At 44.8% G+C, this 144,179-nt stretch overlaps 5 protein-coding genes, 2 long non-coding RNA genes and 1 pseudogene across 11 annotated transcripts; 7 read left to right on the forward strand and 1 right to left on the reverse strand.

Moving 5' to 3' along the window:
• The first annotated feature begins 14,371 nt into the window (after positions 1-14,371).
• LOC136475216 (delta(24)-sterol reductase-like) lies at positions 14,372-18,683 on the forward strand. 2 transcript variants are annotated; one of them, XM_066472770.1, is made up of 3 exons: positions 14,372-14,432; positions 16,515-17,777; positions 17,892-18,683. In XM_066472770.1, exons 2-3 carry the CDS (start codon positions 16,536-16,538, stop codon positions 18,333-18,335), a joined length of 1,686 nt encoding a protein of 561 aa, XP_066328867.1. In that variant the 5' UTR covers positions 14,372-14,432; positions 16,515-16,535; the 3' UTR covers positions 18,336-18,683. The 2 variants fall into 2 exon arrangements, with proteins under 2 accessions (XP_066328867.1, XP_066328866.1); XM_066472769.1 differs by lacking the exon at positions 14,372-14,432 and adding an exon at positions 15,005-15,307.
• Positions 18,684-19,107: 424 nt separating this feature from the next.
• LOC136475217 (replication protein A 32 kDa subunit A-like) lies at positions 19,108-22,516 on the forward strand. The gene is made up of 10 exons (XM_066472771.1): positions 19,108-19,345; positions 19,455-19,571; positions 19,709-19,806; positions 20,621-20,662; positions 20,785-20,862; positions 20,941-21,019; positions 21,107-21,202; positions 21,284-21,366; positions 21,632-21,703; positions 21,778-22,516. Exons 1-10 carry the CDS (start codon positions 19,259-19,261, stop codon positions 21,860-21,862), a joined length of 837 nt encoding a protein of 278 aa, XP_066328868.1. The 5' UTR covers positions 19,108-19,258; the 3' UTR covers positions 21,863-22,516.
• A 5,053-nt stretch (positions 22,517-27,569) lies between these two features.
• On the forward strand, positions 27,570-57,538 carry LOC136478394 (uncharacterized). Its single transcript, XR_010764252.1, has 3 exons — positions 27,570-28,186; positions 28,484-28,537; positions 57,204-57,538. It is a non-coding gene; the product is annotated as an uncharacterized lncRNA (long non-coding RNA).
• Positions 57,539-57,652: 114 nt separating this feature from the next.
• On the forward strand, positions 57,653-63,623 carry LOC136478391 (uncharacterized; annotated as a pseudogene).
• A 1,479-nt stretch (positions 63,624-65,102) lies between these two features.
• On the forward strand, positions 65,103-69,805 carry LOC136478393 (4-hydroxybenzoate polyprenyltransferase, mitochondrial-like). Of its 2 annotated transcripts, none has more exons than XM_066476836.1 (9): positions 65,103-65,800; positions 66,356-66,491; positions 66,632-66,753; positions 68,260-68,329; positions 68,430-68,579; positions 68,678-68,813; positions 68,896-68,992; positions 69,110-69,323; positions 69,412-69,805. In XM_066476836.1, the coding sequence occupies exons 1-8, from the start codon at positions 65,364-65,366 to the stop codon at positions 69,177-69,179; spliced, it is 1,218 nt and encodes a 405-aa protein (XP_066332933.1). In that variant the 5' UTR covers positions 65,103-65,363; the 3' UTR covers positions 69,180-69,323; positions 69,412-69,805. The 2 variants fall into 2 exon arrangements, with proteins under 2 accessions (XP_066332933.1, XP_066332934.1); XM_066476837.1 differs by having other exon boundaries at positions 68,678-68,795.
• Positions 69,806-81,267: 11,462 nt separating this feature from the next.
• LOC136475218 (uncharacterized) lies at positions 81,268-81,825 on the reverse strand. The gene is made up of 3 exons (XR_010763125.1): positions 81,670-81,825; positions 81,543-81,608; positions 81,268-81,483 (listed from the first exon to the last, which is right to left on the reverse strand). It is a non-coding gene; the product is annotated as an uncharacterized lncRNA (long non-coding RNA).
• A 4,580-nt stretch (positions 81,826-86,405) lies between these two features.
• LOC136478395 (probable phosphoinositide phosphatase SAC9) lies at positions 86,406-104,980 on the forward strand. 3 transcript variants are annotated; one of them, XM_066476840.1, is made up of 13 exons: positions 86,406-87,030; positions 87,930-88,100; positions 89,654-91,612; positions 91,727-91,834; positions 91,962-92,132; positions 92,576-92,818; positions 92,925-93,371; positions 93,826-94,596; positions 94,842-95,039; positions 102,584-103,018; positions 103,094-103,327; positions 103,806-104,088; positions 104,670-104,980. In XM_066476840.1, the coding sequence occupies exons 2-12, from the start codon at positions 88,038-88,040 to the stop codon at positions 104,085-104,087; spliced, it is 4,911 nt and encodes a 1,636-aa protein (XP_066332937.1). In that variant the 5' UTR covers positions 86,406-87,030; positions 87,930-88,037; the 3' UTR covers position 104,088; positions 104,670-104,980. The 3 variants fall into 3 exon arrangements, with proteins under 3 accessions (XP_066332937.1, XP_066332935.1, XP_066332938.1); XM_066476838.1 differs by having other exon boundaries at positions 86,407-87,030; positions 103,806-104,097; XM_066476841.1 differs by lacking the exons at positions 86,406-87,030; positions 87,930-88,100 and adding an exon at positions 89,117-89,461 and having other exon boundaries at positions 103,806-104,097.
• Positions 104,981-118,914: 13,934 nt separating this feature from the next.
• On the forward strand, positions 118,915-123,165 carry LOC136475219 (transcription factor TCP7-like). The gene has a single exon (XM_066472772.1). It carries the CDS (start codon positions 119,017-119,019, stop codon positions 119,722-119,724), a length of 708 nt encoding a protein of 235 aa, XP_066328869.1. The 5' UTR covers positions 118,915-119,016; the 3' UTR covers positions 119,725-123,165.
• The last annotated feature ends 21,014 nt before the right edge of the window (positions 123,166-144,179 follow it).

Below are 144,179 nucleotides of genomic sequence, written 5' to 3' on the forward strand. Positions count from 1 at the left end.
GCCTCAACGGTTCACCCAATGTGCTCACCAAAGACCTAGGTCATGCACCGCTGGTATGTGGCCCCTACGTTTCTGAGGCCAAATGACATAGTCACATAGCAGTACATGCCGAATGGTGTGATGAAAGAAGTCGCGAGCTGGTCGGATTCTTTCATCTTAATTTGATGGTAACCGGAATACGCATCAAGGAAGGATAGGGTTTCACATCTCGCAGTGGAGTCAATGATTTGGTCGATTCAAGGTAATGGGAAAGGGACTTTTGGACATGCTTTATTCAAACTGGTGTAGTCTACACACAATCTCCACTTCCCATTTTTCTTCTTAACTAATACAGGATTAACTAACCACTCTGGATGGGATACTTCCTTGATGAATCTGGCCACCAAAAGCTTCTACACCTCCTCGTCGATGGCCCTGCGCTTTTCCTCATCGAATCAGCGCAGGCGCTGCTTCACCGGTCTGGAGTCGGCCCGGATGTCCAAGGCATGCTCGGTGACCTCCCTTAGTATGCCTGGCATGTTCAAGGGACTCCACGCAAATACATCGGCATTCGCATGAAGAAAGTCGATGAGCACGGCTTCCTATTTGATGTCGAGGGTGGCGCTGATCCTCAGTGTCCGGTCGTCGGAGCAGGTGGGGTCGACCGAGACGAGCTTGACGGCCTTCGCGGGTTCGAAAGTCCCAACACGACGCTTGGAGTCAGGCGTCTCATTGCCAAGTCGGTCGAGGTTGACGATGAGGGTCTCGGCCTCTACGAGAGCCTTAGCATACTTGTTGCATTCGATGTCATAGTCGTATGCATGCTCGTATGTGGACTCGATAGTGATGACGCCATTGGGGCCTAGCATCTTGAGCTTGAGGTAGGTGTAGTTGGGGATCGCCATGAACTTGGCATAGCATGGGCGCCCCAGGATGGCGTGATAGGTCCCCTTGAACCCAACCACCTCGAAGGTGAGGACCTCCTTGCAGTAGTTAGAGGGAGTGCTGAAGCAGATGGGCAAGTCGATGCGCTTGAGGGGTCGCATGCGTTTCCCTGGCATGATGCCATGAAAGGGCGTGGCATCGCCTCGGAGCTGTGATTGGTGGAGCTCTAGAAGCTCCTAGGTGTTGGCGTAGAGGATGTTGAGGCCGCTGCCTCCATCCATCATCACCTTGGTGAGCCAGGTGTTGTCGATGATCAGGTCGACGATGAGTGGGTACTGCCCTAGGTTTGGGACATAATCGGGGTGGTCATCCCAATCAAAGGTGATCGCCTCTCGAGACCAGTTGAGGTACCGGGGAGTGGCCACCTTCACCGAGAAGACCTCTCGGTGCTCCCTCTTTTGCTGGCACGCCATGAGGCACGCTGAAGGCCCGCCAAAGATCATGAAGGCATTGTGCACCTTGGGGAACCCATCATCCTTGTCGTTGTCCCTATCGCCAACGTCCTTCCTCTTGGCATCATCGTTGGGGAGCCCGAGCTTGGTGTAGTAACACCGAACCATGGTGCACTCTTCGAGGGTGTGCTTCACCGAGCCCTGATGGTAAGGGCAGGGCTTCTTAAGCATATCGTCGAAGAGCCCGGGGCCCCTAGCGTGGCCTCGGGGATTCTTGTGATCTACGGCCATGATTAGACTAGCCTTGAGGACCTCCTGCTTCCCTTGGCAACCCTTTTTCTTTTTCTTGGGGAGGTGGGGGGCTGAGGCCCCAGGGGCCTCGTCCCTCCGCTTCCCCTTGGCATCGTTGTCGGGGAAGATGGCCCCGACAGCCTCTTCGCTTGAGGCAAAGTTGGTGGCGATGTCGAGGAGCACGGCCACCGAGGTTGGCATGTTCCGGCCTAACTCTTAGACCAGGTCTCGGCAGGAGGTGCCAGAGAGGAATGCCTAGACAATTTCCGAGTCACCGACGCGGGGCAACTCGATGCATTATTTAGAGAAGCATCGAATGAAGTCTCGGAGAGACTCATCCAGCCTCTAGCGACAACTCTTGAGGTCCCAGGAGTTCCTGGGGCGCATGTATGTGCCCTGGAAATTCCCGACGAAGACCTTTACCAAGTCATGCCAGTTGTGGATCTATAAGGGAGGGAGGTGTTCGAGCCTGGCTCACGCCGAGTCTGATAGGAACAACGGGAGGTTGCGGATGATGAGCAGGTCATCGTCCGTGCCGCCTAGCTGACAAGCCAGGTGGTAATTGGCCAGCCACAGCTCGGGGTTGGTCTCACCGCTATACTTCGAGAGGTTGACCAGTTGCCGAAACCGGGCCAGGAAGTGAGCACCATGGATGGCCTTGCTGAAGACTCAAGGGCCAGGTGGCCCAGGAGAAGGACTATGGTCCTCCCCACTATCGTAGCGACCACCTCGGTGTGGGTGGTAGCCTTGGGCAGGCCCCTCGTTGTCATGGTGTCGTCGCCTGCTGACCACATCGTGGTCGCCTTGCACCTCGCGTCGATTGCCGAGGTGGTCATGCACCGAGGGGGCCCTGTTGGCCGTTGGTGCCCAGGCGGGCTCAGGACGAACTGAGGCCTCTCTATCCCACCGAGTCGGTGCCGTGGGAAGTTCTGAGGCACCTCCGCGCCATCGAGAGATGGAACTTTTGACCTGCTGCACCGCGGTAGTCTCGAGGAGGTCTCAGAGCTCACCGTGGACCCATCACCCCTCTGAGGTAGAGGGCTCGGGGATCATCCAGAGTAGCATCACCGCTGCCACGACGTTCTAGCTAGCGTGATTGAAGATAGGGGGTTGCTCGCCCCCTTCATCATTGTTAATGCGGTGGTTGACGTCGCGAGCCCTCCACTGGGCTGCTCCGCCATCACTGTGACCCTGCTGCCCTCGCTCGAGAGTGTCTTGGAGCTGCTGCAGAAGGAATTTGTCTTGTTCGACCTTAGCCTAAAGCTCATGGAGCTGCTCCAAGTCAAGGCGTCAAAGTTCCTCGCGGGTGGGGTTCTCGTTCCACACCGCTAGGAGCTCAACGCGTGGAGGTGTGGCATCGTCTGCCCCTTCGCAGAGCGGGGAGCGGTTGCCTACCCCTTCATCCTCATTGCCCACTCTCGGCATCCCGAGCTCGATGTTGAAGCACTCACGAGTGGGATCGTAAGTGCCTTCATCATCGGAGTCAGAGTAGCCGAAGCAGTAGTCATCGTAGCCATGAAGTGGCGCATGGCTTCAGGGTCATGAAGCCCGGAGAAGTCCATTCTAGCCCATGCCTCATCCTCCTTCGAGGAGTTAGCGTGGGTGTGGGTCGAGGTGGTGGCGTCGAGGTCGAGGGCGAAGCATTGGTGACGTCCTGGGGGTTCCGCATGAGTGGAAGCGTAGGCAGAAGCATAGGCGGCGATGGCATTGCTCAACCCGAAGGGGTATGGGGATGGTGCCATCACCGGGCTTTGTTCTGCCGAAGTTGACTCCTTAGGAGGTGGCAGGGCAGAGCTTGATGATGAGGCATCGCTGCGCACCACCGGTGTCTTTCCCTTGCCCAGGCTTAAGCTGGATAGGTCCCCAACTAGGGACTCTGTACCAACAGCCGGGCATGGGGTACCAGCAGAGTGGAGTGCGTCGCCCTAAGCTTGTGCAGTGTCAGGGTGGTCCCACCCGTGTCGTGTCTGGCGAGCATGACGAGAGCGGCGGCCCAGGCACTGCCTACACCTGGGCTGCTGGGGCATGATGTCATCGTTGGTCGGTGGGGCTCTGGGTGTGAGGAGTACCATATCGTACTCACATCCTAGAGACATGAACTCTAGGCTCCCGAACTAGATCACCGTGCCGAGATGCAGTGGTCACACGGGGTTTGCCATCCGAAACTTGTTGGGATGACGAAGCTGATACGTAGTAGATCCCCTACCTAGCGCGCCAACTGTCGGTGTTTTGGACCGATGAGCCCTCAACCAACTAGTGAAAGTGTACTGCGTGCCCCTAATCCTGGATGGTGATGCAAAGAGACACAAGGTTTATATTGGTTCAGGCAATAGGTGCCCTACGTCCAGTCTGAGAGAGCGATCTTGTATTCCTTGCACCGAGGTGCTTGTAGTAGAGGTTTACAAGCTAGATGAGAGAGGGAGCTAGTCCTAGGTCTCTATGTGGAGCGGCGTGGGTTGCTTGAGATGTTGATCTCTTACAGCGAGGAGTGTGTGTATTATAGAGTGTTGCGTGTTGCTTGCGCGTGTGTGTCTGTCTGAGCAATGTCTTTGTCTGTGCGTCCCTAGAAATGGCCCCGGTCACTCCCTTTTATAGTTGAAAGGGGGACAGGGGCAATACATGTATTCGCTATGTGACATTTTGTGAGCGGAGGTGGTATGTCTGAGCCCTGTAGCTCATCACTATGGTGGTATGGTCGATGGAGCAGTCTTGTCCTCGGTGCACTGGAGCGACACGCCAGTCATGCCTGATCCTGTGCGACATGGGAGCTTCTGTGATGGCTTGACGTAGGGCATGGCACATACTATGAATGACATGCCGGTCGCTGTGTGTTGACAACGTAGAGAGCCGAGGCCCAGTTGGTGCAGAGGCCGAACCGTTGTGGGGGGCTCGGCGGGTGCGAGTCCTAAGGCTATGGGGGTGTGGAAGTAGGTAGCCAAGGCTCGGAGGGAGCAGTTGGTCTCGTACGCTGATTCCAAGGCTACAAGGACCCGGACTTGACTCTCCACGCCATGCCATCCTTGGAGCAGGTGGGGTTAGGCAGCACAGTGCCGTATAGGTGTCAGTCGTGGGCATAGTGCCGAGCACAGCGGCCGGTAACCCTTGCCCCATCCTGTCCTGGACGGCATGGCATTGATGCGACTCTCATCTCGTCAGTCACTCTGCTGTGTCGAGCCATCGTTCGGCTGACGTTGCGGGAGTGGTTGGTCGTGTTAGTTGGACGTGACGTCCTGGTCGAGGTGGTGGTGACGGGGTAGCTGCCGAGCTGACCTCATGCAAGGCGGAGAATCAGCACCTTGTCCGAGGCCTTACGTGCGGGGTCTCGAGCAAGGTAGAGAATCGGCACCTCGTCCGAGGCCTTACGGGTGGGGCCTCGAGCAAGGCAGAGAATCGGTACCTCGTTCGAGGCCTTATGGGTGGGGCCTCGAGTGAGGTGGAGAAACAGCACCTCATCCAAGTCCTTACGTGCAGGGCCTCGAGCGAGGTGGAGAAATGGCACCTCGTCCGAGGCCTTACGTGCGGGGCCTCGAGTGAGGTGAAGAATCGGCACCTCGTCCGAGGCCTTACGGGCAGGGCCTCGAGTGAGGCAGAGAATCGGCACCTCATCCGAGGCCTTACAATTTCATTTTGGGCCAAACCCGCTTCAGGTGAGTCAGGATACTATTCGAGGTGGGCCGGGTGGTCCAGCCAAGCCTCGGATAAGGTGGGGGTTTGCCGATAGTTGTCTCTTGGCTTCGATTTTTACAAGGTCTAAGCGATTTTTTTGGTACTTGCTTAGGGGACCCCTTTTTATGGTACCCGACACCATGATGATGATCAAGTGCTTAGACTTGGAAAGAAGAAAGAGAAAAACAAAAAGCTTAAGGCAAAGGTATAAACCATAGGAGCTATTTTGTTTTGGTGATCAAGACACTTAGAGAGTGATCACATTTAGGTTTGATAGCCGTACTATTAAGAGGGGTGAAACTCGTATCGAAATACGGTTATCAAAGTACCACTAGATGCTCTAACTTATTGCATATGCATTTAGGATATAGTGGAATGCTAACACCCTTGAAAATGTTTATGAAAATATGCTAACACATATGCACAAGGTGATACACTTGGTGGTTGGCACATTTGAGCAAGGGTGGAGAAGTTAGAAGTGAAATGGAGTTGGTCGCAATGATGCTGGCATCGATCAACTAACCGGACACTGGGTCGCTCTGCGACCGGACGCAGAAGGGCTATGTCCGGTCGTGTTGTCGGTCAGCACAGTGATTAGGGTTAAGCACCGAACGCTGGGCTATGTCCGGTCAAGCATGACCGGACGTGTCCGGCCGGCAAAAACACGTTTTGGAGCCTTACTGTAAATGACCGGACGCTGAGGGTCCAGCGTTCGGTCAGCTCTATCAGAGCGTCCGGTCAACATGTTGACTATTGAGATCAAACATTCACTGTTGAACGCAGGAGACACATGGCCGCCATTGGGCGATCGAAAGCTGAGGGGCAGCGTCCGGTTAGTTGGACCAAAGTGTCCGGTCAGCCTGTGTTATGCCCAGTAAAGGGGTATAACGGCTCTATTTCATGGGGGCTTCTATTTAAGCCCCATGGTCGACTATAGCTCATAACTCTTGACCATTTTCATTGACATAGCAACCTTGTGAGCTTAGCCAAATCTCTCCCACTCATCTCCATTATTGATTCATCATCATAGTAAGATTGGGAGTGAATCCAAGTGCATTGCTTGAGTGTTTGCATCTAGAGGCACTTGGTGTTCGTGTTTTGCTGCAGAATTCGCTTGTTACTCTTAGTGGTTGTTGCCACCTAGATGGCTTGGAGTAGCGAGGATCATTGAGCGGAGGGTGGTGATTATCTCTGGCTCCGATCATGGTGACCATGAGGGGTTCTTGACCTTTCCTCGACGGAGCACCAAAAGGTACTCTTGTGGATTGCTCATGGCTTGTGTGATCCTCATCTTGTGTTGGTTGTGTGGCGCCCTATTGAGAGTTTGGCGTGTGAAGCCAATTAGCGCGTGAACCTCTAAATGAGTGAATTGCCACAACGAGGACTAGCTTGCCGGCAAGCAAGTGAACCTCAGTAAAAAATCACTATGTTCATCATTGATTCCGAGGTGATTGGTCTTCATTGTTATTCATCTTTGTGATTGATTGGTTCCTTCATCTACACGGCGGTATAACCTTCTTGATCACTCTCTTTACTTTACCACAAACTAGTTGACAAGCTCTTTAGTGTAGCTAGTTGTGAGAGCTTGCTTGCTTGGTTGGTGTGACTCTTTAGTTAGCCTTTGAGAGCATACTAACATAGGGTAGTTTCATAGCTATTGTGTGAATAGATACTATCTAAACTAGAATTATGGTAGGTGGCTTGCATTTTGAGTAGGCTAGCACAACACTTGCTTTGCCTCATAATTATCTAACCATTTTGTTAAGTGTTGTTGTAGAAAATTTTATTAGGCTATTCACCCCCCCTCTAGCCATTAGGACCTTTCACCCTTGCCATTACTAGGGTCGAGTGTCACTAAAGATCGAGGAGACAATAGCGAAATCGATAAGAGAAAGTGTTTTTTGTTTTAGAAGCGTCATTCTTAATTTTCATAAGTACAGATTAAGGGTAAAAGCGACATAGCCGCTCGATGTTCCAAGCGTTTACAAAGACTTTATCGTCGATAGTCTTGAGCTTGTAGGTGCTGAGGCCAGAGCACCTCCATGACAACATACGGTCCCTCCCACGGTGGAGAGAGAGCTTGTGGTGGTTCTTGTTGCTTTGGACAAGGCGGAGCACTAGGTCCCCAACGTTGAAGGCCCGACCCCGCACCCGATGGCTGTGGTTCCGACACAATGCTTGCTAGTACTTGGCCGAGCAGAGGAGGGCAACATCACATGCTTCATTGAGATGATCCATGGTGTTCTCGAGGGATGCCTCGACTCCCTGCTCGTTGTACGCCCTGACCCTCGATGCTCCATAGTCGAGGTCGGTCGAGAGGACAACCTTGGAACCGTAGACCATAAAGAAGGGTGTGTAGCCGATGGCTCGGCTGGGGTCATCCTCAGGCTCCAGAGCACCATGAGAAGCTCCATAACCCATCGTCCACCAAACTTGTTCAACTGGTTGAAGATCCTAGGCTTGAGGCCTTATAGGACCATGTCATTCGTGCTCTTGACCTACCCGTTCGTGCAGGAGTACGCCACGGTGGCTCAATCGATGCAAATGTGGTATTCATTGTAGAATTGGAGGAATTTTTTTCCAGTGAACTATGTGCCATTGTCCGTGATGATGGAGTTCGAGACTCCAAAGCGGTGGATGATGTTAAGGAAGAACAACACTACTTGCTTGGACTTGATCATGAAGATCGACCAAGCCTCTATCCACTTTGTAAACTTGTTTACGGTGATAAGCAAGTGCGTATAGCCCCTAGGCACTCTCTTGAGAGCTCCAACCATATTGAGCCCCCAGACCACGAACGACCACATGATGGGGATCGTTTGGAGTGCTTGGGCCAACAGGTGGGTCTACCGAGCATAGTATTGATACCCTTCATAGGTGCGCACAATCTGTTCAGCGTCCTAGGTGCGGCATGGTGCCTGCAGACCCTACCGTGGATGTCTCTCAGCAATTGCTTCCCTTATTCGATAGAAATGCAGCGCTGCAGGATCCTGGTATGGCTTTGCTTGTAGAGCTCCCCCTCAATAACGACGAATGACTTGGCACGATGCGCAAGCCATCGAGTCTCCATTTTATCCGTTGGTAGCACCTCACGAAGGAGGTAATTGAGGAAAGGCGTCCTCCAGTCAGCAAGAGGGTCGAGCTATGCCATTGGGTCTGCGTTAATCTCCATGACCTCGAGGTCAGGGAGAGTTGAGGGTTGGTCAGCCCCCGAGCCCGAGGTCAGTGGCCAGTCACCAGTTCATTCTGGCTCCTCATAGCAGACCGAGGGCTTGTACTAGTTGCTAGCGAAAATGCCCATCGGCACCGTCTCTCGACCGGACACCATCTTTGCCAGCGCATCGGCTGCTTCATTGAGCCACCTCGGGATGTGATTGAGCTCGAGACCATCGAACGTGTCCTCTAGCTAGCGGACTTCTCTGCAATACACAACCATCTTGGCGTTGTGGTAGCTTGACTCCTTCATGACTTGGTCGATGACCAACTAGGAGTCACCCCGGATGTCAAGCCATCAGATGCCCAACTCAACGGCGATGCGTAGAGCGTTGATGAGTGCCTCATACTCGGCCACATTGTTGGAGGTAGGGAACTGGATGTGAACCATGTACCTCATGCGTACCTTGAGGAGTGAAACAAAGACTAGTCCCACACCGGTGCCTTTCTTCATCATCAATTCGTCTAAGTACATCGTCCAGGACTCTTGGTCGATGGTTGCTGGCGGCATTTGGATCTTGGTCCATTTCACGATGAAATTGGCCAACACTTAGGACTTGATGGCCATTTGAGGGGCATACGAAATGCCCTGACCCATCAGCTCGAGTGCCCACTTCGTGATTCTTCCTGTGGCATTCTAGTTTTGGATGACCTCACCGAGAGGGAAGGACGTCATGACCGTCACTGGGTGTGACTCAAAGTAGTGACGCAACTTCCTCTTGGGGATAAGGATGGCGTATAGGAGTTTCTGGATTTAGGGGTAGCGAGTCTTAGAATCGGACAAGACCTCGCTAATGAAGTACATAGAATGCTATACTTTGAGGGCATATCTCTCTTCTTCCTACTCTACCACCATGGCGGCACTGACCACTTGCGTGATGGCCGCAATGTAGAGCAGAAACGGTTCCATGTCGGTCGGGGGGGACTAGGATTGGGGCCATCATCAGGAGCTGCTTGACCTTGTCAAGTGCCTCCTAGGCCTCGGGCGTCCATTCGAAATGGTCGGCTTTCTTCAGAAGCCAATAGAGGGGGAGACCTCGTTCACCGAGGCGCGAGATAAAGCGACTGAGCATGGCAAGGCACCCTATAACTTGATGTACCCCCTTTATGTTCTGAATTGGGCCATCCTCATGATAGCCGAGATCTTCTCTGGGTTGGCTTTGATGCCATGCTTAGAGATGATAAAACCCAGCAGCATACCCCTCGGGACCCCGAAAACGCATTTCTCAGGGTTGAGTGTGATGTCGTTTGCTTTGAGTTTTGCGAAGGTTTGCTCTAGATCGGCTACGAGGTGGTTAGTCCATTTGGACTTGACCACAATGTCATCCACATAGGCCTCAATGGTTTTCCCGATGAGGTCCCCAAAACACTTGAGCATACAACACTGATATGTAGCCCCCATGTTTTTTTGGAACGAACGACATTGTGACGTAGCAGAACAATTCGAATGGGGCAATGACAGACGTCGTGAGCTGGTCAGACTCTTTCATCATGATTTGATGGTACCCGGAGTACACATCAAGAAAGCAAACAGTTTTGCACCCTAAGGTCGAGTCGACTATTTGGTCTATGCACGGCAAAGGGAACAGATCCTTTGGACACGCTTTGTTGAGACCCGTGTAATCAACACACATTCTCCATTTTCCACTCTTTTTTCTTACAAGAACAAGATTGGCTAAACACTCAAGGTGATACACTTCCTTGATGAATCTAGCCATCAAAAGCTTCGCAATCTCCTCACCGATGGCCTTGTGCTTCACCTTGTCGAAGCAACATAGGTGCTGTTTCACTAGCTTGGAGCCTGGCCTAATCTTCAAGGCATGCTTGGCGACTTCTCTTGGAATACCTGGCATGTCCGAGGATCTCCATGCAAAGACGTCTTTGTTGGCGCGGAGGAAGTCAATGAGCGCGCTTTCCTATTTGGAGGAAAGCGTGGTGTCGATGCGCACCAGTTTGCCCTCAGGGCTGCTGGGGTCTATGTGGACCTCCTTGGCACCCTCCACAGGCTTGAAAGACCTAGCCAACCGCTTGGGGTCGGGCACTTCTTCGACAATCTCCTTGCGGATGGCTGCGAGCTCTCTAGAGGAGACAATCGTCGTGACGTGTTCGCAGCACTCGACCTCACACTCTTAGGCACGCTGGAAGGAGGTGCCAATGGTGATGACCCCGCACGGACCCGACATCTTCAACTTTAGATAGGTGTAGTTGGGGATGGCCATGAACTTCGCGTAGCATGGACGTCCCAGGATGGCGTGGTAGATCCCATGGAACCCGACCACCTCGAAGGTAAGGGTCACCATCCTGTAATTGGTCGGATTCTCGAATGTGACGAGCAGATCGATCTGCCCAAGCGGCATGGCCTACTTTCCAGGCATGATGCCGTGGAAAGGCACCTCGGTTGGCTAGATGCGTGATCAGTTGATGCCCATGGCGTTGAACGTCTCAGCGTACATGATGTTGAGGCCGCTGCCTCAATCCATCAGCACCTTGGTGAGCCACTTCGTGCCGATGATTGGGTCGACCACGAGCGGGTATCTTCCTGGCTGTGGGATGCTTTCTGGGTGGTTGGTCCAATCAAAGGTGATGGCGGACTCCAAAAATCAGAGGAACGAAGCCATGATCGGCTCGACCGTATAGACCTACACGCAAGCTTTTGGCAGTGCTTGGAGTCATAGGCCATCGACCCCCCGACGATCATGAGGTAGCCATCTGGTGTCAGAAAGCCGTCGTCCTTCCCCTCGGCGTCGTCTGCCACCGAGTTGGGCTCCTTCCTATGTGCCCCCTTATTGGAGCCATCGGATAGGAACCGCTTCATGAGGGTGCAGTCTTTATATAGGAGCTTGATGGGAAAGACATGGTTCGAGCATGGCCCTTCGAGTAGCTTTTCAAAGTGGTCTGGGGTACCCTCGGCGGGCTTCTGACCCCCTTTACGGTCGACAACGGCCATGAGCGAGCCCTCGCGTTGCTGCTTGTTCTTCTTCTTGTTGGGACAGTTGGAGGCGCCTTCGTCGGCGTCCTCGTCCCGCTTCGCCTTGCTCATGGGACGGTCAAAAATCGCTTCGACCACCTCCTCGCCCGAGGCATGGCTGGTGGCAATGTCGAGGAGCTCCTTGGTGGTTCGTGGGCCCTTGCGTCCTAGCTTGTGAACCAAGGACTTGCAGGTGGTCCCGGACAGGAAGGCTCCTATAACGTCGGCGTCGGCGACGTCAGGCAGCTCGTTGCACTACCGGGAGAAGCGTCGGATGTACTCATGAAGAGTTTCCCTAGACTTCTGTTGATAGTTTTTGAAATCCCACAGGTTCCTAGGATGCACGTAGGTGCCCTGAAAGTTTTCCACGAAAATCTTCTTTAGGTCCGCCTAGCTTTGAATTCGGTTGGGCAGAAGGTGCTCCAACCATGTTCGCGCCGAATCGGCCAGGAACAATGGGAGATTGCGGATAATGAAATTATTACTATCCGCTCCACCGGCTTGGCAAGCAAGCCAGTAATCCTCGAGCCACAGTCCAAGATTCGTTTCCCCAGAGTATTTCGGGATGTTGGTTGGCGGTCGATACCGCGGTGGCAAGGCGGCGTTGAGGATGTGTCAGCCGAAGGCCTGAGGTCCTAGCGGGTCGGGGCTCGGGCTCCGGTCCTCGTCGCTGTCGTAGTATCCGTAGCGATGAGGGTGGTAGCCATGGCCGACTTCCTCTGTCTTGTCGTTTCGTCCACGCCTATGGGCATCCAGGGTGTTACGTGCATCACGGTGGAGGCCGAGATGCTCATGCACCAGGGCCGTGGCGCGCCCCCCGCCGGCGCACGGCGCCTGGTGAACATACATGTCCCTATCATGTCGTCCCAAGGGCGCGCACTGACTGGCTCGAGCTCGAATCGTCGAGACAGCGAGCTCTCCGCCTGCTTCGTTGGGTATCCCTAATACTGATACCCGACTTGTATATATTAATAATATTATTCATTATAAGTTTGGTCAAACTTAATCTAATTTGAGTTGCACAAATATCATAGCTACCGGTATCTTTTTTGGTGGGAGGGAGTATAAAATCCTAGGAGTATTTTATTTCCTCTCGATATGATGCATGTCTAGTCTTGTTTGGGTGCTGTTTAGACTCTCCTCCGTACCCATGTATAGATCGATCCAGAGGAACGAATACTCTTATACATGGAGTATTATTGTTTGGCCGTTGACTACCAGTACAGTACGTACGAAGTTTATTGTTGGGGTGTCATTTTCCTTATTATTATTATTATTATTATTATTATTATTATTATTATTATTATTATTATTATTATTATTATTATTATTATTATTATTATTATTATTGTGTTCGTCGTCGTCGTCGTGGTGTCGTCGCTGTGGCTTCTGGCTTGCCACGGTTTCTTGATGGTACCTCTACCAATGCAAACACCATCGGTGATGTATACTACCTCTTCTCTCTCTCTCAAGCTGTACGTATAGTGATTTTTCAGTTTCGATGTTACTCACTCAGTCCCTGAATAAATAGATTCATAGAGTTATTTTAAATCAAACTTTTTAAACTTTGACCAAATATGTAGAAAAAAAAAACATTAAGATTTATGATATCAAACTAGTCACCTTGTTTGCTTATTCTGAAATTTGGCTTATGCTGATGCTTATGCTGAAATGTTGTGAGAGAAAACACTGTTTCATGGCTGAAAAGTATCATTAGATGTATCATAGAATATATTTTCATTACATGCTTATTTTACGTCATAGATGTTGCTACTTTTTTTTATAAAGTTAGTAAAACTTAAAAAAATTTGACCGAGATGAATTCTAGGAATTGATTTATTTGGGACAGATGGACTAAGTTAGGGCGTGTTTAGTTTCCAAAATTTTTTACCTTCTACGGTAAAAGAGCATGTTTGGACACATGCATGGAATACTAAATGTAGACGAAAAAAAAACTAATTGCACAGTTCTCGGCAAAATCGCGAGACGAATCTTTTAAGTCGAATTAGTCCATGAAAAGCCTTAAGTGCTACAGTAACCCACATGTGCTAATGACCGATTAATTAGTACCATTAGATTTGTCTCGTAGTTTCCTGATGGGTTCTGTAATTTGTTTTTTTATTAGTATCTAAAAACTCCTCCCAACATTTTTCTGACATATCCGATGTGACACCCAAAAAATTTTCATCTCCCCAACTAAGTACACCCTTAGGCGTGGGATAGTAAGAGTTGAAGAGCAACCGTCAGCATTTAATATTCTATTTCTCAATAAACCCGAACCATTTTTGGCATGCAAAGATGAGTCCTACTCCAATGCATGGTTCTAGAAGAAGGTCTGCATGCACGGAAATCATGCATGGATACGGCGCACAGTGCTCAACTCAGAGCTTGATTAATCCCCTCTCTACCTTGCTCCCTGAAATTCCTTGATATCTGTAAAACTGACCCCTGTGCCTAAGAAAAAAGAACAGAGACAGTATACTATAATCATCGTATGCAGTTCCATCGTACCCAAGTTCAAATGGTAATAGAGAATCACACTCTGGAAGTAAGTGATTGGAGTTCATGCTAAAAATCCTCTAAATTTCACATGGGACAAGCCATTATATGTTGGATCTACTATCAGTGTACATACAACTTACATATATGAGCTTTAGTGATCCACCGAACATTTATTTCTTTTCTTTTTCTTGCGAACATCAAACATTTAGCTAGAAACATAAAATGTATATTAAATTACGTAGCTAAAGCTATCTAAAAGACCGTTTACCATTAGTTTATTTTTTTTTACTTTGTAGTATTTATTATCGCCATGTGATAGACATGGCATGTCCATGGTGGGCCATGCAGGCCTTGTCATTTGTGTGTATATAAACAAAGGAGGGTGTTGCTGCTAGCTCCCACGCTCCATTTTGACTTTTGAGGCATGCATGCAGATCCAGGCGACGACGAGCTTTCCCTCTGAGCCTGAGGTCAAGGTGCGTTCAATCTCTCGCTAGTACTAGTAGTAGTATTTGACATCTTGTTACTACACTTATTTTTGTTTTAGTGAAATTTTGCGCTTGGAAAAATGCCACACCACTGCACATTTTCAGTTTGGAGGATTAATGCTAGAACTAATATAATAAATAAAGTACCAAAGTGTTTGCTGCCAGCCTCTTCCAAGTTTTTTTTTGAGGGATGCTGCCTCTTCCAAGGCTATGTTTAGATTGCAAATTTTTGCAATCTGGACACTGTAGCACGTTTCGTTTGTATTTGACAAACTTTGTCTGATCATGGACTAACTAGGCTCAAAAGATTCATCTCGTGATTTACAACTAAACTATGTAATTAGTTATTTTTTTTACCTACATTTAATGCTCCATACATATGTCTAAAAATTAATGTAATAGAAAGAAAGTGAAAAAACTTAGAATTTAGAGGTGATCGCCCAAGATCTTTGCACACACCACCTCCGACGAATAATTATGTCATCACCAAGAAAAAAAAATCACCGAGCAGAAAACCGGCCAAGGCCGAGCAGGAGAGAGGAAGCAGATAACCCACCCAACCCAAAACCCCCTGGTGGAGTGGTGGTCTGGCTGCTGCTGCATTCGTGGTGCGCTGCGCTGCGGCGTGGTGGCCCAATCCAATCCAATCCAACCCAAATGCAATCTCTCGCGACTGGAGCTCGCTTCATGGCCATGGCACTATGGCAGTGAGTGAGTGCCGCAGGCCAGGCAGGCAGCGCCGCCGCGGCGCTTCACGGTGGAGGTGGGCGAGGGGAGGAATGGCGGCCGGCGGTTACGAGGAGGAGAACCATCCGCTGCGCATCTCCTCGATGCCTTGACGCACACATCTTTGCTTCCTCAAGGTCCTCCCTCCCTCTAACGCCCCGCCCCCAACTTGTACCTGCAGCGCGCGTGCGTCAAGCAAACCTGTGTAGATTTCTTAGCAAATTACCTTTTCTCTTTTTGATGAGAAATTTCCTGCAAGAAAATGCGTATTCCAAAAATAAATTTTTTTCCTTTACGGCCCGTTCGGTTAGGCTTAATCCTGGCCGGAACTGTTCCTGGTGCTGCTTGGGTGTATAAAATACAGCAGCCTTCCTGGCCGGATCAATTCCAGGGCTCGATTCCGTGCAAACTGAACGTGAAATGATGGTACTTTTGAGCGGGCTCATGTAAGGAACTGGGAATCCCCACTTTGTTGACAAAGTTTCATTAGCTTGTATAGTGAGGCACAGTTTGTTCAGTCTTTAGTCTGTACATAATATCATTTCTGTGTTATCAGTGAAGGCATGTATATGACTGTTGATCTAAGCTATAGTAGTGCAGTAATTGGTAGCAATAGTGGCCCTGTAATTGATAACATTTGCCTTCTCGGTTTAACAGTTGTTAGGCCGACAACACCATTGAGTCCATCCTTGCCCTCAAAGGTCGTACAGGGAAACGACTTGTCAGGCCATCGAAGTCACAGTACTTATATATAGCGAGTTTTTGCCTTTATTGCCCGTCCCTACAATTAATTAGTGCTAAGGTTCTCCTTATTGTTTCATCTGCAAATAGATTTCGAATTTAAATGTTTGCTCACATCTTTTCAATTCAGAAAGCAGTGTTTGTAGTCGCCCAATCCTCTTCCTTAAGAATTGTAGGATAATATACACATGTTTCATTTGACACATGCTATTTATGTTTTCTACTAATTTGTTATGTTCATTTGTGCCGATAGACTGTCGCCTCTCTTAGGGTTTTTCTGCAGTTGGTTTTAAAATAAGCAACACTAATATTAGGCCAAAATTTAAGACTGGCCCTCAAAGATTTTTTGTGGGAAAATAAAATGTAAATAAACACATAGACCATATGACCCTACAAGTAGTAGAAAGCAGTTATTTTTGTTCACGTACAAGATGTTACATGCCTATGTTATTTTCACTACATCTCCTAAGGCCGGCCAACCCTGATGATTATGGACACAATGTTCGCCCGTTTTCCACAATTTCCTTTTTCAGTTATCATCATTATTTTGACTGATGGAAGCGACATGCATGTACCTTGATTTTATGCCTTTTTTCTTCACAGAAGTAGATGCTGCCTTGAGACATGGCGGATTTGCAGACTCCTCTAGTGCGACCCAAAAGGAAGAAGGTTTTAGTGGACTACTTGGTGCGACTTCGATGGATTCCTGCTCTCTTTATAGCCCTTCCAATATCTGCGCTGATCTACTTCAGTGTCTTTGTGGGGAACACGTGGTCTGCCATGAAATCTGAGAAATGTCGACAGAAGGAACATGAGGAGAATATAAAGAGAGTCGTGAAGCGTCTTAAAGAGAGGAATCCAAAGAGGGATGGCCTTGTTTGCACTGCTAGGAAGCCATGGGTGGTCGTCAGTATGCGCAACGTAGACTACAAGCGTGCCAGACATTTTCAGGTTGACCTTTCTGCATTCAGGAACATTCTTGAGATTGACAAAGAGAGAATGGTTGCCAAGGTCGAGCCTCTTGTTAGCATGGGTCAGATAACTAAAGCTACCTGCCCGATGAATCTTTCGCTCGCTGTGGCTCCTGAGTTTGATGACCTTACCGTTGGTGGTCTGATAAATAGTTATGGAATTTCAGGGGGCTCTCACATCTATGGCCTCTTCTCTGACACGGTTGTCGCGATGGAGGTTGTTCTTGCAGATGGTCAGGTCGTGAGAGCTACCAAGGACAATGAGGACTCTGACCTTTTCTATGGCATGCCATGGTCTCAAGGCACAATCGGACTCCTCGTTTCAGCTGAGATCAAACTCATTCCCATCAAGGAATACATGAGGCTCACATATACTCCTGTCAGGGGGACCTTGAAGGAAATTGCAGAGGCTTATGCTGATTCTTTCGTGCCAAGGGACGGTGACCCTGCAAAGGTCCCTGACTTTGTAGAAGGGATGGTGTACTCATCCTCAGAGGGTGTGATGATGACCGGTGTTTATGCCTCGGAGGAGGAGGCGAAGAAGAAGGGCAACAGGATCAACCGTGTAGGCTGGTGGTTTAAGCCCTGGTTCTACCAGTATGCTGAGACGGCTCTGAAGAAGGGTGAGTTCGTGGAGTACATCCCTACGAGAGAATACTACCATCGCCACACGAGGTCCCTGTACTGGGAAGGAAAACTGATCATACCGTTCGGGGACCAGTTCTGGTTCAGGTTCCTGCTTGGCTGGCTGATGCCACCAAAGATTTCCTTGCTCAAGATCACCCAGGGTGAAGCTATCAGGAACTACTACCATGACAACCACGTGATCCAAGACGTGCTGGTGCAGCTTCACAAAGTGAGCGACGCTCTTGAGTTTGCTCACCGTGAACTGGAGGTATAGTTTCCTCTCTTTTTTTACCTCGCTGGTGGCTAGCCTAGAGTCTCTAGACCGTCCTCTTCAACTTGGTTGGGTTGGTATTCAGAATTTTGTTTTTTGATCTGATTTTAGGTTTACCCAGTGTGGCTGTGCCCGCATCGGCTGTACAAGCTTCCTGTGAAGACGATGGTGCACCCGGAACCAGGATTCGAGCAGCATCGCAGGAAAGGTGACACCAGCTACGCCCAAATGTTCACCGACGTTGGCTTCTACTACGCTCCCGCCTCTGTTCTACGGGGTGAGGAGTTCAACGGTGCTGAAGCCGTGCATAGGCTGGAGCAGTGGCTCATCAGGAACCACGGTTACCAGGCGCAGTATGCAGTGTCTGAGCTGAGCGAGAAGGACTTCTGGAGAATGTTTGATCCCTCTCACTACGAGCACTGCCGCCGCAAGTACGGCGCTGTAGGGACCTTCATGAGCGCCCACTACAAGTCCAAGAAAGGCAAAAAGAGTGAGGAGGAGGTGCTCGAAGCTGAAGCTGCCATCCTAGAACCTGCTGATGCTGATGCAGAGTGATATAACAGGCTTGACTTTGATTCCATTTCCATCCATCATGGCTACTCTACACATCCAGTTATGAACCATATATCCTTTCCCCTATAACTTGATGTGTGTTGTTGGAAGCTGTTGAATAATTTAAGGCTGTAACCACCTTTGGCTAAACAGTCACTCATTGATGGCAACATTCTGATAATACATTTAGTTGGAGTTTTTGCATTTGCATCTCTGCCTGTCAGGTTGGAATTGTATGTTGTGCCATAAAATCTTTTTTTTTTTGCAATATTCTGATAATATGTATAATTAAATCACTCTTCTGTAAGTTTGCTTGCCAAACTATAATTGTGATAATAATTAAACCCTGCGTGTTGCCAAATCTCTGCACACCTTTTTTCTGTAAGTTTGCCTGCCAGAACATGCGCATGCAGTCATCAGCTGAATCTTATTCCAGGATGCTACTTGTAATATGCATATTTGGATCATGCGTTCCTGAACATCAAGCAGCTCATTCTGAGTCTAGTTTTTTCCTGTAACCTTTGCATTTGGTTTCACCTCTTCTTGCTGCAAAAAAAGTGGCAGTGCTACTGCCTTTTTTTTTAGAAAAAAGGTCTGAAGGTGAAGCTTTGTAATTTTGTTCAGAGAAGAGATTTGAGCTTTGACTATCCCTCCTGTATCAGCCCTCGGCCGTAACAGTACGGTCAGGCCCATCTGTCAGCGAATGTGGACAGGCCCACACCGAGCCATACCCACTCACGCTCGCTCACGCACCGTGATAGCAAATGGCGGGAAGCAGGGATTCATTTCCCGCGCTTTTCCCCGGTCTCCCGCCAGTTTGCTCCGCCTTTAGGACTCCGCTCCCTTGAGATCCCCTCCCATCGATCCTCTCATCTGCCCACCCGCAAGCCGTTCAGCCGCCGCCGCGGCCGCTCGTGACCGGAAAGATGATGCCGTCGAGCCAACCCGACTTCTCGCCGTCACAGCTCACCTCCTCCCAGAATGCCGCCGCCGACTCCACCACGCCTTCCAAGGTCCTCTCTTCCACTCGCCGCGGGGACTCCCTCTTTTGCTTTCTTCAACCTCAATCCGTCGGTTCCCTTAGCCATGGACTTGCCTGACTTGTGTGATTGGATTTGTCAGATGCGCGGGGCGTCCAGTACCATGCCGCTCACCGTGAAGCAGGTCGTCGACGCGCAGCAATCTGGCACCGGCGAGAAGGGCGCTCCGTTCGTCGTGGATGGCGTCGAGATGGCTAACGTACGCGGCCCTAGATTCGATACTCCTCTTCCCCTGTGCTATGCATTTCACAGCCTTTCCTCCTCTTCGTCGTGCTTTGATTCGTTGACATGGACATGTTCTCGCCGTTAATTCGTCAGCCGCGGTTCCCTTTTCAGATTCGACTTGTGGGGATGGTCAACGGCAAGGTGGAACGGACGACCGATGTGACATTCACGCTCGATGATGGCACCGGCCGCCTCGATTTCATCAGATGGTGAGCCTACCGTAATACTGCTTGTTTGGTTCTCTCATAGTCAATCCCAGAAATCTTATCAGAACACATCATCATTTGCTCATAAACACCAATGCTGAACATCAGGTTATAACCACAAAACTGCATAGGTGCATGTGAAAGGCATACCTGTGGAAGTGGAATGTTTCAGTAACAGTTCCATCTGTTGTTCCTTCCAACCACTGAACCTGCCTCGCCATTGTATCCTCCATGTGAACCTCCTTAACAACTTCAAGTTCTCCCTGCAAGGATAGTGATTCTCAGTGACCTGATAAGTAGCAGAAGTGATACCAATTGCGCTGTTGATGCCAACTTGTCAAGAAAAGCTAACCTGAAAGTAATCGTATATTGTTGCCAGCTTTAATTACTGCTTGCAGAATTCGTGTAGACTAACCTGAACAGAAACAAGATGTTGCATTGTTGGTTTACCAAATCTTGATGTAAATATATAGCACAAAATATTCTGCAAACTGATTTAATAACCAACCTGGCCCTTGAAGTTCCTACCATGCCAAATCTTGTGTGTCAGTTCCCCAAAATGTACTCAATCTGCACTTCAGTGAAGATCTTTTTCCTTTTCTAAAAAGAAATGGCCGGCTGGAGTTCTGCCAATAATATATTGATAAGGAGATCTGTCTTGTTTTATAAAAAAAGATATAGTCACCAGTTCCAATGTTAGGCCAATTACATAATCCTACATTCAACCAAGTTATTCATGGCTTATCATGTTGGTTGTCTGCGATTAGTAATATGTTTCCTTACACAAAGTTATGTTATTTATGTTTCTGTTTCGCAGGGTGAATGATGCTTCAGATTCTTCCGAAACTGCTGCTATTCAGTAAGTATAAGCTACAACCTTTACATTGTTCCTAAAGCATTTCACTATCTTTTCTGGAGGAAAGTCGACATGCTTTTGTGCGGATAGTTCACAGTTTTTTCTCTCTCTCTTTGGTTATCAAGGAATGGTATGTACGTCGCGGTCATTGGAAGCCTCAAGGGACTTCAAGAGAGGAAGCGTGCTACTGCTTTCTCAATTAGGTATCCTTGCAGTAACTTCGTTTAAGCTGAACAATTCTTGCAATGCAGCCAACAAATAATATATTTATTTTCTTTCAGGCCTATAACTGATTTCAATGAGGTTACGCTGCATTTCATTCAGTGTGTTCGGATGCATATAGAGAACACGAAATTAAAGGTGTCACCCTTTCCTGTACTAAGGTCATATACTCCTTGCTATCTTTTCCGTGGCTTTGTTTTACAAGGCTTCTGGTTTATATCATAGGCTGGCAGTCCTGCACGGACCAGTTCTTCTATGGGAGTGTCAGTCTCAAGTGGATTCAGTGAATCAAGCACACCAACATCTTTGAAAACGAATCCAGTAAGTTATAGTTGCAGTTATTGCATTGATTATTTAATCAAAACCTTTTCACATATCATCATGTCTTACTAATTCCTATAGGCACCATTGACTAGTGGAGCAAGTGGATCCGATACTGATTTGAACAAGCAGGTGCTGAATTTTTTTAGTGAACCAGTGAACCTGTAAGTCGCATATCTGTGGCCCCTCCTTTTTCCGTGTACTATGTTTTGATCAGCCTTTCCAATAACTTGCCCTAAATAAAGTTTATATTACACATAATCATCCTTTTCTTTCTTATATTTATTTCTTTCTTATGAAAATATGATGCCGCATTACCTGTTTTACGTTTAATAATTGCCCTTTCACTTAACAAATAAAAATTTGCTTTGTTGTGATGCCTTGGTTAGCATGTTTTCTCATCTTTATTTGTCATTCTGTTGTTGACAGTGAGAGTGAGCACGGGGTGCATGTTGATGAAGTATACAAGCGGTTCAAACAACTGCCAAAGGAGAAGATCAAGTAGAGCTCTCTCTTCACTTTCACTAGCACACACAGAAAAAACAGAGTTCTCAGCGGCTCCTTTTGTTATGCAGGGAGGCTATTGATTTCCATGTGGATGGCGGGCATCTTTACTCAACAATTGATGACTTCCACTTCAAGTCAGCTTTAACCGATTGAAGTTGTAGCCAAAATCAAGCGCAGTCAGCCTGCTCGAATGGCAGAGGACTAAGTATCACTTGACAGAACTGATTCTGCCTCCCTATACTACCAAAGTCTGAAAAGGAAGGGAATTTTGATGGTGTTGAACCTATCTATGATGGTCCTCAATGTATGGGTTATGGAAATATCATGTTGTGTCAACTAGTTGATTTGCATCATTTGATGAAGTTGTGTCAAGGAAGACTTTTGATGGTGTTAGACCTATCTTAGATGGTCCTATATGCATGGGCTATGGAAATATTATATCTTGTGTCAACTAGTTGATTTTCATCATCTGATGAAATTGTGCCAATGAAGACGAGTAGTAAATCTTCGTCTCAGTAGTGACAAATCGATATGGTGTGGTATGTTTTCATCATTGTGTAGTCCTTTTGCCAGTATGATGTGCTATTTTGTTGATGAGATTATGTACTGATGCAGTGCTGGGTTGGGATAAAGCTAAAAGTTATTATGCTGCTTTTAAGCAACAGTGCTGCCAGAAGGAATTGCATACTAATCCACGGATGGTGGACTAACCAAACAAATTGTGAACCGGTCATGCATACTTGTACTGGATGCTGTTTGTCCATGTGTGCAAGCACCTAACTACAGGAGACTTACTATACAGTTCGAATTGTGAACAGTTGCCTCTCCATGGATGTTGAAAAGCTTGAATTTTACACTGTCCAGCGGTCAAACTGTTATGCTGTGAGAGGAAAACCTGTTTCATGGCTGAAAAGTAACGTTGAATAAGCTTAAGTGTAGTGCTGAATAAGCTCAAGCGACACTACTTTTCAGTCATGGAATAGTGTTTCCCTCTCATAATATTTCAGCATAAGTTAAATTTCAGCATAAACGAACAGAGTGGCAACGAGACATTACAAATTTACTTAAAAATAAGACCGGCAACGAGCCCAATTAAGGCCGCGTTTAGATCCAAATTTTTTTGGGTTTTGGCTACTGTAGCACTTTCGTTTGTATTTGGCAATTAGTGTCTAATTATGGACTAATTAGGTTCAAAAGTTTCGTCTCGTGATTTTTCACCTAACTGTGTAATTAGTTTTTTTTTGTCTACATTTAGTACTCCATGTATGTGCCGCAAAATTCGATGTAATGGATACTGCGTAAAAATTTTTGGCAACTAAACAGGCCCTAAGGCTTCTTGCCCAAATACAAGGTGAGGCGGACTTGGAAGCTAGCTACTAACCGTACAGTTCCTTCTTGTTTGCACAACAGTAGCTTTTGTACCCATCTCTGTCTCTTGTTATGTTGGGCACTATCTATCTTGAGGGCGATCTAGGTGTACATGGGGTAATTCTTTTTTAAAGAAATACAAATTTTGTTACAAATCATATCTTCATTTTGCTAAAGAAAATGCAGATACCTATGTTAAAATGGACCATATATATGCTATGTGTTTTTTTTTTCGTGCGTCCACACTAGTAATTTATCATTTCTTGCGTATGGCAAAAGAAATTTAGTTTGGACTTTCCCATGTATTCCTAAATAGACCTAACTGTGGATACTAGAATTTTTGAAAGTATAATTTCTGATGGAATTTACGAAAGGTTTGTTCCAACGTTTTATCCTATCTTTACCCTGGATAGGCTAAATATGGCATGGCATTAACAGACTGATGGTATTAGCAGTATATTGGCATGGCAGGAATCCATTTTCCTGAATTCCTAAACTAGTTCATGAATCGATAGAATTCCATGGGAATTGGCGAGTTTGTTTGGTTATCTCTGCATACAGATGGTACCAAGACTTGGTTATGTCTGCATACATGTGCAGATTGACTGATTATCCATACATACTACGACAGTCCGACTGAATGACTGCGAGAGAGCCATGAAAAGATGTAGATACAGACAGGCAGAGAGACAGAGAGATGGACAGCGAGACATTTGTAGATTGGCCAATAGCTTTGATTCGGGTAGCTGGTCCAATCGCAATCTGGAGCCAATAATTCAGATGCAAAAGCAGGCCAGGCACGCATGCACAGCGATTTCACTGGCACTTTGCTCATAATGTTTTGTGGTGTGGTGGTTCATCAAGAGAAATATGAATTGGCTGACGGATTTGCAGTGCCACAAAATCCATGTCCCTGTACGTCAGGGATCACCACTACCTTCCCTGGCGCACATCTCCACACCACCAAAACATCCATTGCAAAATTCAGGGTCACTGATAGACAGACATAGATACTACTCCAGTAAATAGTGCAATTCCTGATATAATTAGCTGGTTTCTTTTAGAAAATGGAAGCAACCAAGAGACAGAATGTACCGACGTGGTCAATTATAACTGATATAGTAACAAATCTAGCGACAGGATGAAATATACTGCTAGAACTGTATATGCTACTGGAGAAGGACTGTTGTTAATTAGTGGTTGGTAGATCTAATTAGCTTATGGTGACCACATTATTGTACTGTCACAGTGCTGCACCTAATGCACACGAGCTGATCCATCATGATGATCGAGCTGGTCCTGCTGCCTGCTTGGTAGCTACTATTACGGATTGGCTCGTGCTCCGGCCTCCTACCTCAGCTGAAAGTATGGAGCTCCCTGTAAATTTATAACCATGCAGCCTCGAAGGAGAGACATATTCGAGGTTGAAAAATAATGAAAATAAAGGAGTCCTTATTACAAATATAAATGTAAATATATATTTCTAGATCTGCACCTAGAAAAAGGGGAAGAAACAAAAGAATGGATCGAAACGGATTTCATGCATGCATTATATGGAATCGTCGTTGTTGGACGATGATTGCATAGGGATATATAGCTGTCGAGCGTTGGCACAGCATCACCACCTGGCAGGCACACAGCGTGATCTGATGAGCTGTTCCGTTTGGTGCTAGCTGCTGATTTGCCAGCTTGTTGTTACATACTCTGCTAGTAGCTGCGCAACGACACTACTGCACTGAGTCTTCGTCGTCTCTTCATCAAGATCTAATCTACCATTCTTCCTTCCTTCTTCTATATGTACTTGTGACTTCATGCACTTCGTTTCATCTTCTACTTCTCTGCAAAGTATGCTAGTTGTATTCATGCCGTATTATATATTCTCCGTGGAAGGGTAACTAACCCATGCACCGTACTCTCTATATGCATGCATCATGAAAATTAATTATAACTATTGGTAAATTAATTTTCTTATGGCCTGCGTGTGCCCTGCAATTATTAGTTATTAGGATTATTAATTTACTTCATGCACTACTGCACAAATATGATGCACTATTGCATGAAGTAAATTATCACTACTTCATGCAGTACTGCACAAATAAGAACGAAAACCGACGATGATATAGTGGATAGTGCAGTAGTGCACTATCTATCATCGTCGGTTTTCGTTCTTATTGGTGATAGTGGATAGTGATAATCAGAATTATCATCGGATCCGTCATGGCCGGGTGCCTTCCCTAGCTAGAGGATCCGCTCGTCATGGCCTAGCCGCTCTTCCTATCTTGTAGGCTCTCATTTGTGTGTAGACAGACAGTCAGGTAGACCTGAACCTATTTTCTAGATAAGTCGATAGAAATCTCTCTAATATACATGCTCCCTGTGTCCTGAAATATAAGGTATCCAAGTAATTTAAAGATATATTATGTGGTAAGACAAATGAGGCATATAAGCCTATCTGATTACTATATTTGGGTTGGTGATAAACACTAATAGTAGGTATGCATGTGAATATATATTTCCTTTTACAGTGTTTGTTCCTTATATTTCAGGACACAGAGGCATGCAGTAAATCAACATGCATGCATGCTGCCATGGAATCAGAAATGTTTGATTGGCCATGGGCCTCCGTCAGTTCGTCGCGATATATATGATGATGCTAGAGTACACGTGAAAAGTGTAAACAGTACTCATGGCGCATGTGATGCTAGTGCTGGTACGTACACAACCACCTCTCTTATTGGCCCGGACAGCCCGGCCGTGATCCTTCCACAAATCCAATAATGTTGATCCGATCCATCGATGTCTAGCCTGAAACCAAACAATTCACAATTCATGTGTGTGTGTGTGTATAAACCGGAGGGGCAGCAACCCCTACAGATTGAGTTTATTAATTAAAGCAAAAAAGCAAGAGTTCACAGCAGAATTTAAGAAACAAAAAAATCAGGCTAAGTCTATGAATTACACTAGGGTTTGGATCCATTGTTCAAATTGGGGTGGGTGGGGGTGGGGTGGGGTGGGGGGTGGGGGGGCTTGAATTCACTCTATGCAGAAGCAAGAGAATTTCTTTTCGGAAGAGGCTTCTGGCATTTCTTTGAAGATCATGTACGTCATTTCTTGCTGTCCAAATGCTCTAGCAGATAAGCACAACAGCTGCCATGAAGAATTGTGATTGCAGCCTGTCCTTGAGGTATATATCTCGGTACCAAAAAGGAACATAATTCTATAAGGTTTATATCATCATATAAGTGGAACCATATCATATACTCCCTTCATTCCAAATTGTAAGTCGTTTTGACATTTTCTTGGTATGTAGATTTTTTCTTTTCGAATTGGTATGTGGATTTTGCTATATGTATCTGGACATGCATATATCTAGATACATTATATACCATGTATATTTGACCAAGTTTATATAAAAATACCGATATATTTTACAGATTAGCTAGTATCATTAGATTTATCATGAAATATATTTTCTAGTATACAAATTTGGTGACATAAATATTAAAACACTTTTTTATATAAACTTGAGATGATGTCTTAGGATTGGACGAATAATGTAGAATTGTAATAATCAGGTAGTACTATAGATCAAACCCCATGCATTATTGGTTCCCATCATGTCTCCTTATTAGTCCTATTTTTTGTAAGGTGGATGATTTGCTAGTTAACAACACGATTGTGGTGACTATCAATGCGCGCCATTTCAAAATCTAGAGTTCTAGTCCTCTGCAGGTTCATATGTATGGTGGACATGTATATGTGGGTATTAATCGTATACAAGAGTTTTTTGTGGGTACAGGGAAATAAAGCTTTGGTAGTGAATTAGTGAAAGTGTAAAAAAAAAAGTTATGTCGTTGACGAGTCCGTACAATCATGCATGAGCTTGTAGTAGAAGGGAGGATTGATGAAGAAATAAAATGAGTAAATTGTATGTGCATGTGGTTCCTAAATTATTTTGAGAACCTAGAAATTTAAAGCTGCAGGCTTGTGAGAAAATGAACTAAAAATTGAAAAGCACACTAAGATATGGGCTTATCTGCTGGCTTTTGAAGTGATGCTGGGAAGCTAAAATTTTATTAAAAACCAATAGCAAAAAGCCAGCAACCATAAACCATAAGTCAGAAAGTTAACTTTTAAAGCAAAAACCTAAAATCTACAACACCGCACGTGTGAGGAAAGTTGCGTACTAGCTAGCTGGCGTTTTTTTATTTTGAGGAACTAGCTAGCTAGTGCCTAGGGGCTGGCGTACTATACAGCCAACACAGCACGTACGTGCCGGCCCAACCCAGCCCGGCCCGATCGATGTGGTACCACGCCCACCATGACCATGCATCTATCATATCCTCCCCGGCCGGCCCTCTTTGCTAGTATATGATGATGGTGACCGCCGCGTTCTCTAGCTCATCTCTCTCTTCTTCCCCTCGCCTGCTACCTGCCGCCGGCATCTCCCACCCATGCATGGTGGTGGCTGTCTGTATCTATTCTATGTCCTTCCAGCTGGACCTGGACCTGGGCCAGCCGGATGTTTAATTTTGTGGCGGCGGCGCGGCCTCTCCGATCCATCCATCCTCTTCGCTCCATGGCTCCATCCATCTCTATGGATCGTCTATTTATACGGCCCCATCTCTCTCCCTCTCTCGAAGCTCCCTCCGATCCGTCCCCCTCCCTCTCTAGATCTCAGTTCACACACACACACACACACATATACTCGATCTCACTGTCTTTGTGCACATCAGAGAGCTAGAGAATTATGCAGCAGATCAGATCAAACAGAGAGAAGAGAGAATTTTATAAATACATGCGGCAGCCAGCAATCAAATTAAGGGAAGAAAAAGCTAGCCATCTACCAGCAAGATGGCGGTCATGTTCTCCACAGGCTTTCTTGAACTGTGAACTCGATCGATTCATGTGGATCCTTTATTAGCTTGCTCGGTCTTGTTGATGGTTCAAGAAAGTCCTTGGAAAACATGGCGCGCATCTGTCTTTCGCCGCCGCCGACTATAGATGGCGCGCGTCTGTCTTTCGACGCCGTCGACTACCATTCATGATAGATTATCGTTGTCTATGTTTTACCTTCGATTCTGCGGGCCTGCTGCTACCTACCTCTAGGTAAATCTATATCTGTCTTTATTTGTTCTTAAATTTCTGATTTCTGATCGATTATTATGATGCCCGGTCCCAATAATAATTCTTCAATAATTTCTCAATTATCCATGCCTGACTTTGTCTGAATTACAAGCTGGCTAATATATATAGGTAGATAGCTACCTAGCTAGCTAGCTGCTTGATTAATATTGCCCCGGCGGCCCGGCCGGCCGGCCGGCCGGCGCCCCCGCCCTATTCCATCTCCAACAACTCCATCTTTTGCATGCATGCATGCGGTGATCGATGCGGCCATATGCGTAGCTGCTGGTGCTGGATCGGCCGGATTTTGGCTGCCATCACATCTCTTATATATAGGTACGAACCTCCGATCCCTTTCTTCTTCATTAATTCTTCTGGATTGATGGTTATCGTATGTATTGCACATCATCTCTTCTTCCTTGGGATCACTACTTGATGCGAATTGATTTTTATTTTATTTTAACTCCACTTTCCAATATAATTCTTTGACAGATCCAGCCTCTCTCTTTTCCAGTTTGGTGTCGATTGAGTTTGTTCCGGAATTTCTTTGCCAGCCCTGACTTTTATTTGTCTTATTGATTCTTAACCTCTGACGATGGAATTTTCTGCCGTATATATTGTGTTTGTGTGTGTGCTTTGTTATACCATGTGATTTTAGTTAGGCCGCTTTGGAATTTGTGTGAAATTTTCTTGATTTTTCTTTCTTTTCTTAAGAAATTGAATTGATTCCTGTGAAAGTCCAATATGCCTCTATTTGTTACAATTGTGCCAGATTTTACACTAGAGGAGAGACTCATTTTAGTTAGTTCATCAGCCAGCAGGAGAGAGTTGGTCGACCAAGGAATTATTGCTGTATACAAGCAGTACCAGTACATACCGATGCTCTATTTCTTGCATAACTTTTATAGCAGTAAAAATTAATATAATCATATTATGAATTTACCTGTCTTTTGTAAGACCTACATATGAGAGAGAGCGCGCGCGCTAGAGAGAGAAATCTACCCTGGCCCGGCCCTTGATGATGCAATAATGCAACTGAATTCTTACATAAAATTCAGCTAAAAATTAATGTTACTGACTTTAGTTTATTTGGTTGCTGTGCACTGTGTGGCGTTAGATTATCTAAACATGTACTCTGTCACAGATTCTTTACTTAGGATCGAGCAGAAAACTAAACATTGTCAAGATACAAAGGAGCTCGATATATGCTTGGGTGCCTGCCTGTGCCTCAAACCGAATACAGTACATCTCATACTGTGCTTAATATGCATTAATTCTTGAGCAAAGGGCACCGGCCCGTACGTGTAGTTTAGTTGTACGTACATTATTATTTTTTGGATATATGAAATGTGTGAATATGTTTTTACAACTTCTCTCTCTCTCTCTCTCTCTCTCTCTCTCTCTCTCTCTCTCTCTCTCTCTCTCTCTCTCTCTAGATATATATAGATATATATATATATATATATATATATATATATATATATATATATATATATATATATATATATATATATATATATATATATAAGCATAAATATACTTTGACTAACTAACTGTTAGTTCATTTCCAATCCTACTAATTAAGAATACAGTAAGGACCTATAAAATAAAATAAAAATGTCACGCTGAGATTCGTTCTAGTCAAATCTTTTGATTAATTTGTGTAGAAAATATATATTTCATAAATTTTTACTATAAAAATATACTCATAAATTAATCTTATAATAGTAATTATGTATCACCAATATATATTAATATTTTCTATATACTTGGTGAAAGTAAAAATTATTTATGGAAGGGAAGGTGCAGTGTAGACTGGAGGAGCTATGCTGCAAGCCAGCAGTAGGAGTAGCTGCTGATTTACTGTTGGACTACTGTACTTTGTTGGCCCAGAAAGATTGAAATGGCAGAAGCTACTACTAGACACGAGCAGACACACACCTCTTTCCTTCTCCAACCCTGCTGCTGCTGCTGCTCTGTCCCTGTCGTCTCTCATGACTCATCTCTGCGCGCGCGTGTGTGTACGACGATCCATGATCCATCCATCCATGGACATGGAGCTGAGCTGCTTTTCATTCATCTCCTCCCTCGTGTCCCGTCGATCCATCCATCCTGACCTGTCGCTTCATTCCCACCTGCGCATCTGACCCTTCCTTTTGTATTCTTCGTCTCCTCTCGCATCTCTCTTCTCTCCACTTGAACACTATCGCATTTTGGAAACCACCACTTCACTCCAGTTCAGTTCAAATGCATGCATCAACAATGTCAGTCTCCAGCAAAGCAAAGCAAGCAGGCATTTGCAACCTAGGCCTTGTTTAGATCACCTCCAAATTCCAAGTTTTTTCATTCTCTCTCCATCACATCAATTTTTGGACGCATGCATGGAGCATTAAATGTAGGTAAAAAAAATAATTAATTGCATAATTTGGTTGTAAATCACGAGACGAATCTTTTGAGCTTAGTTAATCCATAATCGGACAAAGTTTGTCAAATACAAACGAAACGTGCTACAGTATCCATATTGCAAAAATTTGCAATCTAAACAAGGCCCTACTATCCCATATCTGGAAATCTAAAGCTGCCATGCCAATTCATGCAGGCACTGACTGAAACTAAATTCAACTGAACCCAATAATTAGCACACCAATGCTCACTTGCTGCCTGAATCATCATCATGCATGGAAGGGAAAGGAAAGAACCCTTCTTTTCTTTTCACTCCTACCACCATCATGAGTTCATGACGCATCGTCATCCATGCTTCATTCACCACATCACCACTGCATCATCGATTACCACTAGAGTTGGTGCTGTGGTGAGTGAAAATTGCGTCGGCCCAAGGCAGGCAGGCAAGGCAGGGAGATGAAGTGACACAACAATGCAAGACTCTCTGCTACCTCTGCCTGCCTGTGCATGGTAGGAAAGGAATACTCCTGGCCGCTGTTCAACCATGGATCTCTCTGTCCCTGCGTTGCCTTGCTCAGGCTGTGTTTAGTTGGGTGAAATTTGGGAATTTATCTACGATAGCACTTTTGTTTTTATTTGGCAATTAGTATTCAATCATAGACTAATTAGGCTCAAAACGTTCGTCTCACAATTTCCAACTAAACTGTGCAATTAGTTTTTTTCGTCTACATTTAATGCTCTATGCACGTATCGTAAGATTCGATGTGATGGATACTGTAGCACTTTTTAGAAAAACTTTTTGGAACTAAACAAGGCCTCAGTCGCCTTGCTGCTTTCACTGTGGATCCATCATGAGATTCAGAATTCCATGCCATGACATGCTCCTCCTCCTCCTCCTGCTGCTGCTGCTGCCCCTGCTCGTGCTCGGACCATGCATGCCATGATAGCAATAGCATGCACACACTGATGCCTCGCTGCCGCTTCTCCTCTCTCCTTTCTTTTCATGCATGCAAGAGAGAATTTTCCTTGTGTGTTTTGTAGCTTGCTCCACCAACCCAACCTGCTCACCTCTGCTGCTGTATACGTAGTAGGCCTTGTTTGGATGTTATTGATTCACCTCAATCAATATGTGTTGGGGGTGGATTAGGGTGAAATTTAGTTCAAGTTTCACTCCAATCCACCTCAACACATGTGAATTGATGCGAATTCGACTGCATCCAAACAACACCTTAAAGTTCACGGATAATGACCCCTGAATCATATATCTGATGACGAGCTACCTCTGCAGTGCAGCTGCTAATGCGTTTCCATTTTGTTCCAGTGTCGGGCAGGGCATCCCCTGACTGATTGCATGCCCTCAACTAATGCAAACTGAACATAAAGCTACCGACTTACTATTGCACTAGTACTCTTTATTTGCGTGCCTAAATAAATGCTTCAAGCAGCCAGCGGCCGAGGAGCTGATGGATGCAACAACTCAGTGCACTGAAAGACAGTAATTTTCAGAGTGCAGAGTGCAGCATGCAAAAAAAAAGAAAAAAACTCTGCATGTTTTTTCTCTGAAATACTCTCTACATTCCATATTTTAAGCCATTTTGATTTTTCATAGCTATCAAGCTATGTACCTACAAAAATCAAAACAACTTACAATCTGAAACGGAGAGAATAGTTCTCCCTTTATGTTACAGACTGAAAGTAATCTCATTCCCAGTTGACTCTGCTGATGATATAAAATAGTTGATGTGAATTTGTGGGCTCAGTAATACAGCACACTAGGAGGAGGAGTATGTTAGCGAAATGCAAGTGTGGTGGTCCTGATCAGACATACACATAAGTAAGTACAGATGGATGAATAGATAATTCAGCTGCAAGCAAGCTAGTACAGCTTCAGACAATCAGACATTTGAACATAATCATGCATGATGACTGGCAGATTAGACATATATGCTTTGTCGTAGCATGCAAATGCAACGAGTACATGTATGCAGGCAGTCTCAAGTACTCCTACGTCGTTTGGTGCTGACATGACACTCTAACAGGAACAGGAAGGATATAAACACACACAAAAATATTCAGAATTTGGTTTGGAGAGCAGTCACAGTCCATCATGCAATCAGACATCACGTACAGCTTTATTATTTTGCTTATTATTAGGTGCAGGGTTGCTCTCATTCCATCCAATCAGCATTATATTCATCAGCAATAACAACCCTCCCTGCCGGGCTTAGAAATCACTACTCCATTATTATTTAATTTTCAGCACGAACATGGAAAGTGGGAAAGGGGACGGGAATGTGGGCAGGAAAACATAATTGTGGAGACAGAATTGCTAGCTTTCGACTTCTCTTTAATTGTAGCTAGCTAGGTGTGCGGCGTGTGATAAATCTTTATCATATGATATGATGAGTCGTTGTTTGTCATTGCCATGTTATTATGCTCATCCTCGTCCACTCGCCCGCGTCGGTCGCGTGACTTCCCATCCGGACCTTGTGGCTCATCCTCATCCACTTGCCCGCGTCGCTCGCGCCGCTTTGTGTTGTGCGCCCCCGCTCGCCATTGCCAACCCCCCCCCCCCCCCCCCCCCCCCGCCCGCCCGTCCGTACTCGCGCCTCCCGTCGCAGCTGCGCTTCATCCACCTGCCCGACGAGCTCTGCACCGCCGACCTCCTCGCTTCGCTACCTCGCCTTGGTGTCTCCTCCTCGTCTTTTGCTGCCTTGCATCCTTCTCATGCTGCGGAGAGGACACAACGAGGGCCAGCGAAGGGGGTGTGCTGGGGGCCGACGGACGGGAGACACCAGGGGATTACGGTGCGGACGCGAGCGCACACTGTCCCCTTCTGTTATGCAGCCAAGTAGCGCTTTGGTCCATTTAGTTTTCTATTTACGAGGTCTGCTGAGATGGTCCCAATGGTGGGTCACGACGCCATCCACGATTTGGTTGGCTGGGGACTGAGAGATGCGTCCCGACACGCTGCGGGCGTCGAACGTCTCAGCGCTAGTGGTAGTGCCCCCGTTATGCTTATCCCTGTCCCAAAAAGCCAACCATAAAGCAATGCGTTGCACAGCAAAGCATGCATGCCACCAACTTTGCTTTGCTTTTCTTTACTTGGATTGGGCATGCAATGCAACTTACTTTTTGGTTTCATTTGTTTTCTAGCTTAAGCTTCTCGATGTGCTTGCTATGTACTCCCTCCGTTCCTTAATATAAGTCATATAATTTTTAACACCAATATTAACGCACGGCTTGGGAAAGGACGTGAGACCGAGAAAAAAAAGGAAAATCAGGCCATCTTCTCTTTCCCAATCAGATTGCTTCCTAAATCTAAGGGATTAGTTAAGGCATGTGCTATGTACGGTGGCAAGGTTTATAAATTTATCAGTGTGGGAGCTGATACATATCTATATTTTAAAATTTTTTTTAGAAATCTATATGACTTATTTTAAGGAACAGAAGGAGTAGTACGTACCTTCCTTCTCTGCTGGAGCCTGGAGTGCAGTGTCAGTGTCCAAACAGACACTCCGATCCGGCCAGCAGAGCAGACAACAACAGCACGCAGATCCATGGATCTGAGTGAGTGAGTGAGGCTGGAACGGATCAGAGCAGTTGGTTAGTGATGTCGACCAGCTCAGCTATGTGTATATATGCATGTATCATCTACCACTACCATCGTCTCATCTCTCTCCCTCCACTCATCGCATTCCCCGTGTGTTGTGTTTCTCACTGCATCTTTTATATATTATTATTATGCTCATCATCAGGGAAAGGAAGACATTCTCTGCGCCCCTTTTCGTCCTCTCTTTTAAAAGCTCATCATCAACTAGTGTCTTTTCGTCCTCTCTTTTAAAGTTCATCATCAGCTAGTGTTTCATATTATTGCAGTACATGAGTACTGCCCCTAAACTCAGGCAGGCAACAAATTCTGTATGATAAGGCCATGTCCAACGCTCCTACGTGGCTACGTGTCTTGTGGCTCCAAGTCTTACCCGTTTGACGCATTTGTCCAGCTCAACTCGATTGTACGTCGCAGGTGCGATATACCCAGCAGTGCCTCATGCACCAGAAATATCGACCTCTCTTTCCTTTTTTCACAGAATTTTGCTAACCCAAAATCTGATATCTTTGGGCGCAAGTTCTGGTCTAACAAGATATTCTATGGTTTAATATCAAAATGGACAATCTATGTTATGCAGCCGGCATACAAATAGTCGATACCTCGTGCTATTCCAACAATGATCCCATCCAACTTGAAGTTGTTTTCTCTCAATGGAATCAACGATGCTTCCAAATTTGTACAAATCTAAAGAGCCATTATGCATGTACTCATATACCAGTAAAGGACATGGTAATCTGTTTCATTTGTGCGAAAGTATACTTCACCGGCCATCTAGGCTTGAAGCTGCCTTGTTTTTTCACCGACCATTGAATCCTCCAGGCCTGTTGAAACTAGCACAAAATTTGAGTGGCGGCCTGTTACTAATGGATCTCTATAGCTACACGAAAGAAGATATATTTTCTTTTGAAACCTAGAATTTAAGTGGGGGCACATGCCCCTACTCCTTGTGTACTAGGTCAGCCCCTGGTTGTACTGGCGCATGTCGAGCAACTCGCCCGTCCAGATACTGTAGCCAATGCTCGAGGCAGCGTACTCCCAGCATTGGTTGACTGAGAGTCCCACTATATTCCTTGGCCAACTTGGCCCCAGGCAACTTCATCCCCTTGAAACAACAAAATGCGTCGGTGCTTTTGTTTCTAGTGCATACAAGTGCTTTCTGACGGACATAGCCATTTGAAAAGTCTTGCAGCCTCTAGTTGCACAGTGATCGGTGCTTAACCCCAGCAGGCATCTGCATATCAGAGTTTTGTTTGCAACGCGGTATCCGTTGGCGCCACAGTAGGCGTAGGCATCGCAGGGTCTGATGGGCAATAAAAGAATATTATCCATTTTTTGCTTATCCAGATTAGCCTTTTGATCCGTCCTAAGAGTTGTCCAACACTAAGCAGGATAGAAGTGAAGGGATTCGAATAGAGAAGTAGCTAGGTTCGTCTGGAGCCAGAGAGGACGGGGAAGTCAAATTCCACTGTTCCACGTGGAAGTTGCATAAATCTTGGTTGTTCCATTCAGGAGCTCGAACTAGTTGAGGTTGTTGCCTTGGATAGTTGGAACTTTAGATTACCCATTGATGGATCTGCCGCACTTCTCCAGGCGGTGAGGCTTGTGCTGACTCCGGACCGAAGATCCACTCCGTGCTGCATCCCTGGGAGCAGCGTGCCGGTTGGATGATCAAAGCTCTGCCAACATATACTTTCATCATCAATGCTTCTATTCTTTAAAGTGATCATGAAATTTCTGGTGTCCAGTAGTTGTGCGTTGCCGCCACCGAAGACCACGACACCATATTTACGTCGAAGACCTAGAGCTGCCCGTCGGCTGAGAGCCATAGCTCTCCGAGGGTACCAACCACTGGCTTCTACCGGTTGGCAACCCAAACAATCAGGGGCTGACCCAGTACAGAAGGAGCAGGGGGCACGTGCTCCCACTCAAATTATGGGTATTCAAAGAAAATGCATCTTCCTTTGTGTAGCTATAGTAAAAGGTTGCCACTCAAATTTTGTGCTAGCTTCGCCCCTGTAAACAATGGTTGGCCCTAGGATTTAATGTACCAAATTCCGAGATATGTGCCGCCCCTATAGCGTGAAGAAACCGAGCTCAAACACGCTGTTGTTCGAGATGAGAGTCTCGTTGTGGTGAGGCAATGCAAGCTGGCATGATGGGGGGCATTATGCGTGGTACTGGTTGGTTGATTGGAAAGTCAATAGTGGACTTGTGTGCTTGGACCTTCGTTTCATGTGGGCATGTTGCTAGGGTTGCTTCGTCTCTTGGCCTAGTGCCAGTTTATGAATTAAGGGCGCGTTTGGTGCGCTCCATGTAGCTCAACCTGGTTCGCTGTGTGCAAGAATCATATGTTTGGTTCGACGCACAGCTGATGGGGCTAGGCCTGTTGCATGCAAGATGCCTCGTGGAGCCAGGCTCCTCGGAAAAGCAAATAAGTTCCGTTTCTCTCGGGCTTGTTTCTCGTGGCTCAACTGTGAGAGAATGAATGCAACAGCAGACAGACAAAGAGGCAACTCAAGTTTGATGAAGCACTAACCAATGGGGCGTGGCTACGCCCGGACATCCGGACGCCCGCACCGCTGCCCCCCATCTCGCGTCCCGAGCCTTCCCGCCCACGTCCTGCCTGTGCCAGTACAGACCGCCTCCGCCTTCACGCGCCTGACACCGAGGCGAGATAACAGAAAAGGCAAAGAGGGAGATGCAACACTCGGTCTAGTTTTAAAACATCGATGCAACAATTGCAACATACGTTTGAAAACAAATAAAACATTTGAAGCATGCGCCTCAAACACTTGCAAAAACAACTAAAAAACACTTGAAGCCATTGTAAACACGCGCAACGTCTAGATAAAACACTTGCATCATACGTGTGAAAACATATGCAACATCCTGATAAATACAGTTGCAACATACGTCGGAAAAAAACAAATGAAACATTGAGAACAGGAGCTTGCAACATACGTGTACAACCATTGCAACATGTGCAACATTCCGACTACTTTTGCAACATCCGTATGAAATACTTGCAACATACCTCTGAAACATTTAAAACAGGTCTTGCAACATGCAGTTTTAGCGCAAACATCTCCTTGCTGCTTGGAGAGTGGAGGCTCGTCGGCATGTGGACTTTGCCAGGGACAACGGCCCGATGGTGCTTGTAGGTAGCGGCTTCGCGGTGGCTGCGCTACAGGGCAAGGAGGTAGCGGCCACTCACCGCGCCCGGTAGGGCTGGTAGCCAAGAGTCACGACTCGTAGGTGGCTGCACGCCTAGCAGGGCCTGCAGTCGTGTCGCCGTGACTCACGGGCAGCCGCGTGCCGAAACCAAGAGAGGGCAGCCGTGCGCCAAAACTAGGAGAGGGCTAGCAGTCGAGCGAGGCGTGCGGGAGTTGATTTTTTTTTCTTTTTATTAGGCGAGCAGCGCATGCAGCAGTGAGTGGAGCAAGGCGTCCAGCCTTCCAGACGTCTTAATGGTAGCATTCCATTTTTCAAATTACGAATCATGAAGCAAGGGAGTACTTTGAAAAGGAAAGGAAAGTAAAAGCTGAAATAATATAACCACGGATACATAATATTTTCTTTTGGAACAACAAATTGATTAAGCTCATGCAACTACCATGTATTTTTTGTTTTTGGTGACCATGCATGCCTTTGGCAATGCCTTGTAATCTGATACTAGCTCCTCATTCCATATAGTAACAACAAAACCGATCACAAGACATGACGCATAACCACCAACAAATACATATAAATAAAATAAAAATAAAGACCTCTACCACTACACCACAACACCACATCACCGTCAGACATCTGACGCTATAAATTATATTTATTGATTGATGATCTGACGCTAAAGATAACTCACGGACCATCTGACGCTAAATCCACGTTTAGCAATTCAGCGTCTGTCGCTATAGGTATTCATTTTTAACGTTTAATGATCTGTCGCTAATATCATGTACACCGTCAGTCAGTCTGCCGCAAAAAATAAATGGGCCCCACCTAGCTCATGCGCCCACTTCTCTCGCGCCAAGCTCCCGCACAAATTTTGGCCTAGTCCACAAGTCAGAAACCCTAGACCCTTCTGTTCCCCCAAATCCCAAATCCAGGAGCGGTGCCGAATTGAACCCGCCTGCGCCGCCGCCCTCTCCCACCAAATCACGCCCGCTCGGCCCCAAATCTCATGCCCGCCACCGCTCAGCTCCCTCCCAAATCCTAGCCCGCCCCATCCCCAATCTACCGCTCGCAATCTCCTACCCATCGCTGCCCTTCCTCCCGAATCCTAGCCTTTCGCTCGCTCACCTCGCCCAGCCCCCAAGCTCCCGCTCGCCCGCCCCCTCTATTCGATCGCACTCTAGCCAGCTTCGAGCAGCGTTAGTGGCCTTCGTTGCCATGCGCTCTAGGCCAGCTCGGTCCCTACTCTCCACAGTGCAGCCCCTACGGATGAGATTTGGACCGATCGGAGTGCAGCACCTCAAATCCTACCCCACCCATCCCCGCCCATCGCCCCCTGGAGCAAGCCACGGTGGAGCACGCCGCCCCCTGGAGCACGCGACGGTGGAGGACGCGCCCCCAAAGCTGACCGTGCCGCTGCATCACTCCTTTTTTTCCTGGTAAGCAAGCTGTTGGATCGATTGCCTTGATAGCGAGTTCCATTCTATAGGATCTATTTCGCTATCCCGAGCACTGAAATTGAGAATTTTTTCTTGAGCTATCCATCCATTAGTTTGTTGTGGATTTGTGTGCTCTAGCTGTATCACTGTCAGATGTAATCGTAATCAGAAGTTTGGGCACCTGATTCAGTTTTGTTCATGGTAGTTCAGGCTTCACTATTATGTACCCCGTACTTGATTTTTGGTGCAAATCTATATTATGACATGAAAATGTATAAAGCAATCCAAGAGGCTAATTGAACTCATGGTATTGGAAGGAGATGACACAAATTTATCAAGCAGTTGGTATGAATTGGCGTTCATCTCATAAGAATCATCTCCTATACCACAATAATATGTTTTGAGGATTGATGCTCTTGTCCAGCTTTTGAATGGGGCCCATGGATTAATGTTAACATGTAACCAGTTCCCATCTATTGATGTGAACATCTATCCTTTGCTGCCCCAACCAGTCAATTTGCAGTGGTTGGGATAATTTTGGGAAGCTCTTCGTATTGGGTTTACATTTGCAGTGGTTGGGATAATTTCTTTTCCTAGCTTTTGCATGTTTCCTTACTGAAACCATTCTAAAAATAATGAGGGGTCTATATACTTGTTCTTACCGTAAGCCCGAAACCATTCTTTCCAGTGTTACAAGTAGGCATAATTGATTTATTCTTTCTGATTCATTTCAGCTCCCTAGGTGAAAGTACTATGGAGCTAGCCCACTAAACCCAACGAGTCGTAGATCTGCTGCATCAACGTCGTCCTCTTCTCATTGCTTGTAGCCAACAGATTCAAGTACTGTAGGTACACACTCAGTCCCCACAAAGACTCATGGAAAAATCATGGATCAATAGTGATGCTAGGCACACAAAGGCATACTTACAAGGGGTCAACAGTTTCCTAGCTTTTGCATTTAGAAATTCAGCGGTAGGGGACAAGATACTATGCCCTTGCAGAAAGTGTGTTAACTCATTTTGGAGAGACTCAAGTGATATACGAGAGCACTTGATATGTGATGGGTTTCTAAAAGGGTACACAACTTGGAACTTACATGGGGAAGCTAGTTCCTCTTTTGTGAATACCGACAATGGTGATGGTGCTGATCTTGTGGAAGAGTCTAGTGAAGAGGATGACATATCTGCATTGCTTAGAGACCTAGCTTGTGGTTTAGATGATAGAGGGGATTTTGAAGACAACAGTTCTGTTGAGGTTCCTAAAGAACTAGTTGACCTCCAAAAGTTGGTAGAAGCCAATAGTCAAGAATTATTTTCTAATTGCAAGAAGTATAGTAAACTACGTTTCCTGATTAGGCTACTTCACATCAAGCTCCTTGGAGGATGGACTGACAAAAGTTTTGACCTTATACTAGATCTATTTAATGATGTCTTACCTGAGGGTTCAACACTACCTAGAAACTACTATGAAACTAAGAAATTGATTAAGTCCATAGGACTTGGGTACATTAGTATTCATGCTTGTGACAATAATTGCATTCTATATTGGAAGGAACATGAAAAATTTGAATCATGTCCAAAGTGTGAGGTTTCATGTTGGAAATCAGCTAGGAAGAGTCTAGATGGGAAACATGTGTACAAGGTTCCTAAGAAGGTTCTTCGGTACTTTTCAATAAAGAAAAGGCTCCAAAGATTATTTCTATGTTCTAAAACAGAAAGTCTAACAAGATAGCATGATGAGGAGAGAACAAGAGATGATGTTCTTAGGCATCCTACAGATTCTCCTCTATGGAAAGACTTTGATCTTAAACATCCCGAGTTTGCTAAGGATAGCAGAAATATACGTCTTGCATTTGCCACCGATGGTTTTAATCCTTATAGAACCCAAAGTATTAGCTATAGCATTTGGCTTGGTATATGTATTCCCTACAATTTTCCACCATCAATGTGCATGAAGCAATCAAATTTCATACTCTCTTTGCTAATTCCTAGAAAACATGCTCCTGGTAGTGATATGGATGTTTTTCTCTAGCCACTTGTGGATGATTTGTTAGATATGTTTGTTAAGGGGGTTAGAACTTATGATGCATCGAAGGGTGAGTACTTCCAATTATGAGCAGCAGTGTTGTGGACTATTATAGATTTCTCGAGTCTAGGCTATGCATCTGGTTGTGTCACTGCTGGTGAAGCGGCATGTCCTGATTGCCACTCATATACTTGTTCACATAGACTTGGTAATGGCAGCAAGACTTGCTATATGGGTCATCATAGGTTTTTGGATGAAAATCACCCATTTAGGTTCGATGTAGATAAGTTTGGTTCAACTGAATTTAGGCAGGCACCTACTCCACTCTCTGGGGAGGAAGTGTTGGAGTGTACTAAAGATATTGTTACAGTTTTTGGCAAGGATCCATATGGAAAGAAACCACCAAGGAAGAAACACAAAGAAGGGGAGCCATTAGTCATTTTTAAAAGGAGGTCTATTTGGTTTAAACTTCCCTATTGGAAAGAACTGATGCTGCGACATAATTTTGATGTCATGCACATAGGGAAAAATGTGTATGAGAACTTTGTTAATACATTCTTGGGTACCGATGGGAAATCTAAGGATAATCTGAATTCTCGCTTAGACCTTCAAACTTTAGGTATTAGAAGCGATATCCACCCTATTGATGTTGAAGACCAATTTTATTTACCACCTGCACCATATACAATGAGTCCTTATAAGAAAAAAAATATTTTGTGAAGTACTAAAAGGGGTAAAGTTTCTTGCTGGTTATGCATCTGATATACATCACAATGTTCATGTCAATGAGAGAAAGGTGTTCGGCCTTAAGAGTCATGAATGCCACATCGTTCTACAACACTTACTACCGCTTGCTATGAGGAAAGTATTGCCAGAAGTAGTTAGTGCTGCAATGATTCGTGTTAGTCATTTCTTCAAGAAAATTTGTGCTTCTGTTTTCCACAAAAGTGATATGGATAGTCTAGAGGCTGAAATAGCTGAAACCTTAAGCCTTCTAGAGACTATATTCCTACCCTCCTTTTTTGACATTATGGTACATCTGATGGTCCATCTTCCTGCACAAGCAAGACTGGCTGGTCCAGTACATTTCCATAGCATGTGGCCTGTTGAGAGGTAATTTCTATGAGCGTATTGCAGCATACATATAAAAAATACATACTATTTTACAACATAATGAGCCTATTATATTTGTATAGGTTTTTGATGAGACTAAAAGGTGATGTTCATACAAAAAGCCATCCGGAGGGATCAATTATGAAGGGTTCTATGTTTTATGAGAGCCATACACTATGTGGACACTATTTACATAGCCAAGCACTTAGAAATGTTGAAGAACTACAAGCTAAAAATTCCACAACCCCTTTCTTTGATAGCATTAGTTGGGGTTTAGCTGGGAAGTGCACAGTGAGTTTAGACCACAAGACTTGGCTGCAAGCACATAGATATGTTTTGTTCAACTATGCAAATATAGGGCCTTACTTGGAGTAAGTAATCTGTTTCACTTCACACCATATGTTTAGATTCTCTTGCAATGGTAAGATGATAAAATTGACCTTTGTAGAAAGTATGCTCATTATCTATCTTCAATTGGTGTTCGAAACCAATGAGCTATCAACCAAATGCAGCATGAACAATTCCATGAGTGGTTTAGGTCGCATGTAAGTAGGAAGAGAACTTAACACATGTTATCTAAGTTGAACTTCTCATTTACCTTAATAATATTTCTTACTAATTGTCGATACGGGACCCATAGGATACCCCGCAAGGGAGAGAGAAGATCTAGTTCAACTAGGATTCTTCCCATGTAAATCTTAGTAGTAGAACTATCAAGTAATCATACTAGGAAATCTCATTGTAAACCGACTAGGACTCTAGCCTCCTGACTATATAAAGGAGGGCAATGCTCCTGTCAAAGGGGAGAACAGAGCAGATCATAATCAATCCAACGCAAAGGCTAAGGCCGACTGGACGTAAGGTTATTACTCGATCTACGATCGAGGGCCTGAACCAGGATAAATTGGCTGTCTCTTGCGTAAACCATCGAGTTCGGCATACGCCGAAGCCCGAACATACTGCCCCGGGTACCCCCGTGGCAGGCTATCGGTGGTAAAACATCGACAGCTAGCGCGCCAGGTAGGGGATTTCGGCGACTTTGCTTCCGAGAGCTCGATGGACCTCGACAACATAATTTTCCCGACGGGATCAACTTTCATCTTCGGCTCATGGATCTACGAGGCAGACAACAACGGCAAGCTTCAAAGCCATCTCCTCGAAGATCCAGATCATCTAAAAGAAGTTCCTATTTCAACAACTGCAACGGATCAGCTCACCAGAAGATTCGCGCAGCTCATAGTATCCGAGTCAAATCGGATTTTATGACCACTCGTATCCGATTCGAATTCAAGCTCCAAGGCGAAGTTTTATCTGAGTGCTTTCAAGAAACCGAGTTCTTTTTTGGCAAGATTCCAGAGCATAACCCAAAACAACTCGGATTACCCCCAGAATTCTCTCAAGAAGTCGAGTTCTTTTCCATTTGGGCTCGACAACATGACAAAATCCTATCAGGGACAGGTCGAAAGATTTTTCAATCCAAGATTCGGGATACCACTGACAGGAGCTCAGGAGGGTCTCGTGCTAACGATAACATCGCAGGACTATATCATCCACTGGCCGGATTCCGTTCCTGAGGGTAGCGGAACCCAACTAGTCGGCACAACAACAACAGCTATTTTACCTTACCAAGAAGGAGACTCGATCTACGACACCGAGGCATCCACTAAAGTTATCAGCGACTCCGAAAGCATGAAAACTAACGCCAATAATAGAATGACTCATGCATGAGAAGTGCTCATGGTTCGACGACCACGGTCACCATTAAATCCCCTGGAAGCACCCGATGTCAGATCATCAGATGAATCAGAATCCAACATATCACCCTTTGCCCAGGGCTACGATGGAGAAACAGTTAGTCAGAAACAAGCTAGAGAAAGAAAAAACAAGTTGAAGCAAGGGCGCCAACACCGTGCTAGGCAGCGCAGGGAAGCTTGGATAAGATATGAGTCAGAATTGGTTGAGTACGACAAAAGAAAATCGCAACGAGAAGTCGAAGGAAGACACACGGCGAATACGCCTTACGATAAGATTCGAGAAGCATTAGAAGAACTCGGAGCAACTTCGCATCCTGGTGAGAAGTATGAACAGCTCCAGGACTTGCTCCGATCGACAATCCCGAGAACGCATGAAGAGAAAGCTCGATCAAGACTACCCGCCAGATCAACAACCCACCGGCAAGAAGATCAAAATAAAAGGAAATCCGCTTTCGAAAGACTTGGGCCGGGTGGAAGCCATGACGGAGGAAGTAGGAAGGAACATAATCAAGGCCACCGATTTGAACAACTAAGGAAGACTAGGAGCAGGGTACCTACCCAGACAACCTCGCAAGATTGTTCCCATCAGAACAACAGTTGGCCAGAGGAAGGCACCGAATCTGAATTCAAAGAAACCAAGGCACATGACAGGTTCCCCTGCTTTGCGAACAGGCTCGCATTGGTGCGATTACCTCACAAATTCAAACCGTCTAATCACTCCAAGTATGATGGCAAAACTGAACCGAAGCAATGGCTCAGAATATATTCACAATCAATTGAACTAGCCGGAGGAGACGACGATATCAAAACCCTTTTCTTCCCCATGGCACTAGAGGCCATGCCCCTCCAATGGTTCGATAAACTAAATCCAGGATCTATCAGAAATTGGGAGGATTTGCAAAGAGCTTTTTGTGAGAATTTCGCAGGAATCATTACACACCCAATCACTCATGCAGAACTAAAAGGACTCAAGCAAAAGGGAGGTGAAAGTCTTAGAAACTACTATCGATGATTCGGCGAACTATGAGCTCAAGTGCATGACATAACCGAACGAGAAGTAATTGAAGCTTTCTCTCATGGAATCATGGCTAGATGGCAATTTCAAGACTTCTGCAAAGAAAATCTGAGAAACAATGAAGAATTCAGATGTACAGTAGAAAAGATGATTACTGCAGAAGAAAAAACACGAGAGAGGTTCCCGGACAGAAGCAACCAAGACAACCCGGACAAGGAAAATCACCAAAATAGCAGACATCAAGAAAGAAAATGTAGACCAGACAATACTGTGGCAATGGCCGACAAATCAAAGAAGTTTCCCAAACCTAGAAGATATGATGACATTGAAAACATACGTTGCCCATTGCACCCTAGTGGGAGGCACACCATCGAAAATTGCTACACTTTCAATGATCGATACACAAGAAAAGATAGTAAGGAAAACACCAAAGAGGACAATCAGAAAAGAGAAGAAGACAACCACGAGGACAAAGGATTCCAAAAACCCAGGAGAACGGTAGCAGTGATTTTCTCAGGGGCTCTGGATTGTAGAAGCAAACATCAAGAAAAACTAGCACTGCGGACCATTATGACAGCAGAACCGGCTATACCAAGATACCTCAATTGGTCACAGTATCCTATCCAATTTACCAGAGAAGACCAATGGACTAGCGTGGGAAACGCAGGCCATTATCCACTGGTTCTAGATCCGACTATTGCTGGTATGACCGTCACCAAAGTACTAATCGATGGAGGAGCTGGACTTAACATCATCTTTTTAGAAACTCTAAGGAAAATGGGACTACAACTCACCAGGATGATTACACCAACAAGCACACCTTTTTACGGAATAGTACCCAGCAAAGCAGCCATGCCACTCGAACAAATTACTTTACCTGTTACCTTTGGAACTCCTTCAAACTACCGAACAGAGTTTATCAAATTTGAAGTCGCCGACTTCGATTCATCATATCATGCAATCCTTGGACGTCCAGCACTGGCCAAATTCATGGCAATACCACATTATCCGTACTTACTGCTTAAGATGCCAGGACCCAACGGTATCCTTTCTCTTCGAAGCAATTTAAAGCGCGCTTTTGACTGCGATGTTCAGGCGATCCAAATTGCAACTAAAGCGCAAGCCGACAATGGAAGAAAAGAAATAGCCGCAATCACTGCAGAAACAAGCCAAGAAGAATTAGAAATACCGGCTAAAAAGCCCAGCATCATCGCACCACCAAAAGAAGCCGACGTCAAGCAAATCGACTTAGGCACAGGCGATACCTCCAAGACAGCAACTATCAGTGCTCACCTCTCGGCAAAATAGGAACTCGCGCTCACCAACTTTCTTCGGGACAACAAAGATATCTTCGCTTGGAAGCCAGCCGACATGCCAGGAGTCCCAAGGGAGTTGGCTGAGCACAGAATTGATGTTAACAAAAGCTCCAAACCTGTAAAACAACGGCTACGACGATTCTCACCCGACAAGAAGGCAGCAATTAAAAAGGAAATAACAAAACTGATGGCAGCTGGATTCATCAAGGAGATCCTTCATCTAGATTGGCTAGCAAACCCGGTCCTTGTACAGAAGAAAAACACGGACGAGTGGCGTATGTGCGTCGATTACACAGATCTCAACAAACATTGCCCAAAAGATCCGTTCAGGCTACCACGCATTGACCAGATAGTTGACTCGACAGCAGGATCTGCGCTATTATCTTTTCTCGATTGCTATTCAGGATATCACCAGATCACACTAAAAGAAGAAGACCAGAGCAAGACATCTTTCATCACCCCGTTTGGTGCCTACTGCTACAAGACCATGTCGTTTGGACTAAAGAACGCTGGCACCACGTACCAAAGAGCTATCCAGACTTGCCTTGGGAATCAAATCGGTGAAAATGTGGAGGCATACGTGGACGATGTGGTGGTGAAAACAAAGAACCCAGACACTCTAATTGAAGATTTAAAGCAAACCTTCGAAAACTTGAAGAAATGGAGATGGAAATTGAACCCAAATAAATGTGTATTTGGAGTTCCCTCAGGACAACTACTCGGATTTTTGGTCAGTCAGCGTAGGATCGAAGCCAGCACCAAGCAAATTCGAGCTATAATAGAAATGGGCCCACCTAGAAGTGTCAAAGATGTGCAGAAACTAACAGGATGCATGGCGGCCCTCAACTGTTTCATATCAAGACTCAGCGAAAAGGGGTTACCTTTCTTTAAACTACTAAAGAAGACAGACAAGTTCGAGTGGACAATAGAGGCCAACGAAGCTTTCAAAAAACTTAAAGAATACCTCACTTCATCGCCTATCCTGACACCTCCAAAGAAAGATGAAGATATGATGCTATATATTGCGGCAACTCCTACCGTAATCAGCACAGCAATAGTCATAGAAAGAGAAGAACAAGGGCACGTGTATAAAGTGCAACGTCCCGTATACTATATCAGCGAAGTACTGTTAGAATCCAAAATCCGGTACCCGCATGTACAAAAACTACTCTACGCTCTACTCATTACCTCACGGAAGCTTCGCCACTATTTCGAAAGCCACAAGATTACCGTGGTGACAGATTTTCCACTCGGAGACATCCTACACAATAAAGATGCCACGGGGCACATATCCAAGTGGGCAGTTGAAATTGGAGCTCTTGACATCAATTTCACCCCACGGAAAGCAATCAAATCTCAAGCCCTCGCCGATTTCGTGGCCGAATGGACAGAGATTCAACAGCCTTTATCATATACAATCCTTGACCACTGGAAGATGTACTTTGATGGATCACTCAAACTAGGCGGAGCCGGTGCAGGCGTTCTCCTCATTTCTCCAGAAGGAAAACAACTCAAGTACGTCCTTCAGATATTATGGCAAGCTACAAATAACAAAGCAGAATATGAAGCCCTCATCCACGGGCTACGAGTGGCGATTACCCTCGGAATAAAAAGATTACTCATATACGGCGATTCAACAGTGGTCATCAACCAAGTCAACAAAGATTGGGATTGCACCAAAGAAAACATGGGTGCTTATTGTGCTGAAATACGGAAACTTGAAAAACATTTCCAAGGATTAGAAATTTTACACATCCTACGCGATTCCAACATTGCAGCAGATGTCCTTGCCAAGCTCGAATCAGACAGAGCAAAAGTTCCACCCGGCGTATTCATAGAAGAGCTATCAGTTCCCTCTATCAAACAACCCGGTGAAACAACACATGAAATTTAGGCTAAAGGCGTTCAGATCTTAATAATCAACACTTCATGGACCCAAGTTTTCATTGACTATATCAAAGAAAATAAACTGCTAGCAGATAAAGCAGAGGCCACACAAGTTGTTCGCAGAAGCAAAAACTACGTTCTAGTAGGGGATAAACTCTACAGAAGAGCAGCAGCATCAGGAGTACTACTAAAATGTGTCTCATTTGAAGAAGGCAAAGAAATCCTAGATGAAATACACTCAGGTTGCTGTGGAAATCATGCCGCTTCAAGGACACTGGTTGGCAAAGCATTTCACACCGGATTCTACTGGCCAACCGCTTTGAAAGACGCAGAAGAGCTTGTCAAAAATGCAAAGGTTGCCAAATGTTTGCAAGACAAGCCCACGTACCAGCTCACAATCTTATCTGCATCCCACCCGCTTGGCCTTTTTCCTGCTGGGGGCTAGATCAAGTAGGACCCCTGAAAAAAGCAAAAGGCGGCTTCGAGTACATCTTTGTAGCAATCGACAAATTCACCAAGTGGATTGAATACAAACCACTCGCGAAGTACAGCGCAACCAAAGCAGTCGAGCTCATCCAAGACATTATGCACCGCTTCGGCATACCCAATCGAATCATCACAGATCTAGGCTCCCTTTTCACAGCTACAGAATTCAAGGGCTGGGCACAAGACTGTGGTTTCAGTATAGACTATGCGTCTGTTGCACATTCAGAGGCCAACGGACAAGTAGAAAGGGCTAATGGACTCATACTAGCCAGATTAAAGCCAAGATTATACGAAGAACTAGTGGACTATGGGTCCAAATGGATTGAAGAATTACCGAAAGTAGTATGGGGACTACAAACTCAAATAAGCAGAGCAACAGGCTACTCACCTTTCTTCCTAGTTTACGGGTCAGAGGCCGTACTACCCGTCGACTTGATCTGGACATCCCCAAAGATAGAGCAATACGATGAAGGAGAAGTGGAACACACAAGAAGATTAGAACTCGACAGCTCAGAAGAAATCAGAGTAAACGCTACCCTCCAATCAGCCAGATACCTACAAGGTTTAAGATGGCATTACAACAAGAGTACCCAACCTTGATCACTATAAGTCGGAGACTTAGTACTAAGAAGGATACAGAAGACTGACAGACGACATAAGCTACTCAGTCCATGGGAAGGTCCCTTCATTGTCATAAAAGTCACCGGACCAGGCACATACAAGTTAATAACCGAAGATGGAAAAGAAGTCAGCAATACATGGCACATCAGCCAGCTAAGAAGATTCTACGCGTAGAAACAACTTAAGAAAAAACAGATATGCAAGCCACAAGGGACCAACGTTCACAATCGACAAAAAGCAATACTCTTCAACAACATATGTAGTAGTTTATACTCATGATCAATAAAGATGGCATTCATCCATAGCATGTCTTGTCATGACCTTCAACGAGTTGTTTTCACGAAACAAAAAGCAAAATGGCTGAAAACATGCCTGAGCATCCCGGCCGAGAGCAAAATAGCTGAAAAAACGCTTGAGCCCGCCGATGAGGGTAGCTAAAAGCTAACACCTGAAACAAAAAAGCAAAATGGCTGAAAACATGCCTGAGCATCCTGGCCGAGAGCAAAATAGCTGAAAAAACGCTTGAGCCCGCCGATGAGGGTAGCTAAAAGCTAACACCTGAAACAAAAAAGCAAAATGGCTGAAAACATGCCTAAGCATCCCGGCCGAGAGCAAAATAGCTGAAAAAACGCTTGAGCCCGCCGATGAGGGTAGCTAAAAGCTAACACCCGAAACAAAAAAGCAAAATGGCTGAAAACATGCCTGAGCATCCCGGCCGAGAGCAAAATAGCTGAAAAAACGCTTGAGCCCACCGATGAGTGTAGCTAAAAGCTAACACCCAAAACAAAAAAGCAAAATGGCTGAAAACATGCCTGAGCATCCCGGCCGAGAGCAAAATAGCTGAAAAAAATGCTTGAGCCCGTCGATGAGGGTAGCTAAAAGCTAACACCCAAAACAAAAAAGCAAAATGGCTAAAAACATGCTTGAGCATCCCGACCGAGAGCAAAATAGCTGAAAAAACGCTTGAGCTCGCCCATGAGGGTAGCTAAAAGCTAACACCCGAAACAAAAAGCAAAATGGCTGAGTCGACCGAAATTTAACTTAAAAAGACCCTCCAGCACTTCGTTCCGAAAAGCAAGAGGCTCGGGGGCTACATCCAGATAGGAATACTTTTTCCTTAGAAAAGCACAAGCACCACTCAAGAAAGCACTCGGATGCCGAAGTTTGTCAAGGCAACATTCTATATCGAGTCATTTTACATAGCACAGGTGAAAGGTTGTTAACGTAAAGATCTACATCTAACAAGTCATAGCACGGACAAAGCACTCAACGGATCACAAAGGAGGAAGAAAAGAAAAGTACTCGACAAATCGAGGGGTCTCGTCAGAATAATGCATAGAGTTGTTTTGCGGAGCAGAGACGGGAACAGGACAAAGTACTCAGCAAGTCAAGTAACTTCAACCACACCCAGGCAAAGAATACATCAACAAAAATAAAGAATCTTCATTTAAAAAGGAGTGTAATATTACAAGGGGATGCTCAATCGAGTCAGGCGTTGTCATCAGAAAGGGAAATGTCAATATTTAGACTGTCTACAACCCTACTGGCTAGACCTTTGACCTCAGACTCCATCCTCTCAATGGCGTCAAGATATTCTTGGCTTTCAGCTTCTTCTGCTATCTTGGAGAGAGGTGCCTCTGGAGCAAGGACCCGGACCTGGGCCAGCACATTCTTGGTACATACTTGGGCACACCTCTTCGCGAACTCTTGGAAATGAGTCGGAATCCGGGGAATGAACTGCGCCCGAGATTGCCCGTCATCCGCTGGAGTCCGGAGGACATCGGCTACTGAACGAAAAGATTTCCACAAAATATTCCAATTCTCAGTAGCCGTCGCCAGCTTCCTGGACAAGCCTTCAATAGTTTTTTGGACCTGCATAAGATCTCTGTCAGCTCCACGCCTAATCAGCTTTGCAAGGGCGAGTTCTTCCTCAGCATGAGTAATTACCTCCTCAGCTCTATTATGACTAGAACGGACAAGGGCCCTCATTTCATCAATACTCTCCGAGAGCTTCTGCTTCTTAACTCGGAGAGCTAGACAGGACACCCAAGAATAAGTCAGTGGAAAAAGAAGTCAAAATACAAGAAGAAATAGGCAGAACCCATGGCACCTTTGCATTCATTCTTCGTAGACTCCACCACAGCATCTCTCTGTTTCTCCGTCTCCACTACCCGGGCGCGAAGGGCTTTCTCCTCCTTTTGGTGCATTTGATGCTCTGTCTCCAACTCAGCCCGGAGGAGGTCAAGATCGGCTTTCAGAGCGTCCACCTCCGAAGACAACTTCCTCTCATTTTCAGATGAGAAAAAGAAGCCAGAATGATCACGAGAGAAAGACTAAGCAAAAAGAGGCAAAGAGAAACAAGGCGTAAGGATAGAAGAAAAACAAGCATGCAAAAGAGGAGTGGCAGTAAAACCTACCTGGAGCTTTTCACCAAAAGAAGTCGCGAGGGTTGACAAGCTCCCCCAGGCTGCGGTCAGCTCCGATAACCGATGAGTGGCATCGAACTGTTGCACCACGTCACCGGAAAAGGAGGGGCCACCGGAAGCAAGAGAAGGGGAAGGAGAGGCCGGCTGGGGTGAAGAAGGAACGACCAAAGCAACCTCCAGGGAAGCAGGAGCCAAACCCTCAGAAGGACCCAGCGCGACGGCCACAGTTACCTCCAGAGCGACCAAGTCCGCAACTCCGCCAGGTAGCTCTGAAGCCCCCGCAGCGACTTCATCAACAGAATGTTGTGAGTCTCGAGGCTCAGAACTCGTTGGCACGGCGGGAGGCAGAGAAGAAGTCGATGAAGAAATTAGAGAAGACGAAACACTGAAAAGTGATAAATGGAAGCATCAATAAAAACCAGAGGAAGGAAGATAAAAGCCAAAAAGATAAAGCTAGAATCTACTCACCTGACTACTTTTTTCTTCGCGAAGCCAAGAGAAAGCCTCACAGGGGGAACCACGACGGCGAAGACGTCCCCGCCACCCGGCGACGGGAGCGGGACAGCCGACAATGGAGCCGCGGAAGAAGCCGGGGCTAGAGCCACAGAAGAAGCCGGGGCTGGAGCCGTGGAAGAACTCCGCACCGGAGGAGCGGTACAGCTCAGGACAGAGGCAACCAAAGAACTCGACATCGGAGCTTCAGAAGAAGTCGGCACGGGAGCCTCGGAAGAACTCACACCTGACCTCCAATTACTTCAAAAAGTTCAAGACTAAAATTCAAAACAAAGAGGAGAAATTCAATGCAACAAGAATATGAAAAACAACTCACCACCGCATGATGAGGGGGACTTCATCATCCTCTTCTTCCTCAGCCAATGAAACCAGAGCACCTACTGAAAAGGAGATGAAAAGTACTCGGTTCAAGAGAGAAACATGAAAATAAAAGAACAAAGAGTATTAAATGTGCTCACCTAAGAGCATGCTAGCAACAACTGGAGTACCTGAGGGAGTACTTGGTTTGCGAGGCTTCTTGGAGACAGGCAAGCCAGATGAAGACCTGTCCATTCGCCCCCTCTTCGGGACACTACGAGGACCGCGAGGGACTAGACGAGGAACATATTCTTCATATACATCAACAAATCTAAAAGAAACCCCAAGAAGGGCTGTAAAGGTTTGAGACTTACTAATTACAGAAGTACCAGCTAGACGATCCCTAGTCTCCGCCATGGCAGGGAGAACATCAAGGGGGATTAGATCGACAAAGTTCCACCCAAGCTCCTGTGAAAAAAGATAAAACACCGAGACAAGGAAAAGCTAAGCAAGAACGGATGCAGCAAGAGTACATAAAGAACTCAAACAAAAAGATAGACAACTCACAGCTGGGGGCGGGTTGATGGTCGAGAACTCAGAGACGGCAGGAGGAATGACGCTCACTCCTTTCAGCATCTTCTGGAGGTGCTCGAGTACCTCCTCACCGGTCAGCTCAAGAGCTGGGACCATGCGTGAAGGATCCTCGGCCCCAGAATACTCAAAGCCGAGATGCTCCCGCTCTTTCAAAGGCTGAACCCGGCGACGAAGGAAGCTTGAAACAATACCAAAGCCGGTCAAACCCTGCTGTTTCAGCATGCTAATCCTATCAAGGAGTGGCTGGATCGCTTGAATCTCAGCAGGTGACTCAAGCTTATTGTCCCATCGGTCATTCACCACAGGACCAGATCCGGAGTGAACGACAAGAGAAGGGATCAAATTGGCAGCATAGAACCACTCGGCACGCCAATCTTTGATAGAATCGACTAGGTCATAATCAAAAAACTTAATTTTGAGACCCTGGCGAAACTGAATCCCGCAACCGCCGAGGGCGCTGGTTTCTTCATGGCGGGGTTGAGGTTTCAGACGAAAGAAAAAGCGAAAAAGAGATAGAGAAGGAGGGATCCCAAGGAAGGCTTCACAAAGGTGAACAAAAACAGAAAGATGGAGAACGGCATTGGGGGTTAGATGGTTCAGACTAACCCCGAAATAACCAAGAAACTGATGAAGGAAGGCGGAAGCAGGAAGACAAAGTCCAGCGTAGACAAAGGAAACAAAAAGGATAATCTCACCAGGACCCGGAGCCAGAACCCGATGCTCGCCCGGAACTCTCCATTCAGCGATGACTTTGCTTTGGATCAAGCCGTCGCTAACGAGCTCGCGCAGCTGGTCTTCGCTTGTTGTTGGAGCCGGCCAAACCTTCTGAGCTGCCCTCATGGCCATGAACTCCTGGTTTTCAATCAAAGACAGGGATGACTCCTCGTCCACGAAGGTCGCCTGAGACTTGCTTGCGGTTTTCTTCTTTCCCATGAACTGGCGGAAGCAAAAAAGGCACTAAGGAAGATGAAGCTAGAATGATGGTGCTCGGGTGATGGCGACAATGACGGCGGTGGATTTCTGAGAGCTAGGGTTTAAAGGCAAGAGCTAGGCGACAAGGGAAAGGAAGATAAAAGGTCTTTAAATAGATTTTTAGTGATACAAATGGCCCACAAAGCCCATTAAAACACAATGTGGGAACGCAACGGTCCATTTACCGACGCAGCTAAAACGATGGAGGGCACGAATCCTCACAACGGTACAAACCAACGGGTAGATTTTAGACTTATCCGTCCAACGCCATGGCAGGGTTATCAGATTGATACAAGAACAACCCGTCAAACCAAGAAGAAAGAAAGGGCTACCTCACGAGGAACAAAAGAACCCGGTTATGTAAGAAAGAACTCGGTAGTCTCACGAACGATAGGGATCACAACAGAAAAGTCAAAGACAACTCAGAAGATAAGATTCATTACATTATAAGCGACTTCAAAAATAGAAGATTACAAATCTTACAAGACCCAACGAACTCGGCACTACAAAAAGCAAAGTAGCAAAGAGGAACACGGACATGACTAGGCTCTAGAACGACTACGTGTCCCAAATTGCTACTCGGAAGGACAAACCGCCATCAGTTACACTGTTTTCTTCAAAGGACGGACGCAGTGCATCCAAGGCGAAAATCGACAGCACGGCAGGGCAATATGGAGCATAGAAGGCCGGTAGGCATCTGTCTACCCAAGACCGATGTGATGCTGGATATGGTGTTGATCTGCACCGGACGGTCTCAAGACAGGCGATGAGGATCAACCCAGAACTGCCGGATGAAGGAACGAAGCCCACATCATAATACTTCCTCCAACTACCACCACGTACATCCTGGCACAATGCTGTCGCGGGATTAGCCTACCTCTAATCCCTATCACGAGACTTCCTCCAGCTATGACAAGACACACAGGAACTACAAAACATGCCCGGGGGCTGCTCTACTTCACAAACTACCATGTTCATGACCACCAAGGTTTCAACAGAATATCCAATGAATGAAAACAAGCACTCCGGGATAGTATTTATAGACCAAAGGATCGGCGCACATGGACTAGGAGTACCAACGAAATAAGCCTAACAAAGGACACAGTGAAAAGACAGGACTCAATAATAGATGACTCAGGCGAGAGGAAGCAGTACTCGAAGATGGGCATATTCGAAAGAATATACCAGCACAGTACAACCTATGAACAAAAGGCATTTACACTCAACTACCACCATACAACTACATCTAGCAACAGCAGACCATCAAAGAATACGCCAGGACCTCGCATCCGATTTCTTCCTGAACAAAACAACACGGATATACGCTCGGAGGCTCGACCAGCACCATAGCCTAATCAACACTAAGCTAGGGAACCCGGTTTTCATTTCAACTACTTCCGGAGGCCCGGAACCAAAGACAAAGGACCAAGAATACAAGAAACTCAAGACTACAACGACGACGATACATCAAGACTCTTCATCCGACTTCTTTTCTAAAGAGAAGAACTCGGAGAAAGCGCGGAGCTGCGGGATAAACCCAAAAGCACGAGGCTCATACACTCAGTGAGTGCAATTTCACCAAAAAGGAACCCGGACATAAGCTCGGAGGCTGCATGCCGCAAAACTACTCGGATGATGGTTTAATCCAAGAATAAAAGGCCACTTCGGAAGGATGCCGCGAGACTACTCGGACGATGGTTTAATCCAAGTCTTGGGGACTACTTCAGAACACAAATTTTCAAACAACATAAAGGATCAAGACCCTCTAACTTTTTGTTCCAAATAGCAAGAGGCTCGGGGGCTACACTTAGTGAGTGCACTTTTTCTTCGAAAAAGCGCACGTCACCAAAAGACTTCCTCAACACAGACCATTTCAAGACATTATGACAAAAAGAACCCGGAACGAGCCATATTCGAGTTCTTTTTTATAAAACTTCAACGAACAATCGGAACAACTTCAAGACAAGATCCTCTAGCTCCTTATTCCAAATAGCAAGAGGCTTGGGGGCTACAACCAGATGGATATATTTTTTCTTCAGAAAAGCACTCACCACTCAAAGATCCTAAGAAGCGCTACAAGGTTTCACTCCAGAAAGCACTCGGATGACATCTTATTCCTACTCAACAAGACTTGAAGGGGCAGAGCGAGACTTTCAGAGCTCAACCCTGAAGTGCTCGGGGGCTTGTCGATATGGGACCCATAGGATACCCCACAAGGGAGAGAGAAGATCTAGTTCAACTAGGATTCTTCCCATGTAAATCTTAGTAGTAGAACTATCAAGTAATCCTGCTAGGAAATCTCATTGTAAACCGACTAGGACTCTGGCCTCCTGACTATATAAAGGAGGGCAATGCTCCTGTCAAACGGGAGAACAGAGCAGATCATAATCAATCCAACGCAAAGGCTAAGGCCGACTGGACGTAAGGTTATTACTCGATCTACGATCGAGGGCCTGAACCAGAATAAATCGGCTGTCTCTTACGTAAACCATCGAGTTCGGCATACACCAAAGCCCAAACATACTGCCCCGAGTACCCCCGTGGCAGGCTATCAGTGGTAAAACATCGACACTAATCATAGGTGGAAGAAATATGTGAGGAAGTACCAGATGAGATACAAATCTTACCCAAGGCGCCAATTATGAGTGCACAAAAATATAGTAGCTACACAATAAATGGATTTGATTTTCACACTGAGTCCTATGATGTGGGTAGGTCTGTCAAAAATAGTGGCATCGCTCTAGTTGCAGAGTCCACATGCTTTTAGAGGGGTGATAATGATAATGTCATAATAGGAAACAAGACTTATCATGGCATTATAAAGGAGATTGTTGAATTGAACTATAACCACAAAGGAAATGTTGTTCTTTTCAAGTGTGATTGGGTTGACAACCGTGTGCGGGGCAAATGGGTTAAAACCGATCAGTTCGGGGTCACCACTGTCAACTTTAAACATTTATTCAATACTGGTGAAAAAGTATTAGATGAGCCTTTCATACTAGCATCACAAGTCGTGCAAGTCTTCTATGTTCCTGGACATGCTGGTTCTGAGTGGGTTTCTGTTCATCAGTCCAAACCAAGAGACTTCTATGATATGGATAATTTGGAGAGTGAGCACCTAGTTAATGGCAATGGACTAGTTCTGCCACTGCCTGATCTAAATGCTAAGGTGACTGTGGCTGTTATTAATGGGGTTGTCCCCACTATTAGGACAGACATAGATGGTATAATTATTGAGCCTAAAAAGTAAGTGTTATTTATGCAGTATGTGATTGCCTCATTGAAAATTTTGTTCCCTTCAATTTGTATTATTTCTTATACAAGGAAAAGATTGTTAATTCCTTTGTACCTTTTTAGGAGAAAAAATGTCAAACGCAAGAGGAAGATGTAACGAAGATAATGGCATGACTGAGTATGAGAGGCAGAAATGGGAACAAGCTGCAAGAAACTAGGAGAAGATGGATTCCCTTCGTCTTCATAAGCTGAGTGTCGCACTCCAGCCTACCCAACCAAATAAAAGAACAAAGGTTAGCCTTGTACAATAGTGCTAGAACATTTCTAAACTAGAACAAATACTTATGGGTTGCTCGGAGTTGCTACCTTACTATGTTCGGTTAACTTCTGCATAAAAAATTAATAATCTTTAGATGGCACTTGGATACTGCACTTTACTACTACCTCAGATACTGCACTTGGATTAAACTGACCTTTTTAAAATAAAGGATAGTGATTTCTAAACTAGTATAAATACTAATTGGCATTGTCATGTGCATTTTTCTGGAGACAACTCATAACACAAGTGATGCAGCCATTGAACATCATAATTTGCGACCAAGACCACAAAGAAATAATGTTGAGACTGCAAATGAGCAGATTATTGATGATCCTGATTATGAAGTAGTCGGAGAGTTCTTATGTGACAATGAAGGTATTGTATTTCTGAAAATTTCTGAGAACATTTTTTACAATTTCTGGCTACAATTTCTGAGAACATATGCTAATATTTTCTGAAAATACTCACATTTACCTTTTCATCTGTATAGATTTACACGGTGGTACTCAAAAGAGGAATGGAGGGAAAATCACCACAATGAATGACATATGCTAATATTTTCTGAAAATACTCGCATTTACTTTTTCATCTGTATAGATTTGCACAGTGGTACTTAAAAGAGGAATAGAGAGAAAATCACCACAATGAATGACATATTCTCAAGGACAGCTAACATGCCTAAAATCAAAATAATAGTCAATGAATATGGACAGCCAGTAGGAGAAAATTATAGGAAGTTTGCTAGTGCCATTGGTTGTCAAGTGAGAAAGATATTACCAGTTTGATTTAATGATTGGAGGTCTGTTTCCCTTGGAAAGAAGCTTCAAGTTTGGGATGACTTGTAGGTATAGCATTGTCTACCCTTGTGCAAGTTATCCAATTCATAGCAGCTAGTATAATCTATGCATCAATAGCAACTTAGTGCAATCTGTACATAATCTGTACATCAATAATCAGCTTTTTTTGTAGCAATCTAATACCCACATAGCAATTAATAGTAGCTTAGTACAATTTGTACATGATCTCATGGCTCCTTTTCAATGGCAAATTAGGCGTTCTATGATGTGTATGAGGCTGTCAAGAAATGGTTTATGGATACGTCTGCAAGGAAGTGGAAGGACTACAAGGCAAACTTAAAAGAGAAGTTTTTTGATGAAACATTAACAGATGAACAAATGAAGGAAAGACTTAAAAATATATTAAATGATGATGACATCAATTATCTTATTAAATTTTGGAGGTCTCCTTAACGTCAAGTAAGGAACAGTTCATACGAATCTCTCTTTTCCATTACTTGCCTATGAATGTGCAAATCTCAATGATTTCTACCATAGGCTCACACTGAAAGAGGAAAAGCAAATCATGCGAAGTTGAGGGTTCATCGTACATCTGGAAGCATCAGCCATGCTTGCCGTAGTTATAATCTGGTACAGAATCCTATCATGTTACTTATCCTGTAAATTATTTTGGGGCATTTTCATTGGTACATAGTTATAAACTTGTAGGGTAAAGCACTTGGACGCCCCCCTCGAAGAGATGAAGTGTACATCAATATACATACAAGAAAAAAATGGAGTACCTTTAAGGGAGGCAGCAGGAACGATTGTAAGTTTTCCCCAAATAAAAAAACATGGATCTGTTGTATACACTTTACTTATTTATATTTTGTAGGATGAGATTAAAACCATTGTTGAAGCTCAACCAGAGTTGAAGGATAGAACAATTCAAGAAGGCGATGCATATGCTGCTGTTTATGGAGCAAAGGAGCCAAGAGGACGTGTTCGTGTTTTGGGTCTAGGACCAACTCCCCAAGAGATTGGTACCCCAGGGCTCAAAGCACTCACGTCAACAAGGATGCAAATAGAAATTTTTGCTCGACAGAAAGCTGAAAGTAAGAACATAACTCTTGAACAATGCATTGCAGAATTGGAAGAGGAAAGGATGGCACAAGGAAGGACAAATGTTGAAGTCCTGTCACAGCATGGCTCTAATTCACGACAGCATGCGGTAAAGAACTCAAACTAAATTATCTCTTTACATGTCGTAATCTGCACATACATTTCTCTGGTAGCAGCCAATGAATATTATTGTTCTGATTCTTGTGTAGAGTCCGACACCTGAAAGACCTATCGACAAGGCACATAATGCTCTTCGGCGTGAAGACTATGATAATTATGTAGAGGATGAAGACTATGATGACTATGGTGAGGAGGATGAGAACTTGCTCCCCCGTAGGCATGCTATAGCCTGATCAGCTATGAACATTACAACAGCAACAAATGTTCGCCCTTGCTTTGCAAATGATACACATGTAATCTTCCTATGCCTTGCAAAGTATTTGTTTGTGATTTTAAAAATATTCCATGCATTACAATTCTCATGAGCGCATCATTTATTTCAGGTTGAAATGGAAGAGACCTTGCCCCCCTCTAGGCCTACTGTTGCCCGATCAGCTATGAACATGACTACTGCACCAACAAGTGATATCCACCCTTACTTTGCAAATGATACACATGTAATCTTGCCTTTCTGCTGCAATGTTTGTCTTTGCAATTTCAAAAATGTTCCATGCTTTATAGTTCTCATGAGTGCATCATTTATTTTAGGTTGAAATGGAAGAAAGCTTGCTGCCCCCTAGGCCTGTTGCAGCCTGTTCAGTTATTAACATGACTACTACACCAACAAATGATATCCTCCCTCGCTTTACAAATGATACACATGTAATCTTGCAATGCTGTAGCAATGTTTCTATGTGATTTTAAATGTTCCATGTTTTACAGCTCTCAAGAGTGTATCTTTACTTCAGGCTAAAACTGATGAGAGCTTGCTCCCCCATAGACACGATGCAGCCCATTCACCTATAAACAAGACAACTACAGCAACAAATGATGGCCCTCGCTTTCATGATAACCTTGTAATCTTCCTGTCTTCCTACATTTTTTTGTGGTTTCATACGCATTCCTTGCTTTAAAATTCTTATGGGTGCATCATTTATTTTAGGTTGAAAAGGACGTGATATTGTTTGCTATATTGAGATCTGAGTTAGCTGTGGCTAGGGAAACAATCATTTCAACTAATCCAAACACCATGGTAGGAGGCCAGCCTCTTGGAAATGAATATTGTGAAGTAGTTGTCAATGTTGTGATGAGAAGGGATGCTATGTTGCCTTGGACTTATGGCGAGATACAGACTATGGCTAGTGCTCTCAAGATGAGCATTGCATGGCCATACAATAAAGTAATAAACTAGACTTGACATAATTTTTATTTTGTTTTGATCTGTGATGCATGATCAATGTCCTAATTAAACCTATTTGTGATAGATAAAGAAATGCAAGAAGAAGGAATGCAAGAAGGCATCTAGTACACCTCTCAAGGGCACTGCAGGTATGTCCCTAAATTAGAGTTTGACAAAATGAATAGAGGCTGCAAGTGAACAGAAAATAACAGCTTAATTACATATGCAAGTACTAGCTAGTAGTACTGCTCATGGTCTGACAAAGTCATAAAGTGATGGCTTCTACTATTAGCAATAGGGCCCTCAAGTTTATTATTGCAATGGACTTGTTTCCCAGACAACTTTAATCGTCTAGAAATATCTTATTCGCAACTACAGGGTCTATCTCTATCTACCTGGTTGACTTACCAATTGCTAAGTATCATAGCAGCGAGTATGATGGGCAGGTAGGTACTTTTTGTTTCTGTTATCTATATAATAGATCACCTTTAAAATTGATACCTACATCAGCACCAAGCAGTTTGATCTTAGCAGTATGAAGAAGATCACACTAGTATGTAGGTCGAAAGAAACTTGCTATCTTCACTTTTGGATTGTGTAACTGGTATTCTGGGTGGTGAGCAGGTTTTAGTTAGTGCATGAGATCATCGTACAGCTCATGCATAGGATAAATATGAGGGGCTGGCCGCTCATCCGTGAAATATCAACTCAACCATTGGCTATTTACTGGATGTGTTAAATTACTTCATTTTGATTAGAGTAGTATGCATGGTTGAGAGCTTATCTCCATCTGTACCTCTCTCTGGTGTGTGCGTTGCAGCAGCAAGGCTGCTCAGCCAAGCCTGCTGATCGATTAGGCCATCCAGGCAAATCAACTAAGCTTTTTGTGCAACAGCAGCATATCCTTCCTGTGCTGTGCGTTGCCTTGTGAAGACTGATTTTCTGATTCCAGCTCTTAGAATTTCTAGTCCAGCAAGCTGTTTCGTTGGTATCTTCCGCGTTTGAGTTCCGATTCTTGTTCTGTCATTTGCATTGTTTTCTACCGTTCCTTGTGAAGACTGAGTTTACTTTTCAAACTAAATAGTTTACCACCTGAGATGTAACCCGGGGGAAAATCATTGTTAAATCCACATGAGGGGCTGGCCGCTGGCCTAAATGTTGTTCTCCCAAAAGATGATCCTATATAACTTAGAAACAAGACTGAGCTTCACCCAAGTCGTACCTATACATGTGATATGCTGTCAGATCATAGTTTATAGGTAATAGCTATACTAAATATGATGGAGAAAGAAGGCATTTGTTTAGAGATGAAAATTGTAACTGTAACTATTACGTCACGACTCGTGGCCGCCGGTGAGATCAAGTCGGCGACGTGAGCGGCAACAATCGAAGATCGGAGGGGATCTCGATACAGAGTAGGAAGCCTGGCCTCCTTACCTTTGTCTTCTTCTCTATTTTCTTTCTAGCCTCCCCAGTTCATCCTCTTGGAACTTATACACATCATCTGGTCTTCCACCTGGGTCCCATGTGTGGGTGGTCCACTTGTCAGCTAAAGCCTTGGACACCTTGCTATTCATGGGTGTTACATTTCCACCCCCACAAAATGTTGCTTGTCCCCAAGCAACGGCATGACCATGAATTGTATCTCGATGACTAAAGATCCCAGAAATTCCTAGATCCCACTATCTCACTATGTATGGCTTTAGTTGCAACAAACATTTGCTTGGGCTGAAACCATTGCCTCTCCGAGACAAAATCAGTTCACATATCCGATCAGTGTCACACAATGGTCTACCGATCTTTTGGTCAGGAAACAACAATAGTTCATCCACTTGGTCAAGAATGTTGTATAGCTCTTCAGCAGCAAATCTCTGGGCCTTAGAATAGAAGAATTGACCAAGTATTTCTCGAAACATTTAGTTTGATACATATATGCCAGGTTTTAGGAATTGGGAAGAGTCACCACCACTGGACAGCACCCTAAATAGTTTTCTATGACCAAGCTGTAGGAATAGAGAACAAGCACTGATATGCTGCAATACATCATTGGCACCCAGGACTGTAGCATGCGTCTCCATTTTACAACTTGACTGTAACATGTGTTGAAATATATCATTTCCACCCCCACAAAATGTTGCTTGTCCCCAAGCAACGGCATGAAAAATACCAGGATCCCATGGACCATCAAGATGTAATACTGATATGCATCTCCACACCATCCAAGTCAATAATTCATTGAGTACTGAAGCATGTAGAATATCTTCTCCATGACTAGTTTCATCTCGTTTGAAATTGTATAGTTTGCACAATTTTTGGCACTTAAATGCTCGATATTCTAGCACTGTGCACCGACTGATAAGATAAGGAGCCCAATAAAGCCTTATTTCTGTCAGGACAATGGTTCTTTCAGTTCCATTGGCCGAGAGATGTTGTTGAATTTGCAGCATAAGAGCTTTCTCCAATGGCCTGAGAGCTGTGTGATGCTCATTGAAATCTACATCAACTCTGTATTTATAATCCTGGGCACACAATCTTGGATCCCATTGTGTATCAGACATCCTATACAACTCAAGCTGTGTCTCACTTTCCCATGAACTGGAAATTCCATGACTCCAGGCTGGTAACTGATGTGTGCTCCCTGCTGCTCCTAAGTCATATTTCAGATTGAAATGGATGTCCACATTGTTACTTTTGTAATCGTAACGTTCAACATATATTTCTTCCTTATATGTTATTTGCTAGTAATTCTATTTGTCATCTAGTTAAAATTGCCATAGACCATGCTCAATGCATCTTAATTACATGGTTGTTATATTTTTCAGGAAGTGTTGGGCAGTCTTTAGCTTGAGTTTTTGGAAAATGGTTCTGCACATAACCTGGTGGAGGCTCTAGTGTTGGCAAGCCATTGCTTTTGGTTTTTGAATTCCTAGAAATGGTTGTGTGCACAAACCTTAGTATGTCAAACACAAACTACTAGTATTGATGTGATCTTTTGGTGGCTGACCTCGTTGGATGATGTACTGTGCAAGACAAGATTGTATGTTATATATGTATTGATCTCCATGTGATGTATGCGTTTTTATATCTTTACGTGATGGACCTTAAGCTTGAATCTGGGTATGATATGTGCTACATATTTTCTCATTATATTTTTTTATATATTTATATTGTCCTAAAGAACAATCTGTCGCTATAAATACATGGACTGTTGGATGGTCTGTCTGTATATGCCTAGTAACAGAGCATCTGTCGTCAAAAACTAGCAATGGATTATCTATCGCTATAAATATTCGAGGCAACAGATTATCTGTCGCTAAAAGTACTGTCTGACGCTAAAGATTATCTGTCGCTGTAAGTTTTTAGCGTCAGATTGTCTGTCGCTGTAGCCGCTTTTAACGTCAGATTGTTCATCGCTAATCTCGGTGTTGTGGTGTAGTGTACTTTTGCTCACAAGATCGACCCGTCAAGCACTCACGATCACCGGGCAGATGAACATACAATGGGCAATGAATGAAAACCTAATAAATAATGCTTATTAGTAATATAAGCACTGCTAGCTAGCTAATCGGTTTTTGGTGGAGGGGGGTTCAGGTTGAGGTGGTGGTGCCGAGGATGGCGCGCATCTCGGCCTGCTGGTCGTGCTCCATCTGCTCCACGGCCATCTCCCGCTCCACCACAAAGATGAGCGGCACGCCTAGCACCAGGAACGTCGTCCCAGCGATCCACGCCGCCTTCCCCACGCTCCGTGCCAGCTTCGCCGCCACCGCCGACGCCCCCCCCGCGCGTGCTCCGCCGCGGCCGACTGCGAGATCGCCTCCATCAAGTCCTGCATCATGTTCATGGGATGCCTGCCTGCCTGTCGTGTCTCCTAGCTAGGGTTTAGCTTAATTATTAGCTACTACTACCTACGACGCCGACGCGGTGTCTCTCTCGTGACGTAGCTAAGATCGGAGGGTTTATAGTGCGGCCGGGTCGGGGCTCCTCCGCTTCTTCTTCCTTGTTTCCCTGCTTTTCTTTCTGGATGGACACGGTTCAGTACCAAACTCCGATTCCATCACGAGTTGTTTTAATTAATTTCCATCGTAATTACTTACTACAAGTACGTTCGTTTCTGTCTCGGTGCATCAATGACCTACTCTACTGGCCCCGGATCCACGCCATATATACTCCCTCCTCCGAATCTAAATAATCATTCCAACTTTGTTGGACAGTGAAAACATTCAAATTTGACTAAATTTATATAATAAATAATAGCATTTATGACTAAATAAGTATCATTAGATTCTTTATTATTTATTAATTATATTTTCATAGTAAATCTATTTAATGTCATAAATATTTATAATTTTCTCTATTATTTTTGTCGAACTTGAGAAGATTTGACTCTTCAAGAAAGTTGCAATTGACTTATAATTTGGGATTGAGGGATTATATTTGTCGCCGTTGATTTTTGCTCACAAGTTTGATCGCTTGTCTTATAATTTGCCTCTCCCCCCACATAGGCCATACTCCGTAGGCCATAGCCCATAGCCCTGTCGTCGCAGTCGCCGCCGCCGCCCGCCGCCCTCACGCCCATCTCACGACGCCCGCCGCGGTTCCATTCGCGCCCCTCCAACAAGCCGTCTCCGCCGCCCGCCCCATCCAGGAGCAGCCTGCCACCAGAACATTCACCCCAACTGGCCTTGGTTGGAAGTTCGTCCATCCCACAACTGAACTGACAGCCACCCATGGCGCCGCACGCGCTGCCCCGCGCCGCCGCATCCGAGCTCCGCCGCCGGGGGCGCCGTGCCCCTCTCCCCCTACCGGCGCTGTCGTCGCTCCTCTCCTCGCCGTCTCCACAGAGCCCAGCCTCCAGCCGCCCCGATCCTAGCCCGCACGCCGACCGGCGCCACCTCATCGCGCTCCGCCGGTGCCCGCCGCACCCGGCGTCCGCCGTCCTCGCCCCCAAGGTGCTCCACGGAAGGGTTCTCCTCCCGAGCCACTTCTCGCACGCCTCGCGGCTCTCCACCTCCTCGTCCTCTTCCGAACCCGCGGGCAAGGCCTCGCCGACGCCGCCGCTCACGTGGGTGGACAAGTGGGTACCGGAGGCGGCGCGGCCGTACGCCATGCTCGCCCGCCTCGACAAGCCCATCGGGACCTGGCTCCTCGCCTGGCCCTGCATGTGGTATGCCTTTCCTTCTTGTGTTCTCCTGCTTCTCAATGCTCTGTATTGTCATGCCTTTGCATGTTTGATTCAGTTAGTCCATGCGTCCCAACACTAACAGAAAAACGAGGTGGCGATTAGTGGTTCGACTCATATGTACTGTACTACTGTTAAATGCTTTACTTTTGCCTTATGAAAGATGAAAGGAAAAAAAAAGGGAGAGGTTTTGCTTGTCGATGTACAGTCCAAAAAGTTTAGGAAGAATAGAAGACATGCACATTGGTACTGGATACAAGAACAGCTCAATGTTTTGCTCCCCAGTTTTATACTGTCACCACACATACTAAATTTGAGTCCTCATAGCCAACGCAGCATATTTCCTTGTTAGCAACAGATTCAACTAAATGGTAACAATGATCATCGGGCTGCTGTCTTGTGTCTTGTTAGAGCTTCTAAGGAGGAGGAACATTATTTTATCTGTTATGCATGTGTTGAAATTGAATTCTTTTACACTATTAAATTGATAGGATGTTTTACCCTCTGTGTTGAAGAATCAATCAGACCTTTGCTTCACAGGTCGATCACAATAGCAGCAATGCCAGGGGAGTTGCCAGACTTGAAAATGCTGGCACTCTTCGGATGTGGAGCTGTCCTCCTCAGGGGGGCTGGTTGCACAGTGAATGATCTTCTCGATCGCGACATTGATAATAAGGTGATTTTGCTTTCTTTTGATGTTCTGAGTGCTGATGATGCCTTGCACCTAACCTGAATTAAGCACAACAAATAATCAACCAATGAACAAATTGTTCTGGATGTTGCATGGCCTTTATCTGGTGACATATTTCTCCATAGGTTGAGCGCACCAAAAGTAGGCCTTTTGCCTCAGGAGTGCTTACTCCTTTACAGGGAGTGGGCTTCCTTGGAATTCAGCTCCTATTGGGACTGGGCATTCTTCTCCAATTGAACAGTTATAGGTATTTAAACTCAGATGCTTCTTTGTCTGATGCGGCTGCCACTATTATATGCATTTAGACTATCCATGTTCCCACAACCACTTATCAGTGAGTATCAACAGCAGAACATTATGATCAAATTATTAGGGGCTCTTTATTCCAACTCTTTTTCTTGAGGATAATTAGGGCGCGTTTAGATGCAAAAATTTTTGGATTTTGGCTACTGTAGCACTTTCGTTTGTATTTGGCAATTAGTGTCTAATTATGGACTAATTAGGTTCGAAAGTTTCGTCTCGCGATTTCTCACCCAACTGTGCAATTAGTTTTTTTTTTTCGTCTACATTTAGTACTCCATGCATGTGCCGCAAGATTCGATGTGATGGACACTGCGCAAAATTTTTTGGGAACTAAACAGGCCCTTAGGATCTTCATATCCTGCAATTTGATTTGATGGGAACTGTACTCATTTTACTTCCCATATTCTTTCTATCTTGTTTATGTGATAAACTCACTGCTTCCTGGACATCAGCATGGTCTTCAGTATGACATTTTGACTAGCAACAACAACAAAGCCTTTAAGTCCCAAACAAGTTGGGGTAGGCTAGAGTTGAAACCCAGCAGAAGCCATCAAGGTTCAGGCACGTGAATAGCTGTTTTCCAAGCACTTCTATCTAAGGCTAAGTCTTTGGGTATATTCTATCCTTTCAAGTTTCCTTTTATTGCCTCTACCCAAGTCAACTTCGGTCTTCCTCTACCTCTCTTCACGTTACTATCCTGGCTTAGGATTCCACTACGCACCGGTGTCTCTGGAGGTCTCCGTTGGACATGTCCAAACCATCTTAACCGGTGTTGGACAAGCTTTTCTTCAATTGGTGCTACCCCTAATCTATCACGTATATCATCGTTCCGAACTCGATCTCTTCTTGTATGACCGCAAATCCAACGCAACATACGCATTCCCGCGACACTTATCTGTTGAACATGTCGTCTTTTCGTAGGCCAACATTCTGCACCATACAACATAGCAGGTCTAATCGTCGTCCTATAAAACTTACCCTTTTGACTAGCAACATCTATAAAAATATATTAAGTGATATATAAGGAAAATATTTTTCATCATCAATCTAGTCATGCCAGTCTTGTATTTTCAGTCTGTATAAAACTTTAGGTAATAGACAAAGTTAAAGAAGTTTGACTTAGGACAAGATGGACTTATTTGCGATTGGAGGAAGTATGCTTGTGGCTGTGACCGGGATGGTCCTTTAACTGCAGCATTAAGCCATTAACCAACGTGTTTTGGGTTTGCATCATAAGGCTATGGTGCTACCTAGGGTCTAGTTGCATTTTCTTGATTGATAACCAGGAAATAAATTGGGCTGCCACACAGTTCTCCCTAAGAATATATAGAAGCATACTATGTGCCTGTTAATATTTTCTTATCTTTGCATTACCTGAAAGTCAAAACAAAGGTATCTTGACTATAAGCAGTTTATACATTATCTTTTTGTCATTTTTTTTTGTGTGTAGTCGTATTCTGGGGGCGTCTTCACTTTTTCTGGTCTTCTCGTATCCCCTGATGAAGAGGTTCACATTTTGGGTATGTGCTGCATTTGTGCATATGGAGGCTTATATAGAATAATACTATATTACTACTTATAGAGTGAGGGCTTGTATTTCTTTTGGTGCATTAATAACAGCCTCAGGCTTATCTTGGCCTGACATTCAACTGGGGAGCTTTATTAGGATGGGCTGCTATTAAGGAAAGCTTAGAGCCTGCAATCATCCTTCCATTGTATACCGCTGGTATATGTTGGACACTGGTGTATGATACTATATATGCGCATCAGGTGTTTCCCTATTCCCACTCTTTCATACTCATCCTTGATGAAGTGACCATTTCATGTTGTCGCAGTGTCTTATCCATGTGTATCTACATGCATCTCAGGACAAAGAAGATGACTTCAAAGTAGGAGTTAAGTCCACAGCATTAAGATTTGGAGATTTGACCAAATACTGGATCAGTGGCTTTGGTGCGGCATGCATTGGCAGCTTAGCACTCAGTGGTTACAATGCTGACCTTGGTTGGTGTTTAGTGTGATACTTGAGTGAAGTAGTATTCTTTTTACTTGATATTGACTCTAGACCTGAAATCATTTCGAACAGGATGGCCCTACTATCCATTTCTAGTAGCTGCAGCTGCACAGTTAGCGTGGCAGGTTTCAACTGTGGATCTGTCTAGCCGCTCAGATTGCAACATGAAGTATGTTCTTCTTGCTTGGAATATCCACTACCAATTGCCATTTTGATGCCTACATAATGTGGTTGTTGATATCCACATTATGTGTCCACCTTAATTCGATGAATTGCTGCCCTGCAGGTTTGTGTCCAACAAGTGGTTTGGAGCTTTGGTATTTAGTGGGATTCTATTTGGGCGTCTTGTATCGTGAGGATCATTTGAGGAAGCATGGTGTGTTTCTATGATGGGCCCAGTGTAACATAAGCAATTCTGTGATGAGATGTAGGAAGACTACCAAGCCCTTGACTCTGGGCTAGGCGGCTAGTTAATGCGGCGTGGTGCAGAAGTGGACTTTGTAAGCTCCTTAACACATATCATAGCATATGCTTTCATCCTTGCTAATTGGCATTTTTTTTACAATAATCAAACCTTGGCTTGTGAAGCAGGCTGTTTTCCAAGCATATCAATTATGGTGGTGCTCTCCACCTCGTGTACAATGGTGTAAGACAAGATCACAAGAGACATGAAAAATACATTGATGTACAACAATCACATTCTTGTGTCGTTTATATACGTTACGTATGCCAAAAGATGAGCTAGTGCATGCACCCTTTTTTTCCCCCTTTTGTCACCTCGAGCTGAAAACAAGTGGGCAAAACATTGCAGTATATTGTTACATGAAAGCAGATGCACATACACCGATGTGTCCATTACCTGGCTGAGGACGTAGCCAGCTTACCATACTGATGCTTTCGTTTTGGACTGAGTGCCTTGGAATGAATCATCATCAACCATGTGTGCCCAGGAGTCATCAATCAATCTAGGCAATTGGTAGCATGGTTTGGCAACCTTAAGTTTTGCTCCGTTGTCATCTGTTCAGTATCCCGTATAGATGCAATGGTAGTCCACAATCTGAGATTGATATGCTGCCTCTGCAACAATAGTGACGCAGCTAACTGGGCTTCAGGCCTTTAGAATGTGGGATTCTTTTTTTTCCCCTGATTCCTATGTTTTTTTTAACATGGACTACTTCCTGCAAAATTCATGCAGGAGCAGGACTACTTTCTGTGAAATTCATGCGGACCCTCGATCCATGAAAAATATAATAACTGCACATACTCCCTCAGTCTGAAAAAGAATGCAATTTTAGATTAATGTAATTTTATATATAAATCTAGACAAATGCTTGGTCAAATTCATTCCTAAAATTGACTACAATAACGAAACAGCACCACCATTGCATTGGCTGTTGGCTCAGTATCTAACAAGGGAGGCTCTTCCCCAGCTATTCAAGTCGCCGAAATATCAGCAGCATACATATGCCCTGCTGTTTCTCACCCTAGTTCTCTCTAGTGCACCCGCATGCTACATGACTGGGTCGATGGCAGTCTACTTCCACGGACCAGCTAATCAACCATCCATCGGTGTCGGCCGGCGATCACCATACATGAACAAAAGCTCAGACACCTTAATGCCTGACCATCGATACAGCCTACAAGCTCAGCTCCTTCCAAAATGCATGATCCCCAGCCCAAACTTGACAAATCAATCGCCACAATTTCGAGAACCTACTGGGCGACCTCGCCTTTTAGGCTTCTCATCAGCAGCTTCACTTTTGGACTTGCTGTCCTTGATGCCACGCCTTTTAGGCTTCTCATCTGTGGCTTTGCTGTTGGACATACTTGGCACTTCACCTCTTCGGCGACTGCCCTGCCTTTTAGGCGGCGGCTTCTCATCTACAGATTCATCTACACAGATGTTCTCACCAACCCCAATCTTCAACCTGCCAGAACATAACGAGTCACCAAAATGTACAGCTGCCAATGACTGATTATGGTTAGTTTCACTTACCCTTCTGAGGAACAAGGATCCAAGAAATTTACAGCTTCGTTCAGGGCATGAAGAACCATCTTCTTAATCTGAAAAAAGAACATATATTCGTCTCTAGGTTAGGCATCACATCAGATATATCAAGCCATAAGCGCAGGCCAGATCATGGGAAGTACACAGTGCTAACCTCTAGCTTGTCTTCTTTAGCTCTGTGGAAAGAAGGAAGTCGTCTGAACTCCCCAGTCAACTTAACACTCACCAACATTTTCCGGGGAAACAAAATCGAGAGCAACTTTGATGCAGGACTGCACACAGATGAAGACGGTTTCATCAATCACAACCATGATATTTGATGTCACTCAAAAGGAGAACGAAAAAGATCCAGCTTGGTTGTCACACTGGTAAAGCTTGGTGACACCTTCAAATTTCTCACTTGGTGAGGACATCCAGCAGGAATGAAAACAGATTCATCAAAGAAGCAAAATAGTGTTGCATTATCAACCGCCGAGACCGAATACATATCCGCCGGTAGTTGTTATGCACAAATACTTTGAATGAAGGCCACTTTGAGTGACTTTGGAATCAAATTAAAAAGTGTCATTGCTATGTGACAATGAAAGTGCAATCAAGTTGACCAACAATCCGGTTCAACATGCAAGAATAAAGCACATTGATGTACGCCACCATTTCATAAGAGATCACCAATAAAGAGGAGACATTTGCATTGAGAGTGTAGGCACCGAAGATCAACTTGCCGATATATTCACCAAGCTATTGGATGAGAAAAGATTTTACAAGCTAAGGAATGAGTTGAACATATTAGATTTCTCAAATATGTGTTGATGCACCCCCACTTATATGACATGCATCTCCTTCGAGCAATCCAATGTAAAAGTTGATTGGCATGTCATACATATTTACTAAGAACATGTTTAGTGCATCTAGACATCTTTCACATTTAATAGGCTCATTCATGAAAATCAAATGAATTTGATGATTATATGGTACCACTATTGTTTATATGCTTATTTTGATCTAGTGGTAGCATATGACATGTTTGTGGGCTTGTAAACCTAGCGTTTAATCTAGAAAATAAGCTCTAAGTATTTAACTCAACATGGCACAAGATAACCCTTATTTGGAGGTGTGAAGAAGCTTGTCCTTGGATCAAACCGAGTTAAATATCTTTGGCAAATGATCTAGATTGAACCAAATTTAAAAATATGATCTCCACACCATTGATTGACATTGTTAATCTCTACCTATCTATATTTTGAACCTTTATGGTCATTAATAACAAAAGGAGAGAAAAATAAAGATATTAGTATATGGGGAGAAAAACAAAGATATTTGTATACTAAGATAGTGAAAAGGCAACAAAGAAGAAGAACTTGACATAGGGGGAGGAATATGACAAAGAAAATGGATCAATTAAAATTTTGAGCACACAAGTAGGGGAAGCAAGCTCATGAACTTGAATGGTGCATTTGAACACTTACAAATTTACCACAACAATTCCTACAAGTTTACATTTTAACGATATTAAGCATGTTAAAATAATTAGAGCAACCTTGGAAACATTTTAAAACTAGATGAACCAATTATGCTAATAGATAGATCATGATTTTAGAAGCCTAACAAAATTGGTTTTATAATTTTTAGATCTCTATACTATTTTATATTGATTTTACAAGTTAAACTAGAAACTTAGATTAGAAAAGCATTTAGGAAATGGAAAGGGCCGGCGGCCACCCCTTTCGGCCCAGCGGCCTGGTCCGACCCAAGCCGAGGCGGGGCCGCGCGTGGCGCAATAGGCCCAGCGATGGGCCAAGGGCAGGAGGCCTGCGCGCGCCAACATTTTGCAGAAACGACCCTAGATTTCAACGAAAATAACCCACAGTCCTTTCCACTATTGCGCTCTCTCTCTGACGCTTTCACTCTGTTGACACCGTTTTTTTTGCACATGTCAAAATAATCGGAGTGGACCAATCGGCAAGGGGAAAGTTATTGAATACTTTGATAGCCAATGAAAGCCAGTTTGTAAAAATGGTTGCCGATAGTTGGTGATGATTGATGGAAAGGTTGATTTGGACTCGGGCGTTGCCGATGAGGTTGGAGGAGTTGTTGTCGATGCCGATGAAGGAAGACTTAAAGACTACTGCCGATGAAGCAGGGAGTATGCCGATGAAGGAAGACTTGAAGACTACTGCCGATGAAGCAGGGAGTATGCCGATGAAGGAAGACTTGAAGCCTGCTGCCGATGAAATAGGGAGTATGCCGATGGGAAGGAGGACAGTGAGATTTCCATCGTAATTAAGGCGGACAGGGAAATAGATAGGAGTTGGTTTCCTTTTCTGTATTTGTTAGGTTATAATTCGTGTAAGAGTCACGTGTTTCCTTAGATACGGGATTGGTGTCCTAGTTGTGTTTGGTTGTGTCTCTTTAGATCAGGGTATAAATATGGAGTAAAGGGCAATGTAATAGATAATATCAATCAATATCAAAACCAACTTTTTACTCCTATTTGCATCTACTTACTTTTCGGCGACTTCGTCAATTTGCATATTTTTCCTCTTTACGAGTTCTCATTGATTCGGCGAGCTGCATCGCTTCAGTGCGACCTTCGGCGATTCTCGAGTTCCGTGTGAGCACCTCTTGGCCGTGACTTCCGGGCGTATCGCTGTTGTTAGGATCAAAGTGTTCGTGTCTTCATCCTTGTCGATTAGTAGGTCAAATCGACTGGCACGCTTTGGATATCGATTCGGGTATTAGCCCTTTGTGTTTGCAGATCACTTTTGCATCAACACATCTTTTGGCACGCCCGGTGGGACACTTCAACCAATATGTTCAACTCCGAGATCGATCCAGGGAACATTATCGCAGTATCAGAAGAAGATCTCAAGGAAGAACAGAGGCAGGCTATGGAAAAGGCTGTAGAAGAATACAAGCAGCTTTGTCTGAGATCGTTTAGCTTGAACAAGAGTGGACAAGTCATCCAGAAGCAAGATTTGCCGTTGCCTCGGCAGGTTACCTTTGACTCCAATCCTGGTAAACTTCAAGAGATGGTTAATTCTGCAGTAAATCATGCTTTGATTAATCATTCCAATGTGCTGTCCAATACTGTTCATAATGCTGTGGTTCGAACTCTCAAAGAAGGACAAGCGGCACAACATTACGTTGGGCCTGCCTATCATCAACCAGAGCCGGCATCTGTCAAAACTCCATCGGCTCCTTCGGCCGTTGTGGGTACAGAAGCTACTTCCCCACCAGTATTGGCAGGTTCACCTAATATTCAATCTACACCGATACAGTCAGATCAGGTACTACCAGGAGGGCGAATTCAGCTTAATACAGATCTATCGGCATCAGCTATGTCAGGCCCTGTGTCTCAGAATAACCAGATTCCTACTAACTGGTGGGGATATGGCATGCCTCCAGAGTCATCTGCTTTCAATCCTAGATTACCTCAAGTATTTGATGCAGCAGGAAGAGCGCCTATATCATCGGCCGTTTCACCGATGACTCAAGTGCCTCAATATGCCGCGACTACTTCTGTACAACCAACTCCAGGAGGTTTCCAGATGCCTATGATTCAAACATTCAATTCAAGTCCATCGGCGAGCGTACTGCCGATGCAGCAGAAAGCCCCTGCTTTGAGTCAAACTGGGGTTCAGTTCATGCCTTAAACCAGTTATAATTATCCAACAATATCAGCAAATTACCAGCCATCGGTAGGTTTTGTACCGATGAGTTCTAATAATGATTGGTCAGGACAGTTACCTGTTCAACATACAGTTCAGCGAAATCAGCAGGTTGCAGGGATTCAACAAGGTCATATACAAGCTGGTATCCAGAATCAAGCATCGGCAGCCCAGCCGATGAATCCTTTCCAACAGGTCAATGGACCACAAGTAATGGCAAATATGCCGATTGCTGGAGATCGTGGGCCACAAAGATATGTGGAGGGATGTCAGCAGGCACCTCCTGTAGAAATTCAACCAGTTCGTCAGCAGGAGGCTGATGCTTTTTGGGCCGATAAGATAGCAGAGATTATGAAGGATCAGTTTGGGATAAAACCCAAGGTCAATACTTATTCTTATCGGACTCCATACCCTCCTGCATACGATTTAATTCCTCTCCCAAATCAGTACAAGGTACCAGATTTCACTAAATTCTCTGGGCAAGATGATACATCAACAATGGAACATGTCAATCGCTTCATTATTCAATGTGGAGAGGCAGCTAACAGAGATGAATTAAGAGTTCGTTTATTTTCGTCATCTTTGTCTGGATCAGCATTTACATGGTTCATTTCATTGCCACCAAATTCTATTATTACTTGGGTTGATCTAGAAAAACAATTCCATAAGTATTTCTTTGCTGGAATCTATGAAAAGAAGCTTACCGATTTAGTAAAATTGAGACAGCGTAATGATGAATCGGTAGAGAGCTTTGTACAAAGGCTACGAGATGTAAAAAATAAGTGCTACAGCCTGGTGCTGGATGATCGGCAGCTTGCCGATTTGGCTTTCCAAGGGTTATTGCCACATCTTAAGGACAGATATGCTTCTCAGGAATTTGAAAGCCTCAGTCATCTTGTGCAAAGGATCTCTGATCAAGATACTAGGGTTTTTGAACCTAAAAAGAACTGGAGTAAAAAGGTATCATTTGTTGAAGAAGTAGGAGATTCTGACTCTGATGAAGAACTAGTTATCGGCTTAGCTGAGTGGGTTAAGAATAAAAAGCCGATATCATGTCCCTTTGGTCAAAAAGAGCCAGAAAAGTTTACCTTTGATATCACCAAGGCCGATAAAATATTTGATCTTCTGCTTCAAGAGGGCCAAATTAAGCTGTCACCTAATCACGTGATCCCATCGGCAGAAGAGTTGAAGAAGATTTTGTACTGCAAATGGCACAATGCAACTTCACACAGTACAAATGAGTGCAAGGTATTCAGGCAACAGTTACAATCGGCTATTGAATCTGGGAGAATTAAGTTTGGTATTTCCAAGACCCAGAAGCCGATGAAAATTGATCAACATCCTTTTCCAGCAAATACGTTGGATGCCAAAGGAAAGACCAAGGTGTTGACGTCAGAGGCTGCTGAGAAAAATGCGTCAGTAGACCCCCAACATCGGATAACTACCGATGATGCAAAAAGTAAGGGTTTGCTAGGAGAAAGCAGTAGTTCCAAAAAACCTCCTCGACCTGGCATTGTGATTACTCATCGAAGGCAGCAGGAGGGTTGGCATCAACGTAATGACCGATATCGGCAACAGCAAGAAATGAGACGTCAGGAAGAGTGGAATCGACATAAAGATCATTGGAGATGTCCGTTCTTCATCCATTGCTGGGAAGAAGGTATTAAATTGCCAACTGTTGAAAATTGCCCTGAGTGTAATGGTTATTACGGAGTCAATCGTTCAGAAAGGAGGTTTCAACGTGTAAATCAGGGTTTGTCTATCAACGAGCCGATCAGAGGCAGAGCATCAGTGCATGATCGGCTGGGGGGCAGACTTAGTGTACATGAGAGGCTTGGTAAACGCGCTGGATATTTTCCAAGGAATCAAGAGGAGCTTGAGGAGATGGCAAACGCAAGAGTTCCCGATGAGGAAATATTCTACAGGGACCCTAATATACGTCGCGTAGAATCAACTAGGACTTGTTATCAGCCGATTTGGAAGACCAAGTTTCCTCGATGGTGCCCAGAGGGTCTGACAAAGACGCAGAGAAGGAGGATGCAATGTGAGCGTCAGGAGGATTTATACCAGGAGGAAAATTCCTCCAATGAAAGGCCTGGTCATCAGTAGTGGCAAGTAAAACACAAAAATAAGGGTCCATCGGCAGATGTTAATATGGTATTCATGTTGCCGATGGAGTTTTTGGCAATATCTGATAATGAGGAAGAAGTTGTTTTCTCTGATCAAGTAGCTCAGCTAACGCTAGATCCAATGATGGCTGTTTTTGAGAAACCTACCGATGACGAGAGACAGCATCTTAAGGCTTTATTTGTGAAGGGCAGAGTTGATGGGCAGCCTGTGTCTAAGGTACTTATTGATGGAGGAGCTGCGATTAATATTATGCCTTATGTGATGTATCGGAAACTTGGTAGGGGAGAGCAAGACTTGACCAAAACCGATATGATGTTGAAAGATTTTGAAGGCAATGTGTCACCGGTTAAAGGGGCAGTGTGCGTTGAATTGACCATCGGCAGCAAAACCTTGCCAACGACGTTCTTTGTTATCAACGGCAAGGGTGCATATAATCTGCTTCTAGGGAGGGATTGGATTCATGCTAATTGTTGTGTTCCTTCTACAATGCATCAATGCCTCGTACAGTGGATTGGGGATAAGATTGAGGTCGTCCCTGGTGATTCTTCTTATATCATCGCATCGGCAGAATCAGATACTTATGAGCGAACCAAATGCATATCAGGAGAAGCTTGGGAAAAAGAGTTCCTTAGAGTTGCTGATTATGAGATTCCACCGATCCAAGCAGTCGGTTCTGAAGAGGAGTTTTAATGGATAGGTTTGCCGATGACGAAAAATTAGGCCAAGGGTTCACATCGGCAGATGATTTAGTAGAAGTAGATATCGGTGATGGTGATAGGTCGAGGCCTACTTTTATTAGTGCTAAGTTAGATTCTAAGTGTAAGCAGCGAATAACAGATTTGTTAAAAGAATATAAAGATTGTTTTGCTTGGGATTATACTGAGATGCCTGGGTTAGACCGATCGATAGTTGAACATCGGTTACCTATCAAATCTGGATTTCGGCCACATCAGCAGCCAGCGCGCCGATGCAACCCTAATGTACTTCCTGACATTAAGGCCGAAATAACTAAGTTAATTGAAGCAAAGTTTATTCGGCAATGTCGATACGCAGAATGGATCTCTAATGTGGTTCCTGTTTATAAGAAAAATGGAAAACTTCGTGTTTGTATTGATTTCAGGAATCTCAACAAAGCCACACCGATGGATGGCTATCCAATGCCGATTGCTGATTTGTTGATTGATGCTGCGGCTGGACATCAAATTATTAGCTTCATGGATGGTAATGCAGGTTACAATCAAATATTCATGGCTGAGGAGGATATTCCCAAGACTGCTTTCAGATGTCCAGGACATGTGGGGTTGTTTGAGTGGATAGTCATGACGTTTGGTTTGAAAAATGCCGGTGCTACTTATCAAAGGGCTATGAACTTTATTTTTCATGAGTACATCGGCACATTAGTGGAGATCTACATTGATGATGTAGTGATTAAGTCTGGGGATATCACAGCACATTTAGCCGATCTACGAAAGATACTGGAGTGCACAAGGAGGCATGGATTGAAGATGAATCCTAATAAATGTGCATTCGGTGTATCGGCAGGACAATTCTTGGGTTTTATGGTGCATCAACGGGGCATTGAAATCAGTGGGAAGTCTATTGATGCAATTAACAAGGTTGTATTTGTCAGCTAATGATACAGTTATCGGTTCAGCTCTTATTCAAGAATTTGAAGGGAAGGAGCGTGTTGTTTATTATTTGAGCAGAAGATTAGTGGATGCTGAGACGAGGTATTCGGCTATCGAGAAATTGTGTCTGTGCTTATACTTTTCTTGTGTCAAATTAAGGCATTATTTGTTATCTGCCGAGTGTATGGTCATATGCAAAGACGATGTGGTCAAGTATATGCTGTCGATGCCGATATTAAGTGGTAGAATCGGCAAATGGATTTTAGCATTATCAGAATTTGAGTTACGCTACAAATCAACTAAGGCAGTTAAAGGGCAAGTGATGGCTGATTTTGTCACTCAGCATTGTAATACGGTGGATTCTTTGGGGATTGCTCCCTGGACACTTTTCTTCGATAGATCCACATGTGGTGAAGGAGCAGGTATCGGCATTGTGTTAATTTCACCTCAAGGAAAGAAGTATGAGTTTTCATTGCCGATTGTTGCTACAGCGACAAATAATCAAGCTGAATACCAAGCCTTGATAAAGGGGTTAGAATTGCTGAAGGAGATACGTGCCGATGTTGTTGAAATCTTTGGCGATTCTATGCTAGTTATAAATCAATTAGATGGAATTTATGAATGCCGAAGTGAAGCTTTGATTCCGTATTATGAAAGATGTTTGCAATTGTTGAAAGGATTTAGAGATTTTCGTCTTGAACATATCTCTCGATTGCATAATGAGGAAGCTAATCGACTAGCTCAGCATGCTTCAGGGTATCAGCCTATTCAGGAAGTGCTAACATCGGCAGTTGATACCGATGACTGGAGGAAAGAGATTGTCGATTATTTAAAGGATCCATGTAAAAAGGTCGAGAGACGTATAAGGTTCCAAGCTACCAAATATGTGCTCCTCGATGATGAATTATATTATCGAACTATAGATGGAGTTTTACTCAGATGTGTTAGCAATGATGAATCGAAAAGCTTGATGGGTGAAATTCATGAAGGAGTATGTGGGGCACATCAATCGGCTTTCAAGATGAAATGGATGATCAGAAGGAATGGGTACTATTGGCCGACCATTCTTGAAGATTGTTTTAAATATTTTAAGGGATGCCAGGGGTGTCAAAAGTTTGGTAATATTCAAAGAGCGCCTGCATCGGCTATGAATCCTATAATCAAACCATGGCCGTTCCGGGGATGGGCTATTGATCTCATTGGTCAGATCTATCCGCCATCGAGTAAAGGACATAAATTTATTCTGGTTGCTACCGATTATTTCACAAAGTGGGTTGAGGCAATTCCTTTAAAGAAGGTGACATCGGTCAATATGATTGATTTTGTGAAAGAGCATATTGTTTACCGATTTGGTATTCCTCAGACTATCACTACCGATCAGGGTACTATGTTTACATCAGGGGAATTTGATGAGTTTGCTGTAGGTATGGGAATTAAAATTTTAAATTCTTCTCCATATTATGCTCAAGCTAATGGTCAAGCTGAGGCTTCTAACAAAGGGATCATCAAACTCATTAAGCGCAAAATTGAAGAAAATCCTAGGAGGTGGCATACAGTATTAAATGAAGCCTTGTGGTCATATCGGATGTCATGCCATGGTGCAACCAAAGTGACGCCTTATCAGTTAGTATATGGACACGATGCAGTGTTGCCTTGGGAAATTAAGGTTGGCTCTAGACGAATACGTTCTCAAAATCAGCTGACAGCCGATGAGTATAATACTCTTATGAAAGATGAGTTGGAAGATGTGGCGGGTCATCGGTTAAGGGCTTTAGTTAGTATTGAAGAAAATAAGAAAAGAGTAGCTAGATGGTATGACAAGAAGGTGAAAGTAAAAGAGTTTGCCGATGGAGATCTGGTCTGGAAATTGATTTTACCGATTGGGACTAAAAGTTCAAAGTTTGGAAAGTGGTCTCCTAATTGGGAAGGTCCATATCGGATAAGTCAGTCTATTCCTGGTAATGCATATATTTTAGAAACCCTCGAAGGGGTTGTGTTTCCCAGAGCGTTAAATGGAAAATATTTAAAGAAATATTACCCTAGTATCTGGACAGATGCATAAAAGTATAAGTGCCGATAACAGTATTATCGGCTAAGAATTATGCAAGGGTATCAATGTCTCATAAAGTGCCGATACAATAAATAAGATTATACGTTCAGCAAGGATTGGATAGCTAATATCGCACGCAGGCGAATCTGGTCAGCTTCTTCCATTTCTTTGATATCGTCATCGGCAGCACCTTCCACAGGCTTGAGTTTCTTCTTCATGGCTAAAGCTTTGCGAGCTTGGATATCTCTTTCTTGCTGAAGGGCTTTGACAGCATTGGGTAGCTGGCTTTCTTCTTGTTGAGCATGAGTTAAGGCTGCATCAATTTCTTTCAATTCAGCCAATAGAGCTGCCTTCCTTGCCGATAGATCCAAGATTTTCTGCTTAAGTGCAGCACCCGAAGTCTGCAAGTTGACGATGCCCTTGTGCTTCTCATCAGCGATTTGTTTCAGTTGTAGCATCTCTCCTTTAAGTTGAGCTTGAGCTGCTCTATCGGCAATGCGCTGAGCAGCCCGTTGATATTGCAGTTGACGGCTTTCTAAGTGAGCTGCTGGGAAGAGTATTTCTTCAACATCGGCAGGGACCTGGCCACGAATTGTTTTGAAGATTGCCTTTGCGGGGTCCGAGTCATCTACCAGTTGGGCGGTACTTTGCTGTAGCAAGTTCAGGAGGGTTTCCAACTTGGATTTAGTTTCTGCCGATATTGTTCCCAGTGCAAGGGAAGAACTTGTCTCCTCTCCATCGTCGTCAGAAATGTCAATGGCAAAGGAAAATAGGCTGTTCGGGGAATCTTGTTCCTGAAAGAAAGACAAGGAGATCAATCAGGGGTAAGTATGAGTATTGTAAAATCAGATAGGTTGATCGGTTTACCTGTTTCCAGGCAATTTCCTGTGCTTGACTGGAGGAAGCAACCTGGAGTATGTCGTGTGGATCGGCTGAGCTTGCCGATGGAATATCCTCTGTGACTTCATCGGTGGTAGGCTCTTGAGGTGTGATGACCGATGACATTGGGGCAGATGTAGGGATCGGCATAGACCTTTGTCGTTTTGGCTGTGCTTCAGTATCTGTTGAAGCTTTGCGCTTTGCTTGGACATCGGCAACGATCGGCTGGGGGGCATCGACACTTGTTGGTTGTGAAGCTTGGGCATCTGGTACGTTTGCCGATGTACCCAATTGTTGCTGTAAAACAAGTGTGAGATATGATATTTAACAGATAAAATGTAAAGTCAAGAAGCTACCTCTGAAGGAGTGGTGCTTGATATCGGCGGAATTGCCGATGATGATCCAGTAGCAGCTCTTACCCCCTGATGATTAAGGTTAATATAGTTTGTGATTGGCATAAGTGAAAATAAACAAGGTTGTTACCTTAAAGGCTTTGACCAAGGTTGTAGCAGCGGCCGATGGAGTAGCCCTGGATATAGCCAATTTTGACTTAGAAGTGATGGTCTTGGTACGAATCTTCTGGTGGGTCAAAGCGGCTAAGGTGGGAGCGTTGTAGCCGATCGGCGATGTTGGGGAAATAGGCCGGAGGTTGGAGGGTTTCCCACTTTTGCTCACCGATGGTGCTGGGTGGTTAACCTGTTACAAGGGAGTCAGTTATTGATAAATGAAAGGAAAAGCAGAAGGGAGTTCAAAGAAACTTACCGCATCGTCAGGGATAGCATATTCAGAATCGATCATGTGCCGATATGTGTGAGCAGAAGTCGCGAACAGTTGCTCTTTCCACTCTCGCCACCATTGCTTGTATGACTCGGTGATGAAAGATATTGGTGTCCAGGTAGATATATCAACATCTGTGGTATCGGCATCAGGAGAAAGTTGTACTACCTTGTTCCAGTCTGTTCCGCAGGTGATTGTTTCCCTGGGTTTGATCACATCGGCAAAGCAGAGTTTGATTGGCAGTTGCCCAAAAGCCAATTGGCGGGATACTGCCGATGGGTTGTAAAATTCATATGTAATGTTGGTGTTTTTCCCGCTGCCGAATGTGTTTACTGGAATTGCCCTGGGAGTGATGATAGCCATCATGAGCTCATTATCTTGATTCAGAGTGTCATCGGCAAAGTTAAAAAGAAGGGGGAATCTGTTTTCTTCGTCGATATAAGGCACCCAGGCCCTATGATCACGAGAAAGGCCATTATAGAAGCTTTGAAAGAATCTGCCGATTTGGTCTTCGTTGGCTTCTGTTCCAGGAAGGACAATTATGGCTTCACCAAAATTGAGGGGTGAGCGTGTTGCCGATTCATCATCCCCGAGCACGTAATCTTCAGCAATTTCTCGTGGGAATTGTTGAGCAAAAAAGTCCCATTGCAAACGTTTGTGCATATGGGCATTCAGCCACATGTTGATGAACCACCACGGGCCTCCCAGGTTGCCGATGGGTTCGCCAAGCAGGAGTTTCTGAGACACTTGGTGAAGAAGATGATAAGTAGAGCTCAGAAGGTATCGGCCAAGAGGAAACCTTACGCCATTAGCCAGAAGTTCAGCTGCAGGGAGGAAGGCGTTGGTTGGTCCTACTGATCGACCACAGAAGATAAATTTTTCTAACCACATATTCAGGAATGTGGCATGTTCCCTCTGGCTAGGTGTCCCGGTTTTCTGGTATTCTTGAATATATCCTGTCCAACCGCCGATGTTACGGGTATTCACTCTATATTCAGGCTTTCTACCATAGATGGAGCCTTCATCGGCAGTTGAGATGTCCAAGCCAGTAAGCATGTGGACATCGGCAAGGGTAGGGGTAGCTGGGCCATGTCCAAACATAAAAGTATTGGTCGTATCTGACCAGAAATAAGCAGCTGCAATTATCATTGATTCATTTTTCTGCATATCGGCAATAGAGAGCCTGATACATTAGTCTAACTTTCGCTCTGCCCAGTATACTTGCATCGATCTATTGACCCTCAAATACCAATCTTTCCACCCTTTGGTGGTTTTGGGCCAAGATCGGAATGTGTCTTTCCACAAGTTCAGAGAGAAATTTTGGGCTCTAAAGGGGATTCTGTTAACCTCTGCGTTGATCAGATCGGTTGGATCTGGGTTGCCCATTGGTCCAAGGCATTGGACGTGTGGCTGATCGGTTGGGATAACTAATTTGTTGCGCAGTTCCTAAGGTTATGGAATCCAGAAGACAAAAGAAAAGAAAAATCACCAACTGAATAAATTTGCAAAAAGATCAAAGTAAAAGGTAATGGAAGTGGAGCGAACCGCGGGGACGTCGAAGTTGATGGCCATTGTCTTGAGGAAGGTGGAGATACGAGCCGGGGACTTGAAGTTAGCGCCGGAGAAGGGTTCTGGTTGGTTGAGGTCGCGCGGTTGTTCGTCGGAGTCGCCGCCGGAGAGAGAGAATGCCAAGGATTGGAGGCTGAAGATAGAAAATGAGGGTTCTGGAGAAATCTATTTATAAGCCGGCCAGGATAAGGGTATTTTGGACTTATCTCTATGACGCGCGTATATAGGTCAAGGCGGTGCAGGGGGATATGGTAACTATTCGCGCGATAATCAGGGGATTGTACAGATGAGTTAATAACAAGCAATCATGACTTGGAAGGGATATTGATACATGATATTTTAATTCTTAAAATGGCAGCATTATCATGTTAGGATCTTGCCGATGGGTTATTATTTTGGTATCTCAATCAAGGCAAGAGTGGTTGGCGATTGTGCGATATTTACTTAGGTGCGTGGATCAAGATTAGATTTGATTGGATTTGATAACAAATCAAGTTTTGGCTTGGAGAATGAGTTACGGTAATTGGGCAAAGGCAAGCGTTATCTGGAGTAAATTTCGGAGCATTAATGGTTTTATACTCCGAAATTGGGGGGCATCTGTTGACACCGTTTTTTTTGCACATGTCAAAATAATCGGAGTGGACCAATCGGCAAGGGGAAAGTTATTGAATACTTTGATAGCCAATGAAAGCCAGTTTGTAAAAATGGTTGCCGATAGTTGGTGATGATTGATGGAAAGGTTGATTTGGACTCGGGCGTTGCCGATGAGGTTGGAGGAGTTGTTGTCGATGCCGATGAAGGAAGACTTAAAGACTACTGCCGATGAAGCAGGGAGTATGCCGATGAAGGAAGACTTGAAGACTACTGCCGATGAAGCAGGGAGTATGCCGATGAAGGAAGACTTGAAGCCTGCTGCCGATGAAATAGGGAGTATGCCGATGGGAAGGAGGACAGTGAGATTTCCATCGTAATTAAGGCGGACAGGGAAATAGATAGGAGTTGGTTTCCTTTTCTGTATTTGTTAGGTTATAATTCGTGTAAGAGTCACGTGTTTCCTTAGATACGGGATTGGTGTCCTAGTTGTGTTTGGTTGTGTCTCTTTAGATCAGGGTATAAATATGGAGTAAAGGGCAATGTAATAGATAATATCAATCAATATCAAAACCAACTTTTTACTCCTATTTGCATCTACTTACTTTTCGGCGACTTCGTCAATTTGCATATTTTTCCTCTTTACGAGTTCTCATTGATTCGGCGAGCTGCATCGCTTTAGTGCGACCTTCGGCGATTCTCGAGTTCCGTGTGAGCACCTCTTGGCCGTGACTTCCGGGCGTATCGCTGTTGTCAGGATCAAAGTGTTCGTGTCTTCATCCTTGTCGATTAGTAGGTCAAATCGACTGGCACGCTTTGGATATCGATTCGGGTATTAGCCCTTTGTGTTTGCAGATCACTTTTGCATCAACACACTCAACCCCAGTCTTTCTCCTAATTCGAGCGCACCAGCCCCCGGTGACTCCACGCGCGGCTAACGCTGCCCCGCTATGCCGGTCAGCAGAGCGAGGCGCCGACTAAAGGAGCAGGCCGACGAGCACCGTGGAGCCAAGACGAAACCCTAGGTGCTAATTAGGGGCCAAACGACGACTTCTAATGCTCTGACCACGCCGGCCGGTCCGTCCTACTAAAAAGGCCGTGCTCATCGAGGCGTCTCGGCACGAAAAAGTGGCTTATAGTGCCGTGTCTGGCTCGAAGGCCAGGCCCACATGCCTGAGAGGCACGCCCAGCAGGGCACGCGCGTGCCGTGCCAGCCCGATGGCATCGTGCCGGGTCGGTCCGTTGCCCATCTATAAATGTGACCGCACTAATACATGCACTTTATTAAATAAAGTACATATATCTAGAGTCAAGAATTTATAGTTATAATAGCGCTAGCCTATGTCACTAGTTTATGTACTATACTAATATTCATATAGACAAGACTGGTGGGACGCACGAGCCCTCACCTTTGCGGAATTTTCTCCGCGTTGTAGATTTAGTTATTATCCACGGGTACAACTACCTATATTGTGTCTTATAAAGGCCGGGTAGATAATAGCGCTAGTCCATATCACTAGTTTATGTATTATGTTCATATATTCCATATAGATGGGTTTATAACTCTGGCAGTAATTAATGGGTAAATAAAAGATGAATATATAGGCTGTACCGCTATTGCCGATGAGGAGGTGAACATCGGCACATGCCAAATAAAAAAGGTGACACGTGAATATTACATAGCCGAGGGTTTTTCGCGCAAAGATACAAATGCGAGAACAAGGGGCGGGCGGCGTGTTTGTTTGGCGACGGCGAGGGCGACGACGACGAATGGGCGGGAGATTTTGGTGGTTTTGGGCCTCTTTTGTTTTGCCCGCCGAGCCCAATTTCGAAGCCTTCTCGGGTCGGGCCATGGCCCATGGGAGCTGAAGTAACCAACCGCCCGCCTCTCTTCCCTTCCGTTCGTTCCCTGCAGTCCTGCCGCCGCCGCGGGGCATCATGGTTTGGCTGCAGTACACGGCCACCCGCTCGCAGCGCGCCGCCACCGCCTGCCTCTTCCTCACCGGCGCAGCCCTCATCGTCGCCGCCGCCAGGCTCTCCTACGCCAACATCGAGCCCCAGCGCGCCAAGGCCGCCGAGCGGCGGCGCGTGCTCGAGGCCTTCATCCACCGCAAGCTCGGAGGAGGAGGATCCGCCTCCGCCTCCCCACAGCAGCAGCAGCAGGATCATACCAAGACCGCCTAGGGCCCGCGGCTTCCCGTCCTTCTCCTGATTTGTTGCTTCGGTCCACATCTCTTCCTCCTCTCACCCACACAATTCAGTATAAACTGGAGTAGCGCTTTAGTACCAATGCCACGCTTTTACTGACTGACTGAAAAATGGAATCAGTTAGATGCTCTTCTGGAGCTCCTTGGATTCAAATTCATTAATAAATTAAGCGGGCTTGTTACCCCTTTTTTATTTTTTTTTTACTTTATCTACCAAGTCATTCTGCTTGCTGTATATACATATGCTTCTGCTAATAGTAACTGCTACTCCATTTGAACATATATATATTTCAGAAGATTGTTTGGCAACCTGTATGACATTCATTCATCCTACACTGATCTATCTCGCGCATGTTGTCATCAGATGTGCTCGTGTCCTGTTTCCTTGTACTAGATTTTGACCTGTCTTCTCCAATTAAATGAACAAATGCAGTAACACAGACGTGCAGTTCCTTCTGTTACTCATATTGGGTGTTGTAGGGTACCATTTTACTGTTACTCGCCAAGAAATCATGGATTGGTACTGTGTACCAGCGATTTGGACAAGGTCTTCCTGTTTTCAGTGTAAATGTACAAACACGGCTCAATCATAACCACATGTACTGCTGCTACCTCTGATTTTGTCGTCCCATCATGTACAAACACAGATCATAAAGGGCACGGTAGAATCGTCAGGATGGAGTCATCAACTTATCTGTAGGTTAGTGAACATCTACTGGCCCACCTGCAGAGTGCAGATGTCTGCTTTTTGTTTAGAGTTATTATGTCTTTTACCATAGTTCATGTTTGTCAGTGTGATATCAAAGGCAAATAGGCATCTTCATTTTTCATTCTTACCTGCTGAAACTTCTCTGCCGTAAATAAACTTCTGCATTTACACTCTCGTATGGTTTTGTTACTGATCTTAGGTTCCATCACTCACCAAGAAATCAGGTTTCGATATTGTGTCGCAGTTATGTCAACTAAGCCTTCCTAATTTCAAGATAGATCTACAGACACAGTTCATTCATAACTACAGGAACTAATCGCTCGTTCTGGTTTTATAAATTTAGTTTCTCCCACTATCATGTATCCGAAAACTTTGATCCCATTATTTTTCTACTATCATTTGTTCGAGTGGTATGCTGAATTAGTTAGTCTAATAGCTGTTCCGCCAGGAGCCATTACACCCAAGTATGTCAATTGTCAGGTGGACTGAGATGAGGTGTGCATGCGAGGAATCAAATCACTGACAAGAAGAGGGAGATGTAGGGCCTTTTTAGACAGTGTCCCTTGGTGGCCAAGCCAAAATTTGGCTACAGCCAAATCAAGGTATGACCAAAATTGGGTCATAGTAGATAAATTTGGATTGTGGCCTAGCCAAAGTTACAGAACATGCCAAAGTTTGCGAGCAGAAATGCAGAACACTTACTTTTTTTTTTGGTGTGGGTGGGTGTGTTTCGGAGGGGGTGGGGGTGTATCCATTTGTTGATGGTATGATTCCTATCAGCCATAAGTTTGCTAACACCATGGAGCTACTCTGTTTTGTAACATATAATTTTGACACGCTACGTTCAAGTTACTCATGTATCTCATCCAACTTAACTTATCACTCTGCAGGCTCACTGGTTTGCTGGAGCAATGGAAGACTTTGATGGTGCCTGCCTGTCATTGATGATGTCTATCAGCATATGCTGATAAGTTGGTGGTGCACCAGAAATTCATGGAATGGTCTTAAGCTGCTTGAAGGATTACTTGTGGACAGCAATGCTGCTCATGCCCCGCGCTCAGGTCAGCTGGCAATTTTTACACGGGTGGCAGAATACTTGCAGTCAAAATTGTTGGCACATCTGAGTGATAATATCTGAGATGCCATCCACTGCATGCATAGGAGCATGTTTCTGTGTTACTTGTGCACATTTTGATGTCACTCTAATTGGGTGGGTTAGTGGGAGTGGGAGCGCGAGCAGCCTCTCGTCCAGATGTGGATGGTCAGGTGCTTGCATCTTTCAGGTCGTGCCGTGCGATGCGTGAAGAATAGAATCTGAATGATTTTTCCCCTAGGCTGTAGATGGAGAACCTACAAGACTTGTAAAACTAACTCCTGGAGGATGTTGATGGGGGTCCTCTCTATCTCTATCCAAACAGTTGATGCTGTTACCTAGTGGGGACTGGGGAGAGTTCGGAGCCAGAGCGTGCACGGCGAGCTCGCGGACGAGCCCCTGCTCCTTCCACGTTGCTGCTCCCCTCTGGCACTGCCGACGCCACCGCGGTCCTCGGATGCGTCGGCCACCCCTTGGTCTAGCGCGGTCAAGAAAGGAGTCCAGCACGGTGCCGCCTTGGCTCAGCTGCTTGGCAGCGCCGCATTTGGCGCCGCAGCAGCCAATCACACGTGGTCCGGCGACCGATTTTTTTTTTTGTTTTTCAGCCCTTTTTTAAAGATTTTCACAAATACGTCCCGCGGTATCCTTTAAAAAAAAATAGACCTGACCTTGGCACCGTGACAATTGGCGCCGAGCTTATATGTCTCGGCGTCAATTGCTTTGACTCTGAGGTCCAGGGTCATTTTCTTTGGGTCGTTGACATGGCTGCTTGCGTGTACGACGCTTGCCGTCGCCGTGGCATAAGACAAAAGGCTCACCGTGCTGATTGCCCCGTCAAGCCCGCCTCCTTAGTCCTCGTTTCCATGGAATGGAAGGCAGCGACGAGACGCGGGTGCCGCAGGCGCGAGATGGCTGAGGCACGAAGGGCAGCGACAGCCGGACACTCCGGGCTTCCTTCCGGAGCGCTCCTGCTGTCTACTGTTTTTTTGGGTGAAAAAAACAAAACAAATTCTAGAGGCCTTGGATTACCTGGATGCTTCGATCGGAGTTGGACGGCGGATGTGTATGGGAAAGTTACGTCCTAACTCGTGCCTCAGTAAAGTCACTGTGGTGAATCTCGATCCCCATCGGTCTCCTCCATCCGCTCGCCGCGCCGCAACCCGGAGAGGAGACCGCGCTCGGTCGAGCACCACCTCAGGCCCAGCGTCCTCGCGACCAGCTCCGGCGCGGCGTCCGCCCTCTGCAGCCCCGGTGTCCCCGCGACCGTCGCTGCTGTCCTAGTCCGCCACTCGCCACCTTGGCCGGCGACGAGCACCACCAGGACACCAGGTATTCATTCCCCTTGGTCCTCCCTTCCTGCTGTGCGAAGCCGTGCGCCCCCAAACCCTAACATACTATTCGTAATCGGATCTGAATCTAATTACATACAGGTGTATATGCATGTATTATTATGCCTACTAACTTCCGATTGCTTTGCAAAATTATCATGTGGATCCGAATCTGATCAGTCCATTTCTCCAGAAATCACAGATGCACACATCGGTGGTGGTCGTCGTCCTGGAGACGACCGAAGTGTACATTGTCATCACCTTGTCAACGAGGAGAGATACCCAGGTCGTATACGTCGATCCGACCACCGGTGCCCTGCGCTACCTGGGGAAGCATGGGGAGGACGTCTTTGATTCCGAGGCAGCGGCTCTCAACTACATCACCGATGGGTCAAGGGTTCTATCCAAGAGCACCACATATGCCAAGGCACTGCTGGGATATGCAGTGTTAGGAAGCTCCGCTCTGCTTCTGGTTGCGACGCAGCTGAGCGCGTCCGTCCCCAATCTTCCAGGAGGCGGGTGCATATACACAGTGGCAGAGAGCCAGTGGATAAAGATCCAGCTGCAGAATCCTCAACCCCAGGGAACTGGAGAGCAGAAGAATATACGTGACTTGGCCGATCTCGACATTGACGGCAAGCACTTCTTTTGTGAGACAAGGGATGTTACCAGGCCCTTCCCGAGTCCTATGACACTACGGGAACCAGATGAGGAATTCGTTTGGAATGAGTGGCTGTCAAAGCCTTTTAAGGACATTGGCTTGCCAGGACACTGCGTCATTCTTCTGCAGGGGTTTGCCGAGTGCCGGAACTTTGGAGGTGCTGGGCAGCAAGGTGGGTTAGTCGCCCTTATTGCACGCCGTAGTCGACTGCACCCTGGAACCCGCTATTTGGCCCGTGGACTGAATGCATGTTCAGGCACAGGCAATGAGGTTGAGTGCGAGCAACTGGTTTGGGTTCCACGCAAGGGTGGACAGCGTATCCCTTTTAGCTCGTATATCTGGCGGCGTGGAACTATACCAATATGGTGGGGCGCAGAAATAAAAAATGCGGTGTCAGTAGAAGCCGAAATTTATGTTGCAAATGATCCTTACAACGGAAGCTTACAATACTACCAACGGTTGGGCAGAAGATACGGGAATAAATCATCTGAAGCGAATGTGTCCAGGCAAAAGAAATCTGGAAGGGTTCCTGTTATTTGTGTTAACTTGTTAAGATACGGCGAAGGAAAAACAGAGTCTATTCTTGTTGATCATTTCAAAGAATCTATACGGTACATGAACTCTACTGGAAAGCTGGGAAGCACATGGATTCAGTTGGTAAATTATGACTGGCATGCCACTGTGAAGTTAAAAGGGCAGCAGCAGACAGTTGAGGGCCTATGGAGGCATCTTAAAGCACCTACAATGGTCATTGGCTTCAGTGAAGGGAATTACTATGATGTAAGGCAGCAGCTTAGTGAATGTAAAGGATCAGTTATCTGCAATGATGATGTAAATGGCGGGTTTTGCATGGAGTCTATTCAAAATGGGGTGATACGATTCAATTGTGCAGACTCTCTTGATCGAACCAATGCTGCTAGTTACTTTGGTGCACTTCAAGTTTTTGTTGAACAGTGTAGTCGATTGAACATCTCGCTTGACATAGATGCAATGTTTGGGTTGTCAAGTAGATATTCTGAATATGATGGTAGAAACACTCGTTCTTTGCCCCCTGGATGGGAGGAGCGCTTTGACTCTGTAACAGGGAAATCATTTTATATCGATCATAATACACGTACTACCACATGGGAACATCCATGCCAGGAGGCTCCACAGAAGCCTTGGAAGAGATTTGATATGACATTTGATCAGTTCAAAGGCTCAACAATGCTTGCTCCAGTGAACCACCTTGCTGAACTTTTTCTTTTGGCTGGCGATATCCATGCTACGTTGTACACTGGCTCAAAAGCTATGCACAGTGAGATTCTGAACATATTCAAGGAGGAAACTGGAAAGTTTAGTAAATTCTCAGCTGTTCAGAATGTGAGGATTACGGTGCAAAGAAGGTACCAAAATTTTGTGAATGATAGTTCCCGTCAAAAGCAGTTAGAGATGTTCCTTGGATTGAGGCTATATAAGCATCTCCCTTCCATCCCTATGTTCCCTCTCAAAGTAGGTAAACTTACTCATTATCAGTGTATCTCTTGCAAACTGATATTATTGGTCTTGATGCAGTTTTATATTATACTTTTTTTTGTGATAACATTCTTGATATTGACAATTCAGGTGCTATCAAGGCCATCTGGATGCATGTTGAAACCAGTTCCTAGTATCACCCCAATGACTGATGGTGGTTCCAGTCTTCTCAGCTTCAAAAGGAAGGATCTTATTTGGGTATAGTTCTTCCTTAAAGACTCTTCTTGATGCATCTGGAAGAGTCTTCCTGATAGTTTTCTGGTTTATTTAATTATCGCTGTGATGCCTTTTTCACATAGCATGTTAAAGACTCTTGTGCATGCAGGTGTGTCAGCAAGGTGCAGACTATGTTGAACTTTTTATATACCTTGGGGAACCTTGTCATGTTTGTCAACTGCTGCTTACTGTCTCCCACGGTGCTGAAGATTCTTCATATCCAGCAACCGTAGATGTTAGAGTTGGCTCAAGCATAGACTCCCTCAAACTCGTGGTTGAGGTCCTTGTCTATCTTACCTCACTGGTTTTATTATAATATCCTTTTCTTTTGCTCCAGCTGTTTCATCATGTTCCTTTGCAAATACCAATTTAGTTTCCATACTTTTAAGATTTGGCTTGATGAACTGACAACAGTGTACCCAAAGTCAAGACCCCAGAGGTGCAGACACAAAAAGTGCTGCCCTTGCTAAAATTGAGCTTCATGTGCATTAACTCTGACTTTAAGACCATGAAAATTTTGCCTGATTCAGAACCAATGCTGAACTGTGTGCTGATTACTTTGGCTGAGATGAGATAAGCTAACCACATTTACTGAGTTTGGCCTGGATTTTGGTTAGGTTCATAATCCTATCCTCACCATGTTTAGGTATTGTTGATTTAAAATTGGTTTTTGCTTCGTTTTGTATTGTTTAATGAATATTAATTGGGAAATTACTTGTGTAGGGTGCTTGCATTCCACAGTGCTCGAATGGGACAAATTTACTGATTCCACTCACTGGGAGAATTGATCCAGAGGACTTGGCTGTTACAGGGAAAAGTGCTAGGCCCAATGTTCAAGAGAGCTCCTATCTTCCTTTGTTATACGACTTTGAAGAGCTAGAAGGAGAACTAAACTTTTTGAATCGAGTTGTTGCATTATCTTTTCATCCATCTGCTGTATCAAGAACACCCATTACTCTTGGTGAGGTAAAATTGATGAATTCTCTAGATTGAGATGCTTTTAAAAAGTTACTTTTGGCTTTGACTATTTGTCTATCTTTTTCTTGATGAGTTGTATAAATTTCTTTAACAGATTGAAGTACTTGGAGTTTCTCTTCCATGGGCAGACATGTTAACCAATAGTGAACATGCTCCTGAATTTATGGAGTTTCTCAATAAAAAATCATCAAGTGTTCACTGTGATCTAGGTTCCAAGTCTTTTGGAAATTCTTCCATGCCTGGGAATGATTCTCATGGTATTGATGGATCTTACACTAAAAGTTCATCATCAGTTCAAACAGGTGGTTCGGAAAATTTGTTGGATTTTCTCACAGGTGATTTTGACATGTCGGAGCCACATATAACTGAAAATACTTTTGGTAATGGGGAACAAACAAACTTCTTAGATGATGGATTTGATGTTAATCCTTTTGCCCCTGCATTGGAAGTGCCTGTTCCTAAAGTGAATAAGCAGTTTGAAGAATGTGGCAGCACACAGCTTTATCTTAAATTTTTTGAATCCCTTTCTGGCTATAATAAGGTATTCATTTGTGAAAATTTCATCTCCTTTTATTTCTGTTCCTCTATGTTCTGTTCTTAGTATACTTTCTTGGATCTTTGTTGAGCATTCCTTAAAAAATACTTTGAAATTGACCTTATCCTGAAGTTGCCAGTAAAATATTGAATTGCTTCTTTGTTCAGATAAATGAGCAAGATGGTTCTACCGATCTAGTTTGAAGTTTCTAGTAGGAACACTACTGGACCCTTTTTTCCCCTAACAAAGAAAGGTTTCAATTTATGACAGATTATCTGAATCTTTAGGTCTATTCAGGTTACATATGTTTAGAGTTCTGGCATTATTACTTCCTTTGCTTTTCAATACATACTTGCTTATTCTGAAAATAATAATAATGAAGGAACAAAAGTTGACCTATTTTGAAAAGGTGTTTATGAATTTAAATCCAAAATACATTAAACTTTATTCATCTTTCCAGGGAAAGGGTCTTGACTTTGAGCAAATGATGAAGCTTGAAATAAAACGTCTCCGTCTTGGTCTTTCTGCCACTGAAAGGGACCAGGCATTGTTATCAATTGGTGTAATTCCTGCCACATTGGATCCAAACCGTTCAGTTGATTATTCTTACCTATTGAAGTTATCCAGCTTAGCTGATAATCTGGCACTGCTGGGCCATACAGTCCTTGAGGATCGTGTTAATGCTTCAATAGGGCTTGAAAAGGGCAGTGAACACGCTATAGACTTTTGGAACATCAGTGAAAATGATGAATCCTGCTATGGTGGGGCATGTGAAGTCCATGCTCTGTCTTCATCACAAGCTTTAGCCACTAGAGAAAACCAATCAGTATTTGTGGAATGTTTTCGGTGTGAAAGGACAGTTTGCAAAGCTTGCTGTGCTGGGAAAGGGGCCTTCCTTTTGCTTAACACCTACAGGGAGTTGAAGATTTATGGTGGGAGTCAAAGTGGTGGCTATTCAGCACTCGCAGATAGTTTTGTGTGCAAATCATGCTGCAGTGAAATTATCAAACGTGCATTGTATGTGGATTATGTCCGGGTTCTTCATAGTTTGCGCAGAAAAGATCGTTCAGAGAAAGCGGCACTGAGTGCTGTGAATCAGGTCTGCCAACTGGAGTACAGGAAAGCATCTGATTTATCTCAAAGTATTCAATTTGGTCAGAGACAATTGAAGCAGATCCTTGATGGTGAAGAATCCCTTGCAGAATTTCCATATGCAAACTTTTTACAAATGGTATTTCTCAACTTCGTACCAAGATCATAAATTGCACTCCTGCATGATTTGTTGCCCTGTGTTGTTCATACACTCTGATGTATTTGCAAGACTATTGATCCATGGACCATGGAAAAGCAGTGAATAAACTTGGCCTTGTGATAACATCTTCTTTTTAAGATCCCTCCCCCCTTTCTCTTTTTCTTCTATGAAGTTTGCTTTTACCATAGATAATGCTTTGATCATGCCTTATGCTCTATACTCAGGTTGAAACTGCCAATGACTCTGAACCACTGCTTTCGTTACTGGCACCTTTTGGTACTGGAGAGTACAAGTCTTACTGGAAAGCTCCGCAAGATAACACTTCAGTGGAGTTCTCAATTGTTCTTGGTGGTTTATCAGATGTTGCAGGAGTTGCTATAATTGTCAGTTCTTGTGGGTACTTGACATCTGACTGCCCAATTGTAAGATAGGCTACTTTACTTTCTTTTCCTTCATCATGCTATCCTTATTTTTATCTATAAAATCAGTACGGACAATGTTAGCCAGGCATACTTAATACTGTATATACAGAACTATGGGTATATCTTTCTATTAGAGATATGTATAGTCATGGATATCATGTATTAGACTATACATATCTCTAATACTTTCATTTCCATTTTCTTAATGATTGAGAACAAAGAAGGATATTTACTGGAGTTAATGAAATCATATTTTTTAATCATAAAATCACATAACTTGATTGAATATGTGTTCTTCCTGAGCAAGAGAAGAAAAACATTTCAGTACAGCTGTATCCTTGACAGCTTGAGCATGCTGCATTTTAACAAGGGGAGCAATATGAAAAATGATAGAGGATGAACTAGCTCTTGTATTCATTCATATTGAGTAAACCAAATTACAAGGATTTATATAGGAGCTAGACTAACACAAGAGAGAGAGGGGGAAGCACACAGGCGACAGCCAGGGAAGATTCCTAGGCATCAGCCATCTAGCAGCAAAAGGAGAAGTAAATACTAGCAGTAAAGAGGGGAGTAAGTAGGTGACAGCTAGGGGAGGTTCCTAGGCAGTCAGCTAGTAATAAAGGAAGCAGTAAACATGCTAACCCCCCCCCCCCCCCCCCCCCCCCCCCCCCCCCACACACACACACACACACCCGCAGTCGAATCGGCGGGCTCGCTGATATGAAGACTGGAGCGAAAATCTTGGAACACGGAGGTGGGAAGACCCTTGGTGAAGATGTCAGCAAACTGGGACGTCGTTGGTACGTGAAGAACCCGAACATCACCAATGGCGACCCGTTCACGAACGAAGTGGAGATCAATCTGAACATGCTTCGTGCGTTGATGTTGTATGGGATTGGTGGACAAGTATACTGACATTGTCGCAGTAGACCAGTTGGCGGAGCCGGCAAGTTTCAGCAACTCCATTGGCCACAGCCCGGTATTCAGCTTCGGCACTTGAACGAGAGACTGTGTTTTGGCGTTTTGAAGACCAAGAAACCAGATTGGCGCCAAGAAACACAGCATAGCCTGAAGTGGAGCGGCGAGTGTCGGGACACCCAGCCCAATCGTCATCAGTATAGACCACAAGTTCAGAAGGAGTGGAGGGCTGAAGGTGCAGGCCATGGCTGAGAGTTCCCTGAAGATAGCGGAGAATCCTCTTAACAGCAGACAAGCGAGGTTCGCGAGGATCATGCATGTGAAGGCATACTTGTTGAACAGCATAAGCAATGTCTGGTCTTGTGAAAGTAAGGTACTGCAGGGCTCCTGTAAGACTGCGATAGTGGGTAGGATCAGTGACAGGAGCACCTTCAGTAGCAGAAACTTTAGCATGAGTGTCCACAGGTGTGCTACACGGTTTGCAATCCATCATACCAGCACGTTTGAGGATGTCAATGGTGTACTGCTGTTGTGACAGGAAGAGACCACCTGAATGTTGCGTGACTGAAATGCCCAAAAAGTGATGCAAAGGACCAAGGTCTTTCATGGAGAATTCTTGTTGCAAGGCAGTGATAGTGCGGCGGAGGAGAGAGGCACTGGAGGCAGTCAGAACAATGTCATCCACATAGAATAGTAGGTAAACAATCTCATTGCCTCGGTGGTAAATGAACAGAGAGGTGTCAGACTTTGCTTCAAGAAACCCGAGAGACAAGAGGTAGGTGGCAAACCGGCTGTACCAAGCGCGAGGTGCCTGCTTCAGACCATACAGAGACTTGTTGAGGCGGCAAACATGATCAGGAAGAGCAGTGTCAATAAATCCAGTGGGTTGGCAGCAATAGACAGTCTCGGAGAGGGTGCCATGGAGGAAGGCATTCTTGACATCCAGTTGATGAATAGGCCACTGCTGTGAGAGAGCCAAAGAGAGGACTGTGCGGACCGTTGCTGGTTTCACCACAGGACTAAAGGTCTCATCATAATCCACTCCTGGACGTTGGGTAAAACCACGGAGAACCCACCGAGCCTTGTAGCGATCAAAGGTGCCATCAGCATTGAACTTCTGGCGAAAAATCCACTTGCCAGTTACCACATTTGCACCAGACGGTCGGGGAACGAGATCCCATGTGTTATTGGACAGAAGAGCCGCATACTCTTCTTCCATTGCAGTTCGCCAATTAGGATCAGCAAGAGCACTCTGATAAGTCTTCGGAATGGGAGAGATGGCTGCAGCATGATAGATGGCAGGCTGGCGGAAGCCAAGTTTCCCTCTAGTGGTCATGGTGTGATGATTCACCACTTGATGAACTGGAACAGCACCCTGGGGCAATGTAACAGGAGCAGCAGCAACCGAAGGACCGTGTGTCAGCCCTGAATTAGGAGCACCCGGAGTACCTTGTGACAGCCCAAAATCTGTAGTAACTGAGTACCTTGTGACAGCCCAGAATCAGCAGCAACTGGAGGAACACGAGTTGGGTGACGCCGGGTGTAGACATGAGTGATGGTGCGCGCAGGGGGCACAACAGGGGGAGCCGGTGGAGCAGGAGCAGCAGCAGGGGCGTTGTGATGTTCCGCCGAGGGAGCCGAGGCTGCGCGTGGCGCAGGAAGGGGCTGGTAAGGACCTGCCAGGTGCACGGGCTCAACCAGCACTGGTGTGACAGGAGTCACAGTGGCAGCTGGCGAGACACCGAGTGAACCAGGGTTGACTCCGCCGAAGGTACCTGAAGGGGAGGAGCCAGCAGGGAGGCCTGGAAGGCACACCGAGGGCTCAAACTCATCCAAAAAATTAAAATCATTAGTGGTGGGGGGTGACGGTGTCTTGGCAAAGGGAAAAATTGTCTCATCAAAGGTAACATGACGAGAGATGATGATGTGGTTGGAGGAGAGGTCAAGACACCGAAATCCCTTATGATTAGAAGAATAACCCAGGAAAACACAAAGAGTGGAGCGAGGGGAAAGTTTGTGAGGGGCAGTGGCAGACATGTTAGGATAACAAGCACAGCCAAAGACCCGAAGGTGGGAGTAGGAGGGATGAGAGCCGAACAAGGCGAAGTGAGGAGTGGCGAACTCCAGAGTTTTAGTGGGGAGACGGTTTAGTAAATAAGTGGCAGTGTGAAGGCCTTCAACCCAGTAGGAAGTAGGCAAGGAAGCTTGGAAGAGAAGGGAGCGCACAATATTGTTAATGGAGCGAAGAATGCGTTCAGCCTTGCCGTTTTGGGAGGAGGTGTAAGGACAGGACATTTGTAGAAGAACACCATGAGTGAGGAAGAAAGAGCGGGCGGAGGAATTGTCAAATTCACGCCCATTGTTGCACTGGACATTTTTTATGGTGCAGCCAAACTGAGTGGTCACGTACGAAAAGAAATTTGCCAAGGTAGAAAACACCTTGGACTTGAGCCGCAAAGGGAAATTCCAGAGAAAGTGAGAGTGATCGTCAAGAATAACGAGATAATATTTATACCCGGACACACTCTTGATAGGAGAGGTCCACAAGTCACAATGAATTAAATCGAAATTCTTAAGAGCACAAGATGAAGAGTTGGCAAATGGTAAGCGAATATGACGACCAAGTTGACAAGCATGACACAGTTGATCACTAGAGTGATGAGTACATGAAATAGCAGAAACACTAGATAGTTTGAAGAGTGCTTCATGGCCAGGATGCCCAAGACGACGATGCCAAACAGCAGCAGGAGCAGCAGCGATGAGGGCACATGAAGAGGAGGAAACGACCGGTGGCATCAAGGAGTAAAGGGGTCTGGAGCTATTGCACCTGATGATCTCATTCCTGGAATGAAGATCCTTCATAGAGAGACCAAAAGGATCAAACTCAAAAGAACAATTGTTATCAGTAGTGAGTTGTCTAACAGAAATGAGGTTCTTAATAATGTTGGGAGCAACAAGAACATTATTAAGACGAAAGGTTCCTGGAAGGACAACATCACCCGTAGCTGTCACAGGAAGAGTGGAACCATTTCCAACAACAATGGATGAAGGACAAGTAAAATGAGGTGGTCGGAAAAGAGAAATGTTATCGGCATTAGGCGTCATATGATTAGAGGCGCCAGAATCCATGACCCACGACCTGTTCGTTTCGGCTGAAACGATCGTGGATTATTTACTGCTGGCTGGTTTGGTGTGAGAGAAAAATACAGTTCCAGCTTATAATCCACGATCGTATACGATCGTATAAGCCTAGCCGAACGGGCTGCCAGTCAGTGACAGCAGGTGGAGTGAGGCTCATGGTGCTGAAGGAGTTGGCTAGAGCCTGCTGATTCCAGGAGCCGGTCCAGGGAGACTGGGAAGGGGCCTGGTACACCTGCTGTTGCGGCTGCTGCTGATGGTACTGCTGCTGGTTCATGGAAAAAGCCAGGGCAGTCAGCATGGGTGGAAATCCCGGTGGCGGAGGGATGCCGTAGGGGTTGGGCGCCGCCTTGAATGCCTGCTGAGGTGCAGGGTGACCAGAGCGCCCATCTGGAGGAGGACCACGGGGTTGCTGCTTCTGGCCACGAGTGGGCCACACGGTGAAGGAGCCTGTCCAGGGGTTGTAGAAGGAGGGCCAAGGGGAGCCACCCTGGCTGCCGTTGCCACCTTTGCCGCTGTTCCCACGGCGACGATGCCGCTTGCCGCCATTGCTACTAGAACCGGCACCAGCACCGTGGTGGCTGGGACTGGTGCCAGGAGCCCGATTGGAGGCACCGTGGAGAGAGGGGCCCCCAGGTTGCTGCACCTGGGAGGTGTTGGTGGCGCTGGACTTCGGCTGCGAGGCGAGGAGAGCCATCGGTGCCTGGGACACAGAGGGGTCCAGCGTGAGCTCCTCAAGTTGGAGATCATTGTGGACTTCATTGAACGTCGAGAACGGACGGGTTTGCTTCAAGAGGGCCTTCATGTGGTCATACTTGGCGTTGAGACCACGAAGGACATTGAGGACGAGGGTGCGGTCAGTGATGACCTCGCCGAGATCACCTAGAGCATCTGCCATACCTTTCATCTTGCGGCAGTAGTCGCGGATGAGCAAGTCGCCTTGGACGAATGCTCGGAACTCTGCGTCGAGGTAGAGAGCGCGAGTCTCGCGGTTGCCCAGGAATTGTTCCTCGATGCCAATCCAAGCGTCGCATGCTGAGCCATCGCGTTCGCGAACGGTGTCCTGGAGTTCGACAGTGAGGGTGCTAAACAGCCAAGACAGCACAACGCAGGGTGCCAAGAAGGACGGGCGGGGCGGGGCGCGGTGCAGAGGACATGGTCGGCAAGAGCGTACCGCTCGAGAGTGAGCAACACTAAGTCGCGCCATCGGTTGTAGTGGGGGGACAGGAGATCGAGGACCACTGGCACAAGGGAGCGGATGTTCTGGACACCCGCAGCCTGGGCGTGGAGGTGGGCGACGAGGGCAGCTTCATTGTGGAGAGGAGCGTCGTCGTCGCTGAGGTTGGAGCTGTCGTCTTCAAGGGCCGGCGGGGCGGCACGCTCCCGAGCCGCGGTAACCGCGCGTTCGAGGGCGGCGGCCGCAGCGCGCTCGGCTTCCAGGGCAGCGAGGGCTGCTTGGACGCGGGCCTGGGCAGCGTCGGCGGCCTGGGTAGCAGCCGCAGCGGCCGTCTCCAGGGCGGCCTTCCCTTCAGCTGCAGCGGCGTCCTCTGCGCGCTGGCGAGCGGCGGCCTGCTCGTGCTCAGCCTGCGCGGCGAGAGTGGTCGCATCAGAGGGAAGCGGCAGCTTAGGGGCCATGGAGATAGGGAGAGGAAGGAGACTGCAGGATCTTAAGAGTCTCGTGATACCATGATAGAGGATGAACTAGCTCTTGTATTCGTTCATATTGAGTAAACCAAATTACAGGGATTTATATAGGAGCTAGACTAACACAAGAGAGAGAGGGGGAAGCACACAGGCGACAGCCAAGGAAGATTCCCAGGCATCAGCCGTCTAGCAGCCAAAGGAGAAGTAAATACTAGCAGTAAAGAGGGGGAGTAAGTAGGTGACAGCCAGGGGAGGTTCCTAGGCAGTCAGCTAGTAATAAAGGAAGCAGTAAACATGCTAACAAAAAATACTATCTTCATCTACATAATTGTATGTCTTGAGAGATGCCTCATGCTCTAGCCCACTTATTTCCAAGAATGCAAAGAACTTATGTTGGAAATCACTCGCTCTCCTTTCTTCAGTGTTTATCACAAACACACTAGGAAATCACTCACTCTGTCTTCAGTGTTTATCACAAACACACTAGGATATCACTCCCTCTATCTTCAGTGTTTATCATAAACACACACTAGGAAATCATTCCTTCTTCAGTGTTTATCACAAACACACTAGGAAATCACTCCCTCTATCTCTCTTTTGGTTGATGCGGCTCTCTCAGCCCTCACCATTTTCTCATATATATAGCTGATAAACCTGCCCATGATATCATCCTAATTACTGCATTCATAACTCCTATGATCATTCCTTAGCTACTAGCTGAAAATCTGCTAGTACTAAAGACTGCACCTACACACCATGAACCTGGACACATGCATGTCGGTTTACTATGCCTTTGCCTTTGCAACTTATGCCTTTGCACCTACACACCATGCCGGAATACAGGATTTTATAGCTGACAACTTATGCCTTTGCAATTCGGTTTACTATAACTTGTTTTAACAGCTGTATGATGATTGTGGCTTCATAATTTTGTGTCGATCACCTATCTTTCTGTACATACAGTGTTGCTATGAAAAGCAAATATATCTTGTTGGCATAATCTTTGTCTGGAGTTAGTTCAATGTGCAAGAACTGCAAGATTTCTTTTTCATATATACTGCAGAGTTAGCTATCTATGCACAACTAGTGGATTTTAAAACATACAGCTGTTAAAACAAGTTATAGTAAACCGAATTGCATAAGTTGCATGCCGGAATACAGCTGTTAAGTCCATGCATGTGTCCAGGTTCATGGTGTGTAGGTGCAGTCTTTAGTACTAGCAGATTTATCTCTCAGCCTTTAGTACTAGCTAAGGGATATTGCTCAAGAACAAGATCATTATCTCTCAGCCTCTCAGCTTCAACTGGAATCTTTGTCTTTGCAATTCGGTTTACTATAAGTCCATGCATGTGTCCAGGTTCATGGTGTGTAGGTGCAGGTTCATGGTGTATGATGATTGTGGCAACTTATGCCTTTGCAATTCGGTTTACTATAACTTGTTTTAACAGCTGTATGATGATTGTGGCTTCATAATTTTGTGTCGATCACCTATCTTTCTGTACATACAGTGTTGCTATGAAAAGCAAATATATCTTGTTGGCATAATCTTTGTCTGGAGTTAGTTCAATGTGCAAGAACTGCAAGATTTCTTTTTCATATATACTGCAGAGTTAGCTATCTATGCACAACTAGTGGATCATTTGAACTAGCCCGCTGAGCTATCTTAGCTTTCTGTGTTCTTTTAGTGCATTTTCCTGCAAAACATTGTCTCCATATTCTGTCATAGCTAGCTATCTATGCATAACAAACTAGCCTATTGAGCTGTTTTCATTTCTTCTGTTCCTTTGATGCATTTTTTTACTTGTTTGCTTTGTATTCTAATAATCATGCTGCTTGTGCAGGTAGAGATATGGGCGAGTAATAAAATACACCGAGAAGATCGTGCGTTCATAGGAAAGTGGGATGTACAGGATATAATATCTTCATCTCCACAGCTTTGTGGACCTGAAAAATCTAATAGATTGAGTGAAGAACCAAGACACATTAAATTTCACTTCCCAAATCCTATCCGTTGTCGTATAATTTCAATAAAAATGACACTTCCCCATAATGGTTCTCGTTCAACCAAGTTTAGTGAGGAGTTTGATCTTCTATCATTGGATGATAGCTCAGTTTATGAATCGAAGCCAACCAATCCACAGAATTCATTTATCCATGCAAAAAGAATTGTTGTTTTTGGCAGTTCTTTGAGAAAGGAGGTGGGGCCTGACACATCAGGGGGAATAATGAGAATGAAAAGTTATTTAGACAGATCACCACCCTTGGGGAGATTTAGGGTAAACCGTCTTTTGCTGACAGTTTTGAGCTTTGCATTCTAGCTGTGACTGAAACTTTTCTTCTTTATTTTCCAGATTCCAGTTGAAGCTGAGAGGCTGAGAGATAATGATCTTGTTCTTGAGCAATATCCCTTAGCTAATTCACCTGGAATAGCTGGATTCCGGCTTGATTTTTTCAGTGTTATAAGACCTCGTGTGACCCATTCACCTTCCTCATCAGAATTGGACACGAGGAAGTTTTCATTGACACGAATGGAGGATAGATTTGTAAATCCAGCAATTATTTATATACAGGTCACAGTTGTTAAGGTAATAGGCCACTGTCACTCTTCAAAATTCTCTTACTTTGGTGGCTATGGTTGGTTATTTTATGCTTCTTGAGATCTCCTCTAATGCTTGTCCCTGAACGGTTCAAATTACAATGGAATGGGTCCAGGTAGTCATGTGACCTAGTTTTGTCGAGTAAGGCCTGCATCGCAGACAGTTCTGCATTTTGCAAAATTTGTTTTTTTTCCTTGTTATTAGTAGTAATTAGTGGAATGTCCAACTGAACTGTCTTCAAAACTTCATTTATATATAGTGGTGGTAGTCAAAGCTGGCGAATGACCACAAAATAAAGAATTGTTGGTTCACCTATGTGATGATGGTTTTTGAGGTTTGCTGCAAACTATGATAATTTTCACATGCTGTTGATTGAGGGTTGGACCTTTTGGTACTTGTAGTTTTGTCAGTGCCTATGTTGTATGTGGGCATGAAACGTTTCTGTTGTGCTTGTGATTTTGTACAGGAGTCTGGCAAGTTGGCTGTAGAGGAATACCGTTTACCAGAAGTAAAAGCGAATACACCACTATATTTTGATTTCCCAGATCTACAACAGGATGCTCGCTGCGTTATCTTTAGATTACTTGGTGATGTCACTGCCTTTGTTGATGACATTTCTGAGCTTGAGAACTTAAACTTGCGAAATCTTCCTTTGGCATCCGGACTGTCTTTGTCAAATAAGATCAAGTTGTACTACTATGCTGATACATATGAGATGGGAAAGATTGGCAGTCTCTCAGCTGTATAATGTATGTGAGGTATGAAGTCCTGACTTTCTAAATCCTCTGAAACGAGCCTGTTTTATTAGAGAGTTCCTAACTTGATTTTTGACAATGAATGATGCTCATTTTCAGAATAAATGATATATGACAAAGCTAAAACGCATAATACAAATGTGCTATTGAGCCTCTCTTCCCTAGCTTAAGCCTACCCCTAACGTGGATGGATCCTTAACATACTAAAGTCAACCACATAGCCAGGCCGTTATTTATGGTTTTGTTCCTGGCCCAATATTCCTATTTCAAGCTAGAATTACATATTGATGGGTCTGAATCCTGTTCATACTGACTTACCCATGCAAGGCCTTAGAGGGAATTAAGAATTTAGAAACACATCTCGTTTTTAACCATGGACTCAGCAATAGAGCTTTTTTTTTTCTTTAACAAACTCAGGAAATAGAACTTTTACTCTGCCGCTGGTGTTTATCTGAATGAGAAACTTATGCATGAAACTATGAAATGGTATGTGTGGGTTGTTGTGTACTGAAGCCTACATCTGTTTAGTAGATTGTCTGATACTGCTCTTTAACTTGGTGTTTACTTGTGTTTAGGTCGTACATGCCAACCTGGGATGTTAACCGTCGTCCCTAGAAGATTGTTGTAACCTATTGTTTGTACGTGTTGATGTGGAAGTAAGAGCTGTTGCTACAAATACATGATGTATTTTTAATACTTTTTTTCTTTGCTTACCCGATTCAAGGGAAATAGGGATTTTGCCTGTAGAATTTCTGGAAATTCATCTTTTTATGTAGAATAGCTGGAAATTCAATACGATGGCAGTCCTCGAAACTGCCAGTTACTTTTGTCAATACCTGTATTGGGACCTAGATTATTATTATATAGAGCTAAGAATTTGCATTGATTTTTTTTTTGTTTCATACATATTTTAAGCACTGGCTTCACCAGTTGTTGGTATGTATGGTACTGGTACATGGCCATGCTGCCGTTCAAAACTTTATGTTATCGACATTTCATTTAGTATGAGGCCCTGTTTGGCTACTTGGTTTTTCTTTGGTTCCTCCTTTCATCTGAAATTAGTATGTGGCTGTAATGTAATACCTTGTGGACCATATTACACCAGAGCAGGAATTTATTTGTCCTGTAATAAAATATCGTTTGGTTAAAGCCAAGCTTATATATCGTTTGGTTATGAGACTGGGACTGCCCGCGGTTGATGTCATGTGTCGGACTCATCAGCCGATGTGTCTTGTGCAGGCCGGAATGGAGCTCAAGAACACCAACGGGTTCTCCCGGCCGGTTCCATGGAGCTGGTTAGAATGAACAGCCTTTTTTTTTCAAAAGAAAAAAAAAATCATAGCGGAGCACTGGAAGAATGAATTCGGACTTTCACCTGCGCTACTCATGACCTCGCAGGAGAAAGTAAAATTTGCTCTATGAACTGTTAGTGATACGTGCTACTGTTACCTCGCAGCAGAAAGTTAAAATTTTACTCAAACTGTTGGATGTGCATCGTAACGTGGGCACAGCACGAGAAATAGAATATTATCCATCCATCGGTGACAAAAAGAAAAACTATATTTACTGATGATGATGCCAGCCAGCCGATACTAGACAGCCGCGTGCTCGTATACGATCGTGGATTATAAGCTGGAACAGTATTTTTCTCTCACACCAAATCAACCAGCAGTAAATAATTCATGATCGTTTACGGCCTGTCGAACGGTAAATAAGCTGGAACACTATATTTACCAGTTTATTTAGGCCGAGAAATTATTGACATTAAAAAAATTAGTTTACCATAAGCATATGTGGGCCCAAACAAGAGTGTATGGATTTTTTTTTTTAATTTTAACACCTTTTGAAAGCTAATTTTAAATCTAACACTGTCGGTTTTTTTAAACTAACACTTTTGGCCGCGTCTATTGCCCTGGTGCGGCCAAATACCTGTGTCGCGCCAAGCATGGTGGCTTGGCAGCGGGCTGATGTGGCGACGACGGATTCGCTGACTGTTGATGTGGCAGGGCCTGCTGCGCCACCGATCTTGGCGCGGCAGTGCCGCGCCCTGATCCGTGGCGCGGCAGAGCCGAATATAACCCCCACGGCCAGTCCCGCCTGCCCGAGCTGCAAACCCCGCCTGGCCGCGCCTGGCCGCCGCGCCCGCCCCCCGTCCGGCCCTCCATTGCCGTCTCCCTCCATTCCCATCTATTCCCTGGCCGCCTCCCTCCCTTCTCGTCCTCGTTCAAGGTAATGACTCACATTTTATTTTCGTTGAATGTTGGATAGGATTTTATGAATGAGAGTTAAGGTTAGGAGAAAAATTATGTTTGGGAACTATGAGCTACGGTTTGAAGGAAGATATTAGTTTGATTTTGTCAATGTTAAGGTTAATTATTTAGTTAGAAGTATGTTTACCATGTATATTTTTGTTGCTATAAGTGTTGGTTACATTATTTTAGTTGCAATGCAAATGATTATATTTTAAATTAATTTGCATTGTTTTAATTGATGTTTAATTTGAATTGTTTTATTAGATGGAAGACATGTTTCAGGAGTAATTATGGCAAAAACGGGGTCGTCCTAGAGAATTGTACCCCGACGAGTCTAACAAAGTTGCCCCCGTCCCTTCTGAACTCACTGTCCCTAACTGTGACTGTGGACATCCGGCCGACGTGTTTCAATCGAAACATCCGGACACAGCGGCTCGTTGCTTCTACACATATAGTCATTTTAATATAAGTAATTATTTTCGTATGTTTTTCTTCTTCATTTGTATTATTAGGTTAATAATATTTTGTTGAATTTTTGTTGTGTAGGCCCATGAGAGATGCTTTTTTTTCAGTGGATCGACGGTGCAGACAAGTTTGACCTCAGGTACCTCCTTTTCGACGATTGGTGGAGAGGACGACATCTATGAGAGCACTTTGAGCGGTGGGTTCCACCTCCCCTAACCCCCCTTCAATGATGGCTAAGGAGAAGCAGTTAGCCGTATGACGGCTAAGGAGAAGCAGTTAGCCGTAGTTAGATGACTCGAGGAACCTCCTCTGTGCGATTGCGGAGACCGAGCTATGATAAACCCTGACAATACGTTGAAGTTTGTGTGTCCAAACAAGCATGAAGTAAGTGCAAAGTGTATGTGTTGAAATGTTGAGCTATATGTGTTCATGTACTAATATCACGTTATTTAGGTGTATTCAATGACGAAGTGTTGTTTCAAGGAGTGGTTGTATGGTCCTAAGAACAAATGGCCTGAAGAACCTCTAAAGGCAAAGCAAAAGAAGAAAGAAAGGTTAATTTATAAAGCACCACCAGTCAAGTGTGAATATGGTGTTAAATCCAACCATGGTCTAGTTTCTTCGGAGCTTGAAATAGGCCATTATTACGGTCATATGATTGACTATGATGAGGTTGGTTATTTTTGTGGTAACCATAAAATCGTATTTTGTTTCTTTTGCTAAGACATATATGATATAATTTTTTGTTTGAACAGAGCACTAGGAAATGCAGGTGGAAATGTTATGATGGTCAAGCTAAGTTTTTAGATGAACTTAAGGAGAGGCAAGTAATTGCACAGAAGAGGGGATATGGACCTGACTACATCAACCTTTTCATTAAACATCACAAAGACAAGATGCATGAGTTTGCTAGACAGCGCGGTATTTGTAACCCGATCGACGTTGGCCTTGAGAAATGGGGATTAGAGAGACGGATGACATTAGAGGAGGAGAGGGCAAGAAAGGAGGCAAGAGAGGAGATAGGAGTGCAGACATGTTTTGAACGAGCATGTTATTGCATTATGTGCCAGTGAGTGCTTGAAAGCCTTTTTTCGTTGCCTGATTTTAAATGTAATATAATCACGTTGTTAACTGATTGTATTTTATACATGAAGAGATTGGATGCAGCGAGGACCATGTTGCAGAGGTGGCTCATGCAAGGTATGAGGAAAAGAAGTTAGATGAGCATAGAAAGCGAGCTGGTCGCACCGTTGAATCACCGATTGTGTTGTCTGATGAGGGAGACGAGGATAAGGATGACAATAGCAGACTCAGCGAGCTCATCGCTCTAGCAGAGGTAGGCTTACAGGCGGAGGAGGCTGAAGATGACACTGATAGACTGAGCGAGCTCATCGCTCTAGCAGAGGCGGGCTTGCAGGCAGAGGAGGATGACGATGCGTTCTTCACTCAGGCCGCAGAGGCTGCAGATGAAGCAAAGGCCGCTTACTACAGGCGAAAGATAGATTAGGGCAATGCATGTGAGGCTAGCCACAGCTACAGGGTTGTGGTTGAGGATTGGTACTCGGACGACGAGTTGCTTACTCAGTATATTTCTGACTGAGGGTTTTTGATTGCGCCATCTGTTAGTTCCATGCTTTATTAATAATCAATGTAGCTATGTAGTAGAAATTCCATTGTGTTATCTTATATTCCATTGGGTTGTGGTTGAAACGAATGTGAAGCAAATAAATGGATGACAAGTTGCCACATAATATTTTCATTGGTTTATGAGTCTGTAAGTTTTCGAGGACAATATTCGTTCGACATAAGTTCGACGTAACGAACTAAGTCCTAGGAATGTAAGGATCCCTTTAACGTTTCTTAAAAACCTTGTCGTCCGGTGGAAGAAGGGGGTACAGCTGGTACGGCATGGGAGGGGCCATCCTGTTACAAATTGATAAACAAAGGGTTAGAGTATTCAAATTAACAATATTCAGATTAACATTATATAGCATTGCAAAATTTGAACTACTTGTTATGCAATATGAACACAATATGGAATCACCTGCTACCTTCGTCTTCTATGCCTGCTAGCCTTGTGACCAGATTGTTTGCAAACAGAGCAAAGATTCCTGCCATGGGTCTCGTTAAAGTCTCCACCGCCGTACATGTCTTCGCCATACCCTCTCATAGCATCCATGTCCCTCTTGAGTCGCTTCTTCTTCCTCCTACCCTTCCCTACCTTCATTAGATCCGAATGCGGCACATAGTCATAACCATTATAAGGTGGCCACTATGTCGGGTCAAGGTATGGCTCGAAGCTCATATCCCAAATACTAACGGTGTTCGAACGGAGATACAAGGGTGACATATATGATAGATCCTCATAGTTGTACCCGCGAACCCTGCAGATCGTGATCATATGAGAGCAAGGGGCATGCATGATCTGAGGGACGTTGCAACTGTACTCTATCTTTTCAAGATCAACTCGGTAGTTTCGTCCACCATAACGTTCGCCGCCCAAGCTTGTGCCACCCTTGCCCCGTATACTAAAGATATGGCGGTGGGGTCTGTAAGGAAAATGGACCCTTGGCCCATTTACTTTGAATTTTGGTGTTTGATGACCAACACAACCAAATTAGACTAATGAATTTGCAAGTGATTGTTTTGTAGTCCAATAGGGTAAAGACGTGACTTGGACAAAGGCGACGTGATGATCCGATGATCAACACCATAAGCAAGACCCTAGGAGCACAAGACAAGATCCAAGATATCAAGCAAAGTCTAAGCACGAAGATAGGAACCAAGCTGTACGCAAGATCACGAAGAAACGAGCTCATAGAGGTGACCGGACGCTAGAAGAAAGCAATCGGACGCTCCGATCAAGTGGCTCGGCAATAGGCGTCAGCAGCAGCGACCGGACGCTGGACCGGACGCTGGCGGTAAATCGACTGAACGTAGGACAACAGAGTTCGGTCGAGTACAGAGAGGTTCCAGAGCGGCAAAACTACGACAAGACACGTCCGGTGGTAGGTGACCGGACGCTGGTAGCGTCCGATCAGTGGATCGCGGCTTCAATGGTTGGGACGACCGAACGCGTCCGGTCAGGACATGATCAGCGTCCAGTCAGTAGCAAAAAAGCGGGACTTCGTCCCCAACGGCTACTTTCTTAGTGGGACTTATAAATACAACCCCCAATCGGCCAAATAAGTTGAGTGGAGCTAAGGAAACATATCTAGGGTGTTGATACACCATTTTAGTGATCTCCACTTGCATAGTGCTTAGTGTTTTATTAGGTGATTAGCGTAGGTGCTTTGCGAAGTGCTTAGGTTGATTAGACCACTGCTTATGTGCTTGTTCTAGGTTTAGGTCTAGTGTTTAGTGAGATTTGCATACCTCTTACCACTCGGTGTTTGCACGCACTATTGTTGTACATCGAAGGGGCTTGTTGTTTTGTGAGATCACACCAACCGCGTTTGTTGTGTGGCCGCCACCGCGTGGGGAAGGCCTAAGGCTATCCACGGAGTTACCTGACCGGGAGCTTGGCCCTTGCGAGGGATTCCTTGCAAGGGGCTCCAACGAGGACTAGGAGGAAGCTTGCGCACTTCTCGATACCTCGGTAAAAATACCAGAGTCATCGATGGGAGTTTGCATATCTCTATCTTGCTCTTTAGCTTTCGCATTTACATTGATTACATTACTCCTTTTACGGTAGAGATAGCAATACACTAGCAAAACCATAGTTGCACATTTAGATAGTTTATCTTTTGCATAGGTTTTGCAAAGGGTAGAAAAAGAGGCTATAGTTTAGAGTTAGAATTTTAAGTTGCCTAATTCACCCCCCTTCTTAGGCGTCACGGTCCCTTTTAGGGTCCATACAACTCGGTGGTGTGCTGCTTGGCCAATTCCTCGGCCTCCTTCAAATGTCCAGCTTCGGCCTTTCCAAAACGCCCCTACTCAGCTATATTCCTCTACGCAAGTTCCCACCTCTTCATAAAATATTCGTTGCACTTATGAAAGGAGAGCTCAACAATTCTAGACACAAGCAACGATCGAACTCTAGTGAATACACGGTTGAAGGACTCTGAGGAGTTAGTGGTCATGATGCCATACCTGAAACCCCCCTCGTCATATGTTAAAGCCCACTGAGCTTTCTGTTCCATCTACGCCTCTAACCAGGCATTTCCCACTGCATTTATCATCTTGTCTAGTTCTCTCTTTGTCTCCTTAAACTGGTGCTCTGTACGTACACAACATAGAGCATTTACCTTGTCACATACCTCCTGCTTCCACTGATGCCGCCAGAAGAATTAGCGGCAAAGTGTCTCATGCACAATCTATGTACTAGAGGCGAGAACCCATCTATATGCTCAGCTGCAGCATTAAGAAGCTCTGCATGACGGTTCGAGATCAAACATATCGTGCGAGTTGGGACAAGCACTTGTACACGTAGAAGCCACAAGAACCATGACCACGATTCATTATTCTCTCCCTCTGCCAAAGCAAAAGCCATGGGTACTATCTGATCCTCAGGATAAACAACAGCAGCCATCATCAAGGTGCCCCTGTACTTTCCTGTTAGGAAAGTGCCATCAACAAGTACGACTGGCCGACAAAACTGGAATGCATGTTCCGTTTGCGCGAACGACCAGAACACATGATAGAGGACATGCCTCAATGGGTCTTGAAAACACATACCTCCGGTGTCCACAAACCATTTCAAGTCAGGGTTGTAGTAATGCATTACACATAAGATGCGGGGCACCCTATTGTATGCTTCCTCCTAACTACCCCATCGAATCGCTAGAGCAATTTGCTTAGCATGCCAAGCCTTTCCGTACGTCACATCGTACTTAATGAATCCAGATATGGACTATTATAAAGAAGACGCCGAAATATCATTATTGTCATCAACGAGCTCCAATATACAACAGGCAAGGTAACATGCAGTGAGCTGCTGATGATTTTCCTTCCCCCTATTGTCTAAGTAAGTGTGGGGTTCAACAACTTTAGTTATCCTCCACTTACCATCACTTTATCTCTTTCGTGCATTTAACCTCCACATACAACTGTTTTTACATATCACGTGGTACCTCAACTCCTGGTCTGAATGAGTGACGGTGTACAACCTATGGTGATACACAATATAGTCCTAAAGGAAGAGTTTCATCTCTGATATTGTGTTGAATATCATCCCCTTCCTAAGGGTTTCTTTCTCATGATCATACAATGAATTCCTACACATCTAGAGACCGGTGTCATAAACTGCCATATCCATCATGCTGACATCCCTATAGTTCAGAACACCCTTGAAAGGTACGTTCTTGGACCTTAGTTGCTCAAGCTCAGTCGCTGTGTAAGGTGGTGGTGGAACATACTATTGCATTTCGCTAATTCTGGCCCATGAATCATAGGGGGTATCATCTGCAGCCAAATCTGTGACTAGTCTACCCTGAGCCTGGACACTATGCAAAACCTCAGTTGGTACTGGTAATGGCATAGTATGAATCGGTACTAGCATGGCATCAGCCAGTGTTGGCATAACATCTGTCCCTCCTTGATCATCATCAGAATCGTCTGAATCACTGCTAACTACATTACCGATCCTGTCCTCCTCCTCCTGCTCCTCCTCTTCCCGTTCAAACTCATTCACATCGAAGTCATTGCTTATACAGCATACTGCAGTTGAATGAAACTATCCTGAGTTGCTTCCCCTTTGACCCCTATTTCTTATTCATTGCCTCCAAAACCATCAATGGACGGGCCTTCCTAAACACCCTGCATCCTGTACCCATTCTCCACCACTACCTCAGCCATGGGCACATTAGAACCTTGGAGAACCCTAGTGTAGTGGGACCAGTGAGCAGGGTCGCGTAAGGGCATAAGGACATAGTATGCCCTAGTCTTCCCAGTATCAAACCTCCCCTTCAGTATGAAATCACCGCCAAACTTTGCATTCAAACGGACACAAATGTCGTTGAAGCTAGGAGGTTCATCAAACCATTCTAATTCTTCTTTCATATCCTCAAACATACCATCTTCTCTCATAACACTTCCTCCGTATAAAACTCTAACACAACAATCCATCTGTAAAACCATTTCAAAAAACTTCATCAAGTCGTCGAAATCGTCATACGTAATGTCCATAGTAATATTAATACCTATTCTAACTATAAATATACTAAATAATCTAATATTAACATCTATACAAGGCTAACTACAACAACTAATTAGACTAAATCCAATGTATAACTAGACTCAATAATTGTACTAACTAAACTACCTAACTTTACTATCTATACTAACTTACTAAACTAACTTTACTAACTAAACTAACTAACTTTAGTAACTATACTAACTATACTTTACTAATTTTACTAACTTTATTAACTATACTAACTACATTAGGGGAGCACCTCGCGGCAGCGGCGCTCGTCCTCGTGGCGGTGGCACGCTAGACCGGGCCAGGGGGCGCAGGCGCAGGCCTCGACGGGCAGCCGCCGTGCGTGGCAAGAGGGGGTCGCGCGTCAGCATGCGGGCGCGGCGGCCGCACCGGGCGGCCGCGCGGCCGTGCCGTGCCGGCGTTCGTGGCACAGCGGCCGGCGTGCTCGGCGGCGGGCAGGGCCAGCGTGCTGGGCGACGGGCTGGCGCGGGCAGATGCGGGCGCGGCGGCCAGGCGCGTGGTTTGCTGCTCAGGCAGGCGAGACTGGTCGCGGGGGTTATATTCGGCTCTGCCGCGCCACGGATCAGGGCGCGGCATTGCCGCGCCAAGATCGGTGGCGCGGCAGGCCCTGTCATGTCAGCAGTCAGCGAATCCGATCGTCGCCACGTCAGTCCTCTGCCGCGCCACCATACATGACGCAGCACAGGCATTTGGCCGTGCTAGGACAATAGGTGCGGCCAAAAGTGTTAGTTTAAAAAAAACCCACAATGTTATATTTAAATTTAGTTTTAAAAAAGTGTTAAAATTAAAAAAAAAATCAGGGTATGTGAGGAGGAATAGGAAAGAGAAAGTAAGACATGATACCACATAATAATAATAAATTTATAGACAAAAATAAGACATCTATTGTATAGCTTGGCTTACAACTTAACTTACAGCCAAGCACTTGGCTCTATTATTGATCCTGTTCGAACGGACTCAGGTGAGGAGACGAAATCATGTAAAGTGGCCTAGTGCATGCAGTTAAGCTTTTGACAAACAAAAAGAGCAGGGGCAGAGAAATATGGTAGGCAAACAAATTTAAATAAATCAAAACATTTTATTCTAATTATATTCTGATTTTATTGTCTAAAAGATATCCATAAACATTATAACAAGATTTTTTTATTATACTCTTTTGATATAAACATAGACTATTTACTATATATATTATATATTTTAAAAATTTGCAGTTGCTTCGCCAGTGGGGCAGACTTTGAAAAATGAAGTTACAACCATCAGTCGGGCAAGTCATTGCAACATCATCACTCTCTTAGGGTATTGTTTGGAAGGCTCTCACAGGTCATTGGTATATGAGTACATGCAGAATGGCTGTTTAGATTTGTACACATTTGGAAGCATAGTTGATTCCATTGAGAGAAAACAATAAGTTGTATGAGATCATTGTTGGAGTAGCATGAGGTATCGACTATCTGTATACCGGCTGCAGGACATAGATTGTCGATTTTTTTAATATTAAACCACATAATATCTTGTTAGACCACCAGAACTTGCGCCCTAAAGTATTAAATTTTGGGTTAGCAAAATGAAACTCTGCGGAAAAAAAAGGAAAGAGAGGTCAATATTTCTGGTGCAAGATCGAGGCACTGCTGGGTATATCGCACCTTAGGTGTTTTCAAGACAGTATGAAACACCAAGCAGCAGATCTGATATCTACAGTTTTGGCACGGTGATTTTGGAGATGGTGGGAGCAAGAAAAATGGGAAATCTTGCTGCAACCGGTAGGCAGACCTTTCCTGGTTATTTGTTTGATCATCTGGATGAGTTTTGCGGCAATGTATCGGAGCATCTCCAAGAGTTCTCTAAATCCCTTTCTAATCCTTGGTTTTTAGCAAGATGAGAAAAAAAAATCCCTCTCCAACAACTTATAATCCATCCTCTTAATCTTTTAGAACTTGAGAAAAATCACCCTGTTCCGCGTATCTTCTCTCCCGGCGCTTGTTTGTCGGCCAATCTAAAGGTGTAAGGACGTGGAAAGAATAAAGAGTAGAAAAATGTCCAAGAGAGAAAGAATATATAAAAGTGGTTAGGATAATTTACAAATAGTGTAGGATTGTTGATGTAAAATTGTTTTCTATATTTTAGGAGTTGATTATTAGAAACTTTTGGAGATGGCCTTCTTTATTCCTTCGGATGCTTTTTGTAAAACTCCATGTTTTTAGGAAGAAAATATTGGTTACTCTTGGAGATACTCTTAGTATTCCCAAGGTCTACTATTATGGTGCATTTACCTGCATTAACATCAACTATGATTGTAGTATATTTGGTCTTGTTATTTTTCTTATTTTATAAAGTTGTATGTATGTATATATGTTCTTACTAGTTTTGGTGCAACATCCACAACCTATTTTCCCCATGTTACATCAATATTAGACTTGTATACGTGTACCACTATTTATTTAGCAGATGTCTATCTAATCTGTAGCTACTTGTTCGCTTATGCTGAAATTTGGTTTATGCTGAAATGTTGTGAGAGAAAAATACCGTTCGATAACTGAGAAGTAGCTCAAGCGAACAGGATCGTCTCTTGTTCAGGATTCTTACAATGTTTTCTGCTTGCATCCGTTGGTAAGGGTAATTCACCTAGATAGCTTGTGTCATGTGATGCGCCCGGAGGATGTTAATGGGTCGGTCCACCCTATCCAAACAGTGCCTTGACGCCATTACCTTTGTGGGACTGAGAAAAGAAAGTGGTTTGAAAACAGGTCCTTATGGGGTCAGTGGGCCTGCTCCCTCCTGCTAAGTCCTAAGGGCCCAGTCCACCGGCCGAAGGATCGTTCCGAGAGGGTTGGAGGGTAGGCTGGGCCGGCCTGGTGGACATGTCAACCTGTGTCCCGCAGAGCTGCCGTCTCCATCCTCAGGATTCTGCTTTCATATGATATATAATAATAGATAATCCCTAAACGCAAGCAATATAATATGTATGTATTCTCAAGATTATTAAGGATTGGCAGCCGGAAACGGGGATGCTGCCTGCAGACGAGGCAAATGTATACAGTTAGGTTGGTTAACTGTATACTCCTCCCGTGTTAGATTAGATTCTCTTCTTCTTTGTGTTATAATAATATTGCTCTCTCTATCTGTCTCACAAACAAACAAACAAATCGTTGAGCCAACGAATCTCAAGCTCGATCAAATATGTATAAAAGATAGTAATACTATATGTGATGCTTAGTGAACGCCATTAGATGAATCAATAGAATAAGTATATTTTTCCAGAAACGCTATACAACACATGTGTTTTAGCAAAAAAAATCAACACATGGATTTTTTTTATCTCTCTCCCTCTCTCTCTTTCTCACCGGTGACCATCGGCGCCGGCGACGACGACCGGCGAGCTCGCCCCGGCGGTGGCGGCGACGGATCTGTGATTTGTCATTCAATAGAAAAAAAAAATATGATATGTGATATGTAATCTGTGGAGGCTAGAGGCTGGAGGTAGAAAAAAGGTGGAGGCTGTTGGATCTTAATCCTATGGTGCAAAAAAATTCATGTGTTAAAACTACATAAAACACATGGGTGTGTAGTAGACAGACTCATATTTTTTTTATAACAAGCCTAGTTGAACATATTGATGCCGATAATATATTTTTTTAGAAATCTAGTCTGACTTAATAAAAAGATTGACTTAATTCAAACAGACCTAGAATGGTAGTACGTATTGTTTTGGGATGGAGGAAGTAAGTGGGTAGAGATGGGAGGGATGATTGGAGCAGGCAGCTCCCTCCACTTGTCCAGTGAGTCGATTGGCGTTACCCGGATTGGGTGTGGGGATCCACCCACCCGTAACCGTAACAAACATGTCACGTACTTACACGTACGCTACTGTTTTTTACTCTCCTGGAAACTTGCAGTCGCACCCGCACCCGCACCGGATCCAGACGGGACAGACTTTCAGAGAGAGGGCCCACGCCCAACGGATAGCCACAGCCCAGAGCTGGACAGCGTGGGCCCTACCTGAGGAAACTGATCGTCGTACGGGCTCGATAGCGATGCCACAACCACGCAGATGAGATGAGCATCCATCAGATATTCAGATCACACTCACTCCGGAGCAAAACCATCAAAAGAAACGTCGTTGTCTCGCCTACACACTCTGCTAGTGCCAGTGCCAGTGCGAGTCCTTCCTCTTGTACCATCATGCACCAACAATATCCACATCCTGTGGCTGCTGTTTCTTTCCAATTCCAATTTATTCGTGGTGATTAGCTAGCTCACAGGTCACAGAGCACAACAACACTGCTACAACGCAATTTGGTTGTGATGCGCTTCAAAAAGAAGAAAGAGGAGACTGGGTTATTTGGCTAATCCAGGTCCAAGAATTTAAAATTTGTGAAAAAACAAGTTGGTGGATACATATATCCAATCTGCATAAAACTCGAACCGGAATATGGTTTATCTGGTACTCTCTGTGGCCGAGGTTGTCAACCGAGCTGCCCTGTTGCTGCCGAGGAGAAGTCTTGTGTCCAAAGCGAACCGAACCATTGGTTGGACTGGACAAAAAAAGTGAAACAGAAGGGAAAGCGGCGGCTGACAAGAAAGAAGGAATGGCTCTCCTGATGGACTAGACGACTAACAAAGTTTTGGAAGCTCGCTTTCCTTTCCTTTGTTTTTCATCCTAAGATACAAATTATAAATCGCTTTGACTTTTAAGTTTATTCATGTATCTAGACGTATTATTATACCTAGATGCATAGCAAAAAGGATGTAAAAAAAATCAAAATAACTTATAATTTAGAACGGAGGGAGTGCTAGTTTTATTTTTTGTATTACAGACAAGCACAAAAGGCAAACATATCCCTCGGCATGGAACTCTCCGTCGACCGCCATCCTTGTGGCGCAAAATCCCTTCGTCGTAGAATGAGGCAGTGGTGGTGTCATGGAGAGCAGAGTTGTAATTGGGCAAAAGGTGATCTTTGTCGCGCAACTGGAAAATATTATGAAAACTTGCAAATTGATTTGTTTTTAGGGATAATTAAAACAAAAGCGGAGAGAGATGAACGTACTTAACCAAAAGGTGAAGCATTATGAAGGAAACCAACCCAAGTAAGGGGGGTGTTTGGATCCCGCTACTAAAATTTAGGAGGTGTGTCGGGAGGATGTTGCATAAGGTGTTCGGATACTAATAAAAAAACAAATTACATAATCCGTCAGTACTCCACGAGGCGAATTTTTTTAAGCCTAATTAACCTATCATTAGCATATGTTTACTGTAGCAAAACATTGTCAAATCATGGACTAATTAGGCTCAAAAGATTCGTCTCGCAAATTAGTCGCAAACTATATAATTAGTTTCATAATTAATCTATATTTAATACTCCATGCATGTGTCAAACATCCGATGAGACAGCGACCAAACACCCCCTAAACCTCTGTCATACATGGCTGGTCTGGCTTGATTCCCCTTTCTCTCCTGCTCACCATTCTTGAGGCTGTTTCGCACAAGTGGAGTTGCCCGTTTGCCTTTCCAGACAAACCAATGGCGCCATAAAAATAAACTTGTTTAAATTTCCTTTTTATCTAAATTTTATAGAGATGGCACAGAGGATCGTATTATCGGATTCATGGCTAAAAAAGCAGTTGCTTCATATGTGTATCCAAAATATATATTTAAATGTACATATCCTGATGAAATTCCATTTCGCTTCGGATCATCCATCATATTTTTGGATCGGAGGGAGGACGACTCGAGTGGACTAGCGGTCACACTGGGTGGGGCCAGCCAGCAGGGGCAGAGAGGCCCTACCCGAGTCACAGGTAATCCCTGTAACTGACATATGGGGTCTACCATACTCCCGGACCCATCGGTCATTGACGTCCACGCTAGCCTGGGAGTGGGTGTGGGGGCTCGTGGTCCCCACAGCTCCCCCATGTGCTGTCTCCACCCACCGGGCGGCTTGGCCCTCAATCATTGGCCCCGCCCTCCACCGGCTCCATTCCTCTCTTCCTGCTCTGCTCCGCCAGTCGGCAGCCACCAGTCCGGGCCAGCCTCCGTCCGTCCTCATGACGACGAGGCCAGACTGCAGCGGCAGCGCCGCGCCCGCGGACAAGCAGCTCGTGCCGGCCTCCAACGGAAACGGCAACTCCGGCGCGCTGGCCGTGCGCAAGGCGCCGTCCAAGGACCGCCACAGCAAGGTGGACGGGCGTGGCCGGCGCATCCGCATGCCCATCATCTGCGCCGCCCGCGTGTTCCAGCTCACGCGGGAGCTCGGCCACAAGTCCGACGGCCAGACCATCGAGTGGCTGCTCCGCCAGGCCGAGCCCTCCATCATCGCCGCCACCGGCACCGGCACCACGCCGGCGTCCTTCTCCACCTCATCCCCGTCCTCCACCAGCCCCCACCCGCTGGCCGCCTCCCCCACCGGCGGCCTCCCGCACGCCGCCGCCGCGCCCTTCATCCTCGGCAAGCGCGTCCGCGGGGACGGCGCCGACGCCGAGCCCACCGTCGCCGCCCCGGCACCGGGTTTCTGGGCGCTGCCGGCGCGGGCCGACTTCGGCCAGCTCTGGAGCTTCGCGGCCGCGCCGGAGATGATGGTGGCCGCGGCCGCTGCCGCGCCGGCCATGGCCGGGGAGGCGTCCGCCGCCAGGGTCGGTAACTACCTCCCCGTCGCGCAGGGCAACCTCAACCTGCTCGCCTCCTTCTCCGGTGGGCCCGCTCCCACGGCGGCTGCCACCACCGCCGGCCGGGCCGAGGAGGAGACCGCACGCTGAGCGGCTGAGGGTCCTTGTCAATTCCTCGTCATCTCACTCCTCCTCGGTTCCCACGTCCCGTCCGCCGCCGCTAGGGTTTTAGGGCGGCCTGGCCTACTCTTCCCCTTTCACTAGGGTTTCCAATTCCGACTTCTCCGGTTTGCTTGGCTTGGCTGTTCAGCTCCATTCCGCGTGTCTTGTCTCTCTGTCAGTCAGTCTTTTGTGTGTGCGTGCTCAATTCGGCATAGATTGATAGATAGTGTCACTCTCACTCAACTCTCAGTCGCAGCCATGTCGCCTTCCTTCCATTTTTTTTGGGGGGTTTCCTTTTCCTTTCTTCTAGTGTTGTGTTGGCCACCCGACCCGAATTGGGTGGCCTTCAAGTAAGCAATCAAGCAAAGCAGCTGCAACAGATTATCATCACTCATCACCCGCTCAATTTCACTGCATCAAGGAAAGAAAGGAAATGCAAGGCTTGCTCTGCTATGCTCTGTTGTTCCCATTTGGCGGCGGCATTGGACATCCAGCCGCTTGCTTGCATGTCACTAGCCACTACTGGGTCTCTTGTGTCACTCCACCCCTGCTTGCATTGCAGCATCCACAGTAGCAAAGCTCCTGAAGGATCATGGCGGGTTTGCTGTTGGGGACTGTCACAACTCAGAACAGGAATGTGGTTTATCCTTCCTTTATTTCCTTGTGAGCTGTTTCTTGCAACAGAACAAGAACAATAAGCAGCAGGTCCAGTCCAGTGCTCTCCTTGTTGCACAAAACAAAGAGGAGTCGGTACCAAATTGTCGTTCGTTACTGCAGCTGCATGCATCAGCTCTCCCATCCTATGATTGTTTGTGTTGTGCCTGTCAGTCTCGGAGGGAAGACAGACTGAGGCTGGCCCTGCCTTCTAAGTTGTCCACATGTATGTTCCTCCTCTCCCTTGCTCTGCTGTGCTGCGTCTGCTTGCTGTCATTTACTTAGCAGTTAAGTTGATTTCCTTTTGAGCTCTTATCTGGATTGGATTAGTGCTTGAGAATAATATAAGTACTACTGGTAGTCTAAGTACTTATTTATTAGTCATCAGCTGTTGGCAGTAGCTCAGTTCAGGTCCTGTCCTGTGTGTATGTATGTATGAGTGTACGCCATGTATGTATCCACGTCGTATGGATTGTTTGATGATGTGTTTATTGATCAATTAATGGACAAAAAATAAGAATGGGAAAAATAAGGTTTGTTCCATTCAATTCATCATCCTGTTTCTTGCCATGGCGTATTGTTGTTGGTTGCTGTGTCTCTGTCTTGTTACCACTGTAGGTACCACCAGTGTCGTGTACTCCTAGGCAGTTTTTTCCTTTGTACGCAGTGTCAATCGGACAATCATGGTTGCAAAATTGGGGCACGTAGTAGCCTGCCCTTGCCTGTTTTAAGGAGGGAGGGAGACTACGCGGTGCACTGGGGCACTGCAGCTGCAAATCCTGGTGCGTCTGTAGTAGTAATGCTGGAATTCTCTTTCTGTGTTGGATATTCCAATAGTAATCATGCATCCTTCTCGTCCGTCTCCTCTGGGAGACTGGGTGTGTGTACTGTGGTGGTGGCAAACCAGCTTTTGATAAGGAATCGCGGCTGTGGCTTTGGTTGGTGTCACCGCCTTTAATTAACTATAATGACAATCATTCATGTGTTGATTCTCTGCACTGTTGCTGTGCTAGTGTGGTGTTTGAGTGGGGGATCATCTCTCTCATTAGTCACTAGCCTCCGTCCTGTCTACTTATTATTTCCCTTTTGGCCTTTTGCACCTCCTTTTTCTTAAGCAAATCTGGTTGCCTGGACTTTTGGACAAGGGTGTGTTTAGTTTGGGAGTTGAAAATTTTTTTGGTGTCACATCAGATGTGTCGGAAGGATGTCGGGAGGGGTTTTTGGATACTAATAAAAAAACAAATTACAGAACCCATCAGGAAACTACGAGACGAATCTAATGATACTAATTAACCGGTCATTAGCACATGTGGGTACTGTAGCACTTAAGGCTTTTCATAAAAGATTCGTCTCGCGATTTTGCCGAGAACTGTGCAATTAGTTTTTTTTCGTCTACATTTAGTACTCTATGCATGTGTCCAAACATGTTCTTTTATTGTAGGAGGCAAAAAATTTTACAAACAAAACAGGGCCTAAGATCTGAAAACAAAAGATAACTGAGGGAGTCGACGATGGTCAGCTCTCCCTCCATGTCGTCGTCGGCCCTGATCTGGATGATGGTTTCTACGCTGCTGATGACGCTGATTCGTTGGTAAAGAAAAATAATGTTCTATTGCTGAAAAATAGCGGTCTCAAACGAACAGGGACGTCGTCTTTACCCCTACCCTAGTAGAGCCTAGGCCTACATGCGACCGCCAGGCCATGTGCTCCTGCTGCTTTGGCATACTCATTTTTCAATTGCAAACTTCTGCTTTCGTCTTTCTAATCCAGTTTACTAGTACACTCGTACTACTACTAAGTACTAACATGTTGTCCTGTCTTGAAAAAGTGAGCTTGCAATGTTCTGTCCGGGCTATATTTCTAGTCCCATGTTGTCCTCTCTCCCATGTTTTTTTCTTCTTCGGAATTAGTAAAGTCATTGATGAACAAGTGTTCGAATCATGTGTACTGTCACGAGCTGCACTCTTTTTGGGTGGAGTAGAAAGTAATACGACTGGTAATTAAGCAGCCTTTTTGTTTATGTGTCAATGCAAAAGGGGAGGAAAAAAAAAGGGAGATACATGTACATCTGCATACTCCTACAGTCAGTGGCGGATTCAGGATGAGATCAAGGAGGAGGCTAAGTAATGAACATGTTGATTGATAATGAAGATTTAATGATGATTTATGCTTGATGCTACTGTAATTTAACGAGGAATTAAGGCTCACGGGGGGCTCCAGCCCCCCTGGATCCGCCAATGCCTACAGTCCTCCTACATACTCCGTATACATAATAAAGGCTGTGACTGACGTGATGGATCCTGCTTAAAGCTGGATAAAAAACTCGAAGCTCGTTAACTTGCTCGGCTCGTGGCTGGCTCGGCTCGACTCGTTAAGATAACGAGCCGAGCCGAGTCAAGATTTTAGCTCGTTAGCTATAACGGGCCAGCTCGCGAGCCAAACGAGCCACACTTTTAGAGAAAAAAGCAGCAAAACTTGTATTAGTTTTTGTATTACTATGTCTTTTACTTTACAATTGATTGATGACCGGTCTAGACCCTATAAACTTGCGATTATTATGACTTTATCGTTTTATTTTTAATGGATGTACATGGACACATTATGTATGGTATGGAGTATGGACCATGAATGTATGGTGTAATACTATAGTATATTATCATATTTGTATATATGTTAGTACATATTAATTTTTTGTTCAATTTAATGCTATTGGATGTGTTATTTTTGTATTATTACTATTCTCAAGCTTTAGATAAATGCAAATATTATATTTTATGTATTTTTTATACCTGGCTCGCGAGCTTAACGAACCAGCTCGAGCTCTTAACGAGCCGAGCCGAGCTGGCTTTCTGGCTCATTAAGATAACGAGCCGAGCTAGCTCGTTATCTTAACGAGCCGAGCCGAGCCAGCTCGGCTCATTATCCAACCCTAATCCTGCTTCCGTGCTTTGCAAATTATCGCATCCCCCAAGATTCTCATTCTCTCAACCTTCGTGACATGAATAAGCATATTGCAAATTGAATCGTTAGGGAGAGAGAGAGGCTTGTTCACTTTCATTTGACCCCTACCATGTTTGAGGCAACCGGTAGAACGTATAATGAATGAGCTGTGTTATATATAAAGACTTTTTTTGGGAGAAAAAACAAGGATGGTGTCGATGCGGGACCCACAGGGTTCCTCAGCAATATGACTACAAGGCGTGGGCCCTGGCCTGGCCCACAAACCCAGTAGGAAGAGGTGTAGTAACAGCTGACGCTGAATCCAAGTAGAATAGGCTAGACTAGTCGGACTCCTATAGGAAAGTACCTTCTGTAACTTATTAAGGACGCCTTCTTTGGATCCGACTAGGATTGTAACCGCACCTCAGCCTTCTCTACCGATATAAAAAGAGGCTAAGGGCACCCCTGTAACAAATCTTAATACACAACCAATCCAACGCAAAGGCTAACGCTGACTGGACGTAAAGGCTATTACTCGATCACGAGGGTCCGAACCAGTATAAATCATGTGTCTCTTACGTTCATCGTTGAGTTCCGCATACGCAGAAACCCGAACGACTGTCCTGGGTACCCCGTGGCAAGCTATCGGTGGTAAAACATCGATAGCTGGCGCGCCAGGTAGGGGTTTCGGCGGATTTACATCTGAGAGCTTGACGGACCTCGACAACAAGATCTTCTGGACGAGGTCAATTTTCATCTTCGGATCATGGATCTACGAGGCAGACGATGATGGCAAGCTCCAGGGACGCATCCTCAAGGATCAAGAAAACCACGAATACCCCACTCTTTCGGTGACTTCGATAGAAGAACTCGCCAGAAAGTTCTCACAGCTCATGATGTCTGATCCAACTTAGATTTTGTGATCAACCAACTTCGACTCTGACTCAGGATCCACCTTTAAGCCAGAATCGCAGTCGGTTTCTCCCTGCGGCGGTCCAAGTTCTTTTCCGCTAGCACTTCGCAACGCAGCTTCGATACATCAAGGAGACAACTTAGCTTGCCTATAGAGGTCTTCCAGGCAACCGAGTTCCTTCCCCTTCGGACTGCATAGCATGGCGGCATCTTATCAAGCACTACTCCAAGGATCAGCCAGTCTAGTACAGAGGGTACCTCTGATAGGATCTCAGAAGGGCCTCGTACTGACTATAACATCCCAAGATTACTTTGTCCACTGGCCGGGTTCTATCTCCGAAGGTGAGGACACCCAACTAGTTGACACAGCAGCAGTTCTACCTTACCAAGAAGGAAGTATGCTCTGCGACACCGATGCCTCCACAGAGATCATCAACGACTCTGGTAGCACGATCACAAATGGAGGAGCAGCACACACGTGAGAAGTATTAATGATTCACCGACCGCCATTGGTCCCTCCAAAAGCACCCGACGTTAGGTCCTCGGATGAGTCAGAATTCAACATATCACCCAACGCTCAGGAGTACGACGGCAAGACTAAAAGCCAAAAACAAGTTAGGGAAAAGAGGAATAAACTGAAGCAAGGGCACAGACGCCGGGCCCAGCAGCGCAAAGAAGCTTGGGTTAAGTATGAATCGGACCTGGCCGAGTATAATAGGAAGAAATCAGAACAAGAGGCCGAAGAAAGACAAATCACCGGGAGGGCACATAATTCTCCGTATGACAAGATCCGAGAAGTAGTTGAAGAACTCGAAGCTATTTCACATCCCAATGAAGAACAAGAACATATCTGAGAAGTTCTCTGGCCAACAGCCTTGAGAGTACAAGGTAGAAGGACTAGCTCGAGACAACTCGCCCGATCAGAATCACAGAGACAAGAGAACCAAAGTCAAAGAAGATCTACTTTTGAAAGACTAGGACCCAATGGAATCAGCAACAAAGAAAGTAGGGGAGACCAAAATTAGAGCAATAGGATTGAGCGACCAAGGGAAAACAGGAGTAGGTTACCGGTTCAAACAGCTCCACAAAACTACTCTCGTCAGATCAATAGTTGGTAGGAGGAAGGAGCTAAATCTGAATATAAAGAAGCCAGAGTACATGACATGTTCCCTTGTTTTGTGAACCGACTTCTCTTAGTTCGTCTGCCTCACAAATTCAAACCTTTAAACCACTCCAAGTATGATGGCAAGACCGAACCCAAGCAGTGGCTCAGGATCAACTCTTAGTCGATTGAACTAGCCGAGGGTGATGACGACATCAAAGCACTTTTCTTCCCCATGGCACTAGAGGCCATGCCACTCCAATGGTTCGATAAGCTAAGACCGGGATCAATTAGAGGCTGGGAAGACTTGTAGAGAGCTTTCTGTGAAAATTTTGCAGGCATCATCACGCACCCTATCACTTACGTAGAACTAAAAGGACTCAAATAGAAGGAAGGTGAAAGTCTTAGAGACTACTATCGACGATTGGAGAACTATGTGCTCAAGTCCACGACATCACTGAACGAGAAGTAATTGAAGCTTTCTCTCATGGGATTATGGCTAAGTGGCAGTTCCAAGACTTCTGCAAAGAGAACCCATGAAATAATGAAGAATTCAGGCGCACGGTGGAGAAGATGATCACCGTAGAAGAGAAGACCTGAGAGATTTCTAGATCAAAACAACCAGGACAACTCCGACAGACAGAATCATCGAAATAATGGGCATCAGGACAGAAATTGTGGACCTAACAACACTATAGCCATAGCAGACAAGGCAAAAAAGTTTTCCAAGCCCAAACAATTTGACGACATTGAAAATATGCACTGCATATGGCACCCGCACGGAAACCACACAACTAGAGACTGTTGTATTTTCATTGATCGATACACAAGGAAGGGAAACAAGGCAGATAAAAAAGAAGATAACCAAAAGAAAGATGAAGATAATCAGGAAGACAAGGGATTCTACAAATCCAAGAGGACAGTGGCAGTGATCTTCGTCGGAGTCCTGGGTTCTAGAAGCAAACATCAAGACAAGCTAGCTCTACGAACCATCATGGCAACAGAACCGGCTACTCCTCGGTACCTCAATTGGTCACAGTATCCAATCTAGTTCTCAAGGGAAGATCAATGGACCAGCGTAGGAAACGCTGGCCTCTACCCACTAGTTTTGGATCCGACCATTGTTGAAATAACCGTCACAAAGGTCTTAATCGATGGAGGAGCAGAGCTCAATATCATATTTTTAGAAACACTAAGAAAGACAGGGCTAGAACTAGTCGATATGATTACTCCCACATGTATCCCTTTCTATGGTATAGTACCCGGCAAAGCCGCAATGCCACTCGGTCAAATTACTCTACCGATTACATTTGGAACACCTACCAACTATCGCACCGAGTTCATCAAGTTCGAAGTAGCAGACTTCGTGTAACACCTCGGGTGTTATGAGATTGCTTAGCACCTAGATTAAGGCTTAAATGTAATCAACAAAACAAGTTTTTGGGTTTAAAATTTTAAAAACACACATGAAATGATAAATGAATCTTGTGTGACTCGCTTTCGTGAATAGAGGAAACAAATAAGTGTCGTTAATCAACTTACCTCGATGCTTAATAACTTTTAAATAATCTTGTGGACAAAAGTTGTTTAGGATTTGTTTTGGGAAAGGTATGAAGAACGTGCTTAAAAATGTCTGATAGCAAATAAAGAGTGAATGGCTTGTTTATTTGATTAAGCATGAAAAACAATTTTTATAAACAAAAATAAAATATAACTTGTAATTGGTACTTAAATAAAATTTGAAGTACAAGTTTAGTAGATGAAAATGCAACTTTTGATTTGGTGAATAGATGTTGTTCGATAGTATTTTTGATAGCTCAAGAATTGAAAGTGGAATATAATTTCAGCTTCTAAAACTAAACAATTTAAGTCTGGAAACCTAACGACAATGCTGTTTTGGCATTTAAATTCTGACAAAAATGATTAAGCAATCCATATATGTTTGAGCACTATTGGTTGCATCAAAGGGGGTGTTGGAGCTTGGTGTAGGTTATAGCCATATTGGGAGTTCGGTTGGACTCATAGAAATTGCTCAAAACTCCTTAGAACGCGCGATGGATCATGTTCCGGTACTTTGTTCGTGAACTGGTTTTTAGCGTGATGAACACATGTTGGCGCCTTCCTATCTTCCTCTCTGGTCGCTCTCTGGCTGTGAGGCTTGCTTCGCCAGTTATGTGTTAGTACCGACTTTAGGTTAGTGGAACCGGTTGAACCTTAGTTGAGTTGATCAGTGGCTTTTGTTTCGCTTTAAAATCCATGCACATCACCGTTCGTCGTGGCATAGCCGTGTTCGCGGTCACCGCGTGCGTGCGCTGCCGTTACCAGCCAGTCTTGGCCACTGTCATGCCTGTGGTTGGCCTTGGAGGCTATCGGCTATGTGCGGGTTAGGGGTTGGCCATGGTCGCCTTCGTGGGCTGAACTGAGCCATAGGGCTGCCGCTGTAGGGCCATCGCATGTGCACTGCCGGCCAGGCGTGCACGGGCCTATCACTGCCGCGACAGCCATCGTGTGACCGACGTGGCACTCGCTCCACCTGTCGTCCTATCTACCACGCCGTGCCTCGGCATATGCCACTGCTACCATGATGATCTTTGGCCCCAGGTACAGTGGCGATACGATGCTTCACTGCCTCGCCCTACTCCCGCTTGCCGACGCCGTGAGCTGCTTGGATTTTTACCGCTCCATTCATGCGCGTCGTGCCAATTTCTGTGGGCCATCACCATGTGCATGTGTTCTTGCTACCGCTTTCGCATGGAGCCACCCCGTCTTAAGCCGTCCGCTCTCGCGCAGGTGCACACTCCACAGCTATGGCTAGAGGTTCCCTTTTCGCTTCCAATTCACCTAGCTCTAGGCTTCGCAGCTTGATTCCTCGCACCAGTAGAGTGCATAAGAAGGTAACTAGTCGCCCTATCTTCCTGGTGCCCAACTAAGTGCTACCGACCATCAATTTGGAGTTTTGGTCACCGTCGGTCGCAAATGTCGCCGCGGCCAGGAGATTTGGGGTTAAGCCACACCCATAGGTAAATGATCAATTGATGGCGTTTCTGAGCTTGTCTTAACCCTGTAAAGCTGGTGCTCATCTTCTTTTGGGCCAGGGTGCTCGTCGACGGCATGGTGACGCTCCATGTCTACCTCGGAGTGCCGCCACCATGCTCGCGCGCATGTGGCCAAGTCATCTTGGCCCTCCTTTACCTCAACCGCCACCGCAGTGTGGACCGCGGTGAGCCCCTATTGCTTCCCCGCTGCGTCTACCTCTCCATTAGTATCCTAGGTCACCGCAATGCTCGTGTTGCCATGGCGGGTGGCCCAGCAGCGTGAACAGCGTGTTAGGGTCATGGTCTATCTCCCCACCGCCATCGAGGAGTCTGGCTTGGCCCTGTGATGCTCGTCGGCTTGCTCGGCTAGCCGGTGCCTCGCTCTGCTGAACGGCGTAGGTGTGCAGTGCTGGCCGGAGTCGTGTCATCATGCACGGTGGCATCGGGGACCGCCTAGTTGCGAAGGCGATTTAATCCAAGGTGCTTGACGTAAAGTTCGGGTCTGCGGCAATAGTGTTTTGTCACTACGTTGATTATCCCAAAACACAGGGACTCTTTTGCAAATCGTGCCAGTGCACTTGCGTAGTGGGCCGGTTGGGCTGGCCTACTGGCGCGCGGATTTGCCACGTGCGGGCTGCGTTGGGCTGCTAGGCCAAATTGGTTGTCGCCGTCCCTTTTTGTTTTCTAAAGCATTTTCTAATTTATTTCTGAGGCAAACTTGTAAAATCAATATAAATTTGTGTAGTTGTCCAAAAATTATGAAACCAATTTTGTTAGGCTCCTAAAATCATAAGCTATCTGTTAACATATTTGCCCCACATAGTTTTATAATGTTTTCAGGTGTTCTCTAATTAAAATGAGGTGCTCAATGTTATTAAAATATAAACTTGTAGGAATTTTTGTGAGAAAGTGGTGATAGTGTTAGTGTTGGAAATTTTATAGTAGCTTCATAGTATTATTATGTGCTCTCTGTAATTATTGTAGCTTCAGAATAATTAGTTTGATAAGATAGTTAATCAGCCCTAGTTCAAATACATATATTAATCAATGAATAAATAACGGAACAACTTGGGGTTTCGTAACTAAAATGCTTGTTGGGGAATAACGTCTGGTTCGACAATAGAAATGTGGGGCCTAGCACGTTAGAGCTAGCTCAGTACCTTGAGAGTTGTAATCATATTTATGAGTTGCGGTTATCGTTGATTATTTATGTCTCTATGTGCATCCGCAAATATCATATTAGGAACAATGGTGGAGTCATCTAGAAAAGCGGAAAAGATGGTGTCCTGATGATTTTTCCATCATGATGGAATGCTAACTCTTGGTTATATTTTATCTAGGAAAGCCCTGATGCATAACCCCTACTTTCTGCACTTTACTTCATCTGATATGCATTAAGTTTAAGGAGTTAAATGAAAACCACTTGCATATATATCCTTATCCTATGAGTCTTACTAGTATGATAGGATCGTATAGTTTGCCATGCTATAGGACTCCGATAGAAGTTGAGTGATTGCCGGTCACTCACGAGAGATAGGAATATATATTACTATCATTACTATCATGTTATTATCATATGGATTGTATGTGGATAATAATTAGAGACCAGGCGGGACTATATTTGGATGGACATGGACTGGTTAGGCAACTAAGCGAGGCTCTGGTTGCGTAGTCCCACCTGAGTTGATTAAGGACCGTTCATTGCAATGGATAGTAGTCAGGTCACAGACTTATTATCCTGAACACATACTTGTGTATGGGCACAGGAAGGCTTGTTACTCTCTTGTCATGGGTTCTAGCTCTTTCCGAACTGACTTTTAAAGGTGGTTTTTGGGTGGAGGTCCAAGCACTGCACTAAGTCCGAGACTCAGGTATGGGGGTTTGGAGTCCAAGTTTGGACGAGGACCTGGAACCTATGACAGGAGAGTGGCGGGTTGGTCTTACTTGTGCCTGGTGTACAAGCGGGGCATGTGTTTTGGGGTACCCAGCTAGGATACATTGGTTCATAAATCACCACATGATGCGGTACGACATGATTATGATCTAGCACCGTAGTAAGAACTGGAACATGAAAGAAGGTAAAATGGTTCTGTTTGCTTACCATCTACTTGAAAGTAACATATGTGCTTATATAGAATAGTTAGTTAATGAACCAATATTGACTACTAATAAAAGTTGAATATATGGACGCATATTTAGTAATGCTTCTACAGATGCAATAAACCCATAAGCCAGATAGCCTTGCATATCCTTGAAGTGTTTTCTTTTCTCCTAACGAGTAAGTCTTGAGATATTTAGTACACACTCCTAACCTTGGCTTGTGGTATCCCAAGGGCTCTAAGTTCAATCTACTTGGCTATTCGGATTTCGATTATGCTAGTTGCAAGGTAGATAGAAAAAAGTACTTCGGGGATGTGTCAATTCCTTGGATGGTCCCTAGTGTCTTGGAGTTCAAAGAAGCAAAATTGTATAGCCCTTTCCACTACCGAGGCCAAGTATGTTGGAGCCGGTGCATGTTGTGCTCAACTACTTTGGATGAGGCAAACCCTTCATGATTTCGGATGTCAATTCACCAAAATTCCGCTCTTGTGTGACAATAAAAGTGCCATAAAGCTTGCAAACAATCCCGTAAGCCACTCAAGAACCAAACATATAGACATCCGACGTCACTTCTTGAGAGACCACTAAATCAAAGGAGATATCAAAATTTGTCATGTGAGCACCGAAAAACAACTAGCCGATATCTTCACTAAGCCTCTTGATGTGTCAAGGTTTTGTGCTTTGCGTAGTGAGCTAAATATACTTGATTCTCGTAATGTGGTTTGAAATATGGCACATCTCTGCATAATAACCTAGCGACATAGGAAAATGATTTAAAAGGATACTATATTATGTTTCAAAACCATCTCAAAAGGCCAACTAAGTGTCATGACCATTGTCTGTATTGTTGATTGCTTACTGGTCATGATATTTAGAGAATATATATCCATATGTAAGGTAAAGAAGGTCATAGAGTTTTAGAGTAATCCCTGCAAAATTGGTAGGGCGGCAGTGCTGCTCTTAATGGCCGGCAGTGCCGCCCTCTGAAAACTGGGCCATTTTCTGCCAATTTTGGCTAGGTCACGGGGCCCATTTTCTTCTACTTATTCTTTCTCTGGCCCCTGACCCAACTCTCTCCTTCTCTCCCAGCCGACGCCAACGCCCGTGCTCCTCCCTTCCTCTCTCTCAAACACGCGCCGCCGTTGTTTCTTGCGACCTACAACCCCAGCAGTGCCGCCCCTGCTGCCGGCCAAGTCTCTTCATCGCTGGTCACTACAGAAGGCTCCTGGCTAAGCCGTTTCTTCTCTTCTCCCTCCACTCCAACGGTTTGGAAGCAAGGTGAAACCCTAACCCCTTTCGATCTATGCTATGTGAAGCTTTTAGTCATGGATTTCAGTTTTTAGGGGGAGTATGAAGGGTTTAGAAAAGTTTTTGATGGTTGAATCGAGTTGGTTTTGGATTTCACCGATTGGATGATTTTGGGGAGAGCGGCAATGCTGCCCTTGGGACCATTAATGGCACCCCCAGCAGATTCTAACTGCTATACTCAAGCTGATATATCCGATGAATTTCAGAATGGATTGAATTCATTTATCAAAAATTGTTTCTAAAGTTTGTCATACTCAATCTTTCAAATTCATGGCTAGGGTTTTATGTATTCCTTACTTAGACTGTGATTCTGAAATTGTGATGATGAATAGACACTATTGGAAATAGGATTTAACCAGAATGATAAAGTTAAAAATGAAATAGTGAAGCAACTGTGGGCGGTAGTGCCGGCCTCAGGGGGCGGCAGTGCCGCCCCACCATGCTAAATCCAAATCCAGCAAAGCTTCCTGTGTCATTTTCAAAATTCTTTTTCTTGTTAAAACCTGCTTGCAGCTGTGTCTAACTCATTATCTTATACAGTTTCTTATCAAGTCTCATTTAAATTGCATAGATGGACCGAGGTAAAAGAAAGGTATTGACAACCAAGCAAAAGGTCAAGAGAGGTAGGGGACAGGCGAGCTATACTCCCAGAGATAGAAATCTTGATGAAGACCTTACTGAAGAGGAAAACATTCAAAGGATGGGAAGAACTATTCGTGTGTGGCCTAATTCTTCTTTGCACATTTTAGAGTTTGATAGCAGCTACATGAGAGATAACATTGATAGGTTCGATCTCATTCCTCTCTAAAATAGTGATGATCATAGAGTTGTTGATTATTCCATGAGTTGGAAGAAGACATGAGAAGCCAGAGAGATTGATCCCTACTCCTCTGACAGATCAAATGGCATTGATTATAAATTTTGGAATGCTTTCCAATTTGATTTTTATGCTACAGCCATTCTGTCTAAGTCAAAGGGCAAGATTAGCAAGATGCAGTACATTGACTTTGGTGACTTGGAGAGCAGGGATGATCATTAGTTTGCTACAGCAATCAAGACCTGTGACCGCTTTGAGATGACAGACATCATGAGTTTCAGGTATGATTGGAACAGGGAGATTCTTGCTCAGTTCCATGCTACTTACTATTGGAACAGGGAAGTGGATGTGCTACATTGGATGACTGATGGATGACATTATCGCATTGATTTTGTCACCTTCTGTTGTATTCTTGGTTTTGGACATATGCACAGGGGATATGAGAGGATTCATAATGAGCGTCGTCTTGAGCCAATGGAAGTAAGCTTCATGTGGGAGGATCAAGATCTTGCAGTTCCTGATTGGTAAAGGACCAAGCTCAAGAGTTTCTATTACATCATAAACAATCTTTTTAGGATCACTCTCAATCCTAAAGATAATGCAACAGATTTGAATGGCTATATCACTAATGTGTTGTCTAGGTTTCCTAGTAGTGAAAAGTTTAATGTTCCAAGATTCATTTGGATTGAGCTAGCATATGCTATGGATGATGGGAGGAGATCTTTGCCCTATGCTCCTTACCTCTTGTTTATGATTGAGAGAGTGACTGGCATGTGGTTCCCTAAGGATTGTGAGCACACCGTTTACAAGATCAAGAAGACCCATGGTGGTTTAAGGGGACTTGGATCAGCTACTCAGCACTCTAGTTCTAGAGGACCTGGAGATAGTGGGGCAGCAGACTTTCACCCTTCTAGAGCTGCATAGAGAGATATTCCTGAGCCGTCTAGGGCTAGAGAACAAAAGAAGAAGTCAAAGTGGGGAAAGATGAGTGCATGGATGAAGGCAATCTTTACTCATTGTGTGTATGCTTCACAGACTGCTTATGAGGATCGAATGGAGAACAGGGAAGCAGTGAGGCATGTCAGGGAGATGGCAGGGCTACCACCACTTCCACCAGTGCAGCCACCACCTCAGTTTCCTAACTTGCCTCGCCTTTCTTCTTCTGATGAGGAGCAGGATCAGACACATGAGCACCATGATGACCAACCAGATGATCAGTAGTATGGGCACTCATATGAGCCATTTAGTCAGTACTATGAGTATCCACAGGGGCAGCATTTTGAGGAGCCCCCAAGTCAGTAGGACCTTGGTGCAGAGATTCACCCTATAGAGGCCGATCCACAGGTTCAGGCAACTTTGTTTCGCATATATTCTAGGAGACCGCGTCCTTCGATAGATCAGCCTGGGACTTCTACTTCAGTTGGGGCTGCACCTCCGTGATGTTCAGCACGCTTCACTTCTCACACCCACGTCACCGGACGTGCCCGCGTCGACTCCGACAGTGATGAGTGATTTCTCTTCTTTTTCTTCTTTTTTTGGTACTTGATGCCAAAGGGGAAGAAAATTAGAGGGGTCAATAGTTTTTCGACGCCATATGTTCTTCGCTGCTGTGCTTGATGTTTAGATCCGGTGAGAGTAGTTAGGTTGTGAGTTTAAGAGTCGCTTAAAACTCTATTTTATGAAATTGTGCTACTTTGTGACTTAATTTGCTTCGGATGATGAACAGGTTGCAAGTGTCCTAATCACAAAAGGTGGCCAGACCTAGCTCAAAGGAGGTTTAAATTCTTTTATGGTTTGAATTTGAGTTTAGGGAAAGCCGTACTATTAAGAGAGATTTTAGGACAGTTGGTCAACTGTTGAATCAGATGCTCAAATTCATAGATTTACATCCTCCCACCTAGTCAAAATAGCCAGCCAAATTTGATATCATATTACCTGTTTTGGCTAGGGCGACAGTGCCGCCATGTTAAGAGCGGTAGTGCTACCCTTAACTGACCGTTGGGCTCGGGGGTATTTATACCCTTAAGGCTCGACCCACAATGGTCATCTTCTCCACTGAATCATTCTGCTCGAAACCAGATAGAACCAAAGCTCACCTCTCTCCTCCATTGTTGCTCCTCCATCCCTTAAGCTAATCCTTGATTCCAACTGTGGTAGAACCTCCTAAGTTATAGGGCCCACATGCACCTGTCACTGTCCGACGACCTTTGACATTTATGCATATGTTTCCAATAACTTAAAAAGACTGTCGGGTATCCTCGGGGAACCCCGAATCATCCACGATTTCCGAGCAGGATCACGTTACAGAGTCATTGCAGTATTACAACATTTATTCAAATATCAAAACCAGAGTAAAAACAGCGAAAGTCTTACGATAACATAGTTCACAAATCAGTTGTTTCAAACCTTACAAACTAAGTTCGATAATTATTACAAACCATAGTAGTAGTGGAGTGGCATAATGAACATATACTTAACACACAAAATAAACATCCTGCCCAAGGATCACACATTTACTTCTCATCGTCAGAATGAACGATAGTCATGCAGCACGATCCAAAACAGATCTGCTCATGAGGCTCACCTGCAACAAGGGGTCAATGAACCCTGAGTACAAAAGTACTCAACAAGACTTATCCGAAATTTTAACTAATAAACTCAGTAATGCAGGCTCAGGGATTCAAGGTATAGCTTTAACAATGATCAAAGTTCTTTTGCGTAAAAGCACTTTTAACAACATTCTTTATAAAGAAAACTTCTCAAGAATTATATACAAAGCTGACACGATCCGCACTGAGATCATGAAACTTCATATCCAACACCTTTACAAGCCTTATTCAAGTTCCGGTTATTAATTCTACGATGATGAACAGTGAGTTGAGTCTCCTTAACCGAGGAGCAACGATGATTCGAACCGATTGAGCCCAGCTGGGAATTCTAGACCACACGACATATGCAGGTCCCCGACTCACATATATCAACCTACCCTCGGATCCTCTAAAACAAGAATGGATTCACGCCACCCGAGAATACAGTACTCCACCATTCCAGCCCATGGCCACGTGGGTACACGCTATTCCCGCCATCTCTCCACTCTAGTGCGCGAGTAGCCATTCTCGTAATAGAATTGCCAAGTTCAGGCTTACCGGAGTATGTGGTTAGTACTACAAATTCTCACCTCATACAATTCAACAACGGACGTGCCTTAATCGACACAGGTGGAAAGAACCCGCTCACAAGACCTCCATGTCTTGTGGCTCACACGCACCGAGTCCACCCGGTCTAGATTTATTACTCCACATTCCCATATCACATGCTAACAATTTTGACCAATGTCCCATTTAAAACTTGCAGGTGGCAGGTAGTCACCCGACTTTCATCGTTCTACGCATAGCTAAGCAAAACTAGGCATATACGAGTTTAAAACTGGTAATATGGTAAATATGGAATAACAAGGGTGGTAATGCACCAATTAGGCTCTTACTTAACTCCTAATCACTTAATGCAGTAACGGAAAGCAAAAGAGAAATTAATTTGTAAAACACAAGGTAGGGTTGTATGCATCCAGGGCTTGCCTTGGTTGACGGAAAAGTCCGGTTCCTGCGACGTTACACAAGGATTCGATCCGACCTCAACAGACGGATTAACCTCCTCAACAGCTTGATTAACTACCACGTTTTCACCTTCGTTCACTACACGTAATAACAATGCCATGTTTAACATGATGTGGAATATGAAACATGATGCTCGATGATGGATGCGAAATTAAAAAATTTGAATACAACTTTCCTTCGCGGTACAGTTGCAAGTCAACCAACTAAATCCTTTTCCAAAACACATACATCAATTGCCAAGGATCATCATCAACTAAGGACCCAAGGTCATCACTCAATCCAAAAGTCCAAACAAAAACCTAAATCATTAAAGGTTACTATTTGCTTTTATGAATTAATTATTTAATTCCAAATTATGAAATAAATCAACTTATTCTAATTGAGCTCAAAATTTTAGTACATGTTCATTACATGTTAACTAAGTGGCAAAACAAATTTCATAATTTTTGGATAAATAAATAAGCCTAGAAAAATCATGGAAATCCATTTATGAATTAATTGAGCAATTTTTACCACATTTAAAAATTACTGAAAAACATTATTTCATATTTTTCTTAAATACTATACATCACAGAGAAGTCACACAAAAATTTTCATAATTTTTGGAGCTTTAAATAAATCTATACAAAAATAACAAAAACAGATACTATTTAATCAAATCTGAAAATAGAAAAAAAATCCATTTGAACGCTGAGTCACTGACAACGGGTCCCACATGTCATCTTCAGCCTCCGACGTTGACTACGGCAGCGACGGCTCTGACCAGCGATTTCTCGCCGACGGTGAGATCAACGGCGACGGCCAACGTACTAAAATGATCACCAAGTCTAGGCACATCGATTGACGTCCCTATCAGCACGGATTACGGCCCTACACTAGCTCATCGTCGGCCATGGCAGACGCGGTGACACGGCAGTGCTACGCCGGTGAAACAAAGCCGAAAACAGGGAAACAGAGGGCATGGGAAGGTCCAGTAGCTCACCACGAACACGTTGGAGCAAAGAATGGGACCGGATGAGCTACGATGACACGGGTCGACGTTGATAGGGTTCACGGCGGAGCGATCTTCAATGATGGCGATGCTCCGGTAGCTGTGGTGGTCAAAATGAGAAACCAATGGGTCACAAAGCACTACATCATTGCAGCGAAGCCGAAGCAAGACTCGGCAAGGGCAGGGACTCACCGTAGCGCGCTGGCCACGGCGACGCGGGCTCGACGGCGGGACTGCCGGCCATGGAGAAGAAACACGACGAGCGGTGGTTCCCAGCGAAATTAAGCTGAATTGATGGGTTGGCTAAGCGCGTAAGGCTAAAGCAGAGCTAGAACTAGCTTATCAGCGACGGTGGAGCACGACAACGACGGGACAGGCTCGCCGGAGTGGAGCAGCGGCGACGGGAAAACAGAGCAAGGAAGAAGGGCAACGACGATGGCGGCTCAGGCTTAAAAGGATAGCCAGGAAGCTCAAAAAAGCCACGACGAAGCCTTCAGCGCGCCAACGCAACGCCCAGACGGCCACGCGCGCGACTGGAAGCAAGCCGAAGCTCGCCGGCGGTGTAGCGCAAGCGGTGAACACTGTTCATCGAAATTATAAGTTTGCCATTCGCCAAAATTCATAAATTACTCCCAAATTTTCATAACAACTCAAAAATCTCCAAAAACAAAAGTTGCTCAAAATCAAAAGTTCTACAACTTTGCTTTTATAACCAACCCCTAATTCTATCTAGATTTTGAAATGATCTTTTAAATTCAAATAGGGAATATTTAATGAATTACGCCTTTTTGAATTACTCAAAATTTTTCTAAACAACTTGAAAAACTCCAAAAACAAACTTTGTATAACTTGCCAAGCTCTACACTTTTGCTTTTGGGCCCAACCCCAAAATATGCTTAGATTTTGAAATGGATTTTTAGGGTAGGGTTTAAATGTTGAAAAGCGGGGTTTTCTCGAAAAATTCAAAATCCAAACAAACATTGAACTTGAGTCAAACAATACATTGCAACACATACCACATAAATATAAACTTGTATTAGTGTATGCATCTCAAAGTTTTCACCAAATGCCAAATGCTTTGCAATGCATATGATGACATGTCAGATTTTAATATTTAAACTCCCGAGGTGTTACACCAACCATCAAAACTTGACAGAAAATGCAGCAAAACTCGACTGGAGAGAAGATCCACTGATTCCTAAAGTCTAAGAGCATTTGGTTCACGTTTGGCCAATGGTTCTAGGGTTTGTTACTCTTGAAGCTTGCTCCTAGCTGGCTAGGAGTCACCCTTGTGCTTGCCAACTTATGTGGCAGCATTGGGAGATTTGTAACCTCATTCGAAAGCTAAGAAATCACCCCTCACTTCAAGAGTTTACTCTTTTGATTTGAAAACGAGGGTAAGGCAAGCCTTTGTGGTAAGCTCAAGCCTTTTGTGGCTTCCTCAACAACGTGGACTTAAGCAAACCTTAGTGGTGAGCTGAACCATGGGATAAATCTTATGTCTTGCGTGCTTCATCATTACTATACACGTTGTTTATCTTATTGCTAGCTGTTGTTAGGGTTTAGTTGCTCGATTCACATTTGTGTGAAGTTTCTGTGGTATCCAGTCTTCGAACTGGATCTTGAAGTTATATTGTAGGATTAAGCAACTAGTGGGGTCAGGTTCATCTCTGTTAAATCTCAACTGTGTTAGATTATTTTTCGTAGAGCGGTAGTGCTGCCCTATAAGGCCGGTAGTGTCGCCCTCTGTTCTAATAGAGTTTTGAGTTGAATTTTTATAGGCCTATTCACCCCCCTCTAGGCCTTCTTTATCTTCTTGTAGATTCTACAAGTGGTATCAGAGTGAGGTTGCTTCGTATACGCTTCACCGCATGAAGTATGGAAGAAGGAGAAGGTTCAAAGACCGTTCGCGTTGCGGACGCAAGTGGTGTGCACGTCGAGGATGTTGGCAGCAACAGCGAGCTATCCATGTCCACAGCAAGTGATGCCACCATCAAAGAACCCAAGACCACCGATGCCAAAAGAAAAAAGGCAAGAAAAGAAAGAAAAGCCGCAAAGATCACAACAAGAAGAAAAGAAGCTAGAGAAAAGAAGAAGGAAGAGCAGTGGCTCAAAAACAAGAAAAAGAGAAAAGAAGCTAGAAGAATCACAAGAGAGGCAAGAGCTAAGAGAAGAGCAGCAAGAGCTCAAGAGCAAGAGAAGAATGAGTATGATGCATCATCTAGTGAGCTCTCTAGTAGCTCGGACGATGGAGATGATGATGTGTCATACCATACTTCAAAAGATAGCAAGGAGGTGAAGAGCAAGGACAAAAAGAAGGATAGCAAGGACAATGACAACAACAACAACAAGAACAAATATGCTGTCGTATCCTTTAATTATTCTTATTTGTCTGACCATAACAAAAGGTCTTTTGTTAATGTGCCCGTGGGCAAGTTGCCTCATTTTGATGGGACAAATTTTGCCAAGTGGATGCACTTGATGAGTGCCTATCTTGTAGGTTTTCACCTCGGTCTTTGAGAGATTGTGGTGAATGGATTGCAGCCACCGAAAGATCCTAAAGCACTAGCAAATGAAGAACTAGCTGCTGTTCATCTCAATGGCCAAGCCACAAGTATTCTTCTTAGTGCCTTGGATGGAAATGAGTACAACTGAGTGATGAATGTCAATGTTGCAAAACAGATTTGGGACACTTTGCATCTAGCACATGAAGGTGTTGATAAAGTAAGGAAGGTAAAGATTGATTTGTTGATGGCGAAGCTCAATAGGTTCATGATTGTAGATGGAGAGGGGCCACAAGAGATGTTTGATAGATTGATGACCTTGGTGGGTAAGATTAGAGGCTATGGATGTGATGAGCTTGATGATCACAAAGTGGTGAAGGTTATGTTGGAAGCCTACTCACTAAGAAATGAAACCGTAGTCACCTTGATTAGGGATAAGAAGAAGTTTGAGCACTTCACACCTAATGATGTGCTTGGAAGATTGTTGACATTTGACATGCAAAGAGAAGAAGCTAATGAGAGGAGAAGACTTGGTGAGTTGCAAGCCAAGCTAGAAGGCATGAAAATCAAGGCCAATAAATCAAGCAATCAAGGCATCTCCAACAAGGCAAAGGGCAGCAAGCAAGCATCAACAAGTCAACCTAAGGAAATCAAGTCAACTCCACAAAATGATGATCCAAGTTCATCCTCAAGTGAAGATGAAGATGATGGGGCTGATTATATGAAGATTGATGACATGGCTTTGTTCATGAAGAGCTATCACAAGGGGTTGAAAAAGAATGGGTATAAAATAGTACAAAGAAGGTTCCCCAACAAGAAGAAGAGGACTTGCTACAATTGTGGCAGCACGGAGCACTTCATTGCTAAGTGTCCCTATGACAAGAAAGAAAATAATGACAAGAGGGACAACAATGAAGGCAAGCACGGACACAAAAAGAGATACAAACAAATGGGAGAGGCACACATTGGGCATGAGTAGGACTCAACTAAGGAGTCAAGTGAAGAGGATGTGAAAGTTGCAACCATGGCTGGTGGTAAAGGTGAAAAACAAAAGAGGCCACAATACAAAGATGGAAGAAATCCACGCATCAAAGATGGGCTTGGGCACACTCATGGAGGTAAAACCAATGGGAGAAAGGTAATCAATGGATATGAGTGTGTTCAGTTCATGAGCAAAGGGTAGGAAGGTACAGATAGGTCTACATAGATGGTGGCACAAGGTCAGCCCAAAGCAGCACCGCAGCCTATGGGCGGTAGTGTCGCCCCCCACAGAAAAGGGAAGACCACCTCCTACTCATCTGCTCATGTCAAGCCCTAGAAGAAGGTGTCTCATCTAGAGCAAGTTCTCCAAAAACCAAAGAAATCTATCTGGGTCACTCCAAATAGATATGCTTACCAACCAAAAGCAAAAACACCTCTATAATGTTTGGATTCTAACTTTGTTTTGCAGCACAACAGCAAGGGGGAGATGTTTGCCAAGTTTGTTGGCAATGGTCGAAATGTTTACCATAATGCTTCCATTTGGGTTTCTAATGTTCTTGTGACTAACATGCATGGCCCCAAGGATATTTGGAGACCTAAAACTAGGAACTAAACTTGTGTTGCAGGCATACTCCTCCAGTGGGTCAAGTTGGGTGCTTGATAGCGGCTGTACAAAATCATATGACCGGAGAAAGGAGTATGTTCTCATACTCCCCAACTACAAATTTAGATGAGAATATCATATTTGGTGACAATTCAAAAGGGGGTGTGATTGAACTTGGTAAAGTAGCTATTACACTTGATCATTCAATTACAAATGTCTTACATGTTGATTCCTTGAAGTACAATCTGCTGTCCGTTTCTCAATTATGTGAGATGGGCTACAATTGTCTCTTCACGGATAAGGGTGTGAAAGTCTCTAAGAGGGAGGATTCCTCTATTGTCTTTATAGGTCACCTCAAGAACAAGCTTTACCTAGTTGATTTCAGCAAAAGGAAAGCTAAGTTTGAGACCTGTTTAGTGGCAAAATCTAGCATGAGTTGGCTATAGCATCGCCGACTAGCTCATGTTGGGATGAGGAACTTGGCCAAACTCCTAAAAGACAACCACATCCTTGGACTAACCAATATTCAATTTAAGAAAGACAGGATTTGTAGTGCTTGCCAAACTGGAAAGCAAGTAGGTGTACCTCACCCACCAAAGAGCATCATGACCACCACACAACCGTTGGAATTGATTCACATGGATATCTTTGGACCGGTCGCCTACATAAGCATCGGGGGTAACAAATATGGTCTAGTTATTGTTGATGATTATTCCCGTTTCACTTGGGTATTCTTTGTTTATGATAAGTCCCAGGTACAAGAGAAAGTCAAGATATTTGTGAGAAGGGCACAAAGAGAGCTCGGTCTTCCTATCAAAAAGATAAGAAGTGACAATGAGACTGAATTCAAGGACACTCTAGTTGAAGAGTTTCTTGATGATGAGGGCATCAAGCATGAGTTTTCAACTCCTTACACCCCTCAACAAAATGGTGTAGTAGAGAGGAAGAACCGTACACTTCTTGATATGGCAAGGACAATGCTAGATGAATACAAGACGTCGGACCTCTTTTGGAGTGACGCCATCAACACCGCTTGCCATGCCATCAATCGTCTCTACTTACACAAGAAACTCAAGAAGACTTCATATGAGCTTTTAACCGGTAACAAACCAAATGTGTCATACTTTAGAGTGTTTAGGTGCAAGTGTTTTATACTTAACAAAAGACCCAAAATCTCTAAATTTGCACCTAAAGTTGATAAAGGCATTCTTCTTGGTTATGGATCAAATGAGCATGCCTATCATGTCTTCAACAAAACCATGGGTAGAGTTGAAGTCATGATAGATGTGACATTTGATGAATCTAATGGCTCTCAAGTGGAGCAAGTTGATTCAAGTGTTGTAGGGAAGGAGGATCCACCATGTGAGGCAATCAAGCAAATGGCTATAGGCGACATTAGGCCACAAGAAGATCAAGCCACTGATGATGAGGATCTCCAGGCTGTTGCTACACAAATTTCTGTTGACGTACTCCATCGACAAGGGTAGCACTCACCTGCTGAACACCAGTAGGGCGGCAGTGCCGCCCCATCTACCTCAGCAATAGTTCCTTCAACTCCTACTCTACCACCTCAAGGACTCATCCTAGAGCCTATCTTTGAATAAGAAGAGGTCGAAGGTCCAGAAGAGGAACAAGGAGGTGTTGAGCATCCAAGGCTACGTCAAACTATACAATGGGATCACCCCGTTGACAATATTCTTTGGAGCATTTGAAAGAGGGTAACAACTCATTCACATTTAGCAAATTTTTGTCAATATTACTCATTTGTTTCCTCTTTGGAACCTCTCAAGGTAGAACAAGCACTTAGAGATCCAGATTGGGTCATGGCCATGCAAGAAGAGCTCAACAACTTCGAGAGAAATCAAGTGTGGAACTTGGTGGAAAGGCCCAATACCAATGTCATTGGTACCAAATGGATCTTCCATAATAAGCAAGATAAAAATGGTATGGTGACAAGGAACAAGGCAAGATTGGTGGCCCAAGGCTTCACTTAAGTAAAGGGCTTGGACTTTGAAGAAACATATGCACCGGTGGCAAGACTTGAAGCAATCCAAATGCTTCTAGCCTTTGCTACCCATCATGACTACAAGTTGTACCAAATGGATGTCAAGAGTGCATTCCTCAATGGCCTAATACAAGAGTTGATGTATGTGGAGCAGTCACCAAGATTTGAAGATCCCAAGTTCCCCAACCATGTCTATAAACTTCAAAAGGCGCTCTATGGGCTTAAGCAAGCACCAAGAGCATGGTATGAATGCCTTAAGAAATTCTTGCTCAAACAAGGCTTTGAAATAGGCAAAGCTGATCCTACACTCTTTACTCACAAAGTTGGAAATGATATATTTGTGTGTCAAATATATATCGATGACATAATATTTGGTAGTACTAACCATGTGTATTGTGATGAGTTTAGTAGGGTCATGACTAAGAGATTTGAGATGTCCATGATGGGTGAACTGAAGTTCTTCCTTGGATTTCAAATCAAGCAAATAAAGGAAGGGACATTCATTAGCCAAACCAAGTACACCCATGATATGCTTAAAAAGTTTGACATGGTGAATGCCAAGCCTATCAAAACTCCTATGCCAACCAATGAACATCTTGATCTAAATGAAGAAGAGAAAGTCGTGGACATCAAGGTATATCGCTCCATGATCGGCTCTCTACTTTACTTATGTGCATCTAGGCCGAACATAATGCATAGTGTGTGCATGTGTGCTAGATTTCAAGCCAACCCGAAAGAGTGCCATTTAGTGGCTGTTAAAAGAATCTTGAGATATTTAGTACACACTCCGAACATTGGCATGTGGTATCCTAAGGGCTCTAAGTTTAATCTACTTGGCTATTCGGATTCTGATTATGCCGGTTGCAAGATAGATAG

Source organism: Miscanthus floridulus, chromosome 8 (assembly GCF_019320115.1).
Source record: "Miscanthus floridulus cultivar M001 chromosome 8, ASM1932011v1, whole genome shotgun sequence".
NCBI classification, from domain to species: Eukaryota; Viridiplantae; Streptophyta; class Magnoliopsida; order Poales; family Poaceae; genus Miscanthus; species Miscanthus floridulus.

What these genes read in the sequence shown, in the direction of transcription:
- LOC136475216 (XM_066472770.1), top strand. Translation starts at nt 16,536, where the DNA reads ATGGCGGATTTGCAGACTCCTCTAGTGCGACCCAAAAGGAAGAAGGTT. An exon ending in TTGCTCACCGTGAACTGGAG is followed by an intron (nt 17,778 to 17,891) that starts GTATAGTTTCCT and finishes ATCTGATTTTAG; the next exon opens with GTTTACCCAGTGTGGCTGTG.
- LOC136475217 (XM_066472771.1), top strand. Translation starts at nt 19,259, where the DNA reads ATGATGCCGTCGAGCCAACCCGACTTCTCGCCGTCACAGCTCACCTCC. An exon ending in ATGGCGTCGAGATGGCTAAC is followed by an intron (nt 19,572 to 19,708) that starts GTACGCGGCCCT and finishes TTCCCTTTTCAG; the next exon opens with ATTCGACTTGTGGGGATGGT. An exon ending in GCTACTGCTTTCTCAATTAG is followed by an intron (nt 20,863 to 20,940) that starts GTATCCTTGCAG and finishes ATTTTCTTTCAG; the next exon opens with GCCTATAACTGATTTCAATG.
- LOC136478393 (XM_066476836.1), top strand. Translation starts at nt 65,364, where the DNA reads ATGGCGCCGCACGCGCTGCCCCGCGCCGCCGCATCCGAGCTCCGCCGC. An exon ending in CTCCAATTGAACAGTTATAG is followed by an intron (nt 66,754 to 68,259) that starts GTATTTAAACTC and finishes TTTTGTGTGTAG; the next exon opens with TCGTATTCTGGGGGCGTCTT. An exon ending in TGGTTACAATGCTGACCTTG is followed by an intron (nt 68,814 to 68,895) that starts GTTGGTGTTTAG and finishes CATTTCGAACAG; the next exon opens with GATGGCCCTACTATCCATTT.
- LOC136478395 (XM_066476840.1), top strand. Translation starts at nt 88,038, where the DNA reads ATGGTCTTAAGCTGCTTGAAGGATTACTTGTGGACAGCAATGCTGCTC. An exon ending in CACCCATTACTCTTGGTGAG is followed by an intron (nt 92,819 to 92,924) that starts GTAAAATTGATG and finishes TTTCTTTAACAG; the next exon opens with ATTGAAGTACTTGGAGTTTC. An exon ending in TGACATCTGACTGCCCAATT is followed by an intron (nt 95,040 to 102,583) that starts GTAAGATAGGCT and finishes CTGCTTGTGCAG; the next exon opens with GTAGAGATATGGGCGAGTAA.
- LOC136475219 (XM_066472772.1), top strand. Translation starts at nt 119,017, where the DNA reads ATGACGACGAGGCCAGACTGCAGCGGCAGCGCCGCGCCCGCGGACAAG.